The 121,896-nt window shown below is 34.0% G+C and overlaps 3 protein-coding genes and 2 long non-coding RNA genes across 21 annotated transcripts; 2 read left to right on the top strand and 3 right to left on the bottom strand.

Moving 5' to 3' along the window:
* Positions 1-18,554: 18,554 nt before the first annotated feature.
* On the bottom strand, positions 18,555-28,755 carry LOC143222157 (uncharacterized). The gene is made up of 5 exons (XM_076448221.1): positions 28,598-28,755; positions 26,149-26,275; positions 22,276-22,421; positions 21,831-21,960; positions 18,555-19,032 (listed from the first exon to the last, which is right to left on the bottom strand). Exons 1-5 carry the CDS (start codon positions 28,635-28,637, stop codon positions 18,786-18,788), a joined length of 690 nt encoding a protein of 229 aa, XP_076304336.1. The 5' UTR covers positions 28,638-28,755; the 3' UTR covers positions 18,555-18,785.
* Positions 28,756-60,372: 31,617 nt separating this feature from the next.
* On the top strand, positions 60,373-79,200 carry LOC143222164 (plasmanylethanolamine desaturase 1-like). Of its 2 annotated transcripts, none has more exons than XM_076448242.1 (6): positions 60,373-60,605; positions 62,506-62,683; positions 63,573-63,692; positions 65,226-65,317; positions 66,717-66,935; positions 74,781-79,200. In XM_076448242.1, exons 2-6 carry the CDS (start codon positions 62,512-62,514, stop codon positions 75,036-75,038), a joined length of 861 nt encoding a protein of 286 aa, XP_076304357.1. In that variant the 5' UTR covers positions 60,373-60,605; positions 62,506-62,511; the 3' UTR covers positions 75,039-79,200. The 2 variants fall into 2 exon arrangements, with proteins under 2 accessions (XP_076304357.1, XP_076304349.1); XM_076448234.1 differs by lacking the exon at positions 60,373-60,605 and adding an exon at positions 61,236-61,334.
* Positions 79,201-81,371: 2,171 nt separating this feature from the next.
* On the bottom strand, positions 81,372-87,962 carry LOC143222172 (putative nuclear transport factor 2). Its single transcript, XM_076448249.1, has 4 exons — positions 87,726-87,962; positions 85,601-85,672; positions 84,250-84,348; positions 81,372-81,942 (listed from the first exon to the last, which is right to left on the bottom strand). Exons 1-4 carry the CDS (start codon positions 87,825-87,827, stop codon positions 81,829-81,831), a joined length of 387 nt encoding a protein of 128 aa, XP_076304364.1. The 5' UTR covers positions 87,828-87,962; the 3' UTR covers positions 81,372-81,828.
* Positions 87,963-91,166: 3,204 nt separating this feature from the next.
* On the top strand, positions 91,167-101,160 carry LOC143222218 (uncharacterized). Of its 3 annotated transcripts, XR_013012102.1 has the most exons (4): positions 91,167-91,199; positions 96,354-96,457; positions 98,387-99,449; positions 99,507-100,232. It is a non-coding gene; the product is annotated as an uncharacterized LOC143222218 (long non-coding RNA). The 3 variants fall into 3 exon arrangements; XR_013012103.1 differs by lacking the exons at positions 91,167-91,199; positions 99,507-100,232 and adding an exon at positions 100,256-101,160 and having other exon boundaries at positions 96,011-96,457; positions 98,387-98,484; XR_013012101.1 differs by lacking the exon at positions 91,167-91,199 and having other exon boundaries at positions 96,025-96,457; positions 99,507-100,231.
* LOC143222180 (uncharacterized) lies at positions 101,093-121,607 on the bottom strand. Of its 14 annotated transcripts, none has more exons than XR_013012077.1 (7): positions 121,536-121,581; positions 119,560-119,662; positions 117,724-117,804; positions 115,106-115,227; positions 113,814-113,963; positions 113,135-113,308; positions 108,075-108,441 (listed from the first exon to the last, which is right to left on the bottom strand). It is a non-coding gene; the product is annotated as an uncharacterized LOC143222180 (long non-coding RNA). The 14 variants fall into 14 exon arrangements; XR_013012091.1 differs by having other exon boundaries at positions 115,106-115,278; XR_013012059.1 differs by lacking the exons at positions 108,075-108,441; positions 115,106-115,227; positions 119,560-119,662 and adding exons at positions 101,093-101,938; positions 111,910-112,008 and having other exon boundaries at positions 121,536-121,607.
* Between the last annotated feature and the right edge of the window lie 289 nt (positions 121,608-121,896).

The raw sequence follows: 121,896 nt of genomic DNA on the forward strand, positions 1-121,896 counted from the left end.
GTGCAGGCTACTCTGGCCTTCGTGTACAATATATAAATACACTTGACAGTTGTAAAACCAAAATTTCAAGGAAGGAGGAAGAAGTGCCCACTGCTAGTACAGCGGTATGTCTCCGAATTTACAACGCTAAAATCAGGGGTTCGATTCCCCTCGGTGGGCTGAGCAGATAGCCCGATGTGGCTTTTCTATAAGAAAAAAAAAACACAGGAGGAAGAGGTTAACGAAACCTGACCCTCCTGGGTATATAAACATCAATACCCAAATACCCATACAGAGAGAGAGAAGGCTGGTTGAGACCTAAATAGGTGGGATAATGCACATCAGTTTCTGGGTGTTAGGCTTTTTAAATAGGTGGGATAATGCACATCAGTTTCTGGGTGTTTAAATCAAACTGAAAAGTAAACTTTGTTGAAAAACGAAGTGTAAGATTATTGTTTGTTATGAAGGCCATATGTGCTCTGTCCACAGTAAAAAGGGCCGTATGTGCTCTGTCCACAGTAAAAGGACCGGTGCTCTGTCCACAGTAAAAAGGGCCATATGTGCTCTGTCCACAACGGGTATCGAAACTTGTTTTCTAGTAGCATAAATCCACTGGGGGCGAATAGTAAGAAATTAGAAGAAAAAAAAAGAGGCCATCTTATATAACACCTAAACTTATGAACACGTGTAAAGGTGGGGTGGGGGAAGTAGTGTCAAATAAGTTAAGATGCGGGGCAGATCTACAAGTATTTGAAAATGGCGCTGTATATCTTGACGAAACTAATTTATAAACTGTGAAAAATCTATAAATTATTAGTTAACGTACAATAGATGTTATGCCAAAATAAAGTGTGGCACGTATCCACAGAGTTACAATAAAGCAAGTTCGATTGTTAGTTTACTTTTAGGTATAAAGATGCATAATAGGTTGGCGTCACTGTATCAATCATGAAGAATAAACCCCCATATTTTAGCAATAGAAGCTTTCAAGATTACTTTTTAACCAACGGAGAGCTGAAATGATTGTAAAAAAATGTTCATCTAATGTCAACAGTACTTCAGAATTACATATGTGGTCATAAAGAAACACTTCTGTAGAAAAGAATGGCTGTAATAGAATGAGTCATGAGGATGAGTCATTGCTTTACTCTCATGGTGAAATAGCTACACATGTTCGACGAACGTGTTGAATTACAGAAAGGCTAGTTTCTTCGAATGGGAGCCAAAGGCCTCCTGCAGGGGTCATCTGTTTTAATCACTCGCCCTACTTTGCAGTAGTATGTTGTCTGTTAGTCAGTCAGTGGACACTAAAAATGACGTCTCATAACGGACGCTTAATGCTGCATGTTGTGCTGTCGTGACGTCAGTAAAATGTATGTATGCCATAAATTATGTTCTGTGTAAGCTACAATACAGAATGACGTATGGACTTCAAAAGCAAGAAATAAAAACATTTTTAATTATGATTTAATTTTCTTTTGAAACAGAACACTTTCGGAGATCCTTTGAAAGTAGATTTAAGTTTGCTTTTGCAATTATTCACAACTTACTGTAAAATCAAGACTATTTCGTCGAACAACGGTGGTTTGTTTTGAATATCGCGCAAAACTACACGAGGGCTATCTGCGCTAGCCATCCCTAATTTAGCAGTGTAAGACTAGAGGGAAGGAAGCTAGTCATCACCATCCACTCTGAACTCTTGGAGTACTCTTATCAAATAACAGTGGGATTGACTGTCAAATTATAACGCCCCCACGACTGAAAGGGCGAGCATGTTTGGTGTGACGGGGATTCGAACCAGCGACCTTCAGATTACGAGTCAATTTCCTTAACCACCTGGCCATACCGGGCCTCAAATAACCGTGTGTCGAAAATATATGGCTGTTAACCGATTTGAGATATCAGGAGTTGAAGAAGTCGATCTTGAACTTTGGCCTTAGGTCAGTTACTAAATGAATACAGAATATTAGAAGTGTAAATTTTGAATGAAATTGGTAGAAATGACGTATCGTGGTTCAGGTGTTTCACTGAATTTGTTTTAATTATTTAACATTAATTTTCGGTTCACAGTACGAAATTGGAAATATTGTTGCCTTCTTTTGTTTGAAATATTTATTTTGAATAATAAAAATGGTAAAACACGAAACACTTAGATCACCACAATGTTTGAAGAGATTCATACGTGAGATCAAAAGAGAAGAAATACTTAGATCATTACAATGTTTGAAGAGATTCATACGTGAGATCAAAACAGAAGAAATACTTAGATCATTACAATGTTTGAAGAGATTCATACGTGAGATCAAAACAGAAGAAATACTTAGATTATCACAATGTTTGAAGAGATTCATACGTGAGATCAAAACAGAAGAAATATTTAGATTATCACAATGTTTGAAGAGATTCATACGTAAGATCAAAACAGAAATCAAACGTTGCTCCATCAATATCTTCCAAACTTCAAACGACGACGCCCTCCTAACTCAGCAGGCCCCGGCATGGCCATGTGGTTAAAGCACTCGACTCGTAATCTGCGGGTTCGAATCCCCGTCACACCAAACGTGTTCGCCCTTTCGGCCGTGTGAGCATTATATAATGTGACGGTCAATCCCACTATTCGTTGGTAAAAGAGAAGCCCAAGAGTTGGCAGTGGGTGGTGGTGACTAGTTGCCTTCCCTCTAGTCTTACACTGCTAAATTAGGGACGGCTAGCGCAGATAGCCTTCGTGTAGCTTTGCGCGAAATTTAAAACAAACCACACCAAACAAACCTAATTAAGCAAAATTGTCCCCCTTCTTCATATTAAAATAATTTTCGCAAGTGATAATGGCAAAATAATCGTTTTTTTATCTGTTTATAATGTTATATTATCGTCATCTTTAATTACTCTGTTTCGTCTGTCGTTATATTTGAGCTTTCCCGCCAAAAGACCATCGCAATCACAACCAACCGAAGTGCCCCCTACAATTACAATTATTTGAAAAACTCATTCTTTTAACGCTGGTTATGTGTTGTTTATTAAAAGCTTTTGTGATTAACTAATTGTATTTGTGCACGTTAAAGAAAGTTATTTTTTCCTGACGTATTTGCACGAGGAGGCATGCTTATCCAATGAAAATTCAACCAACTATATTTTAACTACAAATTATTCATTGGTAGTTCAGATTCACAACGTTTCTTTTGAAATATTAATTTAGATAAGGAAATATTACTTTGGATTTTCATTGGGATAATTAACTCATGATTAGCCGAAAGTTTTTTTGAAATAGAAATTTTTACATCAGTACTGAATTTTATGAATTATTTGTAACAAAAATACAACACGAATTTACATCGCAGTCTGTTGAAACAAAGCCTTTAGGTTTGGTCACAAGGTATATTAACCTTTAGGTTTGGTCACAAGGTATATTAACCTTTATTTGAAAAACAGCTGGTGAGTTAAGTGGAAAATATTTAATTTATATAACTGTCTTTATTCGGTGGGCCTGGTGGTTAGGACGCCCAAGTTGCAGTCTACGGGTCTTGGGTTCAAATCCTCATCACCGGACATGTTCATCCTTTCAGCCGTAGGGACGGTATAACTCCCGATCAATCCCATTATGTGTTGGTAAAAGAGTAGTCAAGGCGTCTGCAGTGCATCATGTTGGCTAGCCTTTCCTCTAATCTGATGCTAGCCCTTTCAGCCGTGGGGGCGTTATAATGTGACGGTCAATCCCACTATTAGTTGGTTAAAAGAGTAGCCCAAGAGTTGGCAGTGGGTGGTGATGACTAGCTACCCTCTCTCTAGTCTTACACTGCTAAATTAGGGACAGCTAGCTCAGATAGCCCTCGAGTAGCTTTGCGCGAAATTAAAAACAAACAAACAAACAAATCGTCCGGTTCTTCATTCCGTTCTTTACGTTGAAAAACGTAATAGGCAAAAACTTAAAATTACTCAATATAACGAAATATAAGCACTCTACCGGTTAAAATTGGAATGATTTTTTTAAGTCCGTAATTTAGGGGTTAAAATCCACCTTTTCTCGATACGTTTACTTGGACTTGTTTTGGTTTAAACGAATTTTCATGAACATTAATTTCTGTACAGAAAATTGCCATGTATACTTCCAGTTTTTGATGGAGACGTAATAAAACCTATTATAGTAATACTTAGTTTTTGTCTGTCCTATAAATGCGCACGCGCCTTGCTGTACAAATACGCGTAGGTGCGCACTTCATTTAAACGCATGTGAACAAGAAGCTAGTGTAAATACACTTTAGTAGACATTTTGCAGAACAACATATTAAGAGTTTGTCAAAGTTTTTAAGATGGTCTAACGTTAGGTCGTGGAATATTAATATAATATTATTTATTGATAGTAATAACTACACTAAAGTTCGTATTTCATCAAAGTTAGTTATTTTCATTAAAGTTAGTTAGCTTTCATCAGCTAGCCATACCAGGTCGAGTTGTATTATTAAAGTTCTGTGTTTAAAAAGTATTGTAATAAAGTAACTGATTTCCCCGTAAGTGTTTGCTGGTATCTGCTTGTAAAGATAAAACCAAACTTGGTAAAAACAAGGAAATATATATTGAATAATTCTACTTAATAAAACATTTTTATCTATATATTACTTCATTCAAACCTGTAAGCCCCTGAAAAGCACAGCGGCATGTCAGGTGTCGATACTCGTGGTTGGAAGAGCACAAATAGCGCCTTCTTTAGTTTTGTACGTAATTACAAACAACTGACAAACAAGGCTGGAAACAAAACATCGAATTTAATGACAATCTCCGAGTATCATAAAAATATCGAATCAGAACAAATTACTGCAATGAAAGTTTGTCACTGAAGAAAAATGTGGTAGTGGTTAAAACAGTTAACGTTAACCTTTGACTGGAGTGTAGTGGTTAAAACAGTTAACCTTTGACTGGATTGTAGTGGTTAAAACAGTTAACCTTTGACTGGATTGTAGTGGTTAAAACAGTTAACCTTTGACTGGAGTGTAGTGATTAAAACAGTTAACCTTTGACTGGAGTGTAGTGGTTAAAACAGTTAACCTTTGGCTGGAGTGTAGTGGTTAAAACAGTTAACCTTTGGCTGGAGTGTAACCTTGGTTGGGGTAACATGTAACACTTTGTCTCGACCTTTTGTACTTTAATTTCTTCATTTGTGGATTCCGTAGACGTAATAAGACGTTAGTAGTCATGCTCGACTTGTAGTGAACGAAACTAAACCTCATGCGAAACGTGTGAAGGTGTTATGATTTTACTGTATATGGTTTGTTACTATTTTCTTTGTTTACAGTATTAGCTAGTACGACCTTCTGTGATCTGCATCTGGCTATATTTGGCCATGTTCTAGAAATTAATTAATTACCTTTCGGGATTTTTTTTTCTAAGGCCTACAACATCCATTCACCTCTAGAACCTCGGAAGTTGTATATCATACTTAAGTACCATAATACATATAACCTGCGTAAATTATTTTTGGAACTAAGGAATTTCAAAAAATTAGTGCATTGTTTCCATACCTTTAATCATAGACAAGTTCTTATTTATTGTGTTCGATTTACTAACATTGTGTGCAAGAGAACAAACTAAATCAGCTGGTATGGGTATTAACACTTTTATTGGTAAGGAGAGGACAACATCTTTTTAGCCTAAAGATGATCTAGGAAGGTCGAAACATTGTTCTCTCCTCATCAGTGAAAGTGTTTTTACCCATACCAGGCGTTCTAAGATACATTTTTGCTTCGAGTAGGTTTCTCGTCATCAAGAAACTAAATCAGCGCTTTGGAGCTCCTGATGAAGAAAGAGCAGTGAGGTTGTGGCAGTGTGGTTAGCTGGTTGTATGTACCACACAACCACTATCTGCACTGCCTCAACCATCTTCTCACACACTCCTACAGAAAACTACATCGGACATCGAAGAAAGTAGTTATTTGAAAGGACCTGTTGAAACTCGTTAGATCAAATTGATCGGATAATTGATATGTTGATACAAAACTGATGTTTGAATAATTAGAACAGTTTTTGTGTTTCCTGCCATTTTGAGAAATTTGGTTTTAATTCAGTATTCTAAATAACAGCTTTAACAGTGTTTACTCTGGAATAATTGTGATTGAAAAGCGAAGTGTATTTATTTCTTGGTGATTTTAATACATAGATTGTTTGGTATTTGGTATTTTCAACCTGAATAACCTCGTAAAGGAATATGGGCTAAGTTTCTGGAGTTCAAGTGCAGCCGTCCCTACTTACAACTATTAACCATGGAAAAGCAGCAAGCCACCAGAACCTGCTGCCACAAGGACTTTATCCAACTTTGTATTTGATAGTGAAACTGTCTGTCATTCCTGTAACACTGAGTATATTCAAAGGAAATAAAATATGAACTTTGGACATGCATTCCGCAGCCTGGCGTGTTTAACAACCACTAAGCCATGACCGATCCCACAGGATGATAATGCGTTCCTACAGTTACAGTGTGTGAAACTTCTGACATAGGCCTAATAACGATTTAAAAACGTCTCTACAAATAATTTTGCGCATAACTAAACACGGCATTGTTTAACTGACTGAAATGGAACACACCCTTCTTGCTGTACACATCTTTATCGTTGCTTGGGATGGTTTAATTGAACTTAAAAGTTAACCCCGTAGTTTTTGGCTTTTTAGCAGCACAATGTGTCACATTTCTCCCAGCTCTACAAACAGTTAACTGTTCATAGTATGGCATGTTTAACAACTAAAGGAACCACATTCTCTCCACAAACATGATACTGTCCGATCGTTTTTCGTAGTGAAGCATTTCTTAACAGTTCCAACTACCACACTATTAAGCATTTAAGAGCAACAAATCATAGTTTCCACGAAAAATATTTACCCACTTTAAATGCGGTTTAAGATCCATTTTGTTCAAATTAGGTTCATTTATTCACAGTCTCGTGGCATGGTTTAAAAAAATTCGGTCCTGAAGGCACTTCACTAATATCTGAATTAGTTGAATTTTCTCTCATATAGAATTTATGAAATATAATATAACACGTTCGAGGATTGAAACTTCGGTTGTATATAGATATAATCCTTAAAGAGACTATAAACCCCTGGTCCTTGTCCTGGAGGTAAAAAGAGTAGCTCAAGGGTTGGCGGTTGGTGGTGTTCACAAGCTTCTTTTCCTTTGGTCTGTCACTGCTAAATTAGGCTATAGCACATAGGCCTCGAGTAATTTTTTCGTAAAATTCAAACTGTTATGCTAAGGCACAGATTTTTGTTTGGTTTGTTTTGAATTTCGCGCAAAGCCACACGAGAGCTATCTGCGCTAGCCGCCTCTAATTTACCAGTGTAAGACTAGAGGGAAGGCAGCTAGTCATCACCACCCACTGCCAACTCTTGGGCTACTCTTTTACCAACGAATAGTGGGATTTATTTTCACACTATAACGTCCCCACGGCTGAAAGACATCCATTTGGAGTTAACCTTGATAAAAAATGAGATGCTAATTATTGTATTATTTATACTGTTCATAGTGGCATTTTTTCACTTCGTAAAATATGAAATTAAATTGGTTACTGTAGGAAATATGATATTTTAGAGTTGCAAAATATTTTTCAATATTTGAAAGTTTGTCCAAAATTTTTACAACCAAAATTATACCACTTGTCCGAAGCATAGCGCAACGACATCTGTGCGTACATTCATCAGTTGGGACATTCAATTCAAAAACTAACTAACCAGCGTTATAATGTGACGGTCAATCCCACTATTCGTTGGTAAAAGAGTAGCCTAAGAGTTGGCGGTGGGTGGTGATGACTAGCTGCCTTCCTTCTAGTCTTACACTGCTAAATTATGGACGGATAGCACAGATAGCTCTCGCGTAGCTTTGTGCGAAATTCAAAAACAAACTAACTAACCAAGTCTGCCCTATGTTGGGTAAGAAAGAAACTATGCTAATGCCCTGTAAGAGAAAAGAGATTTACAGCTGTCAAAAAAACTGATGTTGAAAGTTCCTATTCAATAAAGAGATATTTGTTATTTGTAGAATGTATTGGACTCCATTGATGAATATTTCAATATATTATGTTTTCAAGCACGTTGTTTATAAAAAGGTTGGATATTTTGTTATTACCGAGAAATGTCTAAAATTAACATATCATCTTTCTAGTTATATTTGTAATAATTTCCCCTAACCATCAGTGTTTCGAGATGACTCTTCATTGGTTTAATGGTAACGGTGCTAGTCATGTATTAATTGGATCAGTATATTGTAGCGAAGTGACTGAAAACAGTATTAAGGAGTGAAAATGTGTGTCAGGTTTTAAATCAAAGAAGTCTTCATTGAAGAAGAAAGTTGAAGAAGAAAATGTTGTTCGTGGAAACTTTAATAACCGACATCTTTAAATGCAAGATTATCCACTGTGAAACTCGTATATGTAGTTTTAAAAGCTGTTGTGTGCTAGAAAAGGATCTTAGATTTTAGAATAATCTAATATTTAAATGTTCATATTGCTTTAATGTTGGGGAAAAATGACGTATTCTGTAATTGTCTAGCAGACCAACTATATTAACTTTTAGAGGTACACTTATCTTCTGGAGAACCGATGTTTAAGCACAAGCAACGAATAAAATAATATTAAACAACTCCAGTAGAATGTTTCTTTAGAAAACGGTTGAATCCTCCAATAAAATGTTCCTTTACAAAAAGGTTGAATCCTCCAGTAAAATGTCCCTTTACAAAACGGTTGAAACCTCCAGTAGAATGTTCCTTTACAAAACGGTTGAATCCTCCAGTAGAGTGTTCCTTTACAAAACGTTTAAATCATCCAGTAGAATGTTCCTTTATAAAACGGTTGAATCCTCCAGTAGAATGTTCCTTTATAAAACGGTTGAATCTTCCAGTAGAGTGATCCTTTACAAAAAGGTTGAATCCTCCAGTAGAGTGATCCTTTACAAAACGGTTGAATCCTCCAGTAGAGTGTTCCTTTACAAAACGTTTAAATCATCCAGTAGAATGTTCCTTTATAAAACGGTTGAATCCTCCAGTAGAATGTTCCTTTATCAAACGGTTGAATCTTCCAGTAGAGTGATCATTTATAAAACGGTTGAATCCTCCAGTAGAGTGATCCTTTATAAAACGGTTGAATTCTCCAGTAGAGTGATCCTTTACAAAAAGGTTGAATCCTCCAGTAGAATGATCCTTTACAAAACGGTTGAATTCTCCAGTAGAATGTTCCCCTACAAATTGATTGCTTTGAAAGAAGTTTAATGATGAAATGACAACAACAATCCAACATGGAGGAGTTGACCAAGAAGATGTAAGAATGAAAGTGGCTGTGAAACCATTAGAAATTATTGTTCTGGTGTCGTGATACTTTGATACAGGATATTGTTAGAAGTGGAGTTATAGAAGACACAGTTCATAATAGGTAAAAGAACTGTTTATGATCTTTTATTCTCTAGAGTTCTGCGTCAGATGATTGCGATACCATAACTATCACTACTGTATGATTGGAGTATTTCTGTAAAGTGTAAACTTGTTTGATTTTAGAAATATTCGAAGATTTAAAAAAGAACTAATAGCGAAAACATATTTATGAAAAATTTTGCCTTAATAATTGATTCCACGGCTTTGCAAATGCAGAATGATTGAAATATTGCCAAAGAAACGTAACTCTGGTTTCAGAAATTACGATGAAGCCGTACATGATCAAGTCGGAGATACTGCTTCGGAATCATTTATTGTTGGTGAGACAGGTGAATGTAAGACACCCGTTGTTAACTTCTTTGTTCATAAAATAGGTAGTAAGGTTTTATGTTAACTTGTTAGAACACCATTAAACCTTCTCGATGAAGCAGGTTTCCATGAAGGAGTTGAAAAATTGAATGTAGGTACTCGTTAAAACTTTGTAAAATCCAAGAACAATATTTATTTACTTTGAGTAATGTGTTACATCTCAGTTATATCCTGTGGTTTAGGAAGTAAAGGAATGGCCCTCGTGCTTGCCCAGCTCTTGTTCCTCACAAGCTAATGCTATGGAGTTTCTTTGGTTTGCATGTTATTAAGCACAAATCTTCTCAATGCCCACGACTGTATTCACACTCGGTTCTAACGTTTTTTGTTTAGACGTGATGCTAAAAATCCTTATTTTGATACATATATTACTAACTGAAAATAAACCGTTAATCTTTGTATCTATTTTGTTGTTTGTATTATAGTGTGATATATTTTTGTTTTTTGAATTTCGCGCAAAGCCACACAAGGGCTAACTGTGCTAGCCGTCTCTAATTTAGCAGCGTAAGACTAGAGGGTGTGTGTTTTCTTATAGCAAAGCCACATTGGGCTATCTGCTGAGCCCGCCGAGGGGAATCGAACCCCTGATTTTAGCGTTGCAAATCTGTAGACTTACCGCTGCACTAGCGGGGGGGGGGGCAAGACTAGAGAGGGGCTAGTCATCATCACCAACTGCCACCTCTTGGGCTATTCTTTTACCCACGGCTGAAAGGTGCAACCCTGTGTGGTGCGACGGGGATTCGAACCCACGACCCTCAGATTACTAGTCGAGCGCCTTAACCCACCTGGCCATGTATGATATATTAATTATACGTGTATTTTAGCATTCTTGTTTGTTAACACTAAATTTGTTTAGTTTTTGTACTATTCAGTTTGGTCAGTTTAACATTAAAATTCGATATCTATTTTTTCATTTCATAATTTTATTTTCCTTTTGATGAATATAGTCAGTTAAGATAATTTTCATCAGCGTATTTACAGTTTTCTATTCAAATTTTTATATAATTTCATTTGATCTTGTGTTTTATAGTTAATTTGGAAATTATTTACTCTCTTTTCTGTAACAAATTTGTGAAATATTACAGTTTTTCAAGTAATTTTCCAAACTGTGAGACGTCCGCCACTGGAAGGGTGCGAATGGTGGCTAAAGGAGGGGCGACCTTTGGGCAGGAAAGCCCTAGAATTACGACGTAAGAAACAGAAGAGTTGGAGACGACCAGAACCTATCAAAACTATCTTTTTTTCTCTCACATTTTTAATTTTCGCTTTTTGCGGCTACTTCCCACTGCCCTCTGTGGCACAGCACCATGTCTTACAACGCTGGAAACCGGTTTTTGATACCCGTGGTGGGCAGAGCACAGATGGCCCATTATGTAGCTTTGTGCTTAAGTAGAAACAAACCAAGTCAGATTAAGAAAATATATTTGTAAAAACGACCCGTTTTTACATATATATTTTTCTCTACAAGTGGATTTCTTGACATCACAGATTAAGAAGGTGTTGTTAACATGAGAAAATTATTTTAATATTAAGAGAGGTGGTGCAAAGGAAATGGCCCGTGTTAAGGCGTTCGACTCGTAATCCGAGGATCGCAGGTTCGAATCCACGTCACACTAAATATGCTCGCCCTTTCAGCCGTGGGGACGTTATATGTGACGGTCAGTCCCACTATTCGTTGGTAAAGGAGTAGCCCAAGAGTTAGCGGTGGGTGGTGATAACTAGCTGCCTTCCCTCTAGTCTTACACTGCTAAATTAGGGACGGCTAGCGCAGATAGCCCTCGAGTAGCTTTGCGCGAAATTCAAAACAAACAAGCAAAGGAAACTTTGTTGAATTAAACACTAGAAAATTTCTGTTTCTTTCTTAGGTTATTTTTATTGTGTTGAAATACGTTTACATGGACTTATATGTGTGTGTGTGCTTTAAATTCATTTCATGTTTGTAAGGATAAACAATTGATCAGTTCAGCTATTGTGTTTGTGTGGTTTCCTAACGGAACCCTAAATAGGGCTAACTGAATGACTCGTACTTTTTTTTTATTCACTATTACAAATAACTGCTTACAAAAATGGATAGGAATGCGAAGCTACTCAGTACCCCTGATTCTGAAAATCGATTTTCATTCCTGTTTAGAAACTACGTTTTATAAAATTAAAATTTTTAATTTCAAATAAAGTGCAAACTGAATTAGATATTGTGAACTCGTTAGATAGTAAAACTTTATGCCACCAGATGGCACAGCAGTAGGTTGTAAACTTTTTCATTCTAAAACGTCATCTAGAGAAGTTACTCCCGATTGGTCTGTTATACAAACCAATAGCTTCACTACTTCTGAATGTTTCTTTTCGCTTCTGCAAGCATTGAAAACGTTCTTCTGAAGTCTTAAAATTAGGTCTAAATTATGCGTTATAATTTTAAACTGCAAATAAACGATATTTTGGTGGAAATCCTGGAACATTTTAACAGCAAAATGCACAAATGTGTCTGCCACGCTGCGAAATTGCAGATTGTACTTTTATTTGTGTACCGTTCATTTATTATTACTTCTATCATGTAGTTCATCTACGATTGTTTATTTATGTTAAAGCGCTAAGTCCATCTTTTAACTAGAGCACGTTGAAAATGAATAAGTACATTTTTGCATTACGAAACTGAAATAGCTTCCCCTAGCGGTGACGAACAAATATTAATGTTGTGAAGAATTTATGGTGATAGATAGTTACGTGAGATGCAATCTCGTGGTCTAACCAATGTAGACCAAAAACCATTGAACGTGAAAGCGAGCTAGTTCACGAAATTGTAAATAATACTGTTACTTGAAAATTTTATTCATCTTGAAGTGATTTGATTTTGAAATATTGTTTATTTTCTCCAAACGAAAAAATAGTATTATAATTATTGTGAAAGTTTTATTTTGGCTGTATGTGTATATTTTAATAAATTCTTTTTATTTTACCGTGGTTCTAGTAGCGTTATTGTTTTAGCCCGTTACAACACATTACACGTCATTATATTATTTTAGCATAGAGACAGTATCACCAGCAAGGTGGCGATAGTACAAACATGGAAGACCTGGTTATGGCTAATAGCGACTAGTACTTTCCCAGTTACTAAATATAAATACATACTTATCAGTAATTAGGCCAATCAACGTTAATCTTATACTGTTACTGAACTGTAATACGTAATCATTGACGGTAAAATTGAAGCAACTGCTGTAAATTGACAAATACTTTGAGTAACACACGTTAACAAATCACACAGTCTGCAAAAAGAAGGCACTCGTCTGTTGTATGTATGTATGTTTGTTTTGTTGCAAAGCTACTTTGGGTTATCTGCTGTGTCCATCGTGGGGAATTGAACCCCGGATTTTAGCGTTGTAAATCACCGCTATCTCACAGAGAGACATGTGTAATCAAGGTTGTTTTGCATGCCAGCTGTGGTTATCATTTAGTCTTAGAAAACGTGTGTGGTGAATAAATACATTTTAAAAAACAAATAGTTAACGATAGCTTAAAATGTTTCTCGAACTACATCTGGCTACGTTGTAAAAGGATCAACACAATAATGTTTATAACTAGAGAAGCTAATTTTGAATGTGTGATATACTGAAGAAGACATTGATTTAAATTAGATTCTCTAATTTCAAGTCTTCTCGTTTATTCCAGTGTCTGGGGATGTGAGACTTAAAAAGGCTTAACGATCCCATACAAACTTTCCTTCACAGGAAATTTGTCTTATCACTATAAAAATATTCTACAATATGTGTGGAGAGAGGCCGAAAGAGGACACGCGTGAGGCACTGGGGAGAGTATTTTCTATTTAGGAAATATGAACCTCCCCTCTCCCACGGTAATAGAATAGCTTACCCCATTGTTTCTCAAATTGAGATCCCGACCCAAAAAGGGGTCATAAGGATATTGTAAAGGAAGGCTAAACAATATGGCGAGAACAAATATTTAGAATATGTACAGTAATTTTCTATCGCTTTATGTGAAGGGGAGGTCGTCACAGTTTAAAATATTTTCATAGCAGAGAGAGAGGGAATGTTCACCAGAAAATATTTGAAAACCTTCTTGTCTACCAAAATAAGAAACTTGGGCATCCTTTGTTGTTTCTTTCATTGGCTTCACATCCGGCTTTCATGACCCACATTTTGTAAGAAATTTATTACTTACTGTTCAGTTAGTTGTTCCAAAATTTTAGATCATTTAAATTGATATAATTCTACAGCATGTTGTATGAAAACATCCTTGAAGTAAGAATATAATAAAACAACAACAACGCGAGTATTTTGAGCTATTATGCAAATAAGTTTAAAAATAAACATATTTGTTGTTAAATATAGGAATGACATGTCACTGAGACATGTTCTGAAACATTTTTGTTAACTCGCGAAACAAGAAAACTACACGGAAATGATGAAACCATGTTGAACTCGACGTAGATTGTCTCGAAATAAAATAGAAACAAATGATTATTTTATCGTGTCTGAAAAGTAAGTCGTTGACTTTTCTGGTATAAAGTAAAATATTTATAAAGACTGGTTTTTAAAAGTTGCGGAACGAGTTTAAACATGGAACGCGTAATTAACAGATGACACATTTGGTTAAAGTAAACTCAAGGGAAATAATATGAACTGTACTCAATGAATCGTCCAGTGTTAACAGTGAGGTGTTGAGAAAAATAAAGAATAAATAACACATTGTAATAAAGGATTAACTATTATAAAATTACAACCAACTACTTAGCAGGAGGGAAACTTGCCAGTAGCACCCACCGCCTATAAGGCTACTATTAACCAAGAACGAGATTAACTGTCACGATTGTGACGCCTCCATAGCTAAAAGTGTCCTCAATGGTATATCGTGTCTCGAACTTCGGGTCCCTCGCTGGCACAGCGGTAAGTCTAGGGATTTACAGTGCTAAAATCAGCGGTTCGATTCCCCTCGGTGGACTCAGCAGATAGTCCGATGTGGCTTTGTTATAAGAAAACACATACACACTTGAACGTCGGACCTTGCGCTACGAAGCCCCGTACGATAACTACTAGGTCACGCTTATCTTTAAAGAATCCTTAAAAGTAAAAAAATAAAAAAATTAAAGGTCAGAAAGAGGTTATACACGCTGATTAAAATTACTTTAAGTTACTGTGTTAACGCAAATTAATTTATTAGTTAATTTTTATACACTAAGAACAAGAAGGCACGAGGAAACAATATATTTCACGTAATTTATGAGATATAAATTATTGTTTTTTTGTTATAAATAAGATCAGTAGTCCAGATTTGTGGCATCAACTTGTTATTACAATAATTAAAATTAAAATAACAATATTAAGAAATAATTAAAACGCTCACTATTAAGAACGTTTGACACGTAAAATGGACTGGAATGAAAATTGTTAGCCTGAATGGTGTCTTATGTGCATGACTGCGAAATGGTTCAGCTCGAGTCCTCTGTTACTCAGGGGTGACCGCTCTAACTACTGACAAGAAGAAAGAAATCCAGCCTTGCAACACCAGTCCCCACACAAGGCTTTGCTATGTCCAGGTCTTTGAACTAAATAATGGAACTGACTGTCACCTGTTTCTTTTTATTGCAGTGGTAAGCTTGTGGGTTTATAAGGTTACATATTGGAGTTCGATACCTGTGATGACTATAATGCAAAATCACTTATTGTGAGGCTATAAACTTGACAATAACAACAACTCACTTTCATAACACACTTACAGCTGAAAGTATGAAGATTGTTTCATAATATCTGGTACCGAACCCTAAATCTTTCGATCCTGCATCAACCAAAAAAACTCACCACTAAACCACGTTCGCCTCAAGAACACGAGAATGTTCGAACTTTAATACAACGATTTAGTAACAATAACAAAACTAAGAAATGTTCGGAATCTAACACAACTAATTAATAACAACAACATAACACAAGGAAATGTTTGAACTCCAATACAACAGTTTAGTAACAATAACATAAAACAATGAAACTAACACAGCAGTTTATTAACAATAACAATGAAACTAACACAGCAGTTTAGTAACAATAATGAAACTAACACAGTAACAATAATAATAAAATTAACACAAAAGTAATAATAACAATGAAACTAACGCAATAGTAACAATAATAATGAAATTAACACAGCAGTTTATTGACAATAACAATGAAACTAACACAATAGTAACAATAATAATAAAATTAACACAAAAGTAATAATAACAATGAAACTAACACAATAGTAACAATAATAGTGAAATTAACAGCAGTTTATTGACAATAACAATGAAACTAACACAATAGTAACAATAATAATGAAATTAACACAATAGTAACAATAACAATGAAACTAACATAATAGTAACAATAATAATGAAATTAACACAATAGTAACAATAACAATGAAACTAACACAATAGTAACAATAATAATGAAATTAACACAATAGTAACAATAACAATGAAACTAACACAGCAGTTTATTAACAATAACAATGAATCTAACACAGCAGTTTATTAACAATAACAATGAAACTTACACAGCAGTTTAGTAACAATAACATAAAACAATGAAACTAACACAGCAGTTTATTAACAATAACAATGAAACTAACACAGTAGTAACAATAATAATGAAATTAACACAATAGTAACAATAACAATGAAACTAACACAGCAGTTTATTAACAATAATGAATCTAACACAGCAGTTAATTAAAAATAACAATGAAACTAACAATAGTTTATTAACAATAACAATGAAACTAACACAACAGTTAATTGAAAATAACAATGAAACTAACAATAGTTTAGTAACAATAACAATGAAACTAACAGCAGTTTAGTAACAATAACAATGAAACTAACACAATAGTTACAATAATAATGAAATTAACACAATAGTAACAAAAATAATGAAACACAATAGTAACAATAACAATGAAACTAACACAGCAGTTTATTAACAATAACAATGAATCTAACACAGCAGTTTAGTAACAATGACTGTTTTAGTGCAACAGTACAGTAACAATAACAGAAAACAAAGACACATTCGATTTTTAACACAAAAGAACAGTAACAACAGCGGACAACAAAGAAGTTCGACGTTTAATACAACAGTATCGTAACACTAACAGAGAGTGTGTTTTCTTATAGCAGATCGCAGGCTTCGAGGGGAATCGAACCGCTGATTTTAACAGTGACTTACCGCTGTACTAGCAGGGGCGATAATAACAGAAAAGAAAGAAACGTTCGTTATTTAACACAACAACACATGAACAACAAAAGTAAAGCTTGTTAACTGGTCGAGATATTGGTATATTTGTAAATAAAGCATAATTTGTAATAACGAAGGTTGAAACTGTGAAATTTAGATATTACATATTTAATTAAATATTATTTATTTACATAGTGCCCTCTAAAGTAGCAAACCTGAACTTTAAAGAAACACTACATTCGTAACCCATTACAGTTTTATATTTAACATAGAACAGGAAGAGATTTATTTTTTCCCAGCCAATTGAGACCGCTAGTTAATTAAAAATTCGCGACAATGGATTCCAGAAAGCGACCTGGCTTATACACTACTGCTTTAATTGTTTGGGGTTCTAACACACTAAGAACCTGAACAAAAATTTGGCTTTTTATATAGGAGGCTTTGGTTTGTTTTGAATTTCACGTAAAACTACACGAGGACTATCTGTGCTAGTCGTCCGTAATATGGGAATGTATGACTAGAGGGATGGCAGCTAATCATCACTACCCACCGCCAACTCTTGGGCTACTCGTTTACCAACGAATGGTGGGATTGATCGTAACATTATAATGTCCCCACGGCTGAAAGGACGAGCATGTGCGGTGCGACGGGGGTTTGAACGCGCGACGCTGAGATTACGAGTCGAGTGCCCTAACCACCTGGCCATGCTGGGCCCTATAGAAATGGTACAATGACATTTACGTTAATTACGTTAATTAAAACTTCCATTTCAATTCCGCTTTTTTTGTGTGCTAATTCCGAGTTTCTAGAATGAATGGAACAAATTTTAAACTTCCGCAATGCATACGAGTTCCTGATAATAAGTTAAATCAGTTATAACATCGATAAATATAAAGAAAGAAAGATGACAAGGAGTAACATTTTAAAAGTTCAGCCAAAAAGTTCTCGCTTCTAGTTCCCATACTTAACAAGCCCGAGGATCGCGGGTTCGAATCCTGGTCGCACGAAACATGCTCGCCCTTTCAGCCGTGGGAGCGTTATAATGTTATTGTCAATCCCACTATACGTTGGCAAAAGAGTAGCCCAAGAGTTGGCGGTGGGTGGTGATGACTAGCTGCCTTCCCTCGAGATTTACACTGCTAAATTATGGACGGCTAGCGCAGATAGCCCTCGTGTAGCTTTGCTAGAAATTCAAACCAAACCAACTCGAATCCCCGTCACACCAAACATGCTCGCCATTTCAGCCGTGGGGGCGTTATAATGTGACGGTCAATCCCACTATACGTTGGTAAAAGAGTAGCCTAAGAGTTGGCGGTGGGTGGTGAAGACTAGCTGCTCTCCCTCTACTCTTACACTGTTAAATTAGGGACGGCTAGCGCAGATAGCTCTGGAGTAGCTTTGCGCGAAATTCAAAACAAACAAACAAACCATACTTACGTTTTTACTTGGAAACGTACTTTGTGATACGGTATTAATATGACGTCACTTAGTCTTGTAATTAAGATAAGTTTTACGATAAGCACTTCGTGAAGATTAAAAAGTGTTAAACACTGACGAAGGAATACAAACTGAAGAAGTACTTTATCTTACAAATGTTTATTAATTGCTGTAAGAAACTTTTACAGGAAATGGTGGACAAGAACGCAGATGAGATCTTTACAGAAATAACAAAAAAAACTGTCTGATTCACACGAGCTAACATTTACTACAATAAAAACACCGCCTTTTCCAAACACGACCTCTGGAGGTTGACGTAATTGGCCTCGTTATTATCAGTTCTTCGCTTTTCTCTTCTTACCTTTGATGACAAATCAGTTTGAAAAGTAAGCGCTGAAGATGCGAGATAACGCGGAATCTGTGTGTCCTTCCTTTGGTGGAGTTCCTTGAGGTGGCAGCAGACTTTGACATTCGTTGTTGTTGGGTCCATATCCGGTACAGATGATATCCGGTAGGCGGGAAACGGCCATTCGTAAAAGTTCCTGCATGAAATCCACTGACTCTTTTCCACACTTGCTCTCAATTTTCTGACGAACGCACTCCATATAGCGTTGATAACCACTAAGAAAAAGAAATAAACACATTGATGAATTCTTTCACATTTTTCGCATAGGTGTAGGGCCCGGCATGGCCAGGTCGGTTAAGGCGTTCGATTCATAATCCGAGGGTCGAGGGTTCGAATCCCCGTCGCACCAAACAGACTCGCCCTTTTAGCCGTGGGGGCGTTATAATGTGACAGTCAATCCAATTATTCGTTGGTAAAAGAGTAGCCCAAGCGTTGGCGGTGGGTGGTGATGATTAGTTGCCTTCCCTCTAGTCTTACGCTGCTAAATTAGGGACGGCTAGCGCAGATAACTCTCGTGCAGCTTTGCGAGAAATTCCAAAACAAACAAAAAACAAAACAAATGTACCACCCACCACGACAAGTAATTGCTGAACATTTCACTCATGCTAAGAGCTGCTTAACAATAACATACAGTAAATCTACATCAGTATTCTTAAAGTTACGTCATATTTTGACATGTGAATGGTAGTGTGATTACTTCTTAACAGGATGTAGAACATCCTGTTAAAATTTGACATCAACATTACTCATGCCTGTTCTACTGTCACTTTACAAATGAATGTTGAGCTTTGCCTGCGTGCGCAGCTTTTGATACGAGAAACAGACACCAGAGTCCGCAATATATACATACGCTTTATATTTTGGTTTCGTTTGTTTTTGAATTTCTCGCAAAGCTACACGAGGGCTATTTGCGCTAACTGCCTCTAATTTAGCAGTGTAAGACTAGAGGGAAGGCAGCTAGTCATCACCACCCACCATCCACTCTTTGGCTACTCTTTTACCAACGAATAGTGGGGTTGACCATCACATTATAACGCCCCCACGGCTGAAAGGGCGAACATGTTTGGTGCAACGGGGATTCGAACTCATGATATTCAGGTTACGAGTCAAACGCCTTAACCCACCTGGCCATGCCGGGCCGGGTGGTATAAATGAAACCAAGAGTGCAACATAATTTACCTTTTTAGAGTTCATAAATAATTTAACTTGATAGATTAACTCAAACTTTTCCTTCACTGGGGACGGGTATTCTTGCTTCTATTCAATAATATACAGTCCCTAAGTAGTTACTTAAGATACTAACATCAAATGATGGTTTAGAAGTAATATAATTTTAATTATTGGTTCTGTAATAGAATGCTTCATTAAACCGAGATAAATTACGCATGTTTGGCCTTTCCTTTTCTCTTTACATTGAACCTTTTTATTGAAACATTAATTTTGTACCTTCAAATGCGGTTGACATCACATGATATAGCCATATTGCACTTAACATTTTTACTGGCCCACCGCAAACTTTAGGGTAGTAGGTAGATTTACATAAGCCGCAGACGATAAAAAATTAGAGTTAAATAACATATTGTTATTTAAACAATAACTTAGATCCACTTGTAAAACAAACTGGAACGGTACTTTCCAAGTTTTAACTCATATTTAGATTACAACAGAACGATACTTTCCAAGTTTTAACTCATATTTAGATCACAACAGAACGATACTTTCCAAGTTTTAACTCACATTCAAATCACAGCATAACGTTTACAACACCACTGCATTATGTGAAAACTGAATATTTTTTATTGTTTTAAAGTCATGGAGAGTTTAACAGTTTATGAAATGTAATTAAATGTTAAATAATTATTAAACACTTTTTCAGCCCACAATAAAAACAATAAATTACTTATCAAAGTGTGATGTAGCTTTGAAACTTCTAAGCCTAAAACGTCGAGTTTTACGTTACTGGGATCAATAAGTGTAAGGTTGTCCAGAAATAAATGTCGTTTGTTTTGTTTTGAATTTCGCGCAAAGCTACACGAGGGCTAACTGCGTAATAAATGCCATTTTTGAACTGCGAAGTTTGGAAAAGTATAAACCAGTGTTGTAAAACATGCTTCAATCAAAGTAAGCACCATTTACTTCAACACACCTTTACCAATGTGTAACGATGTTGTTTATGCTCCTGCTGTAGAAATTAGAATTTCTATGGTTAATAAACTCCTTGAAAGCTTCTTCTGCAGTTTCCTGGTTTTGAAAGCGTTTATTGTTCAAAAAGTTGTCAAAGTGCTTGAAAAAATGAAAATCTGTAGGGGAAAGATTTGGGGAATAAGGTAGATGATGCAGAACCTCGATTATTAATTCGTTCCATTTTGGAGCGTCATCCTTGACAGGTCTTATAACACCGATTTTGTTGATCTTCCGTCAACTCATACGGAACCCACTTATCCAACTTTTTCGTCTTTCCAATCATACTCAGGTAGTTGGCAATGTTTGAATTGCTTGTGCCTAGCTTTTCTACAAGGTCATGTACTGTTGTGTGAGGGTTTGTCTCAACTGCTTCCCTTAATATGTTTTCATCTAAGGATGGCTTCCTTCTACGACCTTTGTGGTCTTCAAGACTTTTATCTCCATGTCGAAACCTGTATGTTCAGTAACAGTTCTATGGTCGAATGCCTAATTGATGTTCTGTGTAGTTTCGGTAGTTTTTCGTCCAAGATTGAAGCCGTAGAGGAAAATCAGACTAAAGTCCTTCTTGTCCATGCTGCCTTGGGGGTTGCGAAACTTACTCTGAGTAAAGTTGAAACAGTAGACAATTAATACACCTTGTAAGCGACAAACGTTGGAATAAACCAACCAACCAACCAACGACAAGTTACTCAATATTCAGCTTCTAAATGTCATCCTGAGAATTTCGACATTGATTTCTGGACAGCCTAATAAAAAATAAAGTACTGTTGTTTTTAGTATAAAAAAACAACCAAACTTTATGAGCTAAATGACATTAAAACAAACTTACCAACAAGCAGTTGGTACGCGTTTGTCAAATTCAGCTTCACTAATAACCTGCAGTGCCACCTGGAGATCTTCTAAACAAGTTCTGGTTTCTTTGTTAGCGTGGTTGAGACAAGCTGCATTCTGGAGATATCCTGCGAAGATCACAAACGTTATTGAATAATACAAGAAAAAAATCGTCTCAAAAGCATTACTGGTAACACTCAAAAAATTTGCATTATGTTTCTTCATAGATTAATTCTAAATTTATTAAATTACACATTGAAATGAAATCAGTTCGTTTCTTTGTAATTTTATTTAGTATTTTTTATTAAACTGAAATTTTCTGTTATATTTTTACGGCATTTTTTTAGGTTGAACAAAATAAAATGGAAAATTTTGTATGTTTTAATTTATAATTTTATAGAACTGTTTTTTAACTGTTGATTGAATTAAAATGGACAACTTACTGCTTCTGATATCAGTGCCATCAGTACAATATTCTGAAAGCAATTTTTCAGAACCTTCTCCAACGAAATTCATTAGTTCCTTTTGGATAGGGGTCATACAACGATTGGTATAATTGCGAAGACAGACTTGGGCATCACGAATGTATCTAAATACACATACAGAAAGCAAAATCATTGTAGCGTTTAGACTTTTTCTCATGAGTTACTATTTTATCAAAGTGTTAGCATATAAATAACCGCTTTCGTTTCACATACTATACTTGTATAAAAATCCGAAACTTCATGGTGCATTTATTTATGTTATTATTTGAGTGTGTGTAAGTGCGAGAAGTATTTCGTTACTGTTCTTGGAAATGTTTTTCCTATAAGCAATTTAGCCACTTACAATTACAAAGAACGTAGTGAACCTTGCGCTCCCCAGGAGGTGATTAAATATTGTTTTTAAATCTAAAATTACTCAAATTATTAATTATCGCACAGTGAGTTGAAGGGTTTGTTTTTAATTAGATATGCTTGTACCAAACGATATATATATATATATATTGAGTACATCTATTAGGTAGAAAGTTTCAAAAATTAAACTAATCTGAATTTCTCTAAATCCTGTTTGTTTGTTTTTCTTCATTTATTTGCGTTACTACCAACAGACACAAAATTATTTGAAACGCAAACAAATGGCGCTGTATTACTAGGCTTAAGTTCTACTATTGCCGGTACATCATAAGATGTCTGCGCTTTCTCCACCGTGGAAAAACGAATTTGTATTTCAAAATTGTAAGTCTATAGATTTATATTATTCGTACATTTTTATTACAAATTATTTGTAAACGGTTTACAAGACGAGAGACTGAATAAGTTCTGGTGTTTGCTCTCTTGCCATAACATTTTCAGTTGGGCAGCTGTCACAGCTCAGAAATTTTGTAATTAGTGATTGTCCAGTTTCAGGAGTTATACTACCAGAAATAATATATCTTCTGGCATCAATAATTCATTGTCTCATTCTATTAGGGTAGTTGGAATTTTTTGTACTGAAAGTTTCATCTCAGAAAAGATGAGTAAGATAATGTATAATCGCTTCAAATATTAGGTTATTATGACAATTATATAGAATTGTTATAATCATTGTAATTATGATGATTAAATTTTTTTCATGACAGAAATAATATAATTTTTATCGCAGAATTTTTTCCTTACTTGCAATATTCGAGTAGAGGGTGTTTCCATCTCAGTTTAAACGGAATAATTATATATATTAGTGATTATTACTAATTGTAGGAGATATAAAAGAGTTACAGTGTAGCTTAACTTATTTTAAATACTAGCGAACTCGAAGGCCTATGGATCACATTTACAGGACCTCTATAACGCAGATGTAACACGTAAAGTACTAATTGTCACTTTTTAAAAAAATAATTTCTTTAACCAAGTTACAAATGGTAATTATTAGGCCTACTTATTTACGTGCTTTAATATAAATCAGTGCCAAATTCGGGGTATTATTTAGAAGTCTGTATGACCAACAGTTTAGGAGTTACGTGACACACCCACACACAGAGACACGGGATCTTTTTAAATAGATGGGGTGAGGAAGCAGTTATGATTATTAGTGAATGTCAGTGAATTTGATGTTTGGGGTTATATGTACTTTATTTTTTTTGTTACTGCAGTGTAAGATAAAGGTGGAAGTTGGATATATCATTGAAGTAAAATATTCTGCTACAATTTATTCATATTCCACCTTTCTCACTTCCTACCTCCTTTATTTCTTTTAATTAAAGAAATATTTTCATGGGAAAGAGGAACAAAACTTGTATATAGGCTTACGAGAAGGGAACAAGGTGCGGCTGCCCCAGTGCCCAGAGTCTGTTGAAGGGCTTGTTGTTGGATATTACGAAGCTCACTAGAAATGCATACTACTCAATGAGGTAAAATGGTTACTGCTGTTTCATGGATTGACGAGGGAATTTATCACCTAAACTTCTTTTATGAAAAATCAGTAAAAGTTAGGGTGGGGCAGTGATATTACTGATTCTGGAGCCTAGGTTTGTTATCAATGATATTACTGATTCTGGAGCCTAGGCTTGTTATCAATGATATTACTGATTTTGGGGCCTAGGCTTGTTATCAATGATATTACTGATTCTGGGGCCTAGGCTTGTTATCAATGATATTACTGATTCTGGGGCCTAGGCTTGTTATCAATGATATTACTGATTCTGGGGCCTAGGCTTGTTATCAATGATATTACTGATTCTGGAGCCTAGGTTTGTTATCAATGATATTACTGATTCTGGAGCCTAGGCTTGTTATCAATGATATTACTGATTTTGGGGCCTAGGCTTGTTATCAATGATATTATTGATTCTGGGGCCTAGGCTTGTTATCAATGATATTACTGATTCTGGGGCCTAGGCTTGTTATCAATGATATTACTGATTCTGGGGCCTAGGCTTGTTATCAATGATATTACTGATTCTGGGGCCTAGGCTTGTTATCAATGATATTACTGATTCTGGGGCCTAGGCTTGTTATCAATGATATTACTAATTCTGGGGCCTAGACTTGTTATCGACGCTCCTGTATGTAGGGAATTAGTTTTTACATTATAAGTCAACAGAAAAAAGTAACGTGTTGTGTGTGCTTAAATGCAAATATAACTTTAATAGGAATTACCAAAACTATTTAGTTTATTTATGTTAAGTTTGCATCATCATACGAACAAGTTTTTGAGTGAAATATAAAGAAGGCAAATGCTTTTTCTTGCCCCTTTCTTCGGTCCCCCATCGGTGATTCGTATTTCAAGTACCGGGAAGATGTCGTTTTCGGTTTTAAGCGCTCGACCCCACCCACTATTGTCTCTGTGATTTAGAACCTCTCATGGAAAAGGGTACATCTCCACATCTTTTGAAAGCTACTTATGTAGTTATAACTTATATTCCTCCAAATGTGTGTGTGTTTTCCTTTTTGCAAAGCCACAGCAGCCTATCTGCTGGGTCCACCGAGGGGAATCGAACCTCTGATTTTTTTGCGTTGTAACTCCGTAGACTTACCGCTGTATAAGCGGGGGACAGATTCCTCCAAAGCTATGTCTGATATTTTTCGTAAATTTCCAACTGGTGTAACTTTAAACTATTTAATCCTGCAGATCTCTTTCACTATGGGTAAAAACAAAGAATATAATCTATTACGTAATATTTTTGGTTCACCGACTCTCTTGTGTGGACTATAGTTTCATCTAATCAAGGACTGGGCCAATAAATGAAAAAAACCCAACAAAAACAACACGATGAAACATCTTATGATGGTACTATGTAAGTTTTGAAATAAAAAAAAAGAAATCTTAAAACAACATAAATATTCAAATTGGTTTCTATATTTATTAATATAATTTTATTTCACTTACAACAAAAGGATAATGTATTTTAATCTCATAACTTAATCATCTGTTCGGTTTATACGATATTTCGTGAGAGTCCCCTGCTGGTACAGCGGTAAGTCTGCAGATTTACAACGCTAAAATCAGGGTTTCGATTCCCTTCGGTGGACTCAGCAGATAGCCCGATGTGGCTTTGCTATGAGAAAACATGCACACACACTTGACCCTCTATTGATAGTTCTAACATACAGGTAGCAAACCTGTCTTTGTTGGTTAATGCGCATCCAAATACATCAGGTTTTTGGTTGAATACTCAGTATTTCCAGGCAACAGTCTAAATAAACCACACAGTGATTGTTCTTAACCTCTTGAATGAATAATGCTACATACTGTTTATATAATATAAGCCTATTCAAATAAACTTTTTTCATCGTATATTTAAAGTGCGCGAAATAGATGGCTAAGATTTTATTGGTCTGATAGTAACTATAACTTACTGACATTGGGTATCCAGTTCCGACGCTGATTGGGCTACGCTGTCTCCCTGGTTAAACAACAGCAGGGTAGCAGCACATAGGTCCAATTCTCGCATATGACAGTCCAATGCATACGTCTCATATGTTACTGTAAAATATATATATATATATACATTAAATTCGAAAAATTATAACGAAAACATTATATCCGGTTTTCAACGTAACATTACATTTCATAATAAAAATGTTACATTTCATTTATTAACTTGTATGTTAACGATATTTGTATACTCACATCATTTTAAACATAATTTATTAGATAATATTGTTATTATTAACACTCCTACGAAAAGACGTTTCTAGTCCTGATTTCTTCAAGCCCGTTCCCCTGGCTGTGGTTTCGCTAGATAGTAGATAGGGACAGTGGGAATCTCGTTAATCCATTCATTAATGGATTTAAATGGCAATTTCATTTAAATACAAAATTATTAGCCTAATATTAATAACCTTTCAAGTTGCTCTGGGGCCTATTAGGCCCCACTTTTCGTAGGAGTGTTAATCTATTGAGTTTGTATGCCTACAACTAGACACCACTGGGTTACCTGTATATGTGTAATTAGAACAAGAGACCGCTGGGTACTACATCTGGGGTTACCTGTATATGTGTAATTAGAACTATACACCACTGGGTATTACATCTGGGGTTATCTGTATATTTATACTTAGAACAAGACACCGCTAGGTGCTAAATCTAGGGTTATCTGTATATATATAGTTACAACTAGATACCGCTGGGTACTACATGTAGGGTTATCTGTACATTTATACTTAAAACTGTACACCACTGGGTAATCCATCTAGGTTTATCTATACATGCACACGTAAAACTGGACTCCACCAGGTAATACATTTAGGCGTTATCTATGTACGCTTGGTTTACATTGTATATGTGCACTTAGGACTCGAAACACAACGAGTTTGTCAATTTAGTGCTCACTTTGTGTTAACATTTGTCATTTTATAAGAATGTGTCCTATTTACACACACAGACACACTGATTATGTAGGCCGGACTAACATGGCACTACATCCATCACCTTTCTTTACAAGCACCAACTTGTCCTACTTTAGAATAAGCTATAGAGGGAGAGGTGAAAGACCGGTAAGTAAACTAACAAGTGTTTTAGACATTCTTCATAAATGCTCCAGAGCGTACGTGTAATATTTGATGAAATAGGACAACCAATACGTGGAAAGTCGACGACTTGGGTCTGTCCTTTCGTCTTTGTCACATAGTTCTTACTTGATCGATTCATTCTTACAGTAGTACATTGTACGAGGAATAAAAACTCAGTAGCAGTTTGCTTATTATTCTCTGGATTTCCACTGTGTTTAAAAATATTTTTAAACACAATAGATTCGCAATTCTGGAGCACATCTTGAAGATATATTGGAAGTACTGACAATATTAACATTACATTGTTGTTTTTCTATTGTCTTCCCAAAGCCACTCAGTGACTCACTGATAAAACTGAAGACTTATAACACTAAACACCGGGGGGGAGGGGGGGGGAGCCCAAAGGCTCAGCGGTACGTCTGCGGACTTACAACGCTAAAAAACCGGTTTTCGATACCCGTGGTGGGCAGAGCACAGATAGCCCATTGTGTAGCTTTGTGCTTAATTCAAAACAACGACTAAACACCGGGTTTCTATATCCGTGTCGGGCACAGGACAGATAACTGTAAAGAATCCTTTACTAAATGCAATAATGACAAGAAATACTAACCTTGATGGACGTGTAGCTACATTTTACCAGGTGGTGTTACCGAAAACAGTTTGGTTTAATTTGTTTTAGTGCAAAGCTACACAACAAGCGATCTGCGCGATGTCCACCAGGGGCTCACAATATAAAGATATTAGCAAAGAATCTTTAAAGAGTGATTAGTGTGATAACCAAAGATTTCATGGATTGAACAACACTTAAATAAATGATCCTGTGTTATATTTTTCTTTTCTTTTTTCGAATGAAAATGTATTTATTTTACAGACCTTGAAAATATACTCAAAGTAATTTAATGTTCCGATCAAAGTAAGACAACTACATAGTTCAGGACTAAAAATATACCTCTAATAACGAGCACAGGTGACTAAATATGAACTGTCTTACGTTTAGTTACAAAAATCAGAATGAGTTGGTTTCATCAGATGTTTAAAATATTATTGGCCAAAATGTCGAAAGATTCAGGTCAGTGTAACCCCATATATTAAACTAACAACGTAAGATAGTAATTATATTTCGAAAAACTAAAGAACAAATTCGTACAATGTTAGTTTTTATACCATTTTACATGTTACTTGTTGTCTAGTCTGTTATTTAGTTTTCCTTGTAATACCAAATTCAGTTTGTTTCAATATTTCTAACAGTACTAGTAATTTTTTTAAAGTATATTTTGGTTTACTACAAACATACCTAGCACTAACAAAAGGCCCAAGAGGTACAAAATCTTCATTGTGACGTCTGATGAAGTCAGTTGAGTCTCCTGATCTACTGGTTATAGTTGCTGGTCCCTATCTCGCTTGTTTGTGGAACTTGGGTCTTATATAAGCCCTAAAACAAGAGTTTCTTCACTTATGACGTGATCCAATTGACGGCAAGGAAAAGTTGGCTGGAGGCGAGGAAAAATGAGGTTTTAACAAATCAGATTTCTTGGGGCCACGTCATTCTCCGATGAGATTCTCTTGCGTGTTCCACGAACTGACATATCAGTGCCAAATATCGGCTTATATGTTGGTGGGAAGTTTCATCCCAATTACACACTTTTCCTTTCGTGTTGCGATGACTGAACACGCTACAAGGTTTTTGATGATTTATCGTCCGAGGTTTAGAACTTGCACTCTTTACTGTACCTGGGTACCGTTAGGTAATCTCAAAGCGTACAACTCACACTCACAATGTTGGGATGACTTCATTTAGTTTGGTTCTTAGAATTGTGGTTCAAAGCTGCACAAGAACCCTGTATCGTCACTTCACCTCACAAATCTGATTTCTCCAACTGGAAGACACTCCTTTATTTTTAATTTTTGGCTCAAACTTTACCTCTTTTTACTGTGAAAAATCGCTTCAAAAAGAGTTCCTTTTAAAAAACTTAACATTTAAAGAAATGTACAATACTCAGAACAACTGTAACATGTACAATACTCAGAACAACTGTAACATGTACAATACTCAGAACAACTGTAACATGTACAATAGTCAGAACAACTGTAACATATACAATACTCAGAACAACTGTAACATGTACAATACTCAGAACAACTGTAACTCTATATTGTCTCTTTACATGTACATCTGTTGTCTGTGACTATTTACATATATATCTTCTCTCAGCTATGACTGTTTACATATGTATCTTCTTTCATGTATTACTGTTTACATATGTATCTTCTCTCGTGTATGACTATTTACATATATATCTTCTCTCATGTTTGACTGCTTACAGATATATCTTCTCTTATCTGTATCTGTTTACATATCTATCTTCTCTCATCTATGACTGTTTACATGCATATCTTCTCTCATCTATGACTGTTTACATATATATCTTTTCTCAGGTATGGATGTTTACAAGCACCACTGTGAAAATGTGTTAGGACAAGAGAATGTTTTGTTATTATTTCTATTTTCTAGTGCTAGTTCTTCTATATCATTATAGAATGTAAATTTCAACACTATAGTAATGCTTCACTAATCTCTGTTAACAACTGAATGAGCCAGCATGAGAATATTTATCATTCTTTATAATTCCCATATACTTGTACCATGTTATAAGGGTTCTGCTTGAATGAGCATACTGATCAAATTTATCATCTGAAATAACTGTCTTGGTACCCCATGTTGTGTTTTCGCTATATAGAAAGAAGCTAGGAAAGAGCTAGCGTATGGTACACTAGAAGAAGTCAATTTTGTAGCATTCCACAAATAAATCTTGATAAAAACAGAGTTTAAAACTATATATTAAGTTTTGTTTTCATGTCACAGCCAAAACACATAAATAATTGTCAGTAGACCAGAGAATTTACATAAAAACTTTACATAGTGCTGGTTGGACTCTCTGACAAATTTCTGCAGACTTGAAATGCTCCCCTAACATTGTCAAGTGCAGTGAGACCAAGACAGGTGAATTTGAAAATAGTAAAGGAATAGGTAGAACACCTAAACTCAATAATACTGATGGTAAGTATCTTGGTTTGTGCAAAGCTGCGACTGATGTCAAGCCTGAGATAAACAACCGTGTACTAAATGACATTGAAGTGTCCAGATCTACAGTGTTAAGAAGGCTTAACCAGAGTGAAATATTTGGTCATGTAGTTATTAAAAAAATCTTTACTTCAATCTTCAAATATTGTCAACAAAGTGAAAAGTGATTAAAAAACAAAAGTACAAAACTAGACTGTTGGTGATTGGAAAAGAGTGTCATGGAGAGATGAGTCCAAGTTTGGAATATCTAGTTTAAAGCATAGGTTGTACGTCCAACAGAAGAAAAGTGAAAGGTACATACCTCAATACATAGCACCTACCATGAAGCATGGATGTGGCACGGTGATTGTTTAGGGGTGTTTGTATGCTGAGGCAACAGGAGATATTTATAAAATAGACAGAATAATGGATCAGCACATACCAAGAAAGTAATAGCCCCAAACACTCATCCAAGGTATGCAGAAATTATTCATGATGACGAGAAACCTACTTTTCATAAATTAGTTAACTAAGAAAAAAGCTGCTGGAATGATTCAGATGTTGCAATGGATCCCACAGAGCCACGATCTCAACCCAAGTGATCAAATTTTGGACTTGATAGATCAAAACTTGACCAATCAAAAGCTACTTCAAAAGAAACTCTATGGGAGTATATTAGACATTTGAAGTAAAAGTTCAAGAAAAACAATTGGATTATATATGTTACAACAATGACTGAAAGACTGTCTGCTGTTATTAAAGCAAAAGGGAGGACACAAAATATTAAGTGTTTGGTGAACTCAAGGTCTTCCACTGAGTTTCTGTTGTACTAAATATGAATATTAATAAAACTTTTATGTTTCACATGTGATTTACCCTCCAGTGTTTTTTGAAAGTAGCCTGAACTATAAATTTTGGCTTTGTTTTAACACTTTTGGAGAGTATTATATGTATATATCTTCTCAGCTGTGACTTCTTACATTTATAGGTATCTTGTAAATCTGACATCCAAACGATACATACAGTTCATGATTACTTTGCATTCAGAGACTGAATGAATATAAATCTACTTCTGCTACTAAGCTGTTACCCAACCAAGGTTCGAACCTCTGCATCAAATTACAGTTCCAAATCACTTATTATTTTAATTTTTTTGAATGACAGAGAAACATGTTTATAAAGTGAAATAAACTTTTAACTTTCTTTGAAACAAGGGTTGGCTTTAGCTGTCAACCTAACAGGGTCAGTTTCACAAAAAATGCTTTTTTTTCTGAATTCGCAGAATTCAAAGTCAACAAAAATATACAGCCTTTTCTCGTCAAATGTAGAATGCAAGTGTTTATTGACTGAATTAACTTGGAAGTGTAGGGACAAGGGCTATCTGCACGTAGTCATCGCTAATTTTAAACTGATAGATTGATCATCAACATCCACTGCTAACGTTTGAGCTAGTCTTACTTGACTCGATTGTGGAATTTTACTTTTATAACGTACAAAATTATGAGGTGCGTGTTTTGCGATTACGGGATACGAACCACAGATCATAGAATGCACAGTCCAGATACGCCGTTTGTTCTTTTTGCGCATTACCACTATTTTGGGTACAAATGGCGCTTCATTTACGAAGTTTAGGTTGTTACATAGTAACCGGAGAGGTATATTATAAGGATCTTCTTGACAGTCAACTCACAATAGCCCCCCTCTAGTACAGTGGTAAGTCTACGGAGTTACAACGCTAAAAGCAAGGGTTTGATTCCCCTCGGTGGGCTCAGCAGATAGTCCAATGTGGTTTTGCTATAAGGAAAAACACACACACACACAACTCACAATATATAATGAAGACTCCGAACCGTCTGAGGTAGCCATTACTGTGTGAATGTGTTATTCCATATCTGGAAAGCAAACTGTTTTCTCGATGAGTGCTTTGAACAGAAGAACAAAGTTTTTGTATGCTTTAAGAACGAAACAGTTTTTGATGAAGGTATAGACCCATGAAGTTTAGCGATATAAGCCCTCAAAGTAAAAAAGCGTGTGTATATTTTTTAAAAATTAAAATTTCCATTTTGAAAAGAAGTTCTCGTAGGCAAGGACGTGAATAAGCTTGAGCAATAGTTCCATACTCTTGTTTTACTCACGAACCCTTTCAAGAATTGAAGACAATCTGCTCCCCACCAATTTAGAAAGGCATTCATACAGAGCCTAATCTTACAGTGTGTAGAAGTGACGCTCACGTAAATAGGGTAATAGCATACCTGGATGAAACATAGTTTTCACTTAATCGAACAGGAGACTGTTTTATATTTTTAACGAATGATCACGTGTTTAGATGATTAAGCAGAATTTTGATTGGAAGAGGCTCTATCCCGCGACCCGCAGTTTGGGTGTCGAGCGTCCTAAACACGAGACGATCACAAATTAAATGTGAAGCACTTTGAAGTATATCGAACAGAATGACAGAATCATTGTCTTTAGGTTCAATAGTTGTTCTTCACATGTTTTTAAGACTACTAGTAACAGCCGGCAACTCTCGGGCTACATTAATCGAATAGTAGGTTTTTACTGCCACACTTATAACGCACCCCGGCCCCAAACAGCAGAGCGCGATTTTTTTTTCAATAACAAGATGCGAACTACCGATCCATAGTCAGACAGCACTTGTTTGTTTGTTTGTTTGTTTGTTTTGGAATTTCGCACAAAGCTACTCGAGGGCTATCTGTGCTAGCCGTCCCTAATTTAGCAGTGTAAGACTAGAGGGAAGGCAGCTAGTCATCACCACCCACCGCCAAGAGTAGCCTCTTGGGCTACTCTTTTACCAACGAATAGTGGGATTGACCGTCACATTATACACCCCCACGGCTGGGAGGGCGAGCATGTTTAGCGCGACGCGGGCGCGAACCCGCGACCCTCGGATTACGAGTCGCACGCCTTACGCGCTTGGCCATGCCAGGCCCAGACAGCACTTCACCCAAAAGTTGATGTTAAAATAATTTATTTAATATATTATGAAACATCCAGTAACATGGTTTAGCGGTCGTAAATGTTCAGTATGAGGGCAAATAAAAAACAAAAACGGAATCATAATTTGGCCCAGACCACTAGTTTTATTTTCCCGAAAGGGGATCAAAGGCTGCCTGGAGGGGTCATCTATTTTAAACATTCGCACCATTATACAGCGGTGTGGTGTCTGTCAGTCAGTCGGTAGACATTAAGTAACGTCACATAAGGGACACTTTGCATTGCAGTTTGTACTGTTGTAACGTCAGTAAAACATCCGAATGCCGTGTATACGAGGCGATTTGTACATTCTGTAGACTGCAACGCAGAATGACGGATGAACTTCAAAAGGAAGAAATAAAAAAATGTTACTACTACTTGATTTTGTTTACTCGTATAATAGAATAACGTTGGGGGACCGTGCGGAAGCACATCTAGTTATAAAGTATAGTGAAATGTACAAGTGAAAACTTCAGAAACATTTAAGGAATATAAGATGAAGAAACACTAGAAAATGTAACACGAGAAGAACATAAACAAGTGTTTATATGAGAAATAATACGTATAAAAATGCACGTGATTAGAAATGGCAACAAACCGATTTTATTCTAATGCTTAAACTGTCACCCAGCAGCCCTGATCAACTGAGTCAGAATGTTAATTGTACAATACACACCCTACATTTTTGCTTAATGATGCGTCATTATAGTCAAGGAAAAGTACTGATGTTGATTCCTGATCTTCAGATTTCAATCTTTGTATGAAGCAACGTCATCAACAATGCGAAACTGGTGTATAATTACTGATAGAGGACAAGTAGTTGGTGTTGAGAACCCCGGCGTAGTTTTGCGGTAACCCTAGTAACAGTTCTTATGGGACGAGTTCTCGATGATCTAAACCAGATACAGTTCTATGTTAACCCTGTAATAATTTATAACAGAATAGAGCTAACTAGGATGAAGATATGGACTCAGTCGTTGTTCTGTGTTAACCCTAGCATTATCTACAATAGTCAAAGGGTTTTTGTTTTTTTTTCAAATTTCGCCCAAAGCTACACGAGGACTATCTACGCTAGCCTTTCCTAATTTTGCAGTGTAAGACCAGAGGAAAGGCAGCTAGTCATTACCACAAACCGCCAACTCTTGGGCTACTCTTTTACCAACGAATAGTGGGATTGACCGTCACATTATAACGCCCCCACGGAGCGACGGGGGTTCGAACCCGCGACCATCAGATGACGAGTCGAACTCCTTAACTCACCTGGCCATGCTGGGCCTAGTCTAAGGAAAAACTAGGACGAACTGCTGAAAAATATTTATCTAGACATAGTTCTGTGTTAATCACAGCCCTTTCTCCGACAGGGTGTTTCGGACACAATAACATGTATAACCCTAAAGCTACCAATGGGAATTCGTATTTCAACGGTTTTTTAAAACTATTTATACACCGTATTACTGGTTTTGTAGGTTACAGAGTCCTTAATACCACAAAATACCTAATTATTGATGATTTTTCAATGATATTGGTCAGTTTTTGGTTTTTTTAAACTGAGTGTTGTAAAAGGCAAATACATAAACTTAATGTGATGTAATAACGAACGGTGTAGAAACAACTTGGTAATTTGTAGTTTAAAATATGTAGAGCATAAGAGACGATACGATATCCCAAACTGAACATTTTTAGTTTGTGTGATTGTAGATATATGATTGGTCAGGTTCCTTGTAAAGGTTTTAATAATGATTTACCATTGGACAAACCTGTATTAAACTCAAAGTAGGTATTGTAAAATCTGAGGGTCGCGGGTTCGAATCCCTGTCGCACCAAACATGCTTGCCCTTTAAGCCATGGGGGCGTTATAATGTTACGATCAATTCCACTATTCGTTGGTAAAAGAGTAGCCCAAAAGTTGGCGGTTGGTGGTGATGACTAGCTGCCTTCTCTCTGGTCTTACACTGCTAAATTAGGGACGGCTAGCACAGATAGCCCTCGTGTAGCTTTGCGCGAAGTTCAACAAACAAAATAACGTCTCTGCTGGGTGGGGTTAAGAAGATACATCCACTCTTTCAATGAACAACCAAACAAAGGTATACTCCGACCTAGTAAAAAAAAAGCGAATATTTCTCAAAAGGTTTCATTTTTACTTACAATTAATTTGAATATGTAGAATAAACCAATTTAGGTAACGAGTACATAATATTTCTTGGGTAAGCGAGCTTAGTGGCTAGTGTGTTGGGCTGTGGATTGAAGGACCCAAAGTTCGAGACGTGATGCCACTGAACTCGCTCTGCGGCAAGTCATACAAGTGTTAATCGATACAGCTATTCGATTAGACGAGCAGGTCAAAACCCTTGTAGTGACGCACGATGTTCTCTTCCTACGCTGTTCCCCTCATCAGTAGCGCAAAATAGGGGTTAGGACTATACTCGAAAACTGTGTAGAGGTCTCGTCTCTGACTCGAATACGTCTCGTTCGCCTAAGGTACCTTCAGGTTGAAAATTTTCAGTTTCTATAGATGTCTCTACTCCTTCGATTTCGAATATAATAAACGGGATCATTTTCTTAAGTAAAGACCTACAAACTGAAAACCATTCCACAAAAACAAAACAGGTAGAAACGGCACTTTTCTGGCCTGTGTTACGTACTACTGCTGTCTGTTACGTGAATGTGCACTTTATAGTGTATTTCTAGAAGTGGAAATATGTTTATATATATATTTTTTTTTTTTAGGTTTATATGAACATGCTGGTCATTCTCGCAAGTTTTCCTTTACTTTTCGAGTCTATTCTAGTATGATTTATTTAAAAAAATTAACTGGATATATCGAAGAAAGATTTTCACGTAGCTTTGTCGAAAAATATCTTTAAAGCAAGTGTGTCAAAGACAGTTTCCACATAGCTTTATAAAAGAAAGTTCATCGCAGAGGGCCCGACATGGCCAGGTGGTTGAGGCACTCGACTCGTAATCTGAGGGTCGCGGGTTCGAATCCCCGTTACACCAAACATGTTCGCCCTTTTTTGCCGTGGAGGCGTTATAATGTTACGATTAATCCCACTATTCGTTGGTAAAATAGTAACTTAAGAGTTGGCGGTGGGTGGTGATGACTAGCTGTCTTCACTCTTGTCTTACACTGCTAAATTAGGGTCGGCTAGCGCAGATAGCCCTCGTGTAGTTTTGCACGAAATTCAAACCAAACCACAATCATCACAGAGCTTTACCGAAGAACATTTTTGGTGATTGTATCAAAGAAGTATTTGTACGTCGTTTTCTGGGCCCTTCGTAACGTTTTAGATCTTTACGAGCGTACAGAATATACGCTTTTTTTTTCGACTCTCTTTCTGAAAGCGTACGCATAATGACGGAGTTTTTTAAAATAAATACTATCGGACATTGGTCATAATAAAGAGAGGTTTGGGAAATAGAAAATTGGCGTTTGAAACACTTCGTCTGAGAAATAAAAGTTTCTTATAAAAATGATTTTGGAATTGCTCAGACGATTCAAGGGCATGACAAAGGATCTTTCAAGGCGTGTGCGTTTCAGTGCTGCGTCATCACGTGATGTAAGTCTAGTGACAAGAAGTATTTTGAAGTTGCGGATTAGACCACTGATGTGATTTCAAATAATGATGACCTTTTGTGTTTAAAAAAGAAAACATTATTGTGCTAAGCCTAACGAGTACATTTTATGCTTCAAATTATTAACAAACTGAAAAGAAAAATGAAGACATATTGAAAGAATCACAGTGGACGATATACGTTTATACAAATAGCAGAAGATAAGAAAAAATTGAAATACATACACTAAACTTCGAATTTTTATTGTAGTATTTGATTACACTTCACAACAAAGTTTTTGCTTCTTGAACACAATTGAGTGTTTCTTATAGATTTTTGGCTGCTGATCACGAAAATCACACCCAGATTTGCCCATCAGGTACCGTTTCATCGAAATCTTCAGTTTTGTCATGTTTTTTTCTTATATTTGTGTCCAAAATTTTCGTTTCTGTAAGAGACCTATGAGCAATATTTTGTGCAGTTTGGACATGTCCAGGCATGAAATCAGGCCAGGTTGGAAGCTGTTCTGTGGAGGTATGCAGCCCGGGCATGCCTGGGCATGCCAGAGCCAGCTTGACACTGTCTCAGCAGGCTATAAAAGTGGCTTGCATACACAGATGTTGCTCATTGGATTAATATAGACCTTATAGTGTGTACGTATTGTGTCAGAATATAGCATTGCCTCAGTGGCACTGTAACAAGTAAGTTAGATGTTATAGACGTTTTACAGGACGATTGGTGTCGGTCAATATGTCTCGTCAATGTCGTAACAGCCGCGATACATTCTGCTATACTTGTGGCGAGTATACGCTTGTTCATCAGAGATGCTCAATGACTGCTCCTGTGAAGAAAGCATATCATCTGTACTTCGGCTGTAAAATTGGTGATCAAGACCAGGAATAAGCGCCTCACATTTGTTGTGCGACATGTTCCGTCTGTCCGAGGCACTCGAAAGATAATGCCGTTTGCTGTCCCGATGATATGGCGAGAACAGAAAGACCATGTGACGGACTGTTACTTCTGTTTGACTAATATGTCTGGTTTCTCTGCCCAAAACAATAAGTCAATTGAATACCCTAATCTGCCTTCAGCAATGAGACCCCTGCCACATGACTACAGTCTTCCAATTCCGAAACCACCAGAGGAATGGACCTCAGACGAACCAGATAAAGAAACTGCAATACAGGGAACTGGCAGTGACATTGATCCAGATTTTGAACCGTGTTCCTTAGGTGATCCACATCTCATAACACAGTCAGAATTAAACGATCTGGGTTTGTCAAAAGCAAAAGCCGAATTACTGGGTTCGAGACTGCAGGAATGGTGTTTGCTGTCTCCAGGTACGAAAATTTCTGTTTTTCGAAGCCGCCAAGATGATATAACCAAATTCTTTGCACAAGTTGACAGTCTCTGTTTCTGTGTTGACATCGAAGGATTGTTCTCTGCTTTGGGTTGTGACCATGACCCGCAAGAGTAGCGTCTCTTTATTGATTCATCAATGTTAAGCCTCAAAGCTGTTCTGTTACACAATGACAACGTTCACTCTTCAATACCTGTTGGCTATGCAGCACACATGAAAGAAACCTACGAGAACATGGAAATGTTGCTGAAGCACATCCAGTACAGTAAGTACAACTGGAATATCTGTGGAGATATGAAAGTCGTTGCTCTGTGAATGGGACAGTCGTACCAAAGAGTCACATTATTCTAGACAGAGCTGGCCACTCCGTAAAAAGTTAGTTCCAGGACAGAAAAATGTGGCACATGAACCACTTGTCGACCCGGCAAAGATTTTTTTTTTCCTCCTCTTTACATAAAATTGGGACTTATGAAGAATCTGGTGAAAGCAATGAACAAAGAAGGCGAAGGTTTTCGTTATTTAAGACAGATGTTCCCAAGAATAACTGAGGCCAAGATCAAAGAGGGTATTTTTGTTGGACCTCAGATCAGACATGTTATGAGTGACAAGTGGTTCGAAGATTTGTTAGTTGGGTTGGAAGAGATTCCCTGGAAAGCCTTCAAAGACGTTGTTGACAATTTTCTTGGCAATTACAGAGTCCCACATTATATTCAGCTGGTAGACAAACTTCTCAAAGCATACAAAACAATGAAGTGCAACATGTCACTCAAGATTCATTTCCTCCACTCACACTTGGACTTCTTCCATGCAAGTCTCGGTGCTGTCAGTGACGAACACTCTGAAAGGTTTCACCAGGACATTGCTACAATGGGAAAACGAAATCAGGACAACTGTAATCCGTCAATACTTGCTGACTACTGTTGGACACTGCAACGTGATGCACCGGACATTGAAAACGAACGAAAATCAGGAGCAAAACACTTTTAATTATGTTGAACTTAATAACGTATTAAAAACATAAACGCAATTAAATACGTTATTGCCGGTAAACAGTTAACTCTCTATATCTCAGAGTTCCTACGTGATGAAGCAAAACCAAAACTATATTTGTGCATACCCACCAGGTACCTGTCACAATCAGCAAAAACTTTTCAGGAAGCAAAACTTTTCAAAACATTGTTGTGCAGTGTTACTTGAAAGATTAAAAGTGATGCTTTGAGGTTGCTAGGCTGCTCTAACGTCTATCTGCCGTCCACAATCTTTAACTAATAGAATAGAGGGCAGGAAGGTAGCCACACGTGAAGCTGAATACCTTATTTACTTCATACTGTCATTTACGGTATTCTGCACACAACGACCACAGCAAATAAAGAGAAACAAAAAACGAAGGCTATACACTCAGACGTCTCTTATTATACAGTAATCTTTATAAACACGACTTTTACTATTTTTGAAATGTTTAATAAAAATAAATGTTATGCCCTTGCTTTCAGATGACACTCGGTGAAATCTAACTATGGTTATTGAAGTGTGCTTATAGTGTTATTACGCGACTGCTACGTGGTTTGGAGGTATAAGCCATTTTCCTTCTACCCAGAGTCACTTATATCTTCATGAATCTCCCCCTTGGGATATATTCACGCGAACAAAAGTGACCTTCGAATAGTACATAAATGGTATAATTAACCCAGTCAACATTAGAGAAAGAACTGATTTCTAAACCTTGGCCTCTATACTTTGACGAGCCTAAAAATAAGTAAAAAAAGGCTGACACTACCCCAAAGAACCTTGAACAAGAGGTCCGCCTCCTTGAATTTATGTGTGTGTTTTCTATAGCAATGCTATATCGGAGAATCTGTTGTATCATCCGAGGAGGAACCTTGAATTTGTTTGCTTATGGAATTTTTTTTTCGTGTGTCTGTCAGTTCATTTAACATTTTCTTTGTGTGTGTATTGTGGCTATATTTACTCGCATTGCACAATAACAAACCGAATTGTGTTAACCATTACATCCATGAAATTTATAGGATAGAAAATCGAACTGTGAAAAACCATTCACAAATGATTGTTTTTTGTTTTTTTTTATTTCGCACATAGCTACTCGAGGACTATCTGCGCTAGCCGTTCCTAATTTAGCAGTGTAAGACTAGAGGGAAGGCAATTAGTCATCACCACCCACCGCCAACTCTTGGGCTATTCTTTTACCAACGAATAGTGGGATTGACCGTAACATTATAACGACCCCATGTTTGGTACGACCGGGATTCGAACCCGCGACCCTCGGATTACGAGTCGAACGCCTTAACCCACCTGGCCATGCCAGGCCTTCGCAAATGAAACGTTTAAAAATTAAATATATATATAATTTCGTTGTTTATTTTCAAAATATTATAAGTTTCTTACCCATTGGTAGAGGTTCATCTCCAAATTCTTACCCAGCTGAAGACTCTTGTAAAATAAATAAAAATGATATAAAAAAATGTGTAGCAACATGGCTGACAGCAAACATTTCCATTAGCTAATACGTCTGATAAGCAAGTTGTATAATTATAATTTGAAAATTTTCAATCGGAACGACGCTTTAAGCACACGTGGATTAATAGACCTTACGTTCAGGTATAGCCAGGCTGAATTTTAAATCATAGGCCAGAAGGAAGGCAATTAAACAGCAGCACTGACCGCCATAAAGGTTTTGTTCGGTTCTTTGAACCAAATAAAGGGCTGAATGTCATTTTCTTTAACAGTGCCACAGCTGAAAGTATGGAATGTGACCACATCTCTAACCCTGGACCTTCCGATATGCAGACCGTCACAGTAACCATTAGGTCCCGGCCATATAAATAGGAAATACTGTTACTTTAGTCCTAACTTTACACATCGTCCATGTTGCGATAACAAGAAAACCCAAACAAAAAGACAGTAATATAACACCACGTAAACGTTCAACGTCTGAATCATAAAAGCTATATAGTTAGTGTCTTTAACTATAATGCTGCACTAAAACTTGAAACTGTAATCTTCATAAGGTAAGAAATCGTCTCTTTCTGTTTAGATGGGTAATTGAATATGTCCTCTGAAACTGTACTAAATTTTCGTTCGTTCAAGTAATTTATTTTTCTTTCAATAAAAAGACTATTGTGTTTAGAGCTCATTTTGATAGGACCTCTCTATGAATACAAAGAGTGAAACACTTATATTTACGTTTCAGCAGTTTTCCAAAACTCAGGAGAAAGAGAGAAGTCATCCGTAAAAATTAAATTAGTAAGACGCAAGTATTCGCCTATAGGGGAAGAGGAGATTTGAAAGTGGGTCAAAATGACAAAGACAGTTAAATATTGGTCACGCCCAGACGAAGACTGTTTTTCTTTGAAGCTGTTGGCTAAGTCTCCTTTGAGATAAATTAATAAGTTAGTTGTAAACGGACTGGTAATTTTCTCTGCCACCAGAGGGATGAAGAGATATCGTGCCAATCTTTCTGCAGGTCTTTTGTTTAATTGACATAAAAGTTTATACAAATGCACTCCCAGTGGTCAGTTTCTTCATGTTTTGCTAACGTAACTATTTCACTGTATTATCTGACCTCAGCACTATGACCACAAGACATTATGGAAGTTTTGTGGTAATCACAGGTCAGGAATTTGGGACGGGCAGATACACAAGTCGCTTTGTGTAATAAATAATGTATAAAATATCACTAGCGAACAAACGTTTTCTCTCGCCGCTTCCACATTTTGAACCCATTCACGCACATGTTTAAGTTAGTCTGTTAAGCAAAGAAAGTTGCCATACTTCGTATAGCAAAAGAGTATTGTTAATTTGTTGTTAGGCCCAAAGTTACATCATGGGTTATCTGTGCTCTGACAAACTAGAATATCAAAACCTTACCGTTGAAAGACTCCAGATTGCCGCTGAGCCACCAAGGAACAGCTAATAAATATTTGACGCTTTTAAAGGGTTCGGATATTTGTTTTGTTTTCAAATATTCGCGTAAAGCTACTCAAGTGGTTATTCGCGCTAACCATTTCTAATTTTCTGTTTGTAGGCTGAAGAAAAGACACAGAGGCAACACCACCCTCCAACAATTTGACTACTCGTTTAACGTAATAATGGGATATGATTGTCACTTTTATAACGCACCCATGACTGCAAAGTGTAGAGCAAAATATTTTTTTTCTTTTCGCAGTGACGGAATGCGAAATGTAGAACTATCATCCGGCACACTAATGAAGGGGCGAGGCTTAGTCCGAACTGAAAAGTGGGTTTTATGACTGTGACTAAGTACCAGTTATTGAAGACAAATCTACTGACACAAACCGTAAGAAACTTTATAATTACTTACACCCAACACTTGTAAAGGTGGTCAACATTATAGACTTACTTCACTTTTCATACCTCCACTCCCTCAGTTTTATGAGCTATTTTTTATATTATTATTATCTTCAAGCTATTCTGTTACTTTTATTTTACATAAAATTAGTTCGTGCCAACAATCTCATCATCAGTGAACTACAATTATTTATTTTTGATGTTGGAACATTTCCCCTGTGGGTTTGGTCTGTTTTGAATTTCGCGTAAAGCTACACGAGGGCTATCTGCGCTAGCCGTCCCTAATTTAGCAGTGTAAGATTAGAAGGAAGGCAGCTAGTCATCACCACCCACCGCCAACTCTTGGGCTTCTCTTTTACCAACGAATTGTGGGATTGACCGCAACTTTATAATGCCCCTACGGCTGAAAGGGCGAGCATGTTTGGTGTGATGGGGATTCGAACCCGCGACCCTCAGATTACGAGTCGAGTGCCTTAACCACCTGGCCAAGCCGGGCCTTTCGTTGTGGGAGAGTTGAAAGGCGCTGAACAAATTGAAACTTCTGCATAAGGTAGTAAACATGTCAAGACGGGGGGGATGTGCCGCACCCTAGTACCTGCGTCCTTGACACTAAAAGAACCGTTAGTGTGGCCAGATCAGTTGTTTACTAATTCTTGGCCGTCTTACCTTCCCTCTGTTTTTTTTTTTTTTTGTTTAGCTTATTTCGCCTTCTTTAAAAATTTCGTTAACAAGAAATATACTGAAGATGTCTTGTTTTGAATGTAACCAACAGTAGTAGTATTTGTCTGTTGTTGTTTTTATTTTCGTTAGTCCTAACAGTAAAATACAACATTCACGTCTTATTAACCTACTGTACTCACAGTGAACTGAACAAGTGTTACACCAAGATTTGTTTCGCCTGCTTATTGGAAATTAATCATGCTGTGCTCTAAAAAAACGTCTCATTGAAGGAAATGACTTCGCAAGAAATTCCCTTAATTATTAGTCTGGAACCATTACGTGAAACTAGACCAGCAACTTTACAAATAATACCTGCAAACTAGGCTTAAGTGTGAAATTAGCGTGCGACAGTTGTTAACTGTAATTTTCCTTTGGTTACCATAATTTTTTTCAAATTATATGAGTCAATATTTTAATTTTTTCTTGTTATATTTTACTTCATTGTTGTTTTATTTGTCTGTTATTTGGTAGTTTAATTTCTAGTACTCTGAGTAAAAAGAAAAGACGGAGTAATTGGTTTTTGGCCCACTGTAACTAAATATTTAGGCCCAGCATGGCCAAGCGTGTTAAGGCGTTCGACTCGTAATCCGAGGGTCGCGGGTTCGAATCTCAGTCGCACCAAACATGCCCGCCCTTTCAGCCGTGGGGGCGTTATAAGGTTACGGTCAATCCCACTATTCGTTGGTAAATGAGTAGCCCAAGAGTTGGCGATGGGTGATGATGACTAGCTGCCTTCCTTCTAGTCTTACACTGCTAAATTAGGGACGGCTAGCGCAGATAGCCCTTGTGTAGCTTTTCGCGAAATGAAAAAAAACACCTAAATATTTGCTTCATATCTTGTTTTCGTACAGGTGTATGATACATTTCGAGTGTAAATATCGTTATTTTGGACCCTATTAGTTGTATAGCTATGATAAGTAAAAAGGAGCTGCCATGAATAATTGAAAGAGTTTAACACGCTATGAACCTCAGCAGTGCTAAGGTGTAAAATTTGAAATATCTGCGACGGAAATTTTGTTATTTAAAATTTATTAGCAATGCCTAAGAAAAAGCTATCTGCACACAGACTAGATAGAGAAAAGGTGGCTTGACAACAGTACACACTGCCAACTTTTGGGATACTCCTGGTTGACAAATAATGTCATTTGACTGCCACTCTTATAACATATCTTCTGCTTCAATCGCGGAGTAGGTTTTTATTCCAATGGGGATTTCTGTGTTCGAACTACCAAGAAAAGACAAAGACATAAATTGTGTGAAAAATATTATTAAATTTATTTTTAATACAATTTGTAGAATTTTTGTAGAATTTTGTGAATAATCTCTCAGTATTGTTAAAATTGAGATTAAATATCTATATATCCAAAAATGTTACAAAAATACACAGGCTTTCATAGGGTGTTCTCACTTTTTCGCATGACTGTAAATATGAAATATATCTTAAACAATGAAAAGTGAAGCAAACGTTTCTACAAAGATTTGATTTTTATGCTGTATGTTTATTGTTGAAACTTATCGCCAGCAAATTACAGGCACCAGCTATAAAGAATCTGATCTACAAAACTTGACAGTAGCGATACAGCTTTGGACATTCAATGACAAAGTTTCAACAGAAGCCACTGTATACAAGTTATTCAGACCAAAGTATGCTAAGACTTCATGAGACGATTACAGACTATATAGAAAATGTTAAATGCTGTAAGTAGCTACCCTATAACTATATATGAATTTAGTTTTTCGCATAACAAAAATAGAGGGGTTTACTGGACTACTCCTACGCATGTGCATATATGAAAATGTGTTAAAAATAATTGATGTTCTGGGTATGCCACATTGAAACTGGTAGTGTCAAACATCCACGTGACTACGCCACAGGGTCCAGTGACTGGTGTACTCGAAGACAGAATTTAATAGAGATCCAAACCACACACAAACACACCCCAGTTCTCTGATAGGATAAACTTAACATAGAGGGCAAAAAATCAGATATCATTGGGGGGGGGAATAAAAACGGAGAAAAAAAGTTGGACAAGTTAAGAATGATTATTCTAAAACATCGCGTCAAAACTGTGGCGCAAACACCCATAGAAAGATGAGGGGGCGTGTTTTAAAATATTTACGTTCCAGACTAAAGTTAACAGCACTGCTACAAAGTAAAACATTATATATTTATAAAATAACGAATTAGAATGTGCAATAACCAAGGTGCATATTAAAAGTTACGTTAATACATCATTACTTATTGTCTACGACAGTGGTTTCCAAACTGTCTGTTGCGGCAAGTTGCTCGGGTTGTCGCAAGAGTTTCACCAAATGATGAACAATTATGTACATGAAAAACAAAACACAACAATATATATGTTGCATGCGGCAGCAGAAGTGACGCACATGTCGAGATTAACTGTATTAGGATGTAATCAATGAAAAACGTAATGGAACCACTGGTCTACGACAGTATAAATATACATCATACACTGTGTTAGTACACATTTTGTACAGTCTTCGAGAATATTAAAAAGTATTTTCTTTTTTCTTGAGGTGGGCCAGAGACCGAAACGTTGTAAAAGAAATTCGTTAAGTAAGAGCGTAGAGAGACAGTTGTTATTTACTTCTAAATACAGTGTTACTATATCAAACTATGTCTACAATAATATAAACGTATGGTATATAAATTATATTAATACAGTGTTAATATATCAAACTATAATCTATAACAATATAAAAGTATGATATATAAACTACATTAATACAGTGTTACTATACCAAACTATAGTCTATAAAAATATAAAAGTATGGTATATAAACTACATTAATACAGTGTTACTATACCAAACTATGGTCTATAAAACTATTGTCCATATATAAAATTATGGTATATAAACTACATTAATACAGTGTACTATGCCAAACTACATTAATACAGTGTTACTATACCAAACTATTGTCCATAACAATATAAAATTATGGTATATAAACTACATTAATACAGTGTTACTATACCAAATTATAGTCCATAACAATATAAAATTATGGTATATAAACTACATTAATACAGTGTTACTATACCAAACTATAATTTTCAATAATGTAAAAGTATGGTATATAAATTACATTAATACAGTGTTACTATACCAAACTATAATTTACAATAATGTAAAAGTATGATATATAAACTACATTAATACAGTGTTACTATATCAAACTATAGTCTATAAAAATATAAAAGTATGGTATATAAACTATATTAATACAGTGTTACTATATCAAACTATAGTCTACAACAATATAAAAGTGTTGTATATAAACTACATTAATACAGTGTTACTATACCAAACTATAGTCTATAACAATATAAAAGTATGATATATAAACTACATCAATACAGTGTTACTATAGCGTACAACAATATAACAGTATAGTATAATCTACGTTAATACACCATTACTGATGCCTACGACAATAAAAAAACAATAATATAACTTTAAACATTCTAGAATTACTATAATGCACAACAATATAAACAAGTGTACTATAAACTTCAGCTCACATGTTGATATTTTTGTTTGTAAAATTTCGCGCAAAGCCACTCAAATGCTATCTGGGCTAGCTGTTCCTGATTTAAAATTAATAAACTACAGAAAGCCAGTTTATAAATATAACCCACCACCAACTCTTGAGCTACTCTTTACCAACGAATAGTAGACTAATTGTAAGATTATAATGCTTGTTTGTTTCTGAATTTCGCGCAAAGCTACTCGAAAGCTATCTGCGCTACCCGTCCCTAATTTAACAATGTAAAAGTAGAGGGAAGGCAGCTAGTCATCACCACCCACCGCCAATTCTTGGGCTACTCTTTTACCAACGAATAGTGGAATTGACCGTCACATTATAACACCCCCACGGCTGAGAGGGTGAGCATGTTTGGTGCGACTGGAATTCGAACCCGCAACTCTCGGATTACGAGTAGAACGCCTTAACACACTTGGCCATGCCGGGCCAGCTTATAATGCTCCTATGTCTGATAAGAAGATGATTTGAAACTGCAACCATCAGACCATGCTAGGGCCCGTGGCGGACATACTGTAACTGAAATACTGTTACATACTCTTTTTTTCATTGAAAAACCCTAAAAAGGCCTGAATAAAGAATTTGTTATTAAGAACATAATATATATAATATTAATGTCTCGTGACAAATGTATTTAATTATAATCATGCTTCGCTAACTCAGGGAAGGCGTTTACACAATACTAAGATATTACAACAAAGCAATATAACAACGTTTACTATAACTAACAATAGTACAGCATTATTTGAAATATAAAAAAAACTTTTCATGTGATGTGTCATGAACCACGGTAGTGATTAATAATAAGGATCGCCTATTTCTTCCTTATTTCTTCATTCCTTTCTAATTAGCCTACAGCAAAATTACCATAACGATGTTTTCTTACGATATATTGGTGCATAACGATACTAAAAGAGACACCTGGCGTGATCACATAGAAGTAACATAAGCGCTGTCTGCGGAAGTCAGTGTACAAACCAAAAACAGTTTGTTGAGCCAATAATGACATGATAATTTATTTAAAATGTTTACTTGTGTATTCTAAAGACTGCTGGTACGGGTATTAAAACTTTAATTAAAATACCATTACGCTTTTTGTTTATATTGTGATTAGATGGCGCTATAAACAGATACGGTAAATTATAGTGTTTTGGGAATTTTTTCCATAACCTAAACAGTCCCACAGGCGTAAAAAAAAAAAAGGAAAAAAAGTGACGTTATCTAGCGGGTTTTAACAAAACCTTTTGTTTATAAACACTCTCTCAGAAGAAACCAAAGATTGGCTTTATTGCAAAAAAAAAAAAAAAAAGGCAAAACCGTGATTATTATTAATGAAAGTTAATTTAATGGACAGCAAATATCTGTTGTATAAACAAAATTGTAGAACATATAGCGGGCGATTACCGTCCATTCAACTGAAGTTCTTCATGGATACTTGTTTTTTTTTTTTTGCACCAGCCTTTCCTAATTTAGCAGTGTAAGATTAGAGGGAAGGCAGCTAGTCATCACCTCACCACCCACCGCCATCTTTTGGGTTACTCTTTACCGACGAATTGATCCTCACGTTAGAGTACCCCCCACAACTGAAAGGGTGAGCATATTTGGTGTGAGCGGGATTCGAACCCGCGACCCTCGGATTACAAGTCGGACGCCTTAACCCACCTTGGGCCTCATGAATACTCTGTCTAAGCAATCTATCAGAAAACAAAGTTATCACTGTCGTTTAGATTCACTTTTTACACATTGTCAGTTTAACCTTCTTAAAATTTTTGTTTTACATAAGAATATTTACAACAGATACCAATTAATATAATTTTTTAACATCCTGCAAAATTACATTAATACCAGTGCTCACCATTATAAATAGAGGAATGGCTTATTCCCTCGAATGATACTGTGATACTGACTGGTAAGGTGTTATGATGTAATGTGTCAATAAATTTAAGAACAGTTACAGGGTACTGTACTGTCTTAGATGTGCCTGCTGCAATAGTTGGAAGAGTTAACAATAACGTTTGTTTGTTGTTAAGCGGAAAGTTTCATAACGGGTTATTTCTGCTGTGCCCATAACCCATTATTTTAACATTACATGCCCTCAAGCTTACCGCTCAGCAAGCAGCGGAGAGACGAAATTACGTGATGGAAAGCAGTGTGATGTTTCGCCATGTATTACGTTTTACAGTTTAAAATTTATGTTATATATAGTTGAACATGGCCGAAATGTGATTATCGGTAGCTTAAATTTTACTAACAACAAAGTTAAGTACTCTTCTAACTACAATGCACATCGTTTATATTAAAGGCAAAGTAAAATAAACATAATATCTTTAAGTATTTACAGTAAGGTTTGGGCGATTGGAATTATCAGATATCAGTTTTTGTGGTTAATAGTTATTATATAGAATGTTAAACACGACAGCAATTAATATTATTTTTGACAATTTTTCCTAGAATACTAGTTTCTATTGTGTTGTAAAAATGTATTCACAAAAGTTGAACGAATAATTTTTAATATAAAGCTGCAACTAAAAACCACCATACATGCAATTGCCCAGGGAAGGGGATAAGTACCAATACAAATTATTTTTCTGAAAATATCTAAAAACTAAACAAGATAAAAATGGAATTGAAGTCATAGATAAAAAGGTAGCAATCACTTCAATCAAAATAAGTTTCGAAAGAGGAAATCCATACGTTACAAAAAGTGGTACAGGCTTGATGAAAGTATGTTGCTCTTAGAAACAAGTTTTGTTTTCAGGTCAACTTTAGCATGATGGCGTAAGCTCTTGAGACACCAAACCTAGAAATTAACGATTCATTTATTACGAAGAAAGAAAGCAAATACCACCTTTTGATTTTACAGAATTAATATTACCACATAAAAGGTGATCGAAGTTTTCTTTTTAAAGAAGCACAAAATACTGAACAGAGGATGTTTTATCTGGTGATATAACTTTACCACTCCTTAAAGAATTTTTCTGAAATAATGTATCTGTTTAGAACATGAGTACAAACGATAAGGTTGTAAAAGAGATGCAGCGTAACTCAGAAACTAAGGGCTATTCACTGCCGGTAGGGGTCTATATATTGCTTGATACTAAATAATTGTACAACATTCGATGCGTAAAACTATCCAAAGAAATAAAAAAAGATACAGAGAGAATGAAATCTCTCATTTTCTATACAAGATAAATATGAGACTTGATTAATTACAAAATTTCTTATACTGATGGATAAATATTTCAGAAAAACAAAGGTTAAAACTGCTCTGAGTCAGCATCAGTAAGTCCAGTATTATAAAATACATAGTAACCTGTTTACTTGTAGACCAGATGCTTTAAGTTGTTTCGATGACATCTATTTCATCATTACAGTGTATTTAATTATCTAAATATGCTGGGTAGTTTTGTTAAAAACAAAAGGAAAGTATATTGAGCCAGAAAACATATACATATATATATAATAGTCAAATGTTTGTGTGTGACACTGTAGATTTTCTGCGTACAAAACATATATGTAACAAAATAATTATTATTAAGATTACGTTTCAGGAATATTATACATTTTTGTAATTCCTAAAATTTCACTTCATTAGCGGTGTTTCTTGCACTCAGTAAAATGGCATGAACGGTGGCATCCATCGAGGAAAAACACCCTGCGGCTCTTTAGCAAACCTGGGAGCTATATTGTGCTGGCTGCACCCGTAGCACCAAAACTCAAACATTTTTTGCTAACGATGCTTTGCAGTCAGTTTCCTTTGCTTAAAAGCAAATGATTTGCAATTTTTCTTATTGAAATAACACACTAAACGACAAAAGACTGTTGTAAATGGTCCACTAGACAATCATATTACACAGGTACTCTTATTCAGGATATTGGATTGAATGCACATTTTGCATTTATTCGTCACTATTTTAAGGAAAATTACTACTAAATTGTTTCACTGGGCATTTGCCAGTTACTTATAATCTTCTACCTTAACAAGATCTGTATAGGTTGAAGTGACGTACCAAAAATAAAAAGAGCGCATTCATTTATTTTCTGCCATATTTTGGCCGTTCATTCCACTTCAAGTAGTGTTCTGAAAGACTGAAGGCCTTAGGGTAATTGTGCGAAATTAAAAACACAAACAAAACAAGCAACCGATCAGCACTTTTCTCTCAACTCTTGTCAGATTAGAGTGGGATTTGATCGTCAGATAACAACGAACCCATGGCTTCAAAGTGTGATTTGTTTTTTTTGTTTTTTTGACAGAATCAGGACGTGAACCACAGCCCTGCATGCTAACCACTTGGCCATAAGATACTACTTATAAATTACCAACTTAATAAGTACTATAGTCAGATTTCCCTTTGCAATCTTAGGATACTGCCGTTCATAAATTAAAAACCTTTGAATACAAAAATAGTTTGGAAACATATATGCATCACATAATTGGACTTTCTATCTCCTCTACGATATCTCGAAACCAAAGAAGAGGCTTTAAATCAGTTTGTGGATACAGTTGCAAAGTTTTCTTAGGAATTCCTCCTGTTGCTACTTTCAGCTTTTTTAAGTGTTCAGTAATATTTTGTAATATTATTATTAAGATAATTTAAGATTATTTCTAACAAGAAGAAAATTATACGTAAACTTTTCTGTTTCTTTACTTCTGTGAATGAGCAAAGCTTGTATTAAACTGTACAAATGGATCTCACGATTATTTCTTATCTGTTGTTTCATTAGTTAAGTAAAATTTGGATGACTGTATCTTCTGCATGACTAGAAGAATTACATCATCTTAAAGGGATGATACATTTCTATGTTTCGGTAATAGGTGATCCACCTCTTAAATGGAAACTGTTGCATTATCTGTCAGTCCATTTCTATGCTTCGGTAATAGGTGATCCACATAAATTAGCAGAAACTTTGTGGGTTTATAGTGCTAAAAATTAAGTTTTGATGCCAGTGATGGGTATAACAAAAATAGCCCAATGTAACAAAACAAAACAGTTAACAAAAACTTAACAAAACAGGAACAGTCTTCAGAAGCTAAGTAAAAACAACTTTTCTAACAATTTTATATAAATTTAAAGAAACAAAGACTGATAATAAATGAAAATATTTGAAACCTTAAAAGTGTAACATTTCAACTGTGTTGTTATTTACTTAATACAGGCAATTTCGATAGTTTTAATTGAAACTGAAAAAAATAAATTTCATTCTGTTTAACTTTTTTGATGGATTATTTAACAGTATCTTCCTGTTCTTTATTTGTTGTATACAATCGTTTCTGTTTTATTCTCTGCTTCTAATGTACTGTTATTTTTCCCTCAAGTTTCATTCCAATTTGTTTCAATATTACTGAAGATAGGAGATCACTGTGTAATAGTCTTACCTGTTGTTAAATCAAAAGATACAGCCAAGATGATTTGCCAGTTATCAAACGTTCTATCCATGGCCTATGAATGGATAAAAGACGAAAATGGATCATAAGGGAGTGTGATATGCCAATAAAGCTTTTACAGTTTAAAAATACTTTCCACTTACTATGCAAACTTGTTGCTTTTAGATATTGTTCGGAAACTATGATTGTTTTGAAGTTAAACACAGAACTACACAATGAGTTATTTGTGCTCCGTCCACTACGAGTATCGAAACCCGGACTCTGTGTTTCTAGTGCGCTGACATACCGCTGTGTCTCTGAGGGGACACATTCAGATATTTATCTTTACAAAACAAAAACATGCATACTTCCACCTCTCAATCATTTTGTTTTCTGGTTCTTAAGATGTTCGTGTTTGACTTTCCAAGTTCTTGTTTCCTACATTTTAGGCTAAATTTGATAATTTTTACAGTGAAGAGCGTCAAGGGCTAGGCCAGGACTCGGGATCAGAAACGTCATCAGGCTTTCCTTTTATTCTATTTATTAACTTTTGCTGATTTCTCGTAAAATAAATTTAGGTAACAAGTTCCTTTATGTATACACGAAAGAGCAATAGCCATTTTAGCTCATTAAGTAGTGTCTACTTCTAATAATGTTCGGAATATATCACTTGGCCAGGTAGTTACGGCGCTCGATTCGTAATCTGAGGGTCGCGAGTTCGAATCCCCGTCACACTAAACATGCTCGCTCTTTCAGCCGTGGGGGCATTATAATGTAACGGTCAATCCCACTATTCGTTGGTAAAAGAATAGTCCAAGAGTTGGCGGTGAGCGGTGATGACTAGCTACCTTTCCTCTAGTCTTACACTGCTAAATTAGAGACAGATAGCCCTCGTGTACTTTTGCGCGAAATTAAAAAAAACAACAACAACAAATATACCACTGCCCAGCACTCAATAGAATATAGGGCAAAAGCTTCCCTTTTATTAGCCCTGTAAATTATGGTAGCAACCAACATTTATCACTGTGTACACTTCTTCATAGTTATAAAAATATAATACAGTACCAGGAAACAAGATATGAAAATTCATTTGTCTTCTCCATCAGAGGTGTTTAGCTCAAATTAGTTAGTTTTATAAGCTAGTTATTTTTCAATAACTGAGAAGGTTCTTGATGTCATGAACACATCTGTAGTTACATAATGAGGTGAGGAACCATTTTGGCCCGGCATGGCCAGGCGGCTTAAGGCGTTCGACTCGTAATCCGAGAGTCGTGGGTTCGAATCCCCCTCACACCAAACATGTTCGCCCTTTCAGCTGTGTGGACGTTATAATGTAACGGTCAATTCAACTATTCGTCAGTAAAAGAGTAGCCCAATAGTTGGCGGTGGATGGTGATGACTAACTGCCTTCCCTTTAGTTTTACACTGCTAAATTATGGACGGCTATTGCAGATAGCCTTTGAGTAGCTTTGCGCGAAATTCAAAAACAAAACAAAAAAGGAACAATTTTTGGGTTGATCTTTATGTTCATGTTCTGACATCTCATCACAAGGATATTCACGTGCTAACCCATCACGTTATTTATTTCATGATCATTATAATATACTTGCCGTTAACTGTTGTATGTTTAGTCATAGTCATTAATTTTAAAAATGGTGTGATATCATGTTATCTTTAAAACACCATAAAGTTCATCTGTCTTGGATACATTTGCCAAAAGTAACCAATTGCTGATATATTTTGGATCATGATTCGAAAAACTTTTTGCAATATGTGAAACACCGCTTTTAAATCAAAATCGAAAATATATTTTCCACATGGTAGCATTGCAACTACACAGACAAACGTGTTAGCAAAGATGCTTCAGTATGGGTTTTTTGGTTTGGTTTGAATTTCGCGCAAAGCTACTCGAGGGCTATCTGCGCTAGCCGTCCCTAATTTAGCAGTGTAAGACTAGAGGGAAGGCCGCTAGTCATCACCACCCACCGTACGAAAGAGCAATAGCCATTTTAGCTCATTAAGAAGTGTCTACTTCTAATGATGTTCGGAATATGTCACTTGGCCAGGTAGTTAAGGCGTTCGACTCGTAATCTGAAGGTCGCGGGTTCGAATCCCGGTCGCACCAAACAGGCTCGCTGTTTTAGCCCTGGGGGCGTTATAATATTTCGGTCAATTCCACTATACGTTGGTAAAAGAGTAGTTCAAGAGTTGGCGATGGATGGTGATTACTAGCTGCCTTCACTCTAGTTTTACACTGTTATATAAGGGACACCTAGTGCAGATAGCCCTCCTGTAGCTTTGCGCGAAATTCAAAACAAACAATTTATCGTAAACACCTTCATTTACTTGGTGTCTTTCTTTTACTTAACTTATTGGTGTCACTGAAACCGTATTTATTGTTAACACATCACTTCACTTAAGGTATCAGTTCTTTGACTCATGATGTGTATAACACTGTTAAGGGAATTCATAATATTGATACATCATCTCTTTCTTGTCTTGTATTTAATGGTGAGAATGGTAGGTCTAGGTAACACTAATATGAATTTAGAAAAAAGACTTAATGCACTCTAACTCCAAACCATCTTTAACAAAGTTTGCACATAATAATCCCTTCCCAGTTGTATCTGAACAATATTAAAGTGTTCTTATTAAAACACACAGGACAATATAAATAAACTTCTTTCGATCTTTCTGTCTCTCCATATGTCATATTGTATATGATATATATATTTTTTTTAATGGGAGAGAATAGTTCCCTGTGATGGACAGATAATTTGGGGCAAGCCTTCCCAGTCTTTTATATGCGCCACCTGGTGTTAAACCATACAAATAATCTTCTGTAAGCGAAATATTTATCTGCCTTCCTAGCTTCGTCCTTTTTTAAATGTTTCCAATTAGAATCAGGCTTTCAGTTTAATTATCTCTCAAAACGTATCCGAGAAACTCGAACTGTCTTTTCCTGATGTTAATAAACAGTTTTCTCCTGAAATCTGCGATTGACGGAGCGTTTTCCATTGAGGTGTGACTTGCACAACAAACCTTCAAGACGCGCCTTAAGAACCATAACTCAGTTGCTTCAATTATCTTTTCTACACTTGGCAATATTGTACAACATTCTGATGCATATGTGATTTAACATAACATAACAATCCCAGACTCTTAACTTCTTTCTTCTGTAAATTTCACTCGTTGTTGTTATCTTTTTCATTTTCAAAAATCCATCCTTTCCCATCCCACGTCTTCATTTCATTTAATGATCACATTTACCATCTAATGTTATCCAACTTCCCAGGTTTGAATTTCTTGACCTGTTTTATTTGTTCCTTATCCACTTGGATAACACATGCAAGAAGGATCTTCTTTGTAATTACCAAACAATCTCTTTTTCTGCAGTTAATATTTAAACTTTTCGTTTAGATTAACAACTTTATCTACAATTTTTTTACATCCTCTCTACTAAATCTGCTATTGAAACTAAGTACTCAGCATAATGCAATTTGTTTAAGTCCTGTCCACCAATGATCGGTCCTGGCAAATTCTCGGTTTCCCTCAAGGTTTTCTCATTGAATTAAACAAATCATGTGGAAACACACAGCCTTGCCTCACGCCTCAGAAAACACCAATGCAAGAAATAATTAAACATATAACATTCCTTGGATATCGTAAGTGACACGAATCTTCCGAATTTTATCAATCCAGTTCAACCATAAATCAGTTTTATCATTATCACCAATAAATATGGTAAAGATAATGCTTCAAAATTATCAGTCCATTTGACAATTTTAAACACTTTAGTCAGATTCCCTTTAATTATCCAGAGAAAATGTTCAGGGATCTTAATCTATCCCCTAATGACAACCATTACATCATAGGTGTCATCTGAGTTAGCCATCCTCTGAACTCTTTCCATCTTAGTCAGCCATCCTCTGAACCCTTTCCAACAATTCAGTGTCCCCGAGGCTCGGCATGGCCAGGTAGGTTAAGGCGTTCGACTCGTAATCCGAGGGTCGCGGGCTCGAATCCTCGTCGCACTAAGCACGCTCGCCCTTTCAGCCGTGAGGGCGTTATAATGTTATGATCAATTCCACTATTCGTTGGTAAAAGAGTAACCCAAGAGTTAGCGGTTGGTGGTGATGACTAGCTGCCTTTCCTCTAGTCTTGCATTGCTAAATTAGGGACGGCTAGCGCAGATAGCCTTCGAGTAGCTTTGCGCGAAATTCAAAAACAAAAACAGTCAATGTCCCTTCTGAGGTAAGGAGCCTAAGACTGAATGTAACACTCCAAATGAGGTCTTACCAATGACATTATAAACCATTTAGACTTCTATTCAGTATTTTTTAAAATATTCTCACATATTGACAGTAAATAGTGTTAAACTGCTTAACTTTATGACACGTTATTTAATTTTTGTACATGCGCGAGCATGTTCAAATTCAACAAAATGCTATATAGCACAAAGAAGTAGTTAACATTATTTTTGGAATAGTATTCAGTTTTTCTCAACTGAAACTGCATCACCCCAATTTCACGTTAGTAAGACTATCTTCCGGGCATTTTAAACTGTAACACATTTAAAGCACTGACGAACAATAGTACAAAAATTCCCAAAATAACATAAACGGGTTCACACTTTTAATAGGAATAATTAAACAACACCCAATACCTGTTCTTCCACATATCATATCTGAACTTTGTTGTTGTTTTTTTATTTCGCTCAAAGCTATCTGTGCTAGCCATCCCTAATTTAGCAGTGTAAGACAAGAGGAAAGGCAGCTGGTCATCACCACCCACCTCTAACTCTTGAGCTACTCTTTTACCAACGAACAGTGGGATTGACCGTCACATGCATTATAACGCGCCCACGGCTGAAAGGGCGAGCATGTTTGGTGCGACCGGGATTCGAACCCGCAACCCTCGGATTACGAGTCGAACGCCTTAACACACTTGGCCATGCCGGGCCCCTTTCAGAACTTCACCTACATCAATCATATGTTAACATTCATGGACTAGCTCCTGAAAAGGACAAGATAAACTTAAAATAAAATAAACACATTAAAAACCTTAAACTAAAACAACAGTCAAGGATGTAGGAAGAGGCAAAAATACATCTGACCCTCTCAGGTCCACACAAGACCTGAATTATGATGGTGCTTCAAATGCAAGAATAACAAATTATAGCTTTTTAAGCATGTTCTCAATTTATAAGTGTTGCTTTTATATATTTATGGCAGGTTGAAAGCCTTTTTATCGAAATGCTATTTGTTGTACTGCACTTTAAAGCAGTAATTAATGTATTAACTGTGCATGTTTTCTGCATAATTTTCGTAACTTAATATTATTATTATTATTTACATTGTGAAATTCTAATTATTAGTAGTTGTAACCTTTAGGGCAGAATCGAGTGGGAATTGTTAAGCTCACTATTTACAAAGTTTTCAGGCATTTGTTTAGCATTTAAGTACATTAAATTCTATAAAATGCTCCTCTAATGTTTTTTTAGAGAAAACTTTACAGTGTACTTTGAGCTTCGAACACCACGAAAAATAGAACCCCTGATTTTAACATTGTAAGTACGATAAATTTCCACCAGGGGACTTAAGTGAATCACGTGAAATTTACTGGTTGAAAATTCCACTGATTCAGCATTTCACAACTTATCACTGCGTCATCAGATTATGTACAAGTAACATTATATATTTTGGTATTTATTAGACTATAAAATAGAAATTTTGTTTCATCATTCGTAACTAAACTCGTAATTTTTAGGTTTAATACTGAATAATTTTGCGATTTCTTGACGCATTTCCGATGTATATTGGGTATATTAACTCATCAACATTATCAGAGGACACGTCATTCATTAAAACATACAGTAAACAAGTTGACTTATCGTAAATTGTTAACATTTCATTACCCAACAAAACTGACAGTTGTTAATAACGTAAATAGACCACCTAAATTATTATTACAATTTTCATTATTGCCTTTCAATTCAAGTTTATGCTGATGTCATTGGCACTGGGCTATGTTGGTCATCAAAAACAAACATGGTTTCTTTATATATCAGGCCCTGTATTTGACGAAGGTAATATTTTGCACTTGTTATTTGTACAGCAACAACACAGCAACGTAAATGTGTCAAGAGTTGAATTCTACGTATTTCACCTTTAATGCAACGACACTTGATAGTTTTGGTAGTTCACAGAACTTTCCAGTGAATATGTTTGTTTGTTTGTTTTGAATTTCGCGCAAAGTTACTCGATGGCTATCTGAGCTAGCCGTTCCTAATTTAGCAGTGTAAGACTAGAGGGAAGGCAGTTAGTCATCACCACGCACCGCCAACTCTTGGGCTACTCTTTTACCAGCGAATAGTAGGATTGACCGTACATTATAACGCCCCCACGGCTGAAAGAGCGATTATGTTTGGTGCGACCAGGATTCGAACCTTCGACCCTCGGATTACTAGTCGAACGCCTTAACACACTTGGCCATGCCGGGCTATCCAGTGAATATAAATGAATAATTTGGGAATTACATTTGATTTTGGTGTTTGGATACTTCACCAACAAGTGCCCACAAATGTCGATACTTTTTAAATTTATGTTATAATACAAACCATAATTTTAAAATTATGTCTTGTAAAATTAAAATTCGTAACTTCAATACATATAAACATTTTATTCACCCAGATGACAAATTGGCAAGTTTGAGAAGTTGTGCTAAAGAAGTTATCGGGCATTAGGCCTGATTGATCTAAATCATAAATGACCCACAAATGATGGGTTTTCCTTTGAAGCTGGCCCAGTATGGCCAAGCGTGTTAAGGCGTGCGACTCGTAATCTGAGGGTCGCGGATTCGCATCCCCGTCGCGCCAAACATGCTCATCCTTTCAGCCGTGGGGGCGTTACAATGTGACGGCCAATCCCACTATTCGTTGGTAAAAGAGTAGCTCAAGAGTTGGCGGTGGGTGGTGATGACTAGTTGTCTTCCCTTTAGTCTTACACTGCTAAATTAGGTACGGTTAGCACAGATAGCCCTCGAGTAGCTTTGTACGAAATTCACAAACAAACAAACAAATCAGATATTTATTTCAGGTGTGTCGCACCAAACCTTTTAGATACGGCTTAGTTAATTGTTACGACTCTCATACGGAAGTTAAATTAAAGTTATTAAAATTAGCCCTTTAACTGGGCAGTTGCAGTTTTGTGTTTAGTAAACGCTTCTGAAGAAACTCTAAATCGAAATGTTGAGTGTATAATTAAATAAAAATCAACATATTGGTGTTATAAGGCCGTTTATTTCTAGTCTTGACATGTATATCTTGTTGTTCAATAATCCACCTTTCCACTCTGGAAATTACTTACGGCTAAGACTCATATACACTTCATGGTAGTTTTTCATTATAGCCATTGTCTTCTAAATTGGGTATTGTCGTTGAACTATAGCTAAATTTGACACAGCTAGTGTGTTTTTCTTATAGCAAAGCCACATCGGGCTATCTGCTCCACTCACCGAGGGGAATCGAACCCCTGATTTTGACACAGCTAGAGTGATCCAGGTATTTTTTTGTTTGTTTTGGAATTTCGCACAAAGCTACTCGAGGGCTATCTGTGCTAGCCGTCCCTAATTTAGCAGTGTAAGACTGGAGGGGAAGGCAGCTAGTCATCACCACCCACCGCCAACTCTTTTATCAACGAATAGTGGGATTGATCGTCACATTATAACGCCCCCACGGCTGGGAGGGCGAGCATGTTTGGCGCGATGCGGATGCGAACCGGCGACCCTCAGATTACGAGTCGCACGCCTTAACGCGCTTGGCCATGCCGGGCCATGTGATCCAGGTAGATCATACAATTACATGTGTATAGCAGTGGGTTCCTCTATTTCATATTTTGTAATAAATACTATTTAAAGTTGGAATTCTTTGGCAGATACAGAAAGAAGTGTGAATGGTTTGATTTTTTTCATTTATTGATTTATTTTCTGAATACTTCAGTCTTCTTTTTATTCTCTCTCTCTTTCTTCTTGGCCTGTTTCTTTTGTTATAGTTTCATTATCTCTAGCAAGGTGTGGATTTCGTTTTGTAATCAAATTGTTATCTCGAAATTTAGACAGATTTATTTTTTATTTTTTTCTAAATAACCTCACTTTGGATACCAACTTTGTAGTGCATTTCTTCGTTAGGTAGACACTTTTGAATTATTTTATTTATAAAAATGCCGAGTCCAATTGAACACGCTTGGCCATGAAATTCCAATAATACGATAGTACGTTTTACCAACGGTTGGGTTTGTTATCACGATATAACATTACATCAGAATAAATCGATTTAAAGCCATTTTGCTGACAGAAAGGTACTTGAAATGTTAACGAAAGTACTGTTACTGAACATGTGGATTTATTTGAGAAGTCTTTATTTTACATACATGTTTATATATATCTTGTTTAAGAATCCAATGTTTTATAACATTATATAATTATATAAAATGTTGTTTAACTCTCACCTAAAGCGAGCAAGAATATGAAACATGTATACGGGTTTAGGCCTAAAACTAAGTATGACTGAGGAGATAAAGTTGAAATTACGTGCTATGGATGTCTTATTGCAATACATTTAATTAGTACAGGATATTAATAGTATTTGTCTTGGATCTTAGTGTTTTGGTTTTGTATTTTTTAGTGTATTGACTGTAATATTCTGAGTTTTTATGTATTAACGTGATTATAAATATTTTCTCTACTGATTTGAAAAATACACGTGATCAAAATTTGAAAGTTGTTTTGCTACTGTTTCTGGTGTGAATATGTTACTAAACGTTTTCACTGTTTCTTACTTTAACAGTGGTGTCCATCATTAACTATGTGCACACAGAGATTCTTTGTAAAACATTTTTATTCTATGTTCAAAATGTTAATATATGAATTCTGTAAAATGTATTTATAAGAAATTTCAGAAGTATTGAACAATATGGTTGCAGTTTGAAAATACCAGGCCTGGAATGTTTCAAACAACGCAACTTCAAACTTTACACTACCATTTAACACAAGAATATGTTAGAAAGAATCAAAACAAAACAAAAAAAGTAGGTGTATGATCACAAAATCAGTATAATATTACACACTTTTGAACATTGTGATTAATCATATATAAAACCTTTAAAATCCCAAACTTATATAAAGATACAAAGTAGGTATGAAAGTTGATTGATATCCTAATAACTTTGGTGAAAGCTTTAAAATCAGCAGTCAGTGAAAACACAGGGATGTTTATTGGAGCTTTAAAGTTTACAGTGTGTAAAAACTGAAATTAGGATGTATAACTATATATATATATTAATAATTGGGCTATAAAGAAATGTTTTGCATACAGTAGATAGATCTGTAAGCCATGTTGGGTACTATAGACTTCAGTACATTATATCTAAACTATCATTAACAGTTTGCTGACACTTATAGAATCAGTGGCTAAACAAGGAAGTAGGAAGGGAGATGACATGGCCATTGCTAATGTTGGTCAATCTGAGGTCACATAGAAAGGCATGAATTTTTCTACAGTTTTTTGTGATAGGGTGGATTCTATGTAAATGCATTATTTGCACTTCTCTAATATTCTTGTAATTAGATTATTAATGACAGATTATATCATGGTTGTCATTGTAACCTTCACAGTAATGAAAACTGAGCAAACTTTTAGGTGGCAAAGTTGAGTGTTACCAGTTGATTGGAATAACATTGTACCACACCCTAACTTAACCCTAACCAATATGCAAAGTTTAGTGTTACCAGTTGATTGGAATAACATTGCACCACACCCTAACTTAACCCTAACCAATATGCAAAGTTTAGTGTTGCTGGTTGATTGGAATAACATTGTACCACACCCTAACTTAACCCTAACCAATATTCTATATACGAGTAAGTTAGTTTTATTACAGCAGTGTTATCTTCAACCTGCTTGTTAAAATTAAAGTAAAATATGTCATAAAATTAAAATGTCTTTCCATTAGGTGCAAAGTCTCGTGTTTAAAATGACAGCATGTAGAGCTACATTATGTGGACTTAAATACTGATTTTGTCACTATGGTTGTGGTGTTATAAACAAACTTGCTTATACATTGGGTTCATTAGTGAATGGAAGTTTTGGTTTAAAGCTGTACTAAGAAGTAAGAATTTTTTTGGTCAATGTTTAAACCTAGAATATATTTCAAATGTATGTTTAATTATTAATTTATATGTTAATTTCAACTCTTTCAGTACACTATGAACTGTAAATTAATACAGCCTGTGAAGTCCGAGAAACAGATCTGGGAAAACTCAATGCCAGAAGATGACCCAAACAGTAATTCTGATACGCTTCAGGAGAGTAGTGTAATTCCCAGGTGGGGACCAAACCATGCAGGAGCTAAAGAACTTGCTAGCTATTACACTAAAGGTTGCTATTTTGTAATGTTTATATTTTGGGGATTTTGAAAAATTTGGTCTCTAAATAATTAATTTTTTGTGTAAACTAACTTCAGTTTTCTCAGATGTAGCACAGATATTTTCATTCTTTCTATCCATCCTGCAAATGGAATTATAAAAACATTTTCCACAAATGATGTGGATTGGATTCATGTTCAGAGTACTTTCCAAAGATTCTTGTATAGTTGTTTGCTGAGGGTTGTTGTAGGAATAATATGTAAGTGTATAAATGCTTTTCCAATAACCTGTATATGTATAATGATTCTCTAAAGAACTGCATATAAATAATATCTTGAAGGTCTTTCTATAAGTGATTTCCCAGATATCTTCCTCTGTTTTTCTGGTCAATGTGTGTAGTGGTGTAATTGGTCTTTATAGCATTCTGATGGATAGTGGAGAGCATGATATGATTGGTTGATTTATCCTTGTTTCTGATTGGTGGAAAGACTTCCTGTAGATTCAACCAATGGTAATCACAGGTCCCTCCCCTTTAATTGAGCTAATGAGTGAAGGTTTTATTGAGTTTAATGATTCTTGTGTTTCTATAACATGCAGCCCCTCGCTAGTACAAAAGTATGTCTCCGAATTTACAACGCTAAAATCAGGGGTTCGATTCCCCTCGGTGGGCTGAGCAGATAGCCTTTGTGGCTTTGCTAAAAGAAAAACACACTATAACATGCAACTGCTGTCCATTTTAACTTAGTTTAGTCATGAATACTCTGTCTAAATAACCTGTCAAAGAATGTTAAAATAATTATCTGTTAATTTCGGTGACTGATAAACTTTATTGTAGTTAAAAATGTTGTAAAAATATATCTCAGTTGAAAGATTTTCATTGTTTGATGATCGACTCTTTTCAGGAAAAAGACTCCAGGAAATAATTTCAGTTGTGAGTTGTGTGTTGTTGATTATTATAAACTTCTCTTATCTGCTCTACTATTTTCAACCAAGTAAATGGAGCTATGTCTTGATAGCTGCTTGTAAGTATGTGACATCCCTTCATAGCTTCTGTAAAATCTGTTACATTCATTTGAAAATAAGTAAGTAAATGTATTTAAAAAAGAAAAAAATGTGGCTTACTTTGGAAAAAAAATACATTTGAATAAAAATTGCTTTGGAAAATTTTAACATGTTTATTTAAACAGCTGATGTGGAACTTGGCTATGGTGCTCTTTCTTTTTTTTTTTTCTTTTTCAAAATCCAAAATAGATTGATATAATCTACAATAATGTGTTCTAAAAACATATTGCTATTGTAAGAAATGAAATCAATAATTGTCCAATATTCAATTCAATATGAAAACTTTTACGGTATACAAGTTCTTATTTGAATAATTATGGTTACAATCATGTAGCAGTTACATTAATAAAAACATTGTGATGCTATTGGTCAAAACATTGTAATAATTAAATAAAACCTTGTGTCATGTATAAGTTGCCATTACTGTATCTTGAATTAATTATTCATCTCATGAAATATTTTTAACTAAATATTAATTTTCTAGTATATTGGTCACAGATGGCTCAAATGTTAAATTCGTCTGCTGTTATCGACACAGTTGAAAAGTGCGTTTGATGATGGAATTAATTTGTTTTTTTATGTTGTGTAATTTAGATTTCTGAGCCTTGGTACACTTAATAATGCTGAGAACTGTGATGTGTGTTTAATAATGCTGACAACTGTGACGCATGTTTAATAATGCTGACAACTGTGACGCGTGTTTAATAAAATGCTGAGAACTGTGACGTGTATAATAATGCTGACAACAGTGACGTGTGTTTAATAATGCTGCAACTGTGATGCGTGTTTAATAACCTGACAACTGTGATGCGTGTTTAATAATGCTGACAACTGTGACGCGTGTTTAATAATGCTGACAACTGTGACGCGTGTTTAATAATGCTGGCAACTGTGATGCGTGTTTAATAATGCTGGCAACTGTGACGCGTGTTTAATAATGCTGGCAACTGTGACGCGTGTTTAATAATGCTGGCAACTGTGACGCGTGTTTAATAATGCTGGCAACTGTGACGCGTGTTTAATAATGCTGGCAACTGTGACGCGTGTTTAATAATGCTGACAACTGTGACGCGTGTTTAACAATGCTGACAACTGTGACGGGTGTTTAAGAATGCTGTGAACTGTGATGCGTGTTTAACAATGCTGGCAACTGTGACGGGTGTTTAAGAATGCTGTGAACTGTGATGCGTGTTTAATAATGCTGGCAACTGTGACGCGTGTTTAATAATGCTGACAACTGTGATGCGTGTTTAATGCTGACAACTGTGACGCGTGTTTAAGAATGCTGGCAACTGTGACGCGTGTTTAAGAATGCTGAGAACTGTGATGTGCTTAATAATGCTGAGAACTGTGACCTGTGTTTAAAATCTAAATCATCAAATCGTCTATATTATTATAAAGAAATAATATATTAAACAAAAATTAAAAATATATTCATGTTTCATTGTTCCATATGCTACCAAATATGTGACTCTTAATAGTTTTGTTTACAGTGAGTGGTATCATAACTGCAGATTTCTTGAGTGGACTAGTACACTGGGCAGCTGATACCTGGGGATCTGTGCAGCTTCCAGTAATTGGAAAGGTATGTGTTTGAATATATAACTTAAGTTATTTTGTCATTTGTTTTAATTACAAGTGATGGAATTACCTTCAGCAGAAGTTATGAACTCCACCAGATGATGACCCCATGTGACCAAAGATTTGGTTTTCCTTTTTTAACACAATAAAAAAAAGCCACAATCAGTTTTGTTTGGTTGAGGAAAGTATTTTGTAAATTGTCGTAGTAGTTGTTTGATAAACTATTTGTTGGCCACGGAGAACAACTTTGATCGTATTTGATATTTTTTTCAGTTTTTAGTTTCTTTTTAGTGCACAAAAAAACATTCGTAATATCTCTCATTTATTTCATTGAGACTCTTTGAAGGTAATAAAATTCAACATTACATTAAAGTTAAAGCAGCACTGCTTTTACTGAATGTGGTTTCATTTCCTCCAGTGCTGAGTAAATGCATGTTGACTTGTGTGATGTCATTAACCTGTTCAGTACCGTAGACGAGATAACTCGTCCAAGCTGATCGGTAACACAGTGCCACGGACGAGTTAATTCATTCTCAATAATACCTAACTTCAACGCTAGATGTCAGCACCATACATGTATTTTACCTACTTACAAAGTGTTTCACTTTCGATCCAAAATGGCGTCACGAAAAATTTACAAAATGAAGAAGCATTAGAATTGTATTGTAGCAGCTGAAATACTTGGCAGTCAACAGGTTAAACTATGTTGTCAGCATGTTGATCTGTTCTTTGTATTGTTATAAAAACATGTTAACTGAAGATGTTTTTTATAATTTAAAAGACCTGTTGGTTTTCCAATATCTTACCAACTTTCATTGTTTAAACTGTGCTCTACATATATTTCATGGCCTGATAGCCAAGGTGCTTGATTTTCAGTAAGTGGGTTGTGGGACCAAATCCCAACAACCGTGTGGAAATTATAACATGATGGTTAATCTTGTTATTCAATAATAAAAGTTAACCCATAAGCTGATGGTCAGTGGTGTTGAATAGTTGTCTTCCCTCCAATCTATAACTTCAAAATCAGGGACAGCCAGATAGATAACTCTTGAGTGGCTTTATGTGAAACTCAACAAAGAAAGAAAGAAAATATGTTTCTCCTTTTCTCCTGATGTAGGTCATCTTAAAACTCTTTAATTTTTCAGAACACCTGTAGTGAAAAATAGGTTCATTTGTAATTTTCAAAAATAATGTGTAGTGTTTTTGTGGTTTCTTTATGTAAATTTCATAAATTCCATATAGAATATGTTACTGGCTAATCCAATCAGTTATTTTTGGCTTATGTTACCTAAAAACCATTAAAACAATAGTTTAAAGTTTTAAACAAGCTAAACTTACATATTAGAATAAAACACACAAAAATCACGTGCACAATGAAGATACTGAATTTGATCATGTTTCAGGCATTTATCAGACCTTTCAGAGAGCACCACATTGATCCAACGTCAATAACTCGTCACGACTTTATTGAAACTAATGGAGACAACTTTATGGTTACAATACCTTCTCTGACATATATGAGCTATCAGTTCTTTTCTTATCCAGTTGACAAAATTCAAGAACTCTACAACTGGAACTGCTACCTATTTCTACTAGCTTTATTTATTGCTTTGACCAACCAGGTAAGTTTAAGGTACAGTCTTGTGTTTTGTTTTATTTATAAAATACCTAGACCAGTACCAGTTTAATATACATTCTATTATATTCATACATTAACATTCTGACTTTTCTTTTGTTAAGAAGATAGAGTTGTTTTACAAGGAAAGCCGTGAGATTGCATTCCATTTAGAACTGAAGAGCAGTAGTTATTTTGAAAAATGTGTGAAAGTAAACATTATTGTGTGATAGATTTCCTTACAATAATTAACAGTTAGGTGTTATTTATTGTTTATTTCACAATTTAAGAGCTATGTTTTGGAAATAATGTTTTATTTCACTGGTTGGGTCAGTTTATTTGCCTTATCCTTGACACTCAGCTACTAGCCCTTATGATTTAACACTGTTGAAAAGGAGAAGTCACCTTTTTGTCCTTCAAGAGGTCATGATAGTGGGTGCTCATTTGCTCTCAAAGTATATCAGCAATGTTAATCAAAAAAGAATTCTCAGGTTAGGAAAGACTGTGGTCAGGAAACGCTGATGACTGGCCGAGGAAAGAGATCATTAGGCAAGTTTAATAGATATTTGACTGTCTCGGTTTTTAAATTACTTTAACAGTGGCCAAAAATTGACTGTTTACAACCAAAACACAAATACTAGTATGACAACCAACATCCAGTTTTGTTGCTTCTTGCATCAAATTCAGAGAGTAAGTGTGAGTTTTGTGATGGTGTGAGCATATTCCGTGGACATTCAGTGACCCAAAATTTGTAACATTATCCTCTGAAGAGTTAGGTGTTGTATTATTCAGTTATGTGAATAAAATATGAAAGAAAATGGACACATGGTTTTGTTTGTGTTGTTCCAATAGAGCAGTCTTACTACAGAAGAATGAATAATATCCAGCATGTATTTGAACCCTTTATACTGAGCTTGTTTATTTCATGGTGCTGCTACCTTTCCACTCTGATGGGTTAGAGGTCTTCCAAGATGATAGTTTAACATAGCACTATACTTGTTTGTTCCTAAAATTGTTTAAAGAGCATAACAGCTGCTTGAGGTATCTTCACTAACTACCACAATTACTTCATCTCTATCTTCCACGACTACCGTAATCAGTTTTTTTCAAAAATCAACTTGAACATCTTTGGGATAAAATTAAAATCTTTGAATCAGCAACACACTGTACTTCTTAGTAAATAGACCATAATCAGATATGAACCTTTCAAAATTAGAATCTAAGCTAGTGTTGTTGTAAAAAATTAGTCCAATCTTTTATTAGTCGGAATTCTAATAGTGTGGCTAACAACATGTATTTGAAGATACATTGTGATTGTGCTTGATAGGGAATCTTAATTTGTTTACTTTGTTCAGATACATCCTCTTTCCTGAAGGTTTTATTAATTTTATAGTGCCAAAGTAAACAGTAAGTCATAGATTGATGGTAAAATATTTCCATCTGAGTTGTTATATAGACAGTCCTCCTTGCAATACAGAAACTAAGAAAACCTATTTAAAGTTCCTTCATCAAGGTTTTTGGATGATGAAAGAGACATTTTAATGATCTGGTTCACTCATATTGCACCATTTGTTTCACTTTTAATATGAAGGACTGGTTTACCCTATTAGGAACTGGCTTCAGCTCCCTCTATTTTCACACATTTAGTGAAAGCATTGGCTGGTTTTTGACACGTAGTCATTAGTCAGTATTCCTTTTCAGTATTAAATTGATGATTGGAGTATTCTCAGCTGTCTCTAGTTTTGGTTTTCATCCATTTGTTGGCTTCACTGTTCTGTTACTTGTATCATAGAGACCCTACTCTGTTTCTTCTTTTGGTGTGTCTTTCACAATGAAATTTGTTTTCTACAGGTTCGTGGTTGTTATGTGGTCCTTTGTGTTAGAAAGCTGGCCTTTTTTTTTTCAGGCAGCTTAAATGTTTTTCTGTTCTTCTGCTTACACAGTATCTAACACATCTGGAATTTTGGATTAAGAATCGTCAAGGGACTCGTCATCTCAGCTTTGGTTTTGCAATCCCTAGAATATTTGGTGTACATACTGTTTCTCTGGTTAGGAAAGATAATTTCTCCTTCTGAAGTAGCTTCCATGGGTTAACCTATGTGAGACACGTTCACTCAGACTTTGATTTTCAGTGCAGTCTATTTTCAGACCTCTTGCCTCTTAGATTTTTTTTACCTGCTACCATTGATTACCTCCTGGTATGTCTTATTTGTGAGTTTATCTTTGTTGGTCACCTTTACTTCCCTATCCTTGAGATCTGAACCTTTTAATGGGTGCCAATTTTCAGGACTGGAGTGGTGTGTTTTTAGAATATTTCTTGGATCTTAGGTCTTCTCAGACATCTTGTTCTTACATAATTCTAGTGGAGCTTTGGGCAGATGAACATGCATTTCAGTAATTGCTGCACTTATTACAATACTGCTGTACTTTAGTACTGAGATACAATTTGATTGTTGTAAATTAACAAGCAGGGTGGAACTTTATCTCACAACTGACAACAGATGGACCGTATACTCTTCAGCATTTCATTGGGTGCTTTTGATTTGGGTTTCTTGTATTTGATGAATTTGCAGCAGTGGTAAATCATTTACTGGCTTTCACATGAGAATCCAGCAGTGACTTGTCAAAGCTGGTCTTGGAAGAATTTGTCTGTTTTGGAATTTCGCACAAAGCTACTCGAGGGCTATCTGTGCTAGCCGTCCCTAATTTAGTAGTGTATGACTAGAGGGAATGCAGCTAGTTATCACCACCCACTGCCAACTCTTGGGCTACTCTTTTACCAATGAATAGTGGGAATGACCATCACATTATAATGCCCCCACGGCTGGGAGGGCGAGCATGTTTGGTGCGACACAGATGTGAACTCGCGACCCTCAAATTACGAGTTGCACGACTTAACGAGCTTGGCCATGCCGGGCCACTTGGAAGAATACCTCACCCTTCATCATCATCTTAAGGTATTGGCCATGATCAGTAGGTCCAATTATTGAGTCCTCATTGTGCCATGTTGGCCTGTTCTACTGTGATTTCCACTCTTCTGCTGTCTCTTTCAGAGAGATACTATTTAATAACTTATTGGAACATCCTCCTCAGTAAAGTATGTTGTCAATGAGTTCATGGTTGGCTTTTTGTAATACTTTGTTAGAGAAGGAAGCTTCTATACTCAGGTAGCTTAATTATTTTTCCATTCTGGTAAACCCTCTTCTATGATAGAATACCAATTCCATTGGTTTAATTTTTGGAGTTAGTGCCTTTGTAATCCAGAATATTGTTTCTTTTCTAACAGATGACCTCCGTTTACATCTAATGACTTCAGGATTATGACTTCTGTTGCAGGCTACAGGGCTGCAATCTTCAGGTGCAACAGAAATCACCTGTTTTTCATATTTCTCATACTAGTTTTGTGAGTGAGCTGTGTACTTTTATCCAAATAGAACCTTCTTACCAGTTTTGGATTGTGGGAAGTGGTCAGTACCTTTTTTTCTCATATTTTGTCATCTATCCAAACTGCCCCTAGATTGTCATTTTGAAGAACATTTTCTGTGTTTTGTCAAGACAGTTCATTTATATGTTGCATGAACTATATCACTTTTAGGGATCTACGTAAGTTGTTTGTATCTTATGATGAATTTCTCTTCATCCACACAAACAAAATGGTTTGTCCAACTGATATGCATGAATTTTTATGTTACATCCTGTAAAAAGATTGGCCCCCATAAGGTCCATTTTTAGTCCTAAAATTTAATGAACAATAAATTACTATTAAAGAAAACAGTAAGTATTGCTTTCATAGTTTCAGTGCCACAGTATCTCCAAGCAAGTCAATGTGAAGATTTTTGAAATGTGTATGTCATGGGTATCGTACCAGTTCTAACCAAAAATCAGCCGTTTATTAAAGAAAATGGTCTGTACTTTAGTACTAAGTACATACCTGCACTACCATAATATTTGAACAATATATGAAAAGAACAAAAGTCATATATAAAATTGAGTATGATATTTGTGTATTCATAATATGCCATTACAAAAGCTGAGAATCTCAGTAGCTGTCAATCTTGTAGTCATGTATTATGAAATCTGCATCTTCATATATGCTTTAATATTTATAATACTGTGACAGCTAATATGCACGATCTTTGTGTTTCAGTATTGACTAGCAGATATATCTAAAGATGAACATAGCAACAATAATACATCAACTCTCACAGTATTTCTGGACACTTTTAAGCTCACATCACTGATGTAGCAGTATGGAGCAATGGTTACGAATGACACTGACAACTAATGTTTGAGTGACATTATAACATGTACTTTATGGATTCGTATCTGTACTTTTTCACGTTAGATTTGTACTTTTAATTTCCTATAGCTGTGCATTCTGTAGGTTACAAGAATGACAATGTGATTTTGTGTGTTTCTTCATTTTCTGTCTTCCTTAATAAAACCCTTATGGGGACCCATCCTGTACCACATGGCAATGTTCTTTACATAGGTGGTTTATATTTTATGATGGATATCACTCCACTGGTCACGTTCCGCCCACGTTAATGAATAGGCTTTTGTCTCTGATCTGTCATGTTTATCATAATGTTTCAGAACATCTTAGTGTCAACTTTAGGTTACATGTCATAAGTTTTGTCACTTGGTCATTAGTCTGGATTCCCAGTCTTGGTAACCTTCAGAGAACTCTTTTTAGGTCTGAATGTTGTTCTTCAGTTTTGTTCTTTCTTTAGCTTTTAGATTTTGTTTGCTGCCAGTGTTATTCATCAGGCTAAAAGTAATCCATGGTATGTAAGTTTTGTCCAACACCTGTTGTTAACCATATCAAGGGTATCTTTGATTATAATTTTGAAACAGATTTAAAAGCGATGCATTGAATTAGATACAGTTACTTTATAAAGGAAGACTATATTGATATGGCTTCGTCCAGTCAGGACTCTTGTGTTTACTTATAACTCTGTTTGTTCTTACCTACTTCCCACCCACCTTCAGTTTTGGTCCTTCATGAGAAGGTGTTGTTATTTAGAAGTAGACAGAGTATATTCTCTGGTGGTTAATGATACATTAGTGAGAACCCTTCCCAACACTATGTATGTCCTTGCACGACACTAAAGATATTAGAGATGACACACCTGTTATCACCAGATGTCTCAGCTCCAGCCAGGATGGAGATCATTTGTGATTTTAATATGTTCTTGTTATATTTGTAAATGTATTACTGAGTCCATCCTTTGGACTTCTTGAGTCTCCATATGAACCTACTAATTTCACTGATTGTGTGACTCACTGATCTTTTTTGGAGGAGCTTCAAGTCCTGGAGTATGTTCACCCATAATATATGACTGGGCTGTTCTCCCTAAGAATCTTCTACTGCATGAGCAGAATGTGGTACTGTATTTCTCCTTATTTATCCACCTTTCATATCCCATCGTTGGTTCCACAGACACAGTTTATCATTATTACTACCTTTTGTCTGAATTTTAAGAGCAAAGAGTACAAGAAGAAAGCTCTATGTCCGAATGTCCTTCAGATCCAGATTTCCCATAATTCTGATCCACTCCACTCATTTGCCCTTGAATCCAGTAAGTTTTTTGTGTTCTGGATCCACTCCTACTCGTCTTAGCTATCTTTTTATCATCTTCCTGCAATAGAAATTCGAGTTTGGTACTTTCTTCTGGATTTTTTTTACCAGTTCTTACTTTGAGTTATATATATACAACTATTTAGGTTTAATGCAGATGTTATGACTTAGATGGTTGAAGAAAAGTGTGAATGTTAAATTAAATTATTTTACAGTCTATTGCAGGTTTGTTTATGTAACTGTTTACGAATCATATGTTATATAGTTCAATAGTTATGGATTGGCGACTGTCACATTGTTGTATCATGTAACTAGAACCTTCTAAGTTTTTGTCTGTTATGAGTATTATTGCATCATAATATTTTGTAGTCTGTGAAATGTTCTGAGCCTTGGGCAAGCTATAAAGATGCGTGTTTGTAAATTTAGCCATAAAGATCATATAGCAGCAGTTTTTGATTAGTGAAATTATCACAGATTGTATTGTAATAACAGAGTGTAGAAGAATAATTTGTCTTGTCAGTTGCATTCTAAAGTAATTGAACCAATCTGTGTGAATTTTAACAAAAAATAGACAATTATATAAAGGTCTGGATTAAAACTGGTAACAAACAGTTATAGTGATTATTTTAAAGTAAAATTATCACAGTTTGTATTGCAATAACTGTTACATGTTGTAATTTACCCTGGACCAGTCTCTAAGTTATTGTTACTTATGTTATGCATTACAATTTCACATAGCCAAAAATTTGAAATTGAATTTGAAAGTCAATTGAATATCAATATGTGTTTAAAATGTTTGATATTTGCCAACAAAATTGATACACATAATTTCTCTTCTTAACACAAATATATTTTAATATATAAACCACAATACAATTGATAATAGCAGTTATTACAAGTAATGATTTTTATACAAAAGTTTTACAAACTTACAAACAGTACTGACTCTTCTGTATGGTCTGGAAGTGAATATTTTATTGATGGTTCATGAGGTCCAAACTGCTTTTATGTTGTTTACACTTCACTTGATGGAAATTCTAGCTAACTCTATTCTTCACTCAAGTTTGTTTTTCACAGCAACAATATCTAATGTCCTTCTAGAAATAATAGCATCCAAAGTTACTTCACTGAAATTTGTAATGTTCAAAATCTTTAAACATTCCTGGTTAAATTTTTGTAGTTTTTTTATTAATAAGCACATGGCACAAAAGTATAGCTTCTGAAGCTTACAGTATACTGACTTAGCGACCAAACAGTATCCTTAAACTATTTGGCTTGTCAATTTATCATCTTTAGGAAAAGTTCAGTTGGTTCAAAAATATTCGAAGATATGCTAGTGCTTCTGTAAAACACATATTGTTGATTCTTACTCTCAAGAATCTTCTACAAATTTAGAGAGCAGGCAGGACTTACACAATACATATTTAACAATATACAGTACATTCTTTTCTAAATATATATTAAAATGAAACAAACATTGATATTAAAATAAATACACATTAGTGAATCCATTACATAACAGACCAGGGAAAATAATTTATTTGTTAAATTGTGTTCCGATATAACTGAACTAACCTGTCTGAAGTTAAACAAAAAAAGAATTACTTAGAGCTCTGGATAGAACTGTGATAACCAATAGTGTAACAAACATTTGTAGATATGTTTGAATTTTTGTAGTATAATATTTTGAAACATGTGAAATGTGTGCTGTTTGTTTATTGTTGAAAGTTACCTGCAACAAGTCACAGACACCAACTGTAAAGAATCTCAGAAGTAAAACTATCTCATTTGAGTTTTATACATGTAAAATTAAAATGAATTCCAAACAGGTGCATATCTTTAATATATTTTCACCCATAACCAAGTTTTCATCATCACTGCAACATTGATTCAAATTTAAATTATAGTACGAAAGCAACACAAGTCACGTGAAAAATGGGTAAGTGGAGAATTATGGGTAAGTGACACATACTCTAAAACATATAAAGAAAAAATTAAAACATTTTGAGTTTTATGTTTTGTTGATATCAAGAATGCAAACTCAATATGGAAACACAGTATCTCAGAGTTAAGATTACTTGATACCGAAATTCATTTTTAGTTGAAGAAAGGTTGAAGTCTAACTCTTACACCACTGCTATGTAATTTATTTTAAAAAATTGTTTTTGCTGGCATAGCAGGAATGTGTGACCCCCCCACCACCACTGCCACCAAAAAAAAAACACACTTTGTTCTAAATTATTTCTGAAACATCCACAAATGTTCTTTCAGATTCACAAGTGGTCCCACACTTATTTTGGACTTCCACGTTGGGTGACCCTGCTCCAAACTTTCTACGTTGTTCTCCCTCAGCGTCACCACCGTATCCACCACGTGGCACCTCATGAGACCTATTTCTGCATCACAACTGGCTGGTTAAATTATCCCCTCGAGAAACTGCACTTTTGGGAAACTTGTGAGAAAATAATTGAAGCTGTGACTGGCTGCAAACCCAGAATGGATGACATGAGATGGGCTCAAAAAATCTGAATGAAAAGTGGGACCTAGGTCAGTGCAGAAGGAACAAATCTCTGTAATGGAATACAAAGTTTTGTATGTAACGCATCTTTATTATGGAACAAAACTCTGTAATGGAATACAAAATTTTGTATGTAACGCATCTTTATATTGCCCCGTTTTGATATTAAAATAAAAAACAGAAGATCAGGAATAGATTGGGGCAAAAAAACAATGTATATTGGTGGTAGACTTTGGTGTTGTGTGTGCAATTACAAATTTTATATTTTAATTGGTATTAAAAGCACCTTTTGTAAAAGTAGTTCAGGAAAAGATTAATTATTTGTTCTTCACTTTTTGTAATAGTTAGTTTAGAATGGCCATCCACCCTGATCTGGCTCTCAGTGGCATGTCTGCAGACTTGCAGTGCCATAAACCAGTTTTTTGATTCCTGTCGTGATTAGAGCACAGATAATCCATTGTACTTCACTACAAACAAACCACTCTGATTTTATATAATTTTTGTTTCTGTTATGATTTATAAAGTTAACAAATTGAATGACATGTATATGTAAAAACGGCTGGTATGGGTAGAGAAAGCACGAGTAAAGGAGCGAACGTTTTGACCTCATTCTAATAAATATAATGCAACATCTAAGCACGCCTCTACATTCCTACACTCAATTACACAGCCACCTTCAAACGTGTGGTCAGCTATCGGTCAGTTATTTCTTTCTTTCCTTGTGAACCTGACAATGACCAAAGAAGGTCAAAACGTTGTTCACTTTTCTACATACTGTTGCTATTTATAACTCTAAAACTTAGATTCGATTTGTCATGGTAGACATGGTGTGCAGATCACCCATATTGTAGTTCTGTGCTAAAAATGAAACAGCTACAAAGTGTTTAATGTTAGTGTTAATATTGTTACCTACAGTTCTGTGGAAATGTAACACTTCCACATAATTTGTGTGTGATTGAGAGAGGGATAATTTGAATTTCATTATCAGAACTTGCCTGATAGAATCTCTGTCATTACCTGCAAAGTAATGGATTTATTATTGAGGACTTTAACAGAAGAGCCTAGAAATTTTCTTTTATTATGTGTCAGCTATAAGATGTATGTATTTTGCTATATTATAGTTTGTGAAACCAGTTTGCTCTCTATTTTTAGGAAGAGGTAACTTTATATTTTTTCAGCAGTCTGCTGTGAGGCCTGATTTGATCTTATTTAATAAGTCATTATGGTTATTGGATCATTGTTGCACATACAGAGTGGCCCAGAGAAATGCTGAACTGAAGATAAATCAGTACTTTCTGTGAATGTTTACAAGTAACTTGTAAGGCATTTCTACAAACTTGCTGTGACTTTCTTTTGTTAGTCTATTTTCACCAGTATACTATTGCTAGAAAAAAAACGAGTCTTGAATGTTCTTTTGGGAATCTCCACATAATTTTTCTGGTGGCAACATTGAAGAATGAATACTGAACAAAATTATTGTTTTTTTTGGAAAATTGGGTGATTTCTGTCATGTACAATAGAATTATTTAGTGGATAACATAAATAATTTTTTCTCTATTGTTCGTACCAAATGATAAGTTGGTGTGCTACTGAAGTGACAAGATAAAAACATAGTTTCTGATAGCTTAGTGCTAGTATGCATTATATAAAGTTCAGACATGATATTTTACCAACACAGTGAACAGCTAAAAGCTGTAAGAAAATTGAAATAACTTTCTGATAATGTGCAATATGAAAGTTTGTAATAATGTAGTTTTAATTTTGTAATTATAATTCGGAAGTGTTTCCTGACACATGATCGGTATTTATCATAATTGAAATAAAATGTTTTATAACGTACTGCTACTAATCTTTGACATCTCAGGGTCTAACTTTGATGCATTAAAAATCATTTATTAATATCTGTTCTTTTTGTACATGGATCTGTAGAACCTTTGTTTCTTGTAGTGGTCAATAATTAATGTTATTACATTGAAAGATAGTCTTAAGTGTGTTAATTATGGTTTATAGGGTTCATAAAAATCTAAGTTTTCATTAATAACAACAAAAACAATGTATAAAAAAACTGTTTTTGGTTAATTGTTCAGCTGTTAAAGAAAACATGAGGGTAAACTTGTTTGTTTGTTTTGCCTTTTCGCACAAAGTTACTCGAGGGCTATCTGTGCTAGCCGTCCCTAAGTTAACAGTGTAAGACGAGAGGGAAGGCAGCTAGTCATCACCACCAACCACCAACTCTTTTACCAATGAATAGTGGGATTGACCATCACATTAGAACACCCCCACAGCTGGCAGGGTGAGCATGTTTGGTGCAATGGGGATGTGAACCTGCGACCCTCAGATTACGAGTCGCACGCCTTAACACGCTTGGCCATGCCAGTAAACTAATTTTGTATAATTACAAAACAGACGTTTATTGTGTTATTCAGAACTAGACTTCTGATGTTGTGTTATTTTTAACTAGTATTTATTATGGGTTAGTTAGAATTTTGAGAATAAACAAATTCTAAGAAAGCACCAAGCAACTTTAGAAGTGAATTTTCGTAAGCTTAAGTGAGTTCTTATTTCATTATCTTTAAGTTTGTTGAAGCACTTCTAGAGAGTTTGTTCAGTGTTTAACCCTTGTTGAATAACTAAGTGAAAGGTATACAAAAATAATATTTCTATACTAATGTATAAAAGGTTAGAGTAAGCCCTAATCTGTGTAATTTAATATTATATGAAAAATTCAAGACTAGAATTAGGAACTGCTTTATTAAACAGGTAGTTATATGTAACAGCTAAGCTTCTGTGTTTTTTATATCTGTGTAAGTTTTAACGTTTGTGCTGATTATTATTATTTTTAACTATGAAAATGTGTGTTTAGGAAGCAAACCTTGTGTTGGGAACAGCTTTATATAACACCTTTCTTCTTTTATTAAACATCTGAAGAAGTCATGACATAACTGCACAGCCAGCTCTGTGGAAGATAATGATTGACTTGTTTAACTAATAATTGTGTCTTTAAATTTAAAAATCTACAATACCCAAGCAGAATATCCCACATATGCTGTCGGGCAGTTTCCAGTTACCTAAAATTATGTTGATTGAGCTCGTCAACTTTGGGTGATGGGTGCTAAAACACAAGCAAGTGTTCACTTATCTTACAATAACCATCTGTTGTATGAATCCTCTTCCAAAGATATCCTGATCGATATCCCCCAATAACGAAATGGATATTGCAGGTAATAGCTACACTGTTGTATGTTACTTTCACAGTGGAAATTTGACATATAGTTTTCTACCTATTAACCCATGTTTTGCAATTGAAATACTCCATCAGCCTTTAGCCAGCAGTAACATAACTGTATAGGAAAAGTTAACAAATTATCATTTATAACTCAAGGACAGGTTTTGATAATTATTGTGTAACTTAATTCAAGTGTCTTCATTTTTGATGACTGAATAAGCTTTGAACTTGTGAAAAATATGAATAGTACAATTATATCGGTGAACAAAACTCAGAGTGACAGTTGTTGTTGTCTTTATATTTTAAGATTGTTCCTAGTAGCTGTTGTATAGATAATGTGTTAAAGTTCACAGTGTTTTTTTGACCAGTATGTGTTAGCTTTCAGCATCTTCAGTACGTGAGCAAACCAAGACTTACTGGTGAGAATATTATTTAGGAACTTTTATTTACAGCATTAGATTAAGCTCTGGAATTTGCGCTGGACAAATTTCCACCTGAGTATTCTTGGTTCTAAGCTTTGAGACCATGTAAGGGTTGGTGAATAGTGTGTTTTTTACAAAAGTTTTAGAACTTAACAAAATTTTAAGTCATATTTCAGGCGAAATATTAACCTTTCAAAAAGGTGTAGATAGGATAGGGTTGTTTCAGCATCAACAGTGAACATTGCAAATGGGTGCACAGTCATAGCTTGGAAAAATTCATTATGGTAATGTACATGACTTTTGCACCAATTAAATTCATACCATTTGTAAATCGTTTTTCCAAAAGTTATCTTTACAATTAATATTGTAAAGTCCATAAAATTATTTTTGTTGGTTTTACAGTTAGTAACCATTGGAGTACATTTATACCACAAAAAGTTTATTTGAATGTATGTGTTCTTGTATCCCATATTTTGTGTAGGGAAATAATATTCAATAATGATTTTGTGTGTTGGTTTACTGTGATTTTGTTTTAAGATTTAATTTTGTATACAAGAAACTTTAGCAAACTCTTAAGCATTTCCTCTCGTTCATACAGTTCAATTCCATTTATATGAGTTCATTGTAGAGGTCAGGACAATAACAGTATCCCAGTACACAAGTATCACATGGATGTCCATAATCTTCAACAAATCAAATTATTTCTAACAGTAGATTTGCTTAGTAAAAGCAAAACTGTGATAGAATATAATTTAAATCACTTGACTTGTATGAATTCTAATATGTTATTAAATTTAGGACCCCACCACTCCAATAATTCAATGTCTTTCATCAGGTAAGAAGCCCAAGACTGAACACAATAATCCAAATCTGGCCTAACCAGTGACTTGTATAATGAAATAACCTCCTTACACTTATGTTCAATATTTTTGGAGATGCAACTTAAAATCCTATTTGTCCTATCACAAGCAATAGCACACTGCTTGGATTGCTTAAGAGACTATAGCACACTGCTTGGATTGCTTAAGAGACTATAGCACACTGCTTGGATTGCTTAAGAGACTATAGCACACTGCTTGGATTGCTTAAGAGACTGCTGAACCAGAACACCACGTTCCTCATCTTTCATGAAACTGGTTATTCCCATCCATGTTTATAATATTACGATAACCCACATGAATTGTCTTGCATTTGCAAATTTATCTGCCAAACTCACAAGATGACATAAATTCTTGTTTAAATCAACAGCATCCTCTCTTTACAGATAACAACAATATGGTAGCTAAAAGTCCTGAAATTGTCCTAAGAAAAATCAGCATTCAGTGTGGGCCATCCCAAGGACAGGCCTTGTTCATGAGAAAAATTTAAGTTTTTGAATTGTTAGAAAGTGACTTACCAGCAAATGCTAAGTGGGTAGAACACTTACCTGGTGTGTGGGAGGTTTTGAATCTAACAAGGAATTGGAACCAAGTTTCAAATACCAATGTGTGTATGGAAAATTGAAGATACTATCTGACATCCAGGTCTCTTTCCCAAATTTCTGCCATTAAAAACTTATAAATATACCTCAATATTTATACTTTGAATAGCATGCTCCATACTGCCATATTTTATTTCACTGTTCCACTTTTGTCATGAAAACAGTGTATACTCTTTGACAAGAAGATCTATCTCCTTTCTTCACAGTTTCCCAACTCCACCCATAAAGAAAGTGGTAAAGTTAACGGGTTTCAATTCTGTACATACATATATTTTCTTTAATAATACCATGACTACATAAAGGAGACATTACTAAAGTATACCTTGATTTATTTATTCTGCACAATTTACAATTTCTTAGAGGGGGGGGGGTGTTATACTCTTTAATAAAGTTATTCATTCTGTAAATTTTAAAATATATTTACAAATATAACAAGTCCAGGATTATTCTGTAATGGTTGTTTTCACCAATTAGCTCCTATTTTCTGTAGCCCTCGAATTATCTAGTTCCATGTTGGATTGTTCTTCATTTATGAGTAGTTTCAAAACATTGGATTGATGACTGTTCCTGTCTGGTTACATATCCGATCACAAGGTAACCACCACCCCTCTCTCTTGTGAACATTTTTGCTCTGGGTACATTCATCATTGTCTTAATATCTATAATAAAGTCAACGTACATTGAATTACCAATTCAATTCCTTGGATTTCTTGTAAATACTCTGACGATTTCTTCCACTAGTTCGATCACTTCCCACTTGGTTTAACCATGTAAATCCATACAGTCCATCAATTTTGTCATTCTATGGGTATCTACGTTCAGTCATTTTAAAAATTGTAAAAACATATTTGTTTCAGTCCATTTCATAATCCATAGAATTCCATCTGCTTCCATTCTCCACAAGTAAACAGGAATATTTCTGTTGCATCTACCACAACAGAGGGAAGAGCCCAAACAAAAGTAGAAATTATGACAAGTTTTTACATCACACAAAAAACACTTTGAATTACACATTTACGTACATGTATATTTTGAGATTTAACACACTATGTTCCATAATAATAATTACTAGAAACAACTTTAAATTCATGGATAAACATTTACCAGCTTTTCTAAATTAGTAAAAAAAAATTTTCTTTATGCACCATTTAGATTGTAAATCATGAAACATTTTGGTGATCAGGGTTTTTTTATTTTCTGTGAGAAAAAAACTCAATTCAAGAGTACAGAAAACTTTATTGTTAGACATTTATGTACAAGATGATAATGTCTCACTTCTTTACAATTCAGAGATAGGTAAGAACTAATGTGAAGCAGTTAACACAAATGTTATGAGGACAAGTTCCACAACTCATGAATGCACTAACATGCTAATGCTGTATAATTTTATGTTACGAAGCACATTTTTTTTTAACGCTTAACTAGATTGTTTGGTAGTATTCAAAAAACCATAAATCCAAAAATGTTAACTTCTCAACGTACAGTATGAGGAACAAAGAGTTGAAGGTAGTTTTTTAAGTGGCTGTGAACATTTAATGCTAAAACCAAAATGAAACAAACTTTTTATTGCTACAGAAGAATTCCTTCTTCCAGCACAATGTTTACAGCAGTGAAATTGGAAAGGTTATTGTGAACAGTAACAACAGAGGGAGAAAATTAGGTTATGGCCACACTCATATTACATCATGTACAGCTATCCTGAAAACATCATGTTGAATGTAATATCCTTCATTGTATGGCTTAAGAACAAACGTTTGGGAGAACGTATGAGGGGGGTCATCATCTGTCTGGAAAAAACAATTAGACAAAAAATAACTTTAACACTTACACTGGAGAAATAATAATCACAAATATACAACTCACTGTGTAATGCAAAAGAAAAGTGTAATCCACAATGATCTTAATTTTTGTTTGTTGTAACTTTACGAGATAGAAAAAAACAATTAAAACTGACATAGGACTATTGAAAGAAGCAATTTTTTTAAAGCAACTTAAAAAATTCTTACAAGTGCCTTTGATTTACAAGAACAGTAGTAATAATGTATATACAAGAAAAAAACAGGTAAAAACCTAAAAGTAATTCTTTTAAACACATAACAGTATTGTTATGTTACCATGTTAAGTTTGTGTGTATTCAAATTTACCAACACCTTTTGTAACCAGACAAAACCACAAGGTTAATATGAACAGACCCTAAAGTGACCTTGTTTTCTGCTTTTTCATGCTTTATGTACTCAAATGAATTTTAATTTTAACAGTAGTCTGTTACAGGTGGTTTCTAATAAATATCTTACGAACTGGTGAGTCAGTAAGCGAGTAGAAAATCTTTTGTTTGAAAGTAATTCAAGGACTAGCCAGTAAAGGAAACCACGAGTAAAAAGTTATAACAATTAGTACGGCAAATACAGCTTACTTCTGCAGCTCCCAAACAATAGAAAATATTTTACTTTATGGGATACAATATATTTAATATTTTCCTTCCCCCTTTATCTTGTATCATATAAGATTTCCAAAATATTCTAATATATATTCCAAACTGTTTGAGCCTAACTGACAACATTTTCATAAAAATTTTAAAATATTTAATAAAAATGGTAAACTTATAATTATATTGAAAACTTTGATTGATTGTATAAGTAATAAAATAATGTTGGAGGTTCAACATGCAATGTTCTTCCATTGTTGATATCAATGGCTTAAATTATTCAAGTTCAAAAAGAATTATTTAAATGTTGCCTTCTGTCAGTAGATGTTTAATTTTGGATATTGGCCTAAGAAAAGAATTTCTTTTAAATGGAAACAAACCAAACTTGTATTGATAATAGCATTAACTAGATAATACAGACTTGAGTACAAAAGCAACGCACACCAATATTAATACTTTATCTGTTGCAACTATAAACAACTTCACATGTGTTAGGTTTATTTTTTAGATATAAAATTAAAAATACTCAAATTTCATCATTTAATTACTGATCTGAAACACAAAAATTGGTAAACTTTGAGAAGAGATACAAGAAATTCAAGATTTGAACTTTTCCAAAGGTCAAACAAAGGTATTTTGTGAGTTCCATTCACTTGCCGATGGCAGTAAAAGTGTTAAGAGCTTTCTGTCCACTAACTGTACCTTGAATTTATTTATTTTTATTATGAAAGATGTCTGAAAAGAACCTTAAAACCAATTTAATGAAACAAAATGTTATTTGTGTGTGCCAACTAAACACAAACTGTTCTGTTTATTTATCATGTAATGAGACAAAGGTCACCACATGGGTTAGAACAGTGGACCAAAGTGACCAATCATCTTTCAACCCATAGAAACAACAAAATCACCAAATGAACAAAGTAACTTCTTCCAGGTATTTTGAACAAAGATGGTACAGCGAACCAAGCGTGTAAGAAGGAATATAACACCGAAGGTAAAATATTATAGGCTGTTGATCATTTTTTCATGTGTGTACAATAGTTTGGGCTGTTTTACACAATGAAACAATAATCAAAATCACAATGACTTTTAAAAGATGTTTCCTAAAACATTGTAGGACCATTCAGTGGTTTATCAAGCATGATACCCATACACAAGTAAACTTGTGATAAATAAACAGGTACTTGCAAATATTTAACTCAGTTATCTGTGTGTTCACTGATAACTCATCTTTTCAAAACATTTTTCACTATTTATTTTAAAACTTTATTTACTTGAGACGTGTTTAAGATAAAAACTGATTTTCTCCAGAGATAATCAAAGTCAGAGTCAGAATTCTGTCTTTCATCAGTAATTTAATGAGTTTAATTAAAGACAGTAATGAATAATTGTGTACTTAGTATTAAAAAAATAAAATTAGATTTTTGTTCTTACAACTTCATATTATTCCTCACAACTAAAACACTGAAGTTACATACAAACATATATACAATTATAAGAAAGTCTTCACTAACAGTATTGAAAACAACTCACAGTTACAATATAATATTCAAGAGACCTGAATACACACTTTGTAACATCAACAACTGACACATCATCATCTGACTGAAGCTATTGAATTTTAAATATTTCAGATATTAAAATCTCTTTATTAAATAATTCTACTTACTTTAAGTTGACCTAGAACAAACACTAAAACCCCTCCATCAAACATTGGTTGACAGTCAACTTTTGTGATGCTGTGAGCAATCTTCTGGAATGTTAGACTCTGTAAATATAAACAGATTAAAAGTTAGAAATAATCTAATGAAATGTTTGACTACAGAAATAAACATCAAAAATTAGAAATAATCTAATTAAATGTTAGACTACAGAAATAAACATTAAAAATTAGAAACACTGTAGCTAAGTTTCAAAGTGTTGAATAAAAATTCTACAGAATTAGAAGTGCTCCAGACTAGACTTATGGGTAGAAAACAACAAAGGTTTCAATAATATATAGAGAAGTTTCTTTGAATTAATATTGATCTAGAATTATGAATAATACTTGTCTACATTTTCCTTCAATACATACAAAATATCTGTAGTTTTACTAAGTCTAAAGTTTCTTAGAGAATAATTGAAATTATTATATTAGACTAACATCTACTAAATAAATAAATTACGTGATTTAACTTTTCGACTCACGAACTGATTAGTTACTGGTGGATGTGTTAAAATCATGAAAAAAATATGTAAGAAAATTTAACATTTGTTATATTATATGCCATTTCACTGAGTATGTTTTTCCTTCTGTTTGAAAATTATTGGAAAACCATTTCTTGTAATTTATTACACAGCATTCAAGCACTGTTAGTTTTTCTTTCTTTCTTGTTAATTAATAGCAACAGTTTGCCAATGGTTAAACACTAATTACACCTCACTCACTTGTGTAATGACAATTATTTAAACAAGCTGTTTAAAATAAAAACACCACCAAAACATTATATATGTATCTTCTTCTGTGCTGAATGCCAAGTGTAGAATTGTGTTATGGAAAATATGAAACACAGATTATAATAATAAATTATAAATATTAATATATGTTTAATTAATCAACAAATATGGTTAATATCTGATACCCTGCTTAAAGTGGTGTCTGTTAAATGCATATTTGTTCTGTTTAAATCGGCAGCAGTCTTGCAAGTATACACGTGGCTTCAAACTTGTAATGTAACCACCACTTTTTATTTTTATGTTAAATATAGAAATGTGACAAATGTTTAATATAACATTTTAAAACTAAGTGTAAATGTTTTCATTTATGTAATACCTGTAAAACAGTGTTCAGTAAAGTAAAGCCCTAGTATTACGGTGTTGCCATGAGTAAATTAAACAAATTAGTACGACAGAAGGTTGAAACAGGTGTGTGAAAAGTCAGAACCTGTCCTTCATTACAGCCGTAAAACAGACAAAAAAGGAATTTAAAAGTATTTCTCACAGTGTATATTTTATTGAGTTAAAGTTACAAAATACGTTACATTAAGTTTCTCCATTATTTTCTTTCTTCCAAGCAGATTCTGGCCTTCAAACGACATAAGAGATGTCTCTTCCTGAAACAAACAATTTGTTATTCCATTTCTAGCTGTAAATCAAATATCTGTAAATACTGGTGAGTTATCAGGCATGTTACTAAATGTTAATATATCTGAATTTTGAATACACAATAATTTCCATGACTAATGAATTTGAAAATCACGTGAAAACTTCAGTTGTAGAAACGAATTAAGTACACGAAAGCCATAAGAATACAAGTATGACAACAGAAAAAGATTCTGTCCACTTACAGTATTTCCCACAAAACAATGAAACCAAAACTAGACCCTTCGTAAATCACACATCTACCCAATAAAAAAAACAAAAAAACTTAATATTTTTAAAAATTAACCTTACAGGAAAAATTAAGTTAATATCCACAAAGTTAATTAAAAAACAAACAAGGTAGTAATTATAAATTATTTAATGAGTAACATGCTATAACCTGTGAGCATTAATTAATTCAAAATAATATATTACGACAGTAAAACTGTGATGTAATAATGTTGAAAATTTGATCAGCTTTGCATAGCTAAATTTTAAAACTAATTGGAATCATACTATTGTAAAAATGAAATATTACTTCAACTAATGTGGAGAAATTGCACATGTGCACACACACACACACACAGTTGTTACTTAACTCAGTTGTACTCTGTCATGTGAAAAGTCTCAGTTTTATTATTATTCATTTCTAAATAGTTTAAAAGCTTTATAAGATACTTAAAATTTGAAGTACCTGAAGTTTTACTTTGGCTATTACATTTATCTAATTAATAGAACAAGCAATGATTATTGATTTACCTTGATATGTTAAAAGCATTTTGAGTTACTGAACTGTTATAAATACAACACTTTTGTAAATATCCTGTAAAAATGTAAAACAATACTGAATTGTCTGCAGTCACAATGAGAAATTTTCATGTAAATATTTATAATCAAAACAAACAACTTGCTGTTAGAAGAGATTCACTAAGGGTGGGTTATTTTTATTTAAATATATTATCATGTTTTGACCACCTGTGTGGCCACAAGTGCCAACGTTCAGAAAATAAGGTAAAAATATGACCTGAGTGATATTTGGTTTATTCTTGGTAGATCTATTAATTTTGCTGAAAAGGTCCTTACATTAAAACTACATACAAAATCCAAAATGGTTGAGCAAAACAGAAACTACAACAAAAGTTAGATTTTTTTAGAATATTAAAGTCATTAGTGAAAGTGTGAGAAAGTACAAAATTAAACCAAAATAGGTTAAAAACCATCAAAGCTGAAAGAATGTTTGAAAAGGTTCCTACCTTGTAACAGCAACTTGGATTTAAAAACGTTCTTTTTACACTTACATCTTTGAAGTAGAATATATAATTAACTGTTAAAAACTTTTACTTCCTAGTTTCTACAAACAACAGTTAAATTTCTTTCCTGTTTAACACACTTCAAGGGGTAATAATACTTTTATTTAAAAAATGGTGTACTCACAAACTTAGGAGTGTTACAGATTCTAAATCTCCCAGCCTGATAAACCTTTATCCTCAACAGATGCCAATTAATATTTTGATAGTGATTTTAATCAATATGCTTGAATTGTGCAATGACTATATGACACACACACACACACTATCTTTGTACAACAGTGACCACCAATGTTTCTTGTAAAATTATTATATGCACAATATTATATCAATACTTGCTACACTCTGGTTAATATAAAATTATTTCACAAGTCCCGATTCATTTAATTTATTACGCAGATGTTTTACATTTATACCTTTTACTTAAATTATTTACTTTTTCCAGTTTCTATCATAATTTTTTAGTTTTACATCGTCAATAGTTGTAATAACGTTGTATTTTTAGTAATATAAATCCTGCCACAAGGTCAAAGAATTCGTGGGTCACTGGTTCTCGCTTCATTCTTAACACAAAATATACTTTCGCTTCTAAGTCTTAAAATTTGTCTAGAGAAAAGGGCAACACCCGCCCCTTACAAATCAAAGTTAAATTTAAATACTTAGGCCTAGCTTACCATTACTTTTGTACTGATGTTCAAATAAAGCTAATGCTACTTACATCGTAAAAACTAGCCATGCTCTGGCGCTTTTCATTATTGTCAAAATGTAAGTAATACGACTGCACAAATGCAGCTGCTATATCCTGGTATTGTGGATTCATTTTTTATTCTGTTCTTAAACTTCACAAAATATTCACAGTGTCTGATCTAAATCACAAGCACTTCAAACACTATATCTGATCTTTCGATTAGGGCTACGGTCCCTCACCTAACGGCTGATTATAAATTAAAACTACCAGTATACTTTAAGTCCTAAGACGCCCTCTATGAGTGAAAGTACTTTGTCTGGACATGTACTATTTATACACACGTATACATATATTTCGTTTATGAATTCAAAGTCATAGCAAAAATGTAAAACTTTTATATAACAATATGCGTTTCTTATTATGTCTGAAACCAAGCAAAGTGGTAAGTAATTGATTTTTATAGCTGATATATATACATATACATTTGTGACTCCGTTATTTACTAAAGAAATTTTCAAACTTTTCATTTATGCAGATGTATGTGATTGCAATACAAAACTTCGGCGATAAAAGTAGTTATGTTTCTTTTGCCTTAGTTATTTATTGTTCTGGATCGTTTACCTAAGAAATAACTTGTGCTTTCTTTTACGGGAAAGGTGATTTACTTAATGTTGCATCTTTTGTCGTATTTACTGCAATTCTTAATCACTCTTATGGAAAATCAATGCATGTTCAGTTCTGGTGAAATAATAAAATAAATAGTAAATAAACAGTAAACTGAATAGATATTTAAAAAATAGTATATTATTTTCTGTTTGTTTGTTATTAAACAGAAAGCTACACAATGTTTACTACTAGGCTTAGCTTTGAAAACTACATGACGTTTTCTTAAAATTATTACTTTAAGGTTTAATTATCACTTTATTGATCATTAAAATGTGAATTGTTTAATTTAAATTACTGACTAGATATTAATTACTTATTTTCATCTCTGAAATACAAAATGTATTTCCGGTAAAATATCGGAATAATAAAGCTGTTAGTAATTAATTAATCATATATATCTCTCTTTGTTTCAAAAAAGTATATTTCGTGAAAGTGAACTTTCTTTAAGACAATGGTTAAAAATTATATTGTGCAGAAGCTCCATTAGAAAAACTACGACCATATTTTCTTTTGTGACACACCACATAATAAACTAACGAATAATCGTTAGAACATTCTAAATTAACATATATTTATTTAGAAACGATGGAAATATTGTAGCCCGCTATGTCATGTATATACAAGTTAAAATAAGCTTCTTTTTTTTTACAAATATATCTTTCCATTAAACATAAAAATACCCAAAATATCTTCAGTACATCAGTTATAGAGTGGTTGGAGCTCTCAATAATAGATGTAATACTTTACTTTAGAGTTGATCCTGACGGTATGGAGATTCTCTAAATATAGATTTTGATTCCTAACCTTTTGTGTGTTTTTTTTTTTAATTTCGTGCAATGCTACACGAGGGCTATCTGCGTTAGTCGTCCCTAATTTAGCAGTGTAAGACTTGAGGGAAGACAGCTAGTCATCACCACCCACCGCCAACTCTTGGGCTATTCTTTTACCAACGAATAATGGGATTGATCGTAACATTATAAAGTACCTACGGCTAAAAGGGACCCATGGAAGCCTGCAGAGATTGCATATTAATGTTACTTTTTGCTAACATTTGTTTCTTTGTTATCAACTTTCTGTTGTTGGAAATTTTGATAGATGCCAAATTTCATTATTGCATTCTTTTTCATGAGACTTTTCTCAAGCCTGATCAGAAGATACATTTGTGTGGCTTTACTTTTCATCATTGTGATCACCTACTGGGTGTTGGTAGAGAATGTGCTCATTCTCTTTCTTGGCCTTCATTTCCTGAGAACTTGATGATTACTGTTTATTTCCATTCTTACATCATCACTTTTGACACAATATATATTCAGAGAGGGTTCTGCTATGGTAGTTAATATCTGTCACAATAACATAGCTGCAAAAATTACTGTCCAAATACGAGAAAAGTCATGAGGCAAAGGAACACCTTTGGAGGAACATTCAGAAAGGATGTTCGATTTATCAATAATTTCCCGATGTTCCTCTTATCTCTATTCACGTATCCTCCTGTTGGTAGTGAATATCTTCTTACAGAAATTCGCGTCCACACGCTATTTTCCTTTGCTTCTTCCCCATTCTGTCAGGTTTTCTTTGTTTTTTCATACTGCTGACACGGTTTCCTACGCCTTCTACATTGACGTTGTCTCAAAGAAAGCTGATCAACTTCTTTCCTCTGTTGCCATTCTGTCTATATCCCAGCATCTTACACTTCCAAAACCCACTCTTTTCCTGTATAAAAGTGGACTTTTTACGTAATTCTTTATCCTCAATGCCTATCTACCTTCACTGTCATTATTCTCTGTTGCCACTGCATCACAGAAGTCGTCAGTGAACTGCTCGTAACTATGTTCGGACAATCAAATACCATTGGAGGCATAAGGAGTCTCCACTCGCAATTCTTTATTGTCTTCTTTACTGTTCTGAAATAATTTTAAGCTGCTTAAAAGGAAGAGGTGTTCTCTTTCCTATTACTGCATATCTTCTTCGTCTTTGGACAAGGGTAACTAATTTGCTTCCTTCAATGAACAATATTTTCGGGAACCAGACCGTCATCCTCGTGATAACAGTGATACATTTTGACAATATGAACACTACCATCACCTCTCTAACGGTTCTGACTCCTAATTCCCAATATGTTCTGGTCAATGACTGTTTGCATGCTCCAATATCTGGTGATGATGTCAGACATGCACTCAAGAACGGATGTAATTCTGCTCCCGGTTCTGATGGCATCACTTGCTACCATCTTTGTTACGTTCTTTGAGATCCTTTAATTTCCTTGCTTTGTGTTCTTCCTTTCTTCTTACTTCAGGACTCACAGTGTCTGCGGACTTACAGTGTTAGAAGCGAAGTTTCGATACCAGTAGTAGGCAGAAAACAGATAGCCCTTCTTGCAGTTCTATGCTTAACTACAAACAAATAAAATCTTCCTTCAGTTTTTGTTCCCGAATCCTGGAGGCTTTTTTTGTTATCCTTCTTTTCCTAAAACTTGGTGAGCTTGCTTCTGATATGGGTTCTTACAGTTCTATCAACCTTACTAGTGTTTTCACTGATGACCGAGGAAGATCGAAACGTTGTTCTACACTTTATTTGAACTAAAGTTTCAATACCCGCACCAGCTGTGTTAAGAATATATTGTAGTTCTTTCTGAAACAATAATATTTAGGTAAATTAAATCTTTTACATGAAATAGATACTTTTAAAATTAAAAGTCCAGAGTATTAAACTCATATAATCATACATGTTTTGTTTGTAAAATATTCGTGAGGAAAAAAATAACTTTTTTTTTCTTCTAATTATGTTTCATTTTGTGATTGTAATATTGAAGCGAACACGTGCTTGACAAGATGGTGTAAAGTGAGTGTTGGATAATTTCAACTGTGAATTTTTGTCTTTATTTTAAATTATGAAAGCTATAACATATAAATGTGTTAAAAACAAAGAACAATTTGTGTTCTATTTTCTTGATAGAAAACTTTGGAAAAGTTATTCAAAACGTCGGGCGTTTTTGATAAAGAAACGTTGAACGCAATTACGATTGCTGATACTGGTCTTATTTAACATTCAGCGTTTATTAAAAGTGACTGACTAAAGCTTTATTAATAGTAATTTAGCACCTAATAAAGTTTATTACTGTTTATTATACAGTTTTGTTTACATCCAAATAGTAACAATGTTAATTAAAATAAGGTTTCTGGACAACATCTTGAGTGTTCCATCCTCTAAACTACAATTAAAATAATCTTAAAGCCAGTCTTTATTATTCATATACTTGATAAGTTTTTTCTTAAACTCGTTTACATCTGCTGCCTTCACAACATCCAAAGGTAAACTATTCTAAAGGCGAACTACCCTGTTACTGTTATAAAAATAAAAATATTTTAGCCGAACATGGCTCCTACCCTGTTATTATTTATCTTCATGTCTCCTAGTCCTACTTGTCAGTGTTAAATATAACAACAGATAACACATCAACATTTATCTTTACAATATTAAACACCTCAACCAGTTCCTCCCAACTCTTCTTTTTAAGGAGAAAATAATTTTTTTGAGAAATTTCAACATCTTGTTACATGGCAATCTCTTCATTCCAGGAACGATTCTAGTAAACATTCTCTGAATCCTTTCAAATAATTTAATGTCTTTCTCAAGGTAAGGAACCCAAGACTAAACACAATATTTCAAATGTGGCCTAACCTGTGACCTGTACAATGAAATTATAACCTCTTTATACTTGTATTCAAGAAATTTTAAGATAGAACCTAAAATCGTATTTGTCTTATCATAAGCAATAGCACACTGCTTTGATGGCTGGAGAGACTGATCAGTCATTATACCAAAGATCTCTATTTCATATTAAGGTTTCTTTTCCCTTCTAGATTATACTCATAATTCAAATTATGATAACCCTCATGCATTTGTTATAATTGAAATCCATCTACCATTTATTTGTAAAAGTCTCTAAATCTTTATAAATCCTTTCTGTAAGGAATATGTTTATCTAGAGAAATGTTCCACATCTGATCCGTGTCTCTAAATAACTTGGCTGACCAATTTACAAAAGATAATTCTTGTCACTTCCCTTTAGTATTTGTTTTTAAAAATTTGTAACCAAACTGTCATTATTTCTTATCTCTGAACACAGCAAACAATTGAACTTAATACATCAATGATTACTTGCACCCAGATGTTTTCACCCTGTTGATAATTTCTATATTTAAAGTAGTATTACTTTTAGTAGGTTCCTTGAGTAACAGGTAAAGAAAACCATATTGAACTGGTTCCAAAATACATTTGTCCCTCATGGTTTGATTAGTATTTTCCAATCTTTATGTCTGAAATTAAAATAACCCATAATTATGGTTTCATTAATAACTGAAATCTTAATGTTACTGTAAGGTTTCTCATTAACTTCATCAGTATTATTTGGTCACCTGTAACAAATTTCCACTTAAAGCCTTTTCCCTTTATATTCATTAAAAGAAACCCAAATGGTTTCAAACTCCTTGCTGTTATCTTAAGTCACATTTTACATATAAGGCAACTTGCCCCTATTAAATAGTTTGTAATCATTTATTTGAAATAAATTTCATTTAAATTATCTACTTTTAACCATATTTCAGTTTTTCTCATTATGTTAAAATCTTCTGTTTATACCATTGCTCTTAAGTAATATATTTTATTTCTTACACTTCTACCATTACTATAGTAACAATTAAGCCTACTCTTATAACTACTATTTAATATCTTTGTACTTAGTTTCTCCTAACTCTGACCAATGTCCAGTCCTAGTTTAAAACTTTTTTTAAAGCTGAGTTAATAACCTTAGTAAACGTCTCAGCCCCTACATTATTTAAATGTAAAAACCACATTACAAAATGTTTCGTCATTCTTCTGAAGAGATCCAAACAGCCAATCTGTTCATCCTTACATACTAACCTAAGCCTAACATTTATCCCAAGTAGTCTACTTATAACTTCATTTCGCACAGTTAATTTTTGGCAGTATCCATGACAAAATTATGGTGTTTTTCTTCAAATGTCTCTACCAACTACTTGTCCAGTGTCTCTTTACAAAAACAAACCACATTTATGTTTGTTTTGTATTTACACTAAAACCTGAAAATGACACTTGGAGGACTTAGTAGGTATGAAAAATATCCAATTTTCACTTTTTCTTTCTTGATGTGACATAAGATATAATACTCCAAGTAGTAGTAAAAACTGAACAGCCCTTGTTTATTATTGTATAAAAACTGTATATTGTATTTCTAGAGTACACTATGGTTCCTGTACCTGTGGATCTCAGCAGAGGTTTCTTGGTGTTATGTGTAAATTACTATTTAACTAAGCTGTAGTAAGTAAGGTTTGTATAAAGTGTATATGTAGTTACAAATCAACTAATTAATATTAACTCATGTGTTGTACTCTTGATGGTAAAATCAATCAACTGTCAGAATGTCAAGGTAACTGGTCCAGCTTATAAAATTCTGTTGTCTTCTGAAGTTAAAATTTACTATATCTAATTGACTAGATCAGCTTGTGAGATAAGGTCCTCATCCAAGGTAATGATACATTGTCAGAGTGACCAGTTCACTGGACCACCAAGTACAATTTGGTCATCATCCTAGGTCACAATCCACTGTCAGAATGTTCAGTCTAACGGTCCAGTCAGTATAAACTTGGCTATTTACAATATGTATTTTCAAAATGTTCTTTTTATCATGTCTAAGGTAACTTTAAGAAACTTGTGGCTACACAACTCTGTATGATTTTATTTTCTTTACAAACAATATATAAAGGTCAGTGTTGTATACATTAGATAATTTAATCAAACACAAAGATAAAAGTTCTGTTTTCTTAAACATTACTGTGTTATATTTTAAATAAGTTTATGGCTTCAGTGAAAAGTACTTGAATTTTTATTTTTACTGTATACATATTTTAAATATTAAGATCAGTGTTTGGACATCAGATTCATGTACGGAAAACAGAACTTACAAAAATATATATTATTTAATATGATGTATATACATTTAGAAAACATTATTCTGTAGTTTTATCTTATAACAATTGTAATTGCTGGATGGAAAGCCCAAGTTGAAAATCTACTCTGCTTATGTTCTTTGCACTTTTACATACCTAGGCAGTGTTTTAGTGGGGGTCGTTGGTCTTGTATAGCATAAGGTTTTAGTGTGGACTCTGGTGTTATTTGATAAAAGGTTTGAGTAAGGTTCCAGCTTTATTTGAACCTGAGTTTTAATGTGACCTGACACACCAGCAGATGTAACTTAGCATTTGTCACAACAGTGATCATCTTATGGCTCAGTTTATGAATAAGTAGGTAGTTCATATATACAATATTTTGATCAAAGTATTTTTAGAATATCTGGAACAGAACTTGTAAAGTTGAAATACAAACCTGTAAATGTTTTCTTACAAATCAGTAAAGTTCAACTTGACCGTTGTTATTACAAACTAAAGTGTCCAATAAAGAACGTTAATGAACCTGGAACCATAGCACCATGTTGCTGTGTCCACTTTACAAATAGTGAAGAAATCTGGATGGTGTATAAGAGTTCTTGAAGATTTCAACAACACACGTTTAATAATAAAGCAATATTAAACTGCTTGTTATAACTTTCCAACCATTGTGTTCTCAGATTATTCGTTGACAAGTTGTAAACTGTTCTAGACTTTTTCAGGTGTTTAATGAAAAGTTATCCAAGGAAATCCAGGTTTGTAGTTTTAACTTTGGCAGCGAATGTTTTTGTGGTTTTAAATAAATCTTGGTTTTATACTTGTGAACTGTAGATTTATTTTTAATATCATTGTCGGGCTTTGTTTGTGTGGTGTGACCCGCTAGTACAGTGGTATGTCTGTGGACTTACAATGCTAAAATCAGGGGTTCGATTCTCCTCGGTGAGCTCAGCAGATAGCCCAATGTGGCTTTGCAATTAGAAAACACACACTTTTCTGTGGTTATTTTACTTCTCATTTGGAATAAAAATAAGATACTGAATTGGATGCAACAACAAACATTTATAAAAAAATATAAATTAATCAGTGACTTAGTGACCTGCCGAATAACAAAGTTTGATGTTCCTTCGAAAATTACAAGAATAAATTAACATTTAAAGTTCAAACATTTGTATTAACTTAGAAACAAAAATTAAATACTCATCATGATATCCTTTGAAAATATTACTGCTGATGTAGATTTGGTGTATCTGAATTTTGAGAATGCAGCGACCTTTATTATGTAAAAATTATTTAAAATTGAATTATCAGTGCTTCTATCTCTTGACGAAAATCCTTACATTAATTAAATCAGATAGCATTTACCGCCATCTCTTATTATAAAATCTCACTATTTCAGGTTATTCATTGTTTATTATAATGTCGAATAATGATAACAGATGGCAACACCATGTTATATCAACTTCGATGAACATTTGCAGGAAAATTGTTAGATATTTATTAATTAAAACTATAGTGTTATTAAAGACTAGATTACTATTATTATATTTCACTGTAGAAATATTTTCCAAAACTTTTGAACAAAATATTGAACAAATCTTCATTTTTATCATTGAAGTGTAGTTTTTCTATTTTCTAAAATATTATTATTTAGATAAACCTTTTGTCTGAAATTTATATTTTTAATATGAAAAGCTCAGAGTATTAAACTTGTATAATTATATATATATATATATATACACACACGTACGTGTATCCTTTGTAAAGTATTCTTGAGAAAGAAAATTAACTTTTTACTTTTAAATCGGCGCAGATAGCCTAGTTACTTTGCGCCATAAAATACCAAACCAACTAATAATTATTGGCCATTTTGTGATTGTTATACTGAGGTGATCACGTGCATGACAAGATGGTGTAAAGTGAACATTGGATAACTTTTAACTGTGAATTTTTGTCTTTATTTTAAGTTAGGAAACTTTTAAAATATAAATGTGTTACAAACAAAGAGTAATTTGTTTTATTTTGTTGATAGCACGTTTTGAAAAGTTGTTTAAAAAAATTGGAGCACTTTTGATGGGAAAAAGTTGAATACCATTACGATTCCCGATACTGATTGGAAGCTTACGCTTTCAGTAGGTAAGTTGAAAATACTGGTTTTATTTTATTGTAACTTTCAGCGTTTTGTGTTTTAGTCATTCTTAATAATAGTCAGTTCCTTTTAATAAGTTTATTACTGTTTATTATACAGTTTTGTTTACATCCAAATAGTAACAATGTTAATTAAAATAAGGTTTCTGGACAACATCTTGAGTGTTCCATCCTCTAAACTACAATTAAAATAATCTTAAAGCCAGTCTTTATTATTCATATACTTGATAAGTTTTTTCTTAAACTCGTTTACATCTGCTGCCTTCACAACATCCAAAGGTAAACTATTCTAAAGGCGAACTACCCTGTTACTGTTATAAAAATAAAAATATTTTAGCCGAACATGGCTCCTACCCTGTTATTATTTATCTTCATGTCTCCTAGTCCTAGTCCATGGCTTGACTCTAGTATTTTCCAATCTACATGACTCCATTATCCCAAATCTAAATCTTATTAATTTCATCAGTATTAGTTGGTTGTCTGTAATTTCCACTTAAAGCCTTTTCCCTTTATGTATTAACATAACTTATGTGTTGTACTCTTGATGGTTATATCAAATCTTTGGCCTATTCTATAATATTATGTTGTCTTCTGAGGTCAAAATTTACAGTGTCTAGTCAGAGTGTCCAGTTCACTGGACCACCAAGTAAAATTTGGTCATCATCCTAGGTCACAATCCACTGTCAGAATGTTCAGTCTAATGGTCCAGTCAGTATAAACGTGGCTGTTTACAAAATATTTAAGGTAACATTAAGAAACTTGTGGCTACATATGTCTGATTTTATTTTACAAAACTTTTATATTCAAAATAAGTAAGTTTTTATCTCTACTTCCAAGTAAGTCAGCTACCTAATTCACAACAGATAATTCTTGTTCTATCTTATCAAAATTTGTATCTAAAATATTTCTGGTCTTCAGGTAGTTTTACATGAAGTTTACATAGTTGGAACAATATAAACAGTGATTTTATTGTCAGGAACTGTAATATTTATAGAGGAAACTAAGCAGCTTCAACTTTGTTGGAATAACTGGAAACACTGAGTTTGATTGGTTGATTATAAATTTTATGACATGTGGTGTAACCATAAACTTTGATAAACCAAATCACTTGTATCTGATTTGTGGCTACTGGATTCATTTTATAATTCTCTGTACAAACAACTGGCATGCTCCAAATAAAACAAGTGTGTGTTTTGTTAAATATCTCTCATAAAATGTAATCATTTATGTTGTGGAAAGTAAAACAACAACTGGATTTTGTAAAATAAAGTTTATTTTCTATGTTGGTCATGTGGCCCATGAGGTGTTTTTTTTTTATCCAGTCCACAAGTTCCATACAAACTTGTAATGTTTTATACAATGAATCAGAACAAATCTAAACATGAATTTTCAAACTGATAAATTTCTGGACTTAAAACAAATAAAATATAATGAGTTCATTTGAATTATTTTTATATAACTCACTATTATTGTGTATATATGGTTAATCACTGCTGTATACTGTGAGGGACAAGAGAGTGGTTGGGTTATTTACATAACCTTTTGTTGTCATAGCAATGAATAAATAATATTGAATAGAATAAAATGTTACAGTACATCCACAAACAAATATTGTTGTAATAATGTGTTATGTTGTCTGTTAAGTGTTGATATACACGTGGAGTGTTTCTTGTGGGTTCTAGAACCATCAAGATTGGTCTAGAGAAACCTGTAGCCAGTGGTTAACATTTTTAATCATAACCAATTTTGGACAGACTTCATTGAAAGTAATTCATTTATGTAGTACGTATGACATGATGCAGAATAGTTATTACTTTTAGCTTCAATGTCCAGGAATTACTGTAGAACATGTAATAATTTTAAAACAAACCATCACAGGCTTGTATTATTAAATGTTGTCTTTTTGTCTACAAACAGGTGGTAAGTTACAGAACTGGAGAAGAGACCAGAACGGATCAAGATGATTTGATGTGAATACTGACAGCCATCCAACACTGACTATCATTATGTTAAAGGTGATAAAGAATCAATATTAATTATCTAAACTAGTGGATTGTATCAATATTTTTGTTAAACAGGTCCAAGGATTGATCTATTAAAATGTGGTGTACTTGTAATTGTGTAGCAATTACTGATAGATAATCAAAGTTTATATGGTTAAATGATATTGTTAACTTAATTATAAATTAATTTCTAAACTATAAAACATCTGACCATAACTTGTTTTTATGTACATAAATATCAGTAACTGATCTTGGATAAGTCACTCAAGCCGTGCTCTGTATCCATTAGTAAAGCTGACATGGTGTATTTACACTGTAGAAGTAGTTAGCTATCACTTGGGATTATTTGTACAGTTTTGAGACAACTACTACTGGGATGATATTTATATGTTTCATTACTGTCACAACTTTAATGTGTCTATTTTAAGTTTTTAGTGTTACATTACAGAAATGGTTGAAATGTCTATATCATAGTTTATTAAGTTAGGTTTAGCTGACCAATAATAACAAAGTTAAGTAACTGGATATTTTGTATCAGATCCTAATGTATCTGTTGTTCCTGTTAACAAACATAGATTAGAAAAGAAGTGAAGATAACGTAATTATTTATACATTAATGTTACTGTTGGTTTACAGACTTGGAACAACCAGGATTTCCTGTAACGTTAAGTTTGTGTAATGTACAGAATATTAACTGTGACAACATATTGAAAATAAAAGTTGTTTACACAAGGTTGTAGTTTATCAGATTTATGATAAACATATCTGTACACAGTTAAAATCCACTGATATCACAAGGTAAAGTATAATAGATCAGCTCGTTCTAAAAATGTTTATTGTATTATTATAGATGTTTTCCAGGTGAAGAAGTCTCAGGAAATGCACCAGTAGTGTGTGTATTATTATAGATGTTTTCCAGGTGAAGAAGTCTCAGGAAATGCACCAGTAGTGTGTGTATTATTATAGATGTTTCCCAGGTGAAGAAATCTCAGGAAATGTACCAGTAGTGTGTGTATTATTATAGTGTTTCCCAGGTGAAGAAATCTCAGGAAATGTACCAGTAGTGTGTGTATTATTATAGATGTTTCAACAGGTGAAGAAGTCTCAGGAAATGCACCAGTAGTGTGTGTATTATTATAGATGTTTCCCAGGTGAAGAAGTCTGAGGAAATGCACCAGTAGTGTGTGTATTATTATAGATGTTTCAACAGGTGAAGAAGTCTCAGGAAATGCACCAGTAGTGTGTGTATTATTACAGATGTTTCAACAGGTGAAGAAGTCTCAGGAAATGCACCAGTAGTGTGTGTATTATTACAGATGTTTCAACAGGTGAAGAAGTCTCAGGAAATGCACCAGTAGTGTGTGTATTATTATAGATGTTTCACAGGTGAAGAAGTCTGAGGAAATGCACCAGTAGTGTGTGTATTATTATAGATGTTTCAACAGGTGAAGAAGTCTCAGGAAATGCACCAGTAGTGTGTGTATTATTACAGATGTTTCAACAGGTGAAGAAGTCTCAGGAAATGCACCAGTAGTGTGTGTATTATTATAGATGTTTCACAGGTGAAGAAGTCTCGGGAAATGTACCAGTAGTGTGTGTATTATTATAGATGTTTCACAGGTGGAGAAGTCTCAGGAAATGTACCAGTAGTGTGTGTATTATTATAGATGTTTCACAGGTGAAGAAGTCTCGGGAAATGTACCAGTAGTGTGTGTATTATTATAGATGTTTCCCAGGTGAAGAAGTCTCAGGAAATGCACCAGTAGTGTGTGTATTATTACAGATGTTTCAACAGGTGAAGAAGTCTCGGGCAATGTACCAGTAGTGTGTGTATTATTATAGATGTTTCACAGGTGAAGAAGTCTCGGGCAATGTACCAGTAGTGTGTGTATTATTATAGATGTTTCACAGGTGAAGAAGTCTCGGGCAATGTACCAGTAGTGTGTGTATTATTATAGATGTTTCACAGGTGAAGAAGTCTCGGGCAATGTACCAGTAGTGTGTGTATTATTATAGATGTTTCACAGGTGAAGAAGTCTCAGGAAACGCACCAGTAGTGTGTGTATTATTATAGATGTTTCACAGGTGGAGAGTCTCAGGAAATGTACCAGTAGTGTGTGTATTATTATAGATGTTTCACAGGTGGAGAAGTCTCAGGAAATGTACCAGTAGTGTGTGTATTATTATAGATGTTTCCCAGGTGAAGAAATCTCGGGCAATGTACCAGTAGTGTGTGTATTATTATAGATGTTTCACAGGTGAAGAAGTCTCGGGCAATGTACCAGTAGTGTGTGTATTATTATAGATGTTTCACAGGTGAAGAAGTCTCAGGAAATGCACCAGTAGTGTGTGTATTATTATAGATGTTTCACAGGTGGAGAAGTCTCAGGAAATGTACCAGTAGTGTGTGTATTATTATAGATGTTTCACAGGTGGAGAAGTCTCAGGAAATGTACCAGTAGTGTGTGTATTATTATAGATGTTTCACAGGTGGAGAAGTCTCAGGAAATGTACCAGTAGTGTGTGTATTATTATAGATGTTTCCCAGGTGAAGAAATCTCAGGAAATGTACCAGTAGTGTGTGTATTATTGAACTCAGTATATTTTTACATGGGCATGGTAAAGGTTTAAAATTACATTGATTTTAATAACTGTAAAGTTTGTACATAAATAAAATTAGTGCTGGTAGAATGTATTGTTTAATGAAGTATTTCTACAATGAGAAAGGAATTTTAATTAACAAAAAATCACAAGATCTTGGGATAAATGTGGTTATGAGCTCACAACAGATCTGCTACATTACACAAAATGGATATTGGGTAAAGTTGTTCTAGGAACTGCTGTCTGAAAATGTTAAGTCCTATTATAACAACTGTAATATAATGAAAACATCTCCAAACACACAAGTTAGATCATTATTTGTAATGTTATATTAACTTCCATACATTGTTGTTGTTAGAAACTTTAAAATGTCCGAGTAACAAGTTGTTCTTGTAACACAGAACACAACTGTTACACTTTGTTCTCCACATCACATAAAACAACTAATGTCTGGAAACATAAAATTCATGTGTTTAGTTTAAAATATTTGTAAGTATAGTGAACACATTTTAACAATTTGTACTTAGAATTTATAAAACAAAATATACAATACCCCCAACTGAAGATTCACATCATGAAATGTTTGGTTCAGATTTTAGCACAAAGCTACATGAATAGTTAGAAACTGAAAACCTACAGTAAAGATAACTGGTTAACAGTTCTACTGTGAACAATTCTGATCTAGACAAATGATAGACGTACTATTGTATTCACAGTTCTTCCACATAAAAACTGTCCCACGATAAAATAAAGTCATGCGAAATGTTAAAACTGTTCAGCGACTATCTCACTGTTATTAACACAGTTTGATCATTTTGCCTACCTGATTGTTTGTAATTAGTAGATACAGTAACTGATCCATTACCTGAAAGAAATAACCACATACAGGAGTAAAAACAAATTATAACAAAATAAAACTTCACTTTCTTACAGTTCAAGTATGAACGTCATCGTGTAAAATAAAGATTCTTTAAAATGTTTTTATCAACAAGAGAGATGTTTATCACAAATAATCACTACATATTAGGAAAGGCTAATATTTCTTACACAGCAGGTGTTGACTTTATGAGGTTTCATAAACAAATATACCATATCCAGACCAAATGTTCTTGTCACAACTAACCTACATGTACTGATGTTCAACCTAGTGACACAAAATGATTCACTTTAAAACCTTCCACACGAAAAGAAATACTTCTATATTTAACAATCATTCAAACAAAAGGAAGTCAACAACTGTTATAGAATGTTACTAATACATTCTTACAATAGTAACATAGATATACACTCTCTCCCAGTCTGGAAGTACTAATAACCTAGCTGAATACATGTATATGAAAACAACAGCACATTTGAAACAAACTATATACTGTTAAAAAACATGTTCAGTGTATACCCAGTATTTACTTACTCAGTACAACTCAGAATTATTCTGTATCTGTGTGTATATTAACTCAAGTGGTGTACAGTGAAAACAACCCACACTACAAACTGTGTGTATGTTAAAAGTCATGTGGTGTACAGTGAAAACAACCCACACTACAAACTGTGTGTATATTAAAAGTACTGTGGTGTACAGTGAAAACAACCCACACTACAAACTGTGCATATATTAAAAGTGATGTGGTGTACAGTGAAAACAACCCACACTACAAAGTGTGTGTATATTAAAAGTAATGTGGTGTACAGTGAAAACAACCCACACTACAAACTGTGTGTATATTAAAAGTGATGTGGTGTACAGTGAAAACAACCCAGACTACAAACTGTGTGTATATTAAAAGTAATGTGGTGTACAGTGAAAACAACCCACACTACAAACTGTGTGTATATTAAAAGTACTGTGGTGTACAGTGAAAACAACCCACACTACAAACTGTGTGTATATTAAAAGTACTGTGGTGTACAGTGAAAACAACCCACACTACAAACTGTGTGTATATTAAAAGTAATGTGGTGTACAGTGAAAACAACCCACACTACAAACTGTGTGTATGTTAAAGTCATGTGGTGTACAGTGAAAACAACCCACACTACAAACTGTGTGTATGTTAAAAGTCATGTGGTGTACAGTGAAAACAACCCACACTACAAACTGTGTGTATATTAAAAGTAATGTGGTGTACAGTGAAAACAACCCACACTACAAACTGTGTGTATATTAAAAGTAATGTGGTGTACAGTGAAAACAACCCACACTACAAACTGTGTGTATATTAAAAGTAATGTGGTGTACAGTGAAAACAACCCACACTACAAACTGTGCATATATTAAAGTCATGTGGTGTACAGTGAAAACAACCCACACTACAAACTGTGCATATATTAAAAGTCATGTGGTGTACAGTGAAAACAACCCACACTACAAACTGTGTGTATATTAAGAGTCATGTGGTGTACAGTGAAAACAACCCACACTACAAACTGTGTATATTAAAAGTACTGTGGTGTACAGTGAAATCAACCCACTACAAACTGTGTATATTAAAAGTACTGTGGTGTACAGTGAAATCAACCCACACTACAAATTGTGTATATAAAAAGTAATGTAGTGTACAGTGAAAACAACCCATGCTACAAACTGTGTGTATATTAAAAGTGATGTGGTGTACAGTGAAAACAACCAACACTACAAACTGTGTGTATATTAAAAGTCATGTGGTGTACAGTAAAACAACCCACACTACAAACTGTGTGCATATTAAAAGTCATGTGGTGTACAGTGAAAACAACCCACACTACAAACTGTGTATATTAAAAGTACTGTGGTGTACAGTGAAATCAACCCACTACAAACTGTGTGTATATTAAGTGATGTGGTGTACAGTGAAAACAACCCACACTACAAACTGTGTGTATATTAAAAGTGATGTGGTGTACAGTGAAAACAACCCAGACTACAAACTCTGTGTATATTAAAAGTAATGTGGTGTACAGTGAAAACAACCCACACTACAAACTGTGTGCATATTAAAAGTACTGTGGTGTACAGTGAAAACAACCCACACTACAAACTGTGTGTATATTAAAAGTACTGTGGTGTACAGTGAAAACAACCCACACTACAAACTGTGTGTATATTAAAAGTAATGTGGTGTACAGTGAAAACAACCCACACTACAAACTGTGTGTATATTAAAAGTAATGTGGTGTACAGTGAAAACAACCCACACTACAAACTGTGTGTATATTAAAAGTGATGTGGTGTACAGTGAAAACAACCCACACTACAAACTGTGCATATATTAAAAGTGATGTGGTGTACAGTGAAAACAACCCACACTACAAACTGTGTGTATATTAAGAGTCATGTGGTGTACAGTGAAAACAACCCACACTACAAACTGTGTATATTAAAAGTACTGTGGTGTATAGTGAAATCAACCCACTACAAACTGTGTATATTAAAAGTACTGTGGTGTACAGTGAAATCAACCCACACTACAAATTGTGTATATAAAAAGTAATGTAGTGTACAGTGAAAACAACCCATGCCACAAACTGTGTGTATATTAAAAGTGATGTGGTGTACAGTGAAAACAACCCACACTACAAACTGTGCATATATTAAAAGTGATGTGGTGTACAGTGAAAACAACCCACACTACAAACTGTGCATATATTAAAAGTGATGTGGTGTACAGTGAAAACAACCCACACTACAAAGTGTGTGTATATTAAAAGTAATGTGGTGTACAGTGAAAACAACCCACACTACAAACTGTGTATATTAAAAGTATTGTGGTATACAGTGAAATCAACCCACACTACAAATTGTGTATATTAAAAGTAATGTAGTGTACAGTGAAAACAACCCACACTACAAACTGTGTGTATATTAAAAGTGATGTGGTGTACAGTGAAAACAACCCACACTACAAACTGTGTGTATGTTAAAAGTACTGTGGTGTACAGTGAAAACAACCCACACTACAAACTGTGTGTATATTAAAAGTGATGTGGTGTACAGTGAAAACAACCCACACTACAAACTGTGCATATATTAAAAGTGATGTGGTGTACAGTGAAAACAACCCACACTACAAACTGTGTGTATGTTAAAAGTACTGTGGTGTACAGTGAAAACAACCCACACTACAAACTGTGTGTATATTAAAAGTGATGTGGTGTACAGTGAAAACAACCCACACTACAAACTGTGTGAATGTTAAAAGTACTGTGGTGTACAGTGAAAACAACCCACACTACAAACTGTGTGTATATTAAAAGTGATGTGGTGTACAGTGAAAACAACCCAGACTACAAACTGTGTATATTAAAAGTGATGTGGTGTACAGTGAAAACAACCCACACTACAAACTGTGCATATATTAAAAGTCATGTGGTGTACAGTGAAAACAACCCACACTACAAACTGTGCATATATTAAAAGTGATGAGGTGTACAGTGAAAACAACCCACACTACAAACTGTGTGTATATTAAAAGTGATGTGGTGTACAGTGAAAACAACCCACACTACAAACTGTGTGTATATTAAAAGTAATGTGGTGTACAGTGAAAACAACCCACACTACAAACTGTGTGCATATTAAAAGTACTGTGGTGTACAGTGAAAACAACCGACACTACAAACTGTGTGTATATTAAAAGTACTGTGGTGTACAGTGAAAACAACCCACTACAAACTGTGTGTATATTAAAAGTAATGTGGTGTACAGTGAAAACAACCCACACTACAAACTGTGTGTATATTAAGTGATGTGGTGTACAGTGAAAACAACCCACACTACAAACTGTGTGTATATTAAAAGTGATGTGGTGTACAGTGAAAACAACCCACACTACAAACTGTGTGTATCTTAAGTCATGTGGTGTACAGTGAAAACAACCCACACTACAAACTGTGTATATTAAAAGTATTGTGGTATACAGTGAAATCAACCCACACTACAAATTATGTATATTAAAAGTAATGTAGTGTACAGTGAAAACAACCCACACTACAAACTGTGTGTATATTAAAAGTGATGTGGTGTACAGTGAAAACAACCCACACTACAAACTGTGTGTATGTTAAAAGTCATGTGGTGTACAGTGAAAACAACCCACACTACAAACTGTGTGTATCTTAAGTCATGTGGTGTACAGTGAAAACAACCCACACTACAAACTGTGTATATTAAAAGTATTGTGGTATACAGTGAAATCAACCCACACTACAAATTATGTATATTAAAAGTAATGTGGTGTACAGTGAAAACAACCCACACTACAAACTGTGTGTATATTAAAAGTGATGTGGTGTACAGTGAAAACAACCCACACTACAAACTGTGTGTATGTTAAAAGTCATGTGGTGTACAGTGAAAACAACCCACACTACAAACTGTGTGTATGTTAAAAGTACTGTGGTGTACAGTGAAAACAACCCACACTACAAACTGTGTGTATGTTAAAAGTACTGTGGTGTACAGTGAAAACAACCCACACTACAAACTGTGTGTATATTAAAAGTGATGAGGTGTACAGTGAAAAGAACCCAGACTACAAACTGTGTGTATATTAAAAGTACTGTGGTGTACAGTGAAAACAACCCACACTACAAACTGTGTGTATATTAAAAGTGATGTGGTGTACAGTGAAAACAACCCAGACTACAAACTGTGTGTATATTAAAAGTCATGTGGTGTACAGTGAAAACAACCCACACTACAAACTGTGCATATATTAAAAGTCATGTGGTGTACAGTGAAAACAACCAACACTACAAACTGTGTATATGAAAAGTAATGTAGTGTACAGTGAAAACAACCCATGCTACAAACTGTGTGTATATTAAAAGTGATGTGGTGTACAGTGAAAACAACCCACACTACAAACTGTGCATATATCAAAAGTCATGTGGTGTACAGTGAAAACAACCCACACTACAAACTGTGTATATTAAAAGTGATGTGGTGTACAGTGAAAACAACCCACACTACAAACTGTGCATATATTAAAAGTGATGTGGTGTACAGTGAAAACAACCCACACTACAAACTGTGCATATATTAAAAGTGATGTGGTGTACAGTGAAAACAACCCACACTACAAACTGTGCATATATTAAAGTGATGTGGTGTACAGTGAAAACAACCCACACTACAAACTGTACATATATTAAAAGTTATGTGGTGTACAGTGAAAACAACCCACACTACAAAGTGTGTATATTAAAAGTATTGTGGTATACAGTGAAATCAACCCACACTACAAATTATGTATATTAAAAGTAATGTAGTGTACAGTGAAAACAACCCACACTACAAACTGTGTGTATTAAAAGTAATGTAGTGTACAGTGAAATCAACCCACACTACAAATTGTGTGTATATTAAAAGTAATGTGGTGTACAGTGAAAACAACCCACACTACAAACTGTGTATATTAAAAGTACTGTGGTGTACAGTGAAATCAACCCACACTACAAATTGTGTATATTAAAAGTAATGTAGTGTACAGTGAAAACAACCCACACTACAAACTGTATGTATATCAAAAGTAATGTGGTGTACAGTGAAAACAACCCACACTATAAACTGTGTGTATATTAAAAGTGATGTGGTGTACAGTGAAAACAACCCACACTACAAACTGTGTGTATATTAAAAGTGATGTGGTGTACAGTGAAAACAACCCACAATACAAACTGTGTATATTAAAAGTAATGTGGTGTACAGTGAAAACAACCCACACTACAAACTGTGTATATTAAAAGTAATGTGTTGTACAGTGAAAACAACCCACACTACAAACTGTGTATATTAAAAGTACTGTGGTGTACAGTGAAATCAACCCACACTACAAATTGTGTATATGAAAAGTAATGTAGTGTACAGTGAAAACAACCTACACTACAAACTGTGTGTATATTAAAAGTGATAATTAGCAGTTCAAACAGTTCCATATTTACAGTGAAAGTTCTCCAGTGGATTCTTACTTTATATACCAAATTTCAAGACAGTCCATCATGAAACAAACAAGGTACAAAAGCTTCTATATCGTTGCACTGATCACAACAAAAATTTATTTGATAAAAACTTTGATAAACATTTTCAAATTTGATACACTAATATGTTAATAACCTACAATTAGATGTCAAATTTAGATCTAAATTTTTGGCAAGCCCCCAGATGAAAAAAAAAAAAAATGAGTTTTGGTCTGAAATTGCACTCTACAACAAAGTTTTTGCTTCTTGAACACTGTTGGGTGTTCCTTATAGATTTTTGGGTGCTGATCACGAAAATCACATCCAAATTTGCCCACCACGTACTGTTTCATTGAAGTCTTCAGTTTTGCTACAATGGAAAAACGATATCAGGACAACTGGAATCCGTCAATGTTTGTTGACCACTGTTGGACACTGCAACGTGATGCACCGGACATTGAATACAAACGAAAATCAGGAGCAAAACACTTTTAATTATGTTGAACTTAATAGCGTATTAGAAACATAAACACAATTAAATACGTTATTACCGGTAAACAGTTAACTGTCTATTTTCCAGAGTTCCTACGTGATGAAGCAAAACCAAAACTATATTTGTACATACCCACCAGGTACCTGTCACAATCAGCAAAAACTTTTCAAAAAAATTGTTGTGCAGTGTTACATTAGTTTCATCTAAAATTAAAAATGGCTTAAAGCCAGCTGGTTTAAAGAGTAAAACTACCACCATGTATTTAGAAGAATGTAGTTTGTTCTGTAAACTATAAGGCTAAGACTCATAATGCTGGCTATTATCAAGTGTTACCTTCTTACTTGTTGTGTATTGACAAAAACTGATGTCTAATATAAAACATCTCAAGTGTGGCAAACCGTGTAGCCAAAAGTGAACCAAGTACAAGACATACAATCAAACTTGGTGGCCGTACTGGTAGCTACACTTAAAGCAGTGATAATAATTCTACACTAACTATTCTTTCATCAGTTAGCTAGGTCACATAATTTGTTTTACCCAATGTCATATCCAAGTTAAATAAAGTGACCTGGATAACTAATGAATGGATATTTTCTGTAAAGGTGGCGATTAGTTTGACCACAAGTTTCATTCTTTTAACTGACACAATCAGTCCTTTTATCATTCGTCACACATAAGATGTTTTTATTATATTACGGCTCTTCCTAATAACGCTATTACATTTATCTTTCAGTAAACTCATGTTATAGTGTAAAAACAAACAAATAAGGTCTTATGAAAACTAAACATAAATTTAAAAAATTCCAACAATAAGAAATTATTTCTAAATGTAAGATTACAACTGTTATGTTGATTCCAAATATACTACACAACAATCATACAGGAACCTCCAATGATCACTATGTTAAACAGTCTCCTTATAACATTCTGAAGATATAAATGAGTACAAATCTGTCCAAGTCCACGTTGAGAGTAAAACAGAAAAGATTACATCAGCAGTGTAAGAGATCTCACATCAAGAATGTATCACATATCTGACAGTGACAGACCTATACAGTTATTTGACACTGTGATAACAATATAAACAAACAAATCATTTTACCTAAAGTATACAATTAATTAACACTTTCACAATGAGTCAAAGGTAATCCATGATGATGAGAAAACCCACTTGTAGAGAAAATTATATATGTAAAAAACGACTCGTATGGATAGAGAAAGCACTATGTAGAGGAGCGAACAGTATTTTGACCTCATTCTAATAAATATAATCAAATATCTACGCACGCCCTCTACATTCTTACACTCAATTAAACAACCACCTTTAAACATGTGGTCAGCTACCTCTTTCTTTCTTTGTGAACCTGACTATGACCGAAGAAGGTCAAACGTTGTTTGCTCCTATACATAGTGCTTTCTCTACCCATACCAGCTGTTTTTACATATATAAGGGTCAAAGGCCACGTCATTGTGTTTGCTGACTTTGTCAAATTTTTATTGAACTACTATTTTATGTCAATAAGTTTGGAATCAAATTTTTAATCATAATTCAAATGTTAATACAGAATTAGATAATTTCTTAATTTAAAAGTAAATATTAAAAGAACACATCTAAATAGATGTTAGTGATGTCAAAATACAAAGTCTATAGTTTCATACAAATTATAAACTCAAATTACTAATATTAACAATCTAGAATATAAAATAAGTACCACATGTATCTTTTTAGTTTACTGTGGCTAATGTACTGAATTAAACACAATGGTACCATTCACTTCTTTGTATTTTTGGGAACAGCCCCTTAGATACATTTACTTCAATATATGACACATGAATAACCAATGGACAGCTTAGAATGTCCCTCAGAGATTTTCTCAACCATTTCAAGAAGGTAGGTTGTGTCTTTTAGTCTGCTCAAAGGTTCACATTATTTTAAACCTAAATACGTATCAGTTACTTAGATTAATAAATGATGGTGGAATTCTATGGTATCAGTGTATTTATTTGTTTTTTTGGTTATTCAACTGTAAATATAAAACCTATGTCCAGCAGCAATAGAGTACAAAGGTCATAGTGAGAAGATATAATTGTTTGCTTCTTGTTACATATTCTAAGAATAATAAGTTTAATAACTTATTTCTAAATAGTAATAATTTATATACATATATATAATAACTGAAATTTGACTGTAAATAACAAAATACTTGTCCACTAAAACACAGGGAAGACCACAGATCGGTTTTATATTATTGTACACGTAACATGAGTTCACCACATCAATTCAAGTTATGTACTGTTACGTAGGCATGACCAATATAATAATATATATATATATAATGTTACAAGACGTAAGCTACATAGACTAAACGTTTCTATTTTTGTGTTACAATATGTATTTCCTGAATTGTACATGGTGTTCGGAAAGTCACTGTGCACTTATATATTTATTAACAGACGTTTCAATACAGGAGGTAAATATGAATGACAATTATAAACAATGTTGAAAGTGACCCCCGTTGGCATCAATACAGGCCTGGATCCTTCTTATTTTGTTTCTAAACACCGCTGTCAGTTGCTGGCTTGAAATAGACTGAATGAAATATGATTACTAAACTGCACAGTGACTTTCCGAACACCCTGTATATGATGGTTACGAGGTTGGTCAAATGACAGACCCCCCCACATAGTAAGAGTATAGAAAATAACATAATATAGTCTTACTGGAGACAATCATTTGAAATGTATTTAGGTTTTAGAGATTATATAAATAATGTCTGAGAATTTCATGATGAAGAATAGTTTTTTAACCATTACATGAAATCACTCACACACAGACTAATGTAACAGACTATGTTCAAGAACATTACATGAAATCACTTGCACACAGACTAATGAAACAGACTATGTTCAAGAACACATGACATGAAATCACTTGCACACAGACTAATGTAACAGACTATGTTCAAGTACACATTTTTAGTAAAAAATATTTCATTAACAATCTGATTGTGTACAATGTTATTAAAGTGCAAATACTTAGTGTGCAAATGTGTAGATGAACTGGTGTATATTACATGGATCCCATTGTGAAAGGGTTAGTAATGAAACTTAATTAACTATTTAATATCTGTAAAACCTTCACAGTACTGTATTTAGTACTATACAAAAGACTTTAGAACAATAAACCATTGTTACTGTTGGCTTAGAATTACAAATGGCTGTTTGGGTGGATTTTATTTTTCTTGTAAACCTAACATGTTTGTTTTTTTGGTATTTACTAATAAAGATTTTAAAATGTTTCTTAAAGTGAAACTTGTTTAAAGTGGTTTTTTGGTCAAGCATTCTATTAGTGTTTTGTCCAAGTCCTGGTCAATCCCTGCTATGAACCTTTATCTTCACAAAGAACTTACCATTTCCCATTTCTTGAATATTCAAATTTGATCTTTAGTTTTGTGCAGGTCTTGGTTCAAACTTTGATATTGTGTCACATCAAATAATCTGATTGCTTCCTAATAAAAACAAAGCTTTGAAAGTAATGGTAAAGAAAGTTTAAACCTGATGGGTTAGAGAAATAATCACTATACAACTTACTAATAAGTAGGCTTAAGAACATTTTAATATTTGTGTAAACCTCCATTTTACTAACAAAGTATGTGTGTGTTAAATTATATCTACCTGAAAGTTACAGAAATTGTCTTCAACGAGAAGACATCAGATAACAAGGTAAACCTATACAGTTTATAGATGGATTGAATGAGTAAGAAACATACAATGTTTAAAGTAGGTTTTGTTATCACGTTAAAGTAGTTTACTAGACACAGAAATATACATACAATACAAAACAAAGAAGTCTCATGACAAGAGATTGTTTACTAACAAAATGTGTGTTCTTTGTTTTGATAATGCATTTATAGCTGGGTTGTAATGTTTCATTTTGTTGTAAATTATATTCCAAAATAAAACTGACATCAAATAAGGTATGTTTACTGTTAGTGAGTACAACAGTAATTATAGAATATTGTGATGATTCTATTATATTTAATGAATGTTGTTGTTAACATGTTCAAAATATGATAATAAAACAGTTCATCTGTTTAATTATTTGTAATCATGGTTAGAGTAAAATATCATCCTTATCATGAAGCGTTAAACATGTTTTCATCGATATGTTTACTTGGTTTATATAACATTGTATTACCACACAATATTTTTAAAACAAACTAAGACAAGCGTGTGATGGTATTAAGTTAATATTAGTGATTTGCTAACCAAGTAGAAAATATTCATTGAACTAGTGTGAAAATAAGTTGTACAAACTGTGACTTTCAGAAGAGGTTTATCATATGAAATCATGAGTTATTAGAAACAAAAATCATTATAAAAACAACAAATCTTTTAAAATAAGGAAACTAATAGTACATTAGAATAATGTAGTGTTTGAAAACAAGACACTTTTTATTGTTACCTGTACAAGTTGTAGGGAACATTGTATACCAATTGATTATTAAGTCCATCTATTAAACTATTAACACATATCATTAACTGTACAACACTTATGATCTGGTATAATTTAAATTGTATTAACTTAATGTCATCACAAGATACATTTTTTCTGTTGTTCCTACGTATGTTTACCTGAAGTTCATTCATCTGTTACAATTCTTTTCCCACGTTCCTGTTCAGTGTGAACAGTACCAGTTATAGACTTTGTTACAAATAACCAATACCAGGTGGAACATGTGTAAACTGTCAAGTACTTCCATACACACTTGATTATGGAAGAGGTTACTTTAACAGTTTGTCCAACATCTGAAACCAACAATATAATGAACAATCAATAGTTATTATTTATATCACATCTGTATGTACATAGATTGAGATTTTGATAAACAGAAAACCTTTTGTTACAAACTACATAAGGAGAAATTTTGTAAGTTAGTTGAAGAAATGTCACAAACTTACAGACAACAATTGTATAAAACATTGAATGACATCTCAAAGGTTTAGAATGCCATTAAATGTGTTGAAATGTTCAGATAAATATCTAGTCCTTATGAACAAGTAATAATTTGAACAAGTCCTGATGAAGCTGTAATAACAAAATAGCAACTGTAATAAGTATTCTTACATTATTTATAAATATTTTAACTGGTTTATTTAACCAGGGTTTTATCAAGCTGTTTAAACTTCAAAGTTATTATAACAGCTTACACTATCCTGAGTAAAATACATATCCAGGTTTACACTGGTACATTGAGTTTCCTAAGTTATCCACGTAATTCAACATAAATCAAACAAAACCAACTCAACTTACAAGTACTGCATGTAACAAGCTGATTAGTGAGTCTTATCCTGAATGTCTCCTTTGGTGAAACATGTTGTCCAGTAAGGATTACACTGTCCATCTTGGACAGTCTGACAAGATGGAGAAGACAGACTGTTCTACTGTTACTGAACAGAACACCTAAGGTAGACAATAAACACTTATAAAGACATGAACAACAGTTACTGTATAATGTATGATGTTTCATAACGTTCTTGTTAAGAACTGTTCACTTACTAAAACTATATAAACAGTTCTGTGTCTATCCACATATGGCTGTAAGATGTTTTTTTCATAACGTTCTTGTTAAGAACTGTTCACTTACTACAACTATATAAACAGTTCTGTGTCTATCCACATATGGCTATAAGATGGGTTTTTTTCATAACGTTCTTGTTAAGAACTGTTCACTTACTACAACTATATAAACAGTTCTGTGTCTATCCACATATGGCTATAAGATGGTTTTTAACGTTCTTGTTAAGAACTGTTCACTTACTACAACTATATAAACAGTTCTGTGTCTATCTCCTGCTACCATAAAGAATAGAACTTTCTTCAAGCCATTCATATGATTTTTAACGTTTTCTGAAATGTACTTGAATATATAGAAATCTCTCTTCTACCAACTATATGAATATCCACATGGGTTGTGTTTAGCATGTCAGACCCCACAGTGAACACTTTGGGTTGTGATATTGTTTGTGATCTAACAGTTAATGTCCACAAGTTTGTAAATAATGAAACGTTAGCATTTCAAACCAAATATCTTTACACTTTAAGACCTGAAGTAAAACTATAATAACTGTAAAATAACTGATCCACATAACTTAAGGTTTTAAGTTTATTTTCAGAGTACAACTGATATACAGTATTTACTGAAACAAACAAACCAACAATAAGTAGAACTCACCAGTATTATATTAAACATGATAAACATATTTCTTGGTAATGTAAGAAACAAAGTCCCTGAAGTTAAGACATTACTTTATGAAACTAACTCAGAAGGCAAAAACATCCATTATTGACTAACTAATATATGTTATAATTCAACTGAAAACAATCAGCTACATTATAAAAATATTCATGTATTTACCAGCTTTTAAAAATATAACTATCAGTGAAAATGGAGAGGACAGGTGCAAAAAACTTTACTAGTTTATATAAAACAAACAGTCAAAAATAAAGTTTGTGAAGAAAAGGTGAAGACATTATGAAATTTTTCTGTAAACCTAACATTTTGAATAGTTATACCATGAAATTAAAACTTCAATATTCATCACCATTTTATAAATGTGGACATTAGCACTGGTCTGCTAGCCCTTTGAACCCTGGTCTGTTATTTCTTTAAACACGTTTTTATTGGGAAGTTCTTCTGAGTCAAATCCAACACAGAAGTTTCCATCTATAGCACACATGACAAGAACATCTTTACTCGAGAAAGAAGGAAAAACATCTAAGAGAAAAACTATAGTAAGAAACATACAATACTTGTATAAACCTAACTACATATAATCTAACACAGATCTATACTGTAAAACACAACAGACTACAAGTTCACTCTGCATTCAGTGGGTTCATTATTTGTTCACTTCTAACACAAGTTAAAACATAAACACTTACAAATGTATTCCATAATAGTAAGTCAATAGCTTTGTACAAATTATGAACTCAAATTACCAGTATTATCATGCTAGAATATAAGAACCACATATCCTTTTTATTTTGCTGAGATATGAGTTATGTACCAAATCAAACAATGTCACCTTTTTCTATTTTTGTAAATAAGCCCTTACGTACACTTCAATATATGACATGTGAATAACCAATCAACAGCGTAGAATGTCCCTAGTGGTTTTGTCAGCCATTTTAATTTCTGTAAAGGCTACCATGTTTTTTCAAACAAAGATTTTAAGAAGGTAAATTTGGTCTTTAGTCTGCTCAAAGTTTCATATTTTTTAAAACCTAAATACATCTCAGTCACTAAGCTTTATAAAGTACAGTAGAATTATATGTTATCAGTGTAGTTAATGATATTTTGGTTATTCAATTGTAAATATACAACATAAAATAAATGTCTGATATCCTCCACTTGTGAAATTTTAAAAGGCTTAGCAAACGTCCAGCTGCAACAAAGTTCAAAGCAAGAGATATATTTTTTTTTAAATTTAATAATTTATTTCCTGATAATAATAATCTATATACATGTAAACGTATAACTGTGACCACATATTATATAATGCTTGTCAACTAAAACAGGTCAGTTTTATATTATTGGATACATTAGTGCACATCAATACAAGTTATGCAATGTTAGCTAAGTCAGTATAACAGTAAATATATAATGTTATGAGACTTAAGCTACTTAAGACTAAACATTTGTATTTTTGTTATATGTAATCATTCTAGATGAAAAAAATATATATATTTCCTAATTTTTTTACGATGGTTACAAGGTTGGTCAAATGACAGACTCCACAAAGAGTATAGTAAATAACAAAATATAGTCTTACTCTAAACAAATGTTTGAAATGTATTTAGGTTATAGAGATTACACAAATATTTAAGATTTTTTGGGGTGAAGAATAGTTTGTTTGTTTTTTTAAATAATATGAAATCACTTTTCACTTGGATTAGCAATGATACAGACTCAATATTTCTCAAACAAATCTTTTATCAAAATAATTCACTTAAAAATCTGATTTTTGGCATACAAACTACTTGTAATCTTCACTAAAAGTCTATCAAATTTTGCTGTATCAAAAGTTACAGTGCAAATACTTAATGTTTGTATAGACAAACTTTTGTATGTTATACCAAGTCCATCACAAAATGGTTAATCATGAACAAACATCTCATTCAAATCAATAAAATGTACCAGAACAAAAAATGTAGGACAAACAGGATTTTAGTTTGATAAAACAAAAATAATGTAAACAAATCTATTGAAATTATAACGTAATTGTATAGATTACTGATAGGACCAGGGTCAGAGCTACTTACTTCAGGAAGGACATTTTTATAAAAGGTACAAAGGAAGGGCCACTAGAATGGTATCTAGAAATGGATAGTTACGTGAAGACATACAAATCTCCACCCTCACTGTCTCTCAACAGAGTATGAGTGAATTTGAATGTTGTATTTAAGATTATTAAGGAAACTTAAGTTTGATGCAATCTTTTTTTGTATATTATTTTGACAATTGTAAGCCTATGGGACACAAATATAAGTATTGTCAAAATATGAGTCAGCTCTACTCTTCTAAAACGATATTTGGTCTTTGAAGTGGGTTACCCTCAGAACTAGTTAATGCAGTTCATTTAAGTTTAACTGTCTTGCTACAACCTAGGTCAATAAGACTGACTCTGTAACCCCAAACTGATCTTATAGTTTCCATACTATAACTTCTAATATGTTTTATGAACTTACTTAAAAATGTTTTTGAAGCTTTCAGTAATAATTAAATGTAATTTGTAGACAAAATGTGAATTTTTAATGAAGTCTTTTCACTAAAAGTTTCTCCATGAATATATTGAGTGAAACTGTTGACTTCTCCAAATGCAAATCATGTTAAAATTAAAAATACTTTTCCTCATTTGAAAATTTTCATTTACATTATCTAAACTCTCCTGAATAAATATTATAAGAGATTAGTCAAATTCACTAGCTTTATAACCTCCAAAATAAATTCTGAAATAACACAAAATGTCATTTACCTTCAATATGATAATAGTATAGACCTGTTAAAACTTACACTTTATTGTCCTTTGAATTAATCTGCCATAAAATAATGACAAGATGAACTTGGAGCTCAAGTTACATGATGTACAGACTATTTGCAAGAATTATACATTTAACAATAACAAATAATACACATACAAACATGAAATACGGTACTCACCAGGGTTTTTGCTGTCAACTGGTGCTCACACTACTACTACATTTTTATACTGATATGACCACACTGAATATTTCTTGTCATCTAAATAATGTAAAAAAAAAAAACAGATTAATAACAAACAAAAAGTAGACAATGCCACATAATTATCACAATTTTTCTAAATTTCTAAAAATACAACAAGACTTGTTAAACATTCATTTCATCTCTTCAATGTCCTCCTCATTGGGATTATGAGCTACATTTTTGTTATAGTTGTAAACCATGGTTAGAAAATAGTTTCAGTTTTGAATGTAACTCACAAAAAGTAAAACCTTGTGACATACAAATGTATGTGACAAAAGCTGGGGCTTGATAAATATTAGAATGATAAGGGCTAGCTTGAGTTTTTTAATGTTTAGTTTTGTAGATAGGATGCCCTTGATGAAATAAAAGGCCCACTGTTGTTTGTAAAATACAATACATTTTGGGACTTATTCATATACTTTTCAAGCTTTTTCTTAAACCTGCTTAAATTACTGTCTATGTAACATCTGAAGGCAACCCATTCCAAAAGGTCAACCCACCCTGCTATAGTCCTACTGTTCTCACTGTTAAATATGAAAGTCATTATTCATCAACACCATGAATTATCTTTATAACATTAAACATTTCAATCAGTTCTCCCTAGTTCTTATTTCAAGAGAGAAAAGTTTGAGAGATTTCAACCTCTCTTTATATGACAACCCCTTCACCCCAGACACCCTTCTAGTAACCCTTCCTTGAACCTTTTCAATTTAACGTCTTTCTTAAGGTAAGGAACCCAAGACTAAAACACAGTATTTCAAATGTGACCAGTGGCCTGTATAATGAAATTATAACCTATTTAGACTTGTATTCAATATTTCTGTAAATACAACCCAGAATCCTATTTGCCCTACCATTAACAACATCACACAACTTGGATGTGTTTAGAGAATGATCATTCATTACACCAAGATCCCTTCACTTCATAACACTGTTAATGTTATTCACATCCAAATTATAATTATGATAACCCACATACACTGCCTTACATTTATTGTAATTAAAATCCATCTGTTATTTATTTGTCCAACTCACTAAATGATCTAAATCATTTTGTAAACTAGCAGAATCTTTTTCATAGCCAGTAACACTCAGGACCTTAATTTAATCCAGAAATTTACATAAACCCATCTTTGTCATTGATGTAAATCACAAAAAGAACAAAGGTCCTAAAACTGAGCCCTGAGGTACCCCACATGTAACATTAATCCAGTTTGACTGAACTCCATCTGTAAACACTGTTTTCTTCCATACAGCCACTTTTCTAATTCATTAACTTATTCCCCACACTTATAACGTTTTTCTCAAGCCTTTTATGTCAACTACTTTCTGAAAATCCAGATACATTAAACCCTTAGTTTCCACTACATAAGCAGTAACCTTTTCAAATGATGTTAAAATAAACATCTTTTCTGATGTCCTAATTTAATGTTTAACCATCTTTCTTTATCTTCTGTAATATTCTAAATCTACTGTCACACCAATAATTTAAATGTATTAAACTTTATCTCTTGAACTCTGTGGTTTCTTTACTTAACCATTTTCTTTCTGTAAGGAACAAGTTTATCTTAAACATTTATCTTTAAACAGTTCCCACATCTGATCCGTGTCTATAAATAACTCAGTTAAATCCACAACAGATAATCCTTGTCACATCTGTTGAAAATTTGTAACCAAACCATCATTATTTCTTATCTCTGAATACAGCAAATCACTGAACCTAATACAACAGTGACCACCTGTTAATAATTTCTATATTTAAAGTAGTATTACTTTTAGTAGGTTCCTTGAGTAACAGGTGAAGAAAACCATATTGAACTGTTTCCAGAACACATTTGTCCCTCATGGTTTGATTAGTATTTTCCAATCTTTATGTCTGAAATTAAAATAACCCATAATTATGGTTTCATTAATAACTGAAATCTTAATGTTACTGTAAGGTTTCTCATTAACTTCATCAGTATTATTTGGTCACCTGTAACAAATTTCCACTTAAAGCCTTTTCCCTTTATATCCATTAAAAGAAACCCAAATGGTTTCAAACTCCTTGCTGTTAACACAAATATCAACTCCAACAGAATCTCACTTTTTACATATAAAACCACTCCCCCTCCATATTTAGTATTATATCCCTAGTAAATAGTCTATTACACTTATTTCATAGGAATTTCTATTATCAAAATAATCTATGTTTTAGTTATTATATCACAATCTTCTACTGTTATCAGTGTTCTAAAGTGATCTGTTTTATTACATGCAGCATTACAACAGTAACAACTAAGCCTATTCTTATAACTACTTCTATACTCATTTCATATGGTAATATTTTTATTTTTACAGTAAGTTTTCTTGACCCTCACAACTGTCTACTTCTATTTTAAAACTTCCCTTATAGCAGAGTTAACAGCCTAAGGAAACAAGTGAACTTTTATCCTATTTAAATGTACATCATCCATTCCAAAAAACTCCAACCAGCCTATCTCCTCATCTTTACATAGTAACCTAATCCTGGTATTTAGCTCTACTTGTAAATTTATCCTAACAGGCAACTCTGGGAATTATCCCTGACAATATAAACTTATGGTCTTTTATTTCAAATGTCTTTATCAACCCCAGTACTTATTAATTAGCTCTTCTAACTTACCTTTTCCTACATCATTAGCCCCTACATGCCCCTCTGATGTTATATGTTTTTACCCCTAAAAAGCACCAGTGCACAATGATCAATTCCTTATACTATAAATTAATATTATATTGAAAGGTAAATGTTTACAACTGTACTATAAATATGAAAGTAACAGTTTTCATCAATATTAAAACACTAATCACTAGGTAGTAACCTACTACAGAAACTGGAAGTTTAAACTTAAGGGTTACTATTTAATCTTACTGAAAATATAAAATATTATGAGATTTCAGCAAACTAATTACCACCTTTTACAGAGAGAAAAACAATTAAAGTTCATTAATATCTTTCAAAATCTTCAAATGTTTCTGTTGACATCTTAGATTTGGTACTATTAACATACTTTTGTTTTAAATGTCTGTTAATGAGATAGTCTTTCTGTTTTGACTGCACCTAAAGAGTGAAAGAGAGTAGTGAAAAAATATACACATTCCATTATACCTCTATGTGTATATTACTACAAATCAACCTAAAACCAATCACTTCTTTTCTCTGAAATGCGACTCTTCAAATTAACTTCTAATAACAGCAAGCTACCTAATTATAGGTAATTTATTCTTAAATTATTACTTATAAAGATTAAATAGAATGAATTATTCATCTGTTGGGTAACATTGTTGTTACTGTTAACAACTTCAAAGCCTTAAACCTAATATATCACGAGGTTTGACAAACTTAGATGTTAGTCCTAAGTCGATATTCTAAACTGTCATTATCAGTGCAAAGTAGCCTGTAATAAAAGATAAAATAATACGATTAATACAACTACATACTTTACATATTCTAACCAATGCTGTTAATGTAAGTAACATAAAATAAATAATAAGGTATTGTACTGACAAGAGTTCCTTAATGAAACTACAAATTACAATACATAACCCTTTTATTTCATCATTCGAAGTTGGTTGCGATCACTTCGAAAGTGTAAAATATAAACAGTATATGCCTAATCGCTTCACCAGTTTAAAAAAAAATTATCCTTTATTAAAAACTAAATAAATTAAATTGTAATAAACTATTTATAAATAATATCAAACAATTTTTGACAACTATTATAACGTACTTCCAAATCCTCATAATTACACTTCAACCTCTAGCGCCACACGTATACTACTAACTTATGTTCATATGTAAAATAAAATTAATTTGTATATTCTTTTATTTTTCAAACCTGTATGTGTGTGTGTCTTTTCTAATAACAAAGCCACATCGGGCTATATGCTGAGCCCACCGAGGGTATTTTAAAAACTACAGTTAAATATTATAGTTTGAAACAAAATAAAATTTGTTTTAAACTATCTTTTCATATACTAATAGAGTTATGACATAATTGTTATTTAACATCACTTTCATTAAATAATTACTAAATATAAAATAATCTGGAACAAATACAAGCAAGTGATAATTTTAGTATTCTTGTTAAA

Source organism: Tachypleus tridentatus, chromosome 1 (assembly GCF_004210375.1).
Source record: "Tachypleus tridentatus isolate NWPU-2018 chromosome 1, ASM421037v1, whole genome shotgun sequence".
In the NCBI taxonomy this organism is placed as follows: domain Eukaryota; kingdom Metazoa; phylum Arthropoda; class Merostomata; order Xiphosura; family Limulidae; genus Tachypleus; species Tachypleus tridentatus.

Excerpts from the sequence above, each read along its gene's own strand:
- LOC143222157 (XM_076448221.1), bottom strand. The coding sequence starts at position 28,637 with ATGAAGATTTTGTACCTCTTGGGCCTTTTGTTAGTGCTAG. Across the intron at positions 22,422-26,148 it reads GAACTGGATACCCAATGTCA|ATACATTCGTGATGCCCAAG; the intron begins GTAAGTTATAGT and ends ATGTGTATTTAG. Across the intron at positions 19,033-21,830 it reads CGCGTACCAACTGCTTGTTG|TGGTTATCAACGCTATATGG; the intron begins GTAAGTTTGTTT and ends TCTTTTTCTTAG.
- LOC143222164 (XM_076448234.1), top strand. The coding sequence starts at position 61,251 with ATGTTTCAAACAACGCAACTTCAAACTTTACACTACCATTTAACACAA. Across the intron at positions 63,693-65,225 it reads CTATGTCTTGATAGCTGCTT|TGAGTGGTATCATAACTGCA; the intron begins GTAAGTATGTGA and ends TTTTGTTTACAG. Across the intron at positions 66,936-74,780 it reads TTATTGCTTTGACCAACCAG|ATTCACAAGTGGTCCCACAC; the intron begins GTAAGTTTAAGG and ends ATGTTCTTTCAG.
- LOC143222172 (XM_076448249.1), bottom strand. The coding sequence starts at position 87,827 with ATGAATCCACAATACCAGGATATAGCAGCTGCATTTGTGCAGTCGTAT. Across the intron at positions 85,673-87,725 it reads GCATGGCTAGTTTTTACGAT|GAAGAGACATCTCTTATGTC; the intron begins GTAAGTAGCATT and ends TGTTTGTTTCAG. Across the intron at positions 84,349-85,600 it reads AAATAATGGAGAAACTTAAT|AGTCTAACATTCCAGAAGAT; the intron begins GTAACGTATTTT and ends TTATATTTACAG.